The sequence below is a fragment of the Sceloporus undulatus genome, chromosome 3, assembly GCF_019175285.1.
Source record: "Sceloporus undulatus isolate JIND9_A2432 ecotype Alabama chromosome 3, SceUnd_v1.1, whole genome shotgun sequence".
Lineage (NCBI taxonomy): Eukaryota > Metazoa > Chordata > Lepidosauria > Squamata > Phrynosomatidae > Sceloporus > Sceloporus undulatus.
The window spans coordinates 56775468-56897950 of NC_056524.1; the positions used below are offsets into that span (position 1 = coordinate 56775468).

Consider the following 122483-nt stretch of genomic DNA (forward strand, 5'->3'; position numbering starts at 1 on the left):
TCAGTCCGTACTAGGGTTAGGGGTGTCTGGAAGAGACACTCCTTTCTAACCCTAGTACGGACTGAGTCCGTGCTAGGGTGCCCATTTGTAATGGGCCAGAGATAGCCATACTATGAAACTTGTGAAGCTGTAATTTGTGAACCTGTAACTTGTGGGGAAATCAAAGGAATAGGTGAATCAAAGGACATTACTACACATGGCTTTTGAACCATGATTGCACCAGGAAAGAAGTGGCTTTGGCCATGCATGACACATGATGATGCCTCCAGTCCGTAGCTGCTGTGTCCCCAAACCCATCTCTTTTATTGACAGGGAAAACCCATCAATGACACAAGTTCCCAGGTGTAAAACATCACTCCCAGAGCAGTTGCATGATGTCAGTAAAGTGGTGTCAGTGTCCCCTCTTCCCCCCTGTCTTCCCTGTCACACTATTCCCAAGAACCCTGATTATCTTTATTTATTTTTTCTATTTCTTTTTTTTTCTTTCATAAAAAAATAAAAATAATGACCATGGACAGCCTACACAAATTCAACGTAGATAATGAGGAAATAGAAATAGTAAAAGAATTTTCATACCTAGTATCAAACATGGATTGGAATGGGGACTGCAGCCAAGAAATCAGAAGACTAAGTATGGGGAGGCAGCTATGCAAGAACTAAGAAAGATCCTAAACTGCAAAGATATACAATTGAGCAAGAAAGTTAGAATCATACAAGCCATTGTATTCTCTATTACCATGTATGAACATGAGAGCTGAACACTTAAGAAGGTGAATAGGAAGAAAATCAATTCATCTGAGATGTGGTGCTGGAGAAGAATGCTGAGGATTCTGTGGACAATCAAAAAGACAAACAAGTGGGTCCTAGAACAAATCAAGCCAGAAATTTCCCTGGAAGCCAAGATGACTAAACCGAGACTGTTGTACTTTCATGAGAAGGTACAACTCACTGGAAAAAACAATAATGCTAGGAAAGGTGGAGGGCAGTAAAAAGAGAAGAAGGCTGAATGTTGGATGGATGGACTCTGTTAAGGAGGCCATGGGTATGAATTTACAGAAACTATGCAGAACAGTGGAGGATAAGGAATATTGGAGATACCTTATCCACAGAGTCACCATAAACTGAGATAAATTTGATGGCAGTTAACAACAAGGTTTGTACTCAGTTAACTCAGCAAAAGGGAGATGAGGAAGAGGAAGAAAGAAATCCTTTCCTTCCCAGTAGGCGCAAACAAAGCAAACTGCTGTAGCCTCTCCTAGCTTGTCTGTTCTTTGGCATTAAAAACTTTTGCCAACCTGGCCATATTTTGATGTAGCACAGCCACACATGTCCCAGTTTTCATATGTGAAATATTGGGGTCTCTGTTTTCAAAATGTGTTACTTTGAGACACAAATCTCCATTGTTTATAGGCATACTTCCTCTGCCAAATAAAGTGATGGTTTAATATGTGGATTTCTGCTCCCAAAGTGAATTATAAGGATGACTAATTCCCTTTATTCAGTATCATTGTCATCCCAAATCACGAGCATGTTTAAAGAAATTATGTTCTCAAAAATCTTTAACAAACTAAGCAATTCCATCTTTAATGTTAAGAATATTCTCTAGAGTTATTTTGTCATGGCATATTGGAAAAATTAATGAAGAGCTGTACAATAGACACATACTAGACATTTGAAATATAAGCTTGGCAATTATACAAGAACATAATTAGCAGGAAACTAGAGAATAAACACCAATTAAGTCATAACAATTACAGAGGGAATAACACAATGAATACAAGAAGGGGAAAGGTTTAGTCATTTAAACTTGAAAGTTTCATGAGTTTATATTGATATGCATAGCTGCAGGGCTCAATATTTATTTATAATGAATTAGAAAACAAGAATGACTCTGATTCTAAAGAAAATGCATAGCTAAAGAACTGGAGTGGTAATCTACAGGAGGAGTAGATGTCTCATAATGACTGGGCTTCTAACCTTGTTTGGTCTCGTTCAAGACTTCAGATGATGCTTTGAAAGGCTTCCCAGCCAACAAGTTGCACAACCTGTTTATTTTTATTTTATTCATTTATTTCCCATCTTTCTCCCAACAGTAGAACAAGGAGGTAACAACATACAGTATTTTAATCCATATAAATTAAAAACTATGCAAAAACATTAGTAAAAGTATAAAAATAAGATTTAACAAACACTTAAACCATTTATAAAGTTAAAACATTAAACATTTAAAAATATCCCTACAAATTTTAAAAACAGCAGCATACAGTAATTTACTCTTCCTGCTTCCAAGTGAGATACTTTCTACATTGGGCTTTTGGTATTCATTGCGGTTTGGTTCCAGGACGACCCCCCCACACACACACACGGATAGCAAAATTCATAGATCTGCAAGTCCCATTAGTTACAATAGCATATAAAATTATGTCCCTTGCATAAAATAACAAAATTGAGGGTTTTTTTGTGGAATTTATATATTTTTGAATATTTTCAAGCCAGGGATGATTGAATCCATGGATAAAAAAAAAACAATGGATATGGAAGACTATAGTTGCCTTTTGAGGAGGCCAGGAAACAACTTTCTCATGCCATCCAAACTGGGGCCTTGTGGTCAATTGAGTCCAGCCTCCAGTTAATTCAGGACCTCCAGTTAAAGCATCCCTAGCTGTCCAGCCGCTTTTTGAATACATCCAGAGAAGGAGACCCCAACACCTTTCTAGGCATCTTGTGTCATTGCTGAATCCCTTTACTATCAAGAAGTTATTTCTAATGCTCAATTGACATCTACTCTCCTGAAGTGATCAGATCTGGGCCTTCTCTTTGGGTCAATAAAGTACAGGCCAGTCTTCTCCTCTGACAGCCCTTGAAGTATTTAAAGTGTACAGTCATATCATCCCTCAGTGTTTTCCTCAACATGCTGAACAAGTCCAACTACCTTCAACCTTTCCTCATGCTTGTTACTCTTCTATGAACCTGACCTGACCTGTCTATGTCCTTCTTAAAATGAAGCACCCAGAACTGGATGCAATATGCTTGATGAAGCCTGAGAATATAGTGTAACAGAAATTTCAGGAAACTTAGATTTCTAGGATTTGCAGATCAAGGAATTCGCAAGAGGACCTAGTAATTGAAAATCCATAAGTTTATTTCCAGTTGTCGACAAAGGAAAACATTGAACTCAGTGGAATTCAAGTTCCAAAAAGCTGAGAACCCCGAACAAGACAAAATGGCTCTTTTTATATTATTCAAGACAAAGGAGCTTCTTCAATACACCTGATTGGCTAATTACAATTTAAACATACAGAATTCTTACAATCAGAACAGAAATACATGCATACATTAAAACTGCATCATCACTATTTACCCCTCCTGTAGGAATTCAGTGGCTTTCCCTCCTAACCTTGCTTCTGAATGTCTACTATGTATCCTTATCTCAGTAGTTTATGTTATGACTTTCTACTGGTGCCAGCTTCCATCTAGGTCAAGATGCACTCACTATTCCTTTCCTCTAGTAACTCCAAGCCTTTATTTCAAAACTATCTCTCTGGCTGACAAAGGTGACTCCATCTTTCTATAGTTTTTATATTTCAACAAGGAATTTCCACCACAATAGTAGGACTATTAATTCCCTCAATTTAGAAACTGAGGCGGGTTACAGACCGTCTGTTTGGGGCGGCCTGCACCCACCCCATTCCCCGCTGTATTGGGACCTCAGCTGCCAGACCGGCAGCCTCCGAGGCCCCAATCTGCCGCTTTGCAGGCCGCGGGGAAGTGGCAAAAGGCCGCTTCTCCGGAGCCTGGAAAGGGGTGTCCTTTCAAGCCCTTCAGGCCCCAAGGACACCCGGCGATGGCGGGGAGGAGGAGAAAGGGGCCCCTTTCTCCTCTGTGTCGCTGGGCGCAGCCATGTAAAGGCTGCGTCCAGCGACACAAACCCCAGAAGGAGCTCCGTTTCAGAGCTCCTTCTTGCACCGTGGAAAGGGCGCTCTAGGCACCCTCGCGCGGCGCAAAGACATCATGTCCGCGCCACCTCGTTTGGAGGCAGCGCAGTCGTGACGTCGTAATGGCGTGTGGAACGGCCGCTGCCATTTAGTACAGACTGGGTCCGTATTAGGGTTAGGGGCGTCAGGAAGTGTGGATTGCAGTAGTTTGATTGGAATATCATCTGTTCCTGGAAACTTTTTTTTTTTTTGGCCATTTCTCTTATTGTAGCTTCCACCTCACTTATTACAATTTGAGGTTCATCTTCATATGGTTCTTCATTCCATGTGTCCTTCATGTTGTCATCTCTTCTATGTAACTCTTTTGTGTATTAGATCCAATGTCTTTTTATTCCTTCCTGGTCTTGAATTATGTTATTCAAGCATCACAGTCCTTGGTTTACTGTTCCTTGGTAGTGGCAGTGGTCTACTTGAAAGTAGGGCATGCAGTGATGGCCCCCTACTTGCAGGCAGAACAGCATGACAACTCCCTAATCATGAGCATACTGCCAACAAAGCTCCTACCCAAAGTGGGTAGGAACACACTCTCTTTCCTATCCACGGAAGAAGGACCCATTCGGGTATCACTGGGTGTGAGCTACACCATGGCACCCCTAGCAATGCCACTGATTAGACACAGGTTCACTTTCTTGTTTTTGTTATGTGCATTCAAGGCCAATTTGTGATCACTCTATTATAAATTTTTCTTGCAAGATTTGTTCAGAGGTAGTTTGCTATTGCCTTGCTCTAATGCTGGAAGACAGAAATTTGAGATCATCAGTTAGGTTTTCATGGCTGAGCAGAGTCCTAGTCCAAACTTAAATCGATACAACATGCTGGCTTCTCACTTTGCTAATGTCCCAATACAAAGCATTGTTCATTTCACTCTTGAGCAAGTGAGGCATAGTCATTTGAGCACTGGCTCATGACTCTGGAGATCAGGGTTCACAACCTAGCTCAGCCATGAAAACCCACTCAGTAACCTTCGGTAAGTCACATTCTCTCAGACTCAGCGGATGGCAATGGCAAAACAGCTCTGAATAAACTTGACAAGACCTGGTGATACATTCACCTTAGGCTCGCCATAAGTTGGAAACAACTTGAAGCAAGCCACATGCACTTTCACTTTTAATATCATTCTAGTAATTCCATTAATAAGGGTGGCACACCAAAGGTGAAGGGAAAGTTTTTGAAATTATTAAATCCTCTAATATGTGGGAGGTGGAGCATCAACTTAGCTGTGGGGGACGATAGCTGCCACATTAGTGGAACACAGAATTTGTTTTGAGATTCAGTCCTAACTTTAAATGAACTGTCCTACCCTGTCTGAGTCCTTTTCAAAAGTGGAATAAACAGATTTATAAAGTTCAAACTAAGTACGAGACTGGACACACCACTGCACCCCACACCAAAAACAAACATGGGAGATAGCAGCCTGCCACTGGATTCTTGTAATGTCCCCAGACGCTGGAGACAAAGCTTTTGAAATAGGTATCATCTGATAGCTGGTCTAGGAAACACAACAATGCTTCCGAAGACTGCCTAGATTGTGAATGTTCAGATAATTAACCCATCTCCAAAAACAGAAAGCTGTAATAGCTTAGTGACAGCTGCTGTTGTGATGAGAGATGAGATACACAGGCAGAAATAAGCCTGCACTAGTATTCAAGTTGCAGTGTGGCAGTCAACAAGTCTGGCTACTGGAGATTCAAGGAGAGATTATGCTGACATCAAATACAAATCTGAAACCAATGAAGGGGAAAAAATCCATAATCACTTACAAACCTAGACTACAATGCTAATGAAACTTTGAAAACTCAATCCATCTTTTTAAATATATTTTTTTGAAAAATAAAATAAAATAAAATAAAAAGCTCCATCAGTGGCTTCTCTTATTATCTACAAGACCATAAATATAATATACAATTTCTGTTTCTGGAAGGATTTTCAAAAAGACTCAGAGCTTTGCGGCATACAAATCATTACAAAGAAGGACATAGAACTGAAAATAAGGAGCTCAGAGTGATTCTTTAGATGAAGGCATGCATTTTTGCCTACAGCATTAATGCATTATGCGTTGGCATTTCTGAAATATAGCTGTGAAGAATCCTGTGAATCCACTAATTAATATGACTTTCTTTCATTAGACATTTCATTAACCTACATTTTCAGACTTGCATGGCCATTTTTAACCTCTGTGTGATGGCTTTTAATGTTATAATTCATGGGTTCCCCATAGTAAGAAGACAATAATGGCTTGTGTAGGTATTTAAAAGAAATATGCATAATGTATACTGATGGATATTGTCTAAAGGGTTAGTTCATGAATCATGCATGATCTGTGTATTGAAATGCAAACAGCTTCCAACTTTTTTTTTACCAGTAGCATTTTACCAAGACAGGGAATTGGATAGGGAGATGGTGGGTTAGGCTTTGTTGGTTAATTGCTAGTTGATTTGCAGTAGATATGCAAGGATATCTGCCTCCATTGACAGAAACAACAAAAGCCACTTTATTGTAGCAATAGAGGTGGACAGTTATATAAAAGAGATGACAACATGAAGGACATATGGAATGAAGAACCATATGAAGATGAACCTCAAATTGTAATAAGTGAGGTGGAAGCTACAATAAGAGAAATGGCCAAAAAAAAAAAAAGTTTCCAGGAACAGATGATATTCCAATCAAACTACTGCAATCCACATGTCAACTCTATGGCTAACAAACATGTCAACAGATATGAGAAACAAAATGATGGCCAACAGATTGGAAGTGATCAATAAACATCCCCATCTACAAAAAAGGAGACACAGGAGACTGCAACAACTATAGGACCATAGCACTGATCTCCCACACAAGCAAAATCATGGACCATACATACATACAGTATAAACAAAAATGTATATAAATCTCAGAACTGTACAGACTAAACAGGGCTATCCTGAAGGAGACTCCACCCTCTATAACTGCCATCTGCTGGCCTGAGAGAGAGTTCCCCAGGCAGATCCAGCTCCATCAGGACTAACCTGGAAGAAGGAAGAGCACTCCCTCCAATCCATCTACCTTGGTCCAGGCCTCAGAGGGAGAGAAGAACCACTGGACCTCATCCCCTTTCCCTCCACCATTCCCTTCCCCTTTTGTTTCGTGTGTTTTAGATTGTAAGCCTGAGGGCAGGGAACTGTCTGATTATAAATAATAATTGTAAGCCGCTCTGAAAGCCTTTAGGGCTGAAGGGCGGGGTATAAATACCTAAATAAATAAATATAAATACATGCAGGAGAAACAGAAGACATAAATGGGAAAATGTGTCAGAAATGCACAGAAGAATGTGTATGGCCCGGTACATACCAATAAGCGGCGTTCCAGGGCATGTGTACACGGGCACTGCCATAGTTACATAAACACTGCATGTTGCCACGCGGCGCTTACATAACAAATGCACCAGTGGCGCATATTGCATCCAGTTCTGAGTGCCTCATTTTAAAAAGGACATAGACAGGTCGGGTCAGGTTCAAAGAAGGGTAACAAACATGAGGAAAGGTTGAAGGAGTTGGCCCTGTTCAGCATGTTGAAGAACATACTGAGGGATGATATGACTGTACACTTTAAATACCTCAAGGGCTGTCAGAGGAGAGGACTGGCCTGTACTCTGTTGACTCAAAGAGAAGGACCAGATCTGAAGATTTCAGGAGAGTAGATGTCAATTGAACTTCTTGACAGTAAATGGATTCAGCAATGAGACCAGATGCCTAGAAAGGTGTATTGGATGTATTCAAAAAGAGGCTGGACAGCTGGGGATGCTTTAGCTAGAGGTCCTGAATTAAACGGAGGCTGGACTCAATTGACCACAAGGCCCCTTCAACACTATGGGTTTATTATTCTATACCCAGAGTTCTGTACTTGATAATACAAATACTGTAGAAATTTAGTAGAGGAACCCACCCATCACACCAAATAGCCATGGCTCACATCAAACCTGAAATCATATATTCACTTGGAAATCTTCAGTGTGTGTTCACAGCCAGGCCAAGTTTAATTATATGACTGACAGAGCATCAGGACAAAGCATTATGCATATACAGGGGGAATATATATCGCAAAGTCGTAGTACCATAAGAGTTGCCTACCTTAATATCTAATACATATCTCCTGTGGTAATGGCAAACACATGACGGTAAGTACAGTGCGCCCGCGCCATACGCGGCTTGAGCATACGCGCTCAAGCCGCGCGGGGCGGAAGGGGCGGTGCATCCCATTCATTTGAATGGGCGCGCGTGCCTGTTGTGCCCCGCGCGCTGCCGCACTGCCGTGCCGCCGTGCACGAGCCCCATTGTTTCCAATGGGGCTCGAGCATAGGCGGAATTCGCCTTACGCGGCGGGATCCGGAACGGATCTCCCGCATAAGGCGAGGACCGACTGTAGAAAACAACATCACATATCATGTGTTGTAGCATGATGTCATACCACGAAAACTTTAGGTATCCTAGTAGCAGAAAGGGAATATCCATTACCCCAAACTACATCCTGTATTTAAGTCCCAGTGGATAGTGGTGAATGCAAGGAAGAACACAATAACCTTCACTTCACTTCACTTCACTCTTGGTTTCTTGTTATTGTTGTTGCTGTGTGCCTTCAAGTAGTTTGACTTATCGTAACCCTAAGGTGACCCTATCACCCACCATAGGGTTTTCTTGGTAAATCTCTTCAGAGGGGGTTTGCCATTGCTATTGCCATCCTCTGAGGCTGAAACAATGTGACTTGCCCAGGGTAACACAGCGGGTTTCATGGCTGAGCTAGGATTTGAACCCTATTCTCCAGAGGCATGGTCTAATACCCAAACCTCCATACTGGTGTGGTACCCCTGGCCAAATATTTATAAGACAAGATCAGAGATGTATGTCACTGGCGAGAGAATTCCAATAAATTTCCTACATGAGATATGGAGCATTGTCGTAACAATCACATTATGTTCTCCATCATACAAATAGTGAAACTGGGACTGTGGTTAATTGGGCTGGCAGAAGCTGAATGAGAAAATATAGTGAGCCCTCCACATTTGCTTGGGTTAGGGAGGAAGGACTCCTGTGAATGTGGACAAACCACCAATTAAAAAAACTATTCTTTTTATGTAAGAGAACAGCTCTCTGAATCTCTAGGTCATCCATTTTAACTCTATGGTCAACATCTGCCAGAGATTGGTCACAGAACCATGCTGGAAGACAAACAAATGCTTAGAGAAGTGTTTTCTTTAGAAATGTCTACATTCTCCAGCACAACTCTCTGGTCAACTTCTCATTCCTGGGGATAACATATTAATCAGAATTACAAATAATCAAATCTGCAAAAGTCAAAGATGCAAATGTGGACAGCCAACTGTATCTCATTTGTAACATCCTTTCCCAATCCTTCACTCAACAAACACCCATTCTAGCCACTAATATTCCTTTATTTAGGAGGTAGGGCCTTAGTTGCTGTCTTGTGAATATCACTACACCACTCTGAACACACCAAATTTCAGAAGCTAAACCAGTTCAGATCTGGTTAAAATAGAGATGGGCAAAAGTTAACAAAGCAATTTCATTGTTCATAAGAAAAAAAAGGAAATCTAATTCAATTGTACTTTACCAATCCCTTGTGAATTCACAGCCCCCTAATAAAAATCTACAGGCTTCCCAGCACCTCTGAAAAACACAGCTTGCAGAAACGGAAGAAATACTGAGATGCCACAATTTTTTTGTTTGCCACTGGAGACCAAGTCATTGGAAATCATGCAACCCAAAAAAGAGGCACGCTCACTCTGTAGAATAGTTTTAATCACGTCTTCTGCTGAGAGCAGAAAGAATTAACAAGAATGCAGTCTGTTAACAATCAGGTAGATTGAGTTTAATTTTTGTAATCAAATATCCTTTCCACAATTGCACATGGCATACTGAGCCTGAATGAAAGGAATAATCTAAGGAGATTTTCCTGTTGTTTTGTTTACAATGTATGTGAAAAGGCTGCCCCCTTCTGACAGCAATGTTTTATTTCTTTACTCTTAAACTCCATCTTCTTTAGTTTGAAAAGATTTAATAACCTGTATGGGTTTTGTGTGCAAGGAATAATTTTAAAAGACAGACTTCATATTCAGGGAAGTGGAGGTGTATATTCATTTTTCTGAGCACATCTTGTCATCCATTATTGAATGTCTTGTATTAAACATACAGAATAAAACTCAGATACTGCACAAAAACATGCATTACTGATCAAGAGCCAACATTATAAAAATAACCCTTCCAGATCAGAGTAAAGTTACCACAATGGCCAACTAGTTAGTTGCTTAGTGAATCCCGCAAGGAGGATACAAATGCATTGACACATTTCAACCCATGCTCGTAAGAAACTGGTAGACTTAGGTGCATTACAGACCGCCCAGAACGGGCAGTCTGCCGCTGCCGTCATTTGCAGCACAAAGGAGCCCCAGCATCCAAACCGCGCAGCTCCTCCGTGCTGCAAATAAGAAGCCCCAAAATGGGGCTTCTCTTTGCATTGCAGCTATGCTGCCGTGAGGCGCCAATGGCGCACTCGTGACGTCATTTGCGCTACATCAAGATGGCGGTCCCCATGTGGAACGGGTGCCGCCATTTTGTACGGACTCAGTCCGTATTAGGGTTAGGGGGTCCGGAAGGGACGCCCCTTCTCAACCCTAATACATACCGAGGCAACCCTAGTACGCTGCTTCGGCGCGTCTGTAACGCGCCTAAGTCATTGCTACCTTTGATACTGGAGGTAATATACAGCCATTGTGACTAGCAGATATTGCTTGCCCTCTCTCTGATTACTTTTGAAATGGATTTAAGGCTGTTGTTTCAGGGCTAAAACTGTACCTGAGAAAAGAAACATTCCCAGCAATGACGTACTATTAAAGAGCTATCCTTGTTATAATCCAGAATATTTGGAGAGTGGTTTTACAAAAGTGGATTTCAATGGCTTCCCTGTGCATCCTGACATGGTAGTGGTTGGCATGGTCCATGGTAGTTGTTCGCATGGAAGCCATTGAAATCCTCAAGCACCTGGACAATTTCAACAGGAAAGAGGAAACCCTTAAAGTAAACATGGTTTGGCTACCAGTCCTGAAAAATAGCAAGAGGAAGACTCAACAAATGCAAATGAGAAATCTCCCAGGGTCAGGGGTTTCCCAGCAGACAATGAGCATTAATCAAGCAGACACTAATCCTCTTTTGCAGACTCTCCCACCCTGAGGCCTGCCATTAGCAACAGAACAATACACATGCAAATCACTCCTGCCTTCCCAGGTTCACACAGTATGTATATACCCAACTCCTTTCCAGGCAAGCATTCTCTGAAGATGCCAGCCATAGATGCTGGTGAAACATCAGGAAGAAACTCTTCTAGAACATGGCCACGTAGCCCAAAAAACCCACAAAAAACTATGGATGCTGGCCATGAAAGCCTTCGACTCAAGGTTTGCTGTTTGGAATGTATATATTTAAAAACTATTTTCAAACCATGGATGGTTGAATCTGTGGATGAAGAATCTGTGGTTATTGAAGACAACTGTGGGGCTCGACAGACCACCCCTAGCTGGATCGGGGTCACAGCAACCTCACGCCATGGCCCTCAGCCAGCCTTTTGAGGGTGCAAAAAGGAGCCACAAAAATGCTCCTTTTTGCACCCTAAAAAGGGTTCCATAGCCATGGTGGTATGGCTGTACGGTGCTCCTTCAACACTACATCATATGGATGCTGCACCAGAGAATCTGTGGTTATTGAAGACAACTGTGGGGCTCGACAGACCACCCCTAACTGGATCGGGAACCCTTGGGAGCATCATGATGCCATGTGCCATGTGGAGTGGCACATGGTGTCATGGTGCCCTGGGGCAGAGTAATGCCCCAACTCTGCCCCCAGGCCAGCCTTTCAGGCCAGTCTGTACAGAACCTGTATGAGAAATTGTTTTAGATCAACATTGCCAACTATACTTTTGGGCTCCCCAAGGGTATGTTGCTAAAAGAGGAGTGCCTGGGTTCTCTGAATAAAATTTCAGTGTGTTAGTTCCCTCATCTCACAACATCATGCTTTCTGTTTCTGTCATGTTCCCACTCATAACTGCTGATATGCAGGAGACTAAAGCAAATGTAACACAATAATCATATCTGTTGTGTGTGGTCATTGAATATACTGAGCCTTGGGAGATCTGCTGTCAGATTCCAACTCAACCATGAAGTTCTCTTGATGACCATGGGCATATCTCTGTCTCTCAGGTGAACTTCCTTCATATGCTTGTTGTGAGGATAAAATGGGAAAATAGGGGTATGTTGGCTACCCTATGCTCCTGAGTAGAAAGATGAGATTTAAGCAGAATGGATAAAATAAGCAGAGTTAATCTTTCAATATCCAGAATTCACAAAGCTTTAGGAATGTACAGAAAGTCTCATGAACTTGTATTGGCTTCATTATTTGAAAACTAGGAAGGCTGTGACTGGCAGTATTACCACAGCCCCAGAAGTTAAAAAAACAAACAAATTAGAAAAAAGCAGAGTAAGCAATTGCTCACTTTTGGTTTTGTCTGGACTCCAGACAAGGTACACTGGGAAGGAGGGCTATCCTTTTGATTTAGTGCAAATCACAACTCTTGGAGGCTATTTTCCCCCCCAAAAGGGACACTGATGGTCGAGCAAGGGGGAACCTGGGACCTGCAAAAACAACCTGGGCACCACGTGCCACCCATAGAATACACTTTACCCACCCCCTGTTGTAGTATGTATTTCCTTACTCTTTTAACCATTTTACTCAACCCTGTGTATTTATGAGCAACAAAGCAGCTGCAGTTGTGAAGTCACTTTGGTATGAGTCCCTAAATGGGGAATGAGCACCATCAGCTGTCTGGCATTGTTCTCTATTGATGCTTGGCTAATAGTTACACTGTTTAGTACTTTTTAATGAATTCAGAGGTATGAATCTTGCATTTTTCTCCTCCCCACCCAATATGTACTGTATGCATACCTTAAATCTTAGATAATTCTAGATAACACTTAAGCATCTGGTGAAATGAACTTTGGTCTATGGAAATTTATGCCATTGTAAGTGTCTTAATATTTATAGTCTCACAGAACTCTGGTCTTATCATTGTTTTTCAATCACTCCTTAATCCTGACTCAGTTCTTGGTCTTTTTGGAAGTAGTAATTCTGGGCTATATTTTGTGGTAAAAAATAAGAACACTTAAAAATACATGAAGAAGTGGCATTCATGAATTTGACACAGCCTGCACCTACTCTCTCAAATCCATAATGTGACACAATTATGCAGATACATATATTCTATATTATACCCAAAGTCTTTTCAAAGCCACTCAGCAATGAGAGCAGATCTCTTACCACCTCTCCATGATACTCTTTACTCTCTTATAGCTACATCAAATCCTAGACTGTTTGAGACTGTTGTTTAGATCAGAAGTGAGGATAGTGATATCATAAATTTAGTTGCAATAATTTTGTCATATGTGTCCTTTTCTACTTTTTTCAGTTTAATAAAAGACAAAAATAAACAGTGCTAAAACCTTCCCAATCTGCCTAGCATATGGATGAAGAACAAGTTTAAGTACTTGACTACAAATAAGTGCTAATGAGGTCTCTGACATTGCTGCAATGAGCTAGCTCCCAATTCAATGATTCAGCTTTTGCTCCTGGGATATATTTTCTTCAGATGAACCAACACCTTCCATTACTGTTAAAACAGAATTCAGCTTCAACAACAACAACAAAATTAATTAGGAATTTAGGCAGCTGCCAAGTTGTAGACAGAATTAAGGTTTTGCTCTTGAGATATGAAAGATGGAGTTTCAGTCAGGGTGCTGGGGTAGCTTCCCAGAATTTGTCACACTTCCATTTGGCTCTTCTCCTAGCTTATGCATTTTCGGTTTTCCAGTGCTCCTGCTTCAGAAGAGATAATAAAGACAAACCTTCCCTCATTTAAAACCAACACCACAAGTCAGTGGGATGAGGGATATGTACAACATTGCCAAAAACAGAATGGCAAGTTGCCCATAAGAATCCTGTTGCCACAGCAACACTCAAATATAGAAATATGCTACCCACATAATCCTTGCTAGCTAGTACAGGATGCCACAGAAGGAAAAGGAGCATATGCAAATCTTGTCAGGAAACCTCCAAAAGTTGCAAATTCTGCATGCCAGAACTTAGCATTCCTTGGCATTAGACAATTCATATCCTTCTCCAGAGCATGCTTATCAACAAAGACCTGCTAAACTTACATCAGTGGATCATTTATCAAAATCTTCTGCTTTTTCCTGTTCTGATTTTTCCATCTCCATATATTATTCCAAATATTTCTCTGACACCCCCCGCAGTTGCTGATGTTTAGCTGACATGGGGCTTGCCAGAAAACAACTACTCTTGCATCAACACTTCTGTGTTTTAGACAGTTTTGCCTATTTTTCTTCTTCCCCATCTATTAAATGTGTAATCAAGCTGAGCAATCTAATTTCTCTGCCCTTTGTCTTGGAACGACACTAGAATATCTGGGACCAGCAGAGTTCTAGTAGCATTTTTCTGGTGTTGGTGGCCTGGATGACCCCATCACAGGTTTCTTTTATGACATAACAAAATGCAATTGCTAGATGGGCTATCTAAAGACTGTAAAGCTACAATCCTTTACATAGCTGACCTTAGAAGTATATTTGGGGGCAATTTGGTAGGCAGAGAAATAAAGCAAGGAATCATGAGCCTGCCTACATGTTTATAGATAGCAGCTCCCAGCATTCCTCATTATATGGTATGCTGGCCAGGGCTGCTGGGAACTGTAGTTGAATAACATCAGGAGGCCCATAGGATGACCACTCCTGAAACAAAGGAATAAGAATAGCTTGCATGGCAAGAACAAAGTAACCAGACATCCTCCTTTTCCACTACATGTTACACATTAAGAGCCCTGGTGGTGCAGTTGTTAAATGCCTGTACTGCAGACACTCACTCACAAACCACAAGGTTGTGAGTTCAATTCCAGCGTGGGGTTCAGGTACCACTCAGCCTTTTGTCTTTCCATAGCTTGCTAAAATGAGTACCCAGCTTGTTGGGGGACAATTAGTTTACACATTGTAAACCACTTAGGGAGCGCTTAAATGCACTGATAAGCAGCATAGAAATGTATTTGCTATTGCAATATTTCAAACTTCTGTCCAGGAGAAATTCCAAAATGCCTTCCTTTTTGAGCATGACTAAGAAGCATGAATCTATATTAGAGCTTTTAACTTTCATTTTGGAATGTCCTATACTTTTCTTGCATGTCCTACATTTTTCTCATTTTGCAGTTATGATATCTAGTCATCCTGGAGAAGAAATAAACATTGATGTTCCTGCTTCTGAACTACCACTGATGTCCTCTTTTGCATCTAGCTACTCTATTAGAAGCTAGCATTGTACAACAAATCTGATTTCAAATGCAGTGGAACATTCTTTTTAAAGCAAATGGACCAGACTACAAGTTCAGCTCTGTTTGCAATGCAAAGCAGATATCAACTTTCTGTCATAGGCCCATTTTGTAACATAAGTACCATAACTCCAGTGGATATTAAGGGCCCACTTACTTTGAAGAGCTAAGAAATGGACAGCCAACTTTGGGCAAATGGAAGGCCCCAAATTATTACTCCTTTGCAGAAATAGAAATAAATTTTTCATGCCAAAATAGTCAATAAAACCCAAGCTTTTGCCAGATGCTACTGGCTATTTCATATCATTTCCAGGCACTTTCACACTACCTCATTCTTTTAGGACTTAAAAGGCCTTCTTTGAAACTAGGAAGTAATCAGATTTCCTGTTTTGAGAGAGGCTTTTAAAATGCTCCCAGACATGCTTTAATTGCCAACATCAGTTCTGGAAGCTTGAGGAGGTGCTTTAACTATTTGAAGACAAAGCCATTTTTTAAAACCACAAAATTTGGGGTGTGTGGAGACCCTTGAGTGCCACTTGTAAAGACTACTGAGATTATGTATGAAACACAGTGGGCCCTTAATATCCGCTGGAGTTTGGTTCTAGGATCCCCATGGATATCAAAATTCATGGATGCTCAAGTCCTTTTTCAATATAATGGCAGAGTAAAACGGTTTTCTTTACATAAAATGGCAAAATCAAAGTTTGCTTTTTTGAATTGGTATATATTTTTGATATTTTCAATAGATGCTTGAATCTGTGGATAAAAAAAATCCATGGACATGGAGGGCTGACTGCACTACATTTATATATTTGAACAGCCTTTAGCACTTTAGCATAAACTCAATAAACTGAAAGATTTTGTTTTATTGATAGAATTGTATGATTTATAATAATATTTGTGAATTAATTTTGAACTTAATGATGTTTTGGCTTTCTGAATTAAGCTGTACGATTGAATTCTGAGAAATTTGTTGTTTTCAACACCAAAAGCTAATGCACAGTGGTTCCCAAACATTCTCAGGCTACCACCTCTTTTCCTCTTTGGTGGTAACCCTAGTATCCATCCCCCATGTTTATTTCTTGATAATAGGTCTACTGTTCTACTGCAGATTGAAAACCACCAATCTTGGTTGCTACTCACTTTGCACCTGATCACCTACAGAGCAGCAACCAAGCTGCTGGCTGAGCAAAGACCAAGAAATATCTCATCCATGCTAGCCTTGTGGCAAAGACCAGCATGAGCAAGAGGCTTCGCAGTTGCTATTTGACCAACTGCTCAGTTGCTGCTCCCCCCTTCACTGGGGTAAAGAACAATAGCTCCTTCCACATTTTAAGCTTCCCCCTTCACTGTTTTAATGACTTTTCTCTTTCCCTGATCCTGACTCAGGGAGAAGCATTGAGCTCACCCATCTGCTACTTGGACTATTACAAGTGGGAGGGAAAAACAAACACAATGGCTTACATGTGAAAGGGCAGACACAACTTGAGGCCCTATGCTATCTGATTTAACTCTCAAATTGCCAATAATTGTGATGTGGCTCATGTGGAAACATACACATACAAAATAGACCCAGGTAACTGCTTCTTGCTTACAAGAGAAATGCTTTCTGCACTGCTTTGTAATAAAACAACATGGCCATTCCTTTCAATAAACAAATATTTATTAAATGCATATAAAAATAATATTTACAGGCCAAAATGACAGTGGTAATAATGGCAAACAAGGTCATACCACTAAGCATAACCTGTAAGAAAATATGTTCTGCTGAATTTCATAGACACATTTTTGAATCAACATTTCTTGGGTCAGGGTTGATAAAAGAACATAACATCGAACGTAAGAAGAGCCATATGGAAGATTAGAGCAAAGGCTTTGTTCATTCAGTAATAACTAGATGTCCACAGTAGGATGGTAAGTGCAACTGTGCCGTCTTATATTCACTAGCAAGTGATATACAGAGGCACTCTGCACCTGGTACTGGAAGGAATGTACATTGATCATGACTAATCACTGCTCAATAACCTTATCAGTTTGTCCAATTCCTCTTTAAAACTCTCCAAATTGACAGCCATCATAACATCTTGCAGTAACAAGTTCCTTGTTTTAACAATGCACTGTGTAAGAAGCACTTATCTTCATCTGCCTTGATACTCGCCATTCAGTTTGTGACTGACCCTGAGTTCTAGGATTATGACAGAAAGAGAATACCATCTTCCCATCCACTTTCTCCAGGAGCATAACTTGGTATACCTCCTCCTATTGTTCCTTTTTCTAAGCAAAATGTGTAAGATTTGTTTGGCATCAATGGGTGTCAAATGCATGAAGTGGCTGTTCAGAAAACACGATCTAGTCCTGCTACATAGTCACTAATGTGCATATCAGTTATGTTCCCCAACTGATGCATGGTTGGCCAGGGGACATAACTTGCAGGTGTGTCAGCCTCTATGGGGTGGGAATAGTCTACATGTCCTGGATAGTTATCAAATGACAAATGTCTGAATGAAGTTATAGATTTTTCTTTCTTACCCAGTTAAAGAAACATTTGTTTGATGCAACACTTACTACCAACTTCATTCAATAACCTTATTTAGGCTTCACCCACACTGCAGAAATAATCCCGTTTGGCACCACTTTAATTACTATGGCTCAAAGCTATGGAATTCTGCATTTGGTAGTTTGTTATGCCACCAGAGCACTCTGTCAGAGAAAGCTAAATATAAAAAACGACAAATCTCAGAATCCCATAGCATTGAGCCATGGAAGTTAAAAATTGTGTCAACTTGGATTATTTCTGTTCTATACTTTTCAAAAGGATGGCACAAATTAGCTTAGTCATGTTGAAGTGTTCACCTGAAAACACAGAATTAAAACTGGGAGCAGGCATATCAGTAGATATTTAACCCCAGCCCCACATATCCCTGAGAAATCAGAAGTTAGTTAGTTCTTAGTGCATTGAGCACAAGCAAATGAAGAGGGCTTGGTAATCACATTTGGTCCTGTGCATGCTTAGTCACACCTGAAAAGGACTTTTGCCTCCTGAGTTACTGACCATTCAAATTCACATTAAACAGAGCTACATATTTCCAAAGGTACTGAGGAAAAATTCAAGTTTTTATGAGTTCTGATCCTACATATAGAGATCAAACTGTCATTATGGTTAAATTCAATGGAACTACTTGCAAGACTGAAAAGTCTATAAAAAGATGATTCACAGCATTGATACACTTCTTGCTAATCAGAAACTGATTATGGATATGATATGTATCTTAACATGCTGGATATAGCTGAATTTCTTGCAGAAGTTCATTCTGTGATCCTCAAAGAGAGAAATAATTTTTTGCAACTTTAGCGTTTCTCAAGAGAGCCAGGTTAACTTAATGCCATTTCTGTCTGAAAATTTATCCTTAAAAGAAGTTACTGTTTCACTCAATGATGTCATGGCATGGAATAGGTTTAAAGGTTGTTTCGATATTTTCAAGCAATGTGAAATCATATCTACATAGCTGAATCCTGCACAGAAAAAAAGGAGGTAAGGTACTTGAAAGAAATCCAACATCTGCTACAGACAGACAGTATCATACATGAATTGATCCATAAATTGTTAAGATCATGAGTATTCTCTTAAATCAGGCATGAGTAATTTTTGGTGGGTGTGTGGATTCATATGGGCTCACCCATATGGGCTCTTTGTCAGTGAAGGACAAGGAAACGTTTGTTTTTTTATACATGAATCTTCAACATTCTGATTTAAAGGTGAAAAATAAAATATCAGCCCCTATCTTAACTGACAGGGCAAATCCAGTTTCATAGTGCACCTGCAGTGAGTCACTAAAGTGGCTGTGAGGCATCACGTGACTGTCCACTCCTGTCTTAAGGACACCAAGGATATGTCAGGTCCACAAGATTTGTTGGCAGTAGCTCTTCCCCACAGTTGAAATTCTTTACTTCATTTATTCTTTTGCCTTATCCTTGGTCAGGAAGTCAGTTAAAATTATGTTACACTATTTCCAAGAATTTCACACACTCACCAAAGCACATATCTGGATGTCTTCTAGAACTGACAGAAAAAAACTAAAGGTACTAATTGACAAGACAGTCAAAAAATAGTAAATATATAATATGCAGCATAACATGGTAACTTGGAATAAGGTACAGTACAGTATATCAGAGAAGGACAAAAAATTATACAGTTACTAATTCTGGGTAATGTAGAGGCGGTAAAATATTTTCAAATTAGGAAACTTGTTAACATTTGTTTTGGATCAGTTTATAAATGTGTATTTGTTCCAATCTATGGAAAATTGTTAGCTATTTAGTTGCTTATGTTTCCTTCTCTGATAAACTCTGTTCAAATTATAAGTATATATTGTTGTGTGTCTTCAAGACATTTCGGACCTATGGCAATCCTAAGGTGACTCTATCATGTGGTTTTCTCGACAAGATTTTTCGGAGGAAATTTGCAATCCTCTGAAGCTTAGAGTGTATGACTTGCCTAAGCTCACCCAGTGGGTTTCCATGGCTGAGTGAGGATTTGAACCCTGATCTCCCGGGCCATAGTCCAACAACTAAGCCACTACACTACATTAGATCTGAGTATATATTATATACTGCATATAAGATGTTTACTAATTTCCCAAATTTGTTAAGTTGGACAGGACATTCACACTAACATCTGATCCTTTTTATTTGGCACTATTATTTTTTAAGATTAATTTAACTGAAGAGAAAAAAAGAGAGAGAATAATTTAAAGTTTGCCCTCAGCATAACTAGCTATGATAACTATAATTTCTAAGAACATTTGCTTTATATGAATCATCAGACAAACTGGGTTGTGAACTGGCACAACTGGTAGGATCAGGGAAAAGGCTTTTTAACACCAAAATTTAAACCTAAAGAAGATTCAGGACAATACTAAATTTCTAAATTATTTGGCCTTATAATGAAGATTTCATTGTATATATGTTAATTATTAATTCTAACTGTTTATTGTTAACAACAGTTTGTTATTTTATATTTTCTGATTTTAAGTTTCATTTACTAGGATATATATTACCCAAAAGGCAATTTATAAATCTTCTAAATAAAATACAAAATTTATTAAGAGTGAAATTCTTCAAAAACAAAAACAACAAAAAATATTTCCCCAACTCCTTGTCTCTCAGCCATCCATCTCTAAGGAAGGAATCTCACAGGGCATAAAATGTATACACCTTTAGTATATAAGCATCCTGATCATGAAGCCAGGGTTGAACTCTCTGTCATTTTCCCTTGGATTTTGAAAATCTCAGTTCCATATTCTTATAGAACTGGCTTATTCTCAGCCTTGACCTTGATCTCCATTTGCTAAAGAGTATTTTCCATCATTCACAATTGGCTAAAAACACACAGAAAAGGCTTGTTCATTTCACACAGAAAAAAAAACCATTTTATCACCTAGGTCCTAGAGTCTTTTTCCCCCCAATATGATTTTGCATTTAATCATGGTGGTGGTCAGATTGTATTCATTCTTGCTCCTGGTTTCCTTTTTAATATTGTTACCATGCTATACATTACGCTACACATTTATGCAATTTTTGAGCATTACATTTTGAGCATTACATTCTCATGCCTATGCATTTTCTTATCTATTTTTGTTCTAATTTAATTAACATTTATCGCTCAGTTAAGTACTGTTGTTTTTATGTATCTCTCTGTATTTGTATAATTACAGTAATTATAAATAACTACAGAAGCTATGTGTTCACATCAATTCCACATGTTTTACCAAACTGTAAGATGCAATTATGTGATTACAGGTTATGATAGTGCAATAAAGAACGCTAGGCAATGTGATAATTCAATTGTCATTTCAGTTTAACCTTCTGAATTGTAAATAAGGCAGATATACATAAAATATGAGCAAAATAAACAATATAAAGGATAACATATCTGGAGATATGTGATGATCACATTCTATCCATATGAAGCATATGTGAGAACTCATCACTTCTGCTGCAATATTCTACTTACCTTTCAGAATTTGAAAGAGACTTTAATCTCATTTCTAGGACCCTAAGCTTGTACTTTGGGCCAACTGTATTGCTGGTTGAGTATGTCAAGGCAATTTTTGATATATTGTCAAAATCTGGGTAGAATCCAGCAAGTATCTTGGCTTGTTTATATTGGTGAAATGCAGCTGCATCACTAAAGGGAAATCAAGATGCAATGTTACATTGGTACCAACATATCCTGATATACTCAGGATGGTCACAATAGAATTGCTGGCTAGTCTGTGAGAGGAAAGCTAGCCCAAGACACTTGCTCCACTTGCTGCCTGAAGTGGTGCAGCAAATTGTGGCCTTTGCTCACCCAAAGCCAGCCAAATTCTTTTGGTACACAACAGAAAATCCCATAAGCACATTTGATCCACCCTGTATCTCTAATATATACTTTGAGCAACACTTAAGGGAACTACTGATAGCCTGGGGAAGACTGAGAGATGAGATTATAGCTATCTTTAAATATCTGAAGGGATTGTACAAGATGAAGTATGCTTGTTTCCTGCTGCTTCCCAGGGTAGGATCCAAACTAATGGATTAAAAATACATGAAAGGAAAGTCTAAGTGAGAATTAGATATAACTTTCTGACACTAAACATTGTTCAATAATGAAACAGACTACCTGATAAAGTAGTAAACTTTCCTTCACTGGAGCATTTTAAACAGAATTTGGTGACCATACTATTATGGCTGCTTTAGTTTGCTTAGATTCATGAATTGGCAGGAGTGGGACTAGATAGCCATTGGGCTTATTGCCAAAACTTCTTGTTGTGTACCTTCAAGTCATTTCTGACCTAAGGGTTTTCTTGGCAAGATTTGTTCAGAAGTTTACCTTTGCTTTCCTCTGAGGCTGAGAATGTGTCTTGCTCAAGGTCACTGAGTGGCTGAGCAGAGATTTGAATCCCAGTCTCCAGAGTCATAGTACAGCACTTAAACCATTATACCATGATGGCTCTCAACACTATGATGCTATAATTCAATTTGCATGGATCTACATTTTTATGTGTTTCCCTATATTTATATGCAACTTGCCACTCCAAACCAAATGTCACTTACCAGAAATAAGTATCCTTGCTCTTTATGGACATTATTTTCTAGCAAGAAAATAGCTCGAAGTTATCCTCATATGAATTTAATTTCAAATCAAATAATAAAACGTACCTATTAATTTTGGATTCTGTTGTGTTTCCCGCATTATCTGTTATTTTGATTTTTATGAAACCTTCCCTACTGATTTTGTTCCAGATAATAATATCCACAAAGTAATGATACACTGTGGGAGAGGGAGAAAGAAAGAAAAACTATAACAATTTTTCTAACATAGTCATACTCAAATGATACTCATTAGAACACACAAGTCTGAATTTTACAGGTAGTCCCCACTAGAGTAGACCCACTGAACCACTGTGATTCACACTAGTGTAGACCCATCATTCAACAGTTAATTAGTGGACCTACTTTAGCTGGGACTAAGTATCATTCAGGACATACTCAGCAGTCCTTCTCCTAATGACAAAAGTCCAAGGATTCTTCTTGAGAGTACAGACCCGTGATTTCTTTGTAAATGTGTAAACAAAACAGGAATTAAAACTATTTTAGGCTGCTTCAGGTTAATCCTAACTTAAGAGTTTCCTGCTTTCTAAAGGTTTCTACCTCTCCAGATCTGATAATTTGATAAACTAACTGCCTCTAGATATCTGCTTCTCAGGATAGGATCCAAACCAATGAATTAAAATTACATGAAAAGAAATTCTAAGTAAGAATTAGAAATAATTTTCTGACACTAAACACTATTCAACAGTGAAACAGTAAACTAGACTTCCAGCAAATTCTAATTACTGTCATACCGCAAAGGCTTCAGATAATGTCCAAACTATAAAGAAATATTTAAATTTCTGTGCTCTATCCTGATAGTCCCTCACATTACCAAAGGGGAAATGCACATAGTGATAGACCTGTTAATTTTGACTGAAATAGCACAATTTTATGTTTGTAGCATAATACTAATACTGCATTATAGAATCATAGAATCGTAGAGTTGGAAGAGACCACAAGGGGCATCCAGTCCAACCCCTTGCCATACAGGAACTCTCAATCAAAGCATCCCCGACAGATGGCCATCCAGCCTCTGCTTAAAGACCTCCAAAGAAGGAGACTCCACCACACTCCGAGGTAATGTGTTTCACTGTCAAACAGCCCTTACTGTCAGGAAGTTCCTCCTAATGTTGAGATGGAATCTCTTTTGCTGTAGCTTGCATCCATTGCTCCAGCTCCTGTTCTCTGGATCAGCAGAAAACAAACTTGCTCCCTCCTCAATATGACATCCCCTCAAATGTTTAAACAAGGCTATCATATCACCTCTTAACCTTCTTTTCTCCAGGCTAAACATCCCCAGCTCCCTAAGTCGTTCCTCATAGGGCATGGTTTTCAGACCCTTCACCATTTTAGTTGCCCTCCTTTGGACACGCGCCAGTTTCTCAATGTCCTTTTTGAATTGTAGTGCCCAGAACTGGACGCAATATTTCAGGTGGGGCCTGACCAAAGCAGAATATAGTGGCACTATTACTTCTCTTGATCTAGACACTATACTTTTATTGATGCAGCCTAAAATTGCATTGGCCTTTTTAGCTGCCGCATCACACTGTTGACTCATGTTCAATTTGTGGTCTACTTGGACTCCTAGATCCCTTTCACACATAGTCTCGTTCAGCCAGGTGTCGCCCATCCTATATCTGTGCATTTCATTTTTCCGCCCTAAGTGCTGAATTTCATTTTGTTAGCTTTGGCCCAGCTTTCTAGTCTATTCAGGTCATTTTGAATTTTGATCCTGTCCTCTGGAGTATTAACTATTCCTCCTAATTTGGTGTCTTGGTGTCATCTGCAAATTTGATGAGTATGCCCCCAATTCTTTCATCCAAGTCATTGATAAAGATGTTGAATAACACTGGTCCCAGGACAGAGCCCTGTGGGACCCCACTGGTCACTTCTCTCCAGGATGAAAAGGAGCCATTGTTGAGTACCCTTTGGCTTCGGCCAGTCAACCAATTACAAATCCATGTAACAGTTACCTTGTCTAGTCCGCATTTTACAAGCTTGTTTGCAATAATGTCATGGGGAACCTTGTCAAAGGCCTTACTGAAATCAAGATATACTATATCCACAGCATTCCCTTCATCTACAAAGCTGGTAATTTTATCAAAGAAAGATATCAGATTTGTCTGGCATTACATTTTTCTCTGAAACCCATGTTGACTTTTTGTGGTTATGGCATTGCTTTCTAGATGTTCACAGACTCTCTGTTTAATTATCTGCTCCAGAATCTTTCCTGGTACTGATGTCAGACTAACTGGACGAATGTAAACCCATATCTGTAATTTTACAGCCTTTCAATTTTTGACATTATGTGAGATGATATTAAAAGTTAGTTATTACCCATAGTATAAACCAACTTTTAATACAGTTTACTTTCCTCCAATGAGCTTATGGCCATATGCATGGCTTTCCCTCCTTTCCATTTTATCCTCACAATAACTCTGTGAGGTAATTTAGGCTGCAAGAGGAAGACTGACCTAAAGTCACTCATAATTTTGTGACTAAACAAAATTTTGGATCTCCTATGTCCAAATCCACATTTCTCAAAACTAGTTGTCTTGAAGAGTCTTTAAATACATGTAACCTTTGGTTTGGTGGACAGGCAGAACCAGCAATCCTACCATCATCTCTTGCTTTCCATTCCATGTACACAGGAACAGATGAGAAAATGCACATATTCATTTATCAGAAATGAAAATTCTTTTAAAAAAACACTGAAATACACCTCAAGGCATCAGACCTGTAATGCACGGTTTTAAATCCTTAGCTAACTTGCACATCTTTCATTACACTTCTCTTCTTAAGATTAATCTTTTCCCCATGATTCAGTGCAAATCCAGCTCTTTCTTCTTATCATATCAGCTCATTTCTCATATTTTACCAAGTTGTACAGATAATTTCCCATTTCTAACATTCTCCCCCTCCAGGATATTTCCAGTACGATGGAATTTCATAAATGGCAAAGCAACAAAGAAATATATCTAATCAAGAATGTGCCCAAGGTTATCTAGAAAGCAAAAAAGTGTTTTGTTTTGTTTTCATTATGCTAGTAGATAATATAAGTTGGGACAAGCATGAGAAGAATGGTTAATCACTTACTACAGAATGGGTCTTTGTCAGAAGTGTCAAAGTATGCTGTTGTCACAGGAGGGTTCTTTTCAATTAAACGCTCCTTCCATTTATCAGCATAATAACCTGCAATTTAAATTGGAATGTGTTCAACAAAAAATTAACAAAGGCAATATTTTTTAAAGCTTAAAGATAGGTTTTTATTTTACACTGTTCTGGGAAATCAAAACTGGCATCAAGTTGCAAGAACATGGACTCAACTTATGCAAGCTAAGTTCTATACAAGCAAAATTGTCTTATAGACAATAATACCAAAGAGGAAATTAGATGAAGCTAATATGTGTGTGATTCAAAATGAAGGAGTAGATATCCACACATTTCATGCAAGCAGTGGTGGGATATAAGCTGAAAACCCCACACTCACTCCTTGCTTTTCTTTCTCCAGCAAGTACAAACATTTTTTATTCTGTCAGGCTTTTAGACAATGACTGTTATGAGCTTTTAATAATGTGGTAGGCTGTTTTTGTTAACTTTTTATATGGCCTTTAAGTAAATTTAAATGGATTAATTATATAAATTGCTTAATTGTTTTTTTAAAGTAATGTTTATATTATTTTACTGATGCTTTGTATAATATTTAATCTGTCCTGTAAACTATAAACTGCCTTGGCAGCTGCTTTTAGGAAAAAGTGGGATATACATGTGTGAAGACAGCAGGCAGATTAGTACCTTAGCACTAGCCAATGTGAGCCAAGCAAGAAAGAGGTGGGGGCTGCTCCCAGAATGAGTATATAAGAGGGAGAAGTCGGTTTGAAAGTGGTTGATGTTTAGTGTGCCCTGAGGGGTGAAGAGCCATTGAGGCTAGGTTAGGCTGATGTTAGGGACAATTAGAAATGGTTTTATGCACCCAAGAAAGGGATGAAGAGTGTCCTTAATTATATCGTTGTAGAGTCCTGCAGGAGACATAGTGTTTGGTGACTACTGGAGTCACAGGTAACTAAAAGGGTTATAAGATACAAAAGTTTAATGAAGGTTCTGTGAGAACTTAGTCCATAAGGGAACATATATAAAGATATAAAGAAATAATTACAGTGTGCCCGCATTATACACGGCTTTGAGCATATGTGCAAAGCTGCGCAGGAGTGTGCGGGGTGCAAGGGGCGGCATGTCCCATTCAGATGAATGGGGGGTGTGACGCCACACCGCCATGCATGAGTTCCATTCACTTGAATGGGGCTTGAGCATGCGCAGTATTTGGCTTATGTGGGGGTCCAGAACAGATCCCCGCGTAAGCCAAAGGCGCACTGTACAAAGACAAGCTAAAAAAACTGTTAACTGTGTAACTAATAAAGTATTTATACACTGTATCCATTGTGAACATCATCCACTAAAAGAGATACTGTATTCAATCTGACTTGCAAATAAATTTGTTACTTTGTTTCAACAAGCAACTGTCTGAAGTGATTTCAGAAACACATTAAAAATATTATCAACATTTAGAAAAGTCTTTTAGGTTTGAGACACATTAGATAATGTGTGTGTGGCTGCCAAAGAATAGTTGGTGCCAACTGAAACCCAGAGGGCTGACATCTAAAGAGAGTTATAGTGCAGGAGACACTTAAGAGGGTCCCAGGTTTGAGTCTCGCAGTAAAGAATAGGTGGCATAGTGGCCATCACCTTCACATAATTGATGGCAGAGGTGGGATAAAAAAGACCCATTGGGCTGCCAGCTGAGTAAAGAACTTGGGTGGGTGAGTCTCATCTTGACATAATTGGTGGCAGCAGTGTGATTAAAAAAAAGACCCATTGTCCCATGCTGTCACTCTCACAACATGTAAGCAGCAACAACTGGGTTTCTATTTCAAAGTTATGTATAAATGCACAAGAATATGTGTCATAATTCTCTGCAATAGCATAATCATAACAATAAGCCTGAGGGCAGGGAACCGTCTAATTAAAAATAATAATTGTAAGCCGCTCTGATAGCCTTTAGGGCTGAAGGGCAGGGTATAAATACCATAAATAATAATAATAATAATAATAATAATAATAATAAGTAAGGTAGCTCTTTAATCAGGTTGAAGAGAGTATTCTAGAATGCAAATTGGGGGATGCACTCTACTGTACCTTATCTCCTCTTGCAGCTTCTAAGCATAGGCCAAAAGCTCTAAGAGAAAATAATGATCCATTTAAGGAGAGAGCTTTCACTACTTTAGGTCCTCTAGTCTCAAGATATGGAGCTATCTTCCAGAATAACTCCACTTTGCAACAAGGCATGGTATTTGGAAACCAATGGTAGAGGTTGTTTGGCATTTGCAGTGTCATATCAGGTAGTACTTCCGGGATCAATATAGCCAAATAAGCCAAATAACATGATCATCAAGGCAAAGTTACTTTTTCAAGTTAATGTGCTTGATCTGTGACATCAGATCTTTGTTACTGTATCCCTAAGCTTACTTGTTATACAATAAACATCTCATTTACACCTGAAAAGTATTATTGTCATCTTCCTTCCTGTGTCAAAAAGACTGCATGTTAATGATCCACAGTTGGCAGTAAATGCTTCCTCTCATCATTCCAGGGAATGTGAAGCATGTATCAAGGAGTAGAATAAAACATTGTCTGAGTGGAAGTCCATTAAATTCAGTGGAAGTCATCCCCCCTCCCCCTTTTCTCCTTTCTCTGAAGCACTCTGAAAATCATTTCCAGAGGTCTCTGAATCTTCCATAACTGATTTTAAGGACGCATGAAAGCTGCAAGGAGGAGAAAAAATAACCCCTGATTATTCTGTTGACACAGGCAGTTCTGCTATTGGAAGAACATTACTGGATTCAATCTATGAGACTATCCATAACATTCTGTCCATAACACTTGCAAAGTAATGCATCATTCTTACCAAGAACTGGGCATGGAAGTGGATGAAAAGCTTCACAGCTCACACATTTTCCATTCCTATAATCTACATATGAATCGCAAGGGTATGCAGTTACATTACAGTTGTCTTCCAAAGATGACATATACAAAAAAACAGATCTTTGATGATCGCACTTGAAATAATGAGCTATTCCTGAAAGTAGGCAAAGAAAAACAAAACAATCCAATTACTTTCAACAATAATATTAATAGAATATATGTCAATCATGTTTCAACTTGGTCACATATGTTTATGCAAATGTATGCAATTTCTTTGATTTTTGGGTTAATATTAGGTTAATATACAGGAGCCCTGGTGGCGCAGTGGTTAAATGCCTGTACTGCAGCCATTCACCCAAAACCACAAGGTTGCGAGTTCAAGACCAGCTAAAGGGCCCAAGCTCGACTCAGGCTTGCGTCCTTCCGAGATCGCTAAAATGAGTACCCAGACTGTTGGGGGCAAATTAGCTTACTTGCTAATTAGCTTACTTGCTGTTCACCGCTATGATCTTTGGAATAGCGGTATATAAATAAAACAAATTATTATTATTATTAATATTAGCTTTTCATCTAAGCACACATAAAAAATTATAAACGAATATGGTAATAGATGTAGGGGCAAACACTGTAGCATATGTACTAAATACTGCTACTATGTTTCAAGGTGCCAAGCCACTTCCAATTTTAGAAATTGGCCTGATAAATTATTCTGTGGGTCATTTTTGTTTACCTACATACAGTTCTTTCACAGACTCCTATTAGGGAAGAAGGTCTGTACACCCCTTTTGTTTCCAGGCAGGTTAGAAGCTGGGACTTTATATATGCTTGCACCTCTGTACACACAGTCCCAGCAATCCTCTTTCATGACTAGGAAGGAGTACAGGGCCTTTGTTCCCTTTCCCAGCAAGCCTGACATAGGTAGCTCTTTCATTAGTGTCAGTGATGTAATTAGTGGGAAATTAGTAGCGGGAAAGGATGTTAAGAATGTTCAAACATTTTCTCCTCCTTGTTGTGAAAAGATATCAAAAAATGTCAAGGTAGCCTATTCAAAGAGGAGTCAATGATGAAAGGGCCTTTCCCCCTTTGTGAGTATGAGAAGACTAGCACATTCTTGCAGCAATAGAAGTAGAAATGTTTACGTGAAAAACATTACTTTGGGGGGCAGGACAAGAATCACATTTTGCATGGCAATGTAGTTTGTTTAATAATAATAATAATAATAATAATAATAATAATAATAATAATAATAATAATAATATGCAAAAAAAGGCACCCACCATTGAGAAATTCCCACAAATTAACACATTACTCTTTGGGCAGAAAACATTTGAGGTTTTCCATTTTCATGTGCAAGAAACAAATTTATATCTCTAGTGGGGACAGGGATAATGTCATGGAATGATGGTAGTTTGGGGCATGCATCTTCCATGACACAGATTGAGTATCCCTGATATACATTTGTAACATAGTAGGAAACTAACCTTGGAAACAGTGACAGAAGTGCAACAACACTTAGCAGTGAAGAGTAAAGAATCACTCAGAGAAGGAATTAGTAATAGAGTTAAATAGTCTGTATACAGTAATTCAAAATGCCCTCCCTTCTTGTTTACCTATCCTGACTCCACTATGATCAAACTGATACTCTTAAGGATGTTTTCTACCTCACCTTCTCATGTCACTCTCATCAATGTACTACAACAAAGCTTCCTTAGTTTCATTAATTTATTCATCTGCACAATGGTTAGGTAACTTCGGAGCTGTGCAGACCGACCCTCAGGGGCAGCCTGCAGCTGTCTCCAGCTGCACTGGATAGGGATTTTGGCAACGGCATGCCATTGCCATGGCCCCGATATGGCCTTTCCAGGGTGCAAAAAGGAGCCGCAAAAAACAAGTCCTTTTTGCACCCTGGAAAGGGTGGGATAGCTGCGACAGCATGGCTTTAAGTAACTCCTTTGATGCTTTGTCGTGTAAACGCAGCACCAGATGAGTGCCATGACGCCATGTGAAGTGGTGCATGGCATAACACTGCCATGGGGTGGAGTCAGGATGTGCGTCGTATAGACACCACACCCCAACTCCACCCCCAGGCCGGCCTTAATGACCAGTCTGCATAGGCTGTGTATCTGTATCTCTGAAACTGTAACTGGCTCCAGCCTTAGTCTTCATCTAGTAGGAATTAGCTTACCACCAAGTATTGTTTTTGGACATCCAGGTTGATCTGTTCCTCCATTTGGATAGAAATCAATGTTTCCCAAAGGTTTCCTGTAGCCCAAAGCTAAGAAAAATGCAACACGCAGTAAAGAAAAATAGAGAAAGAATGTTAGAGTAAATGCTAACAAATACATGAAAAAATTGCCTTACAGAAAATGTAAGAACACAGTGTTCCCCCCCCCCCTTGCTCAGGAATCAGCATCTTCGGGGACAGGGGATTTTGTATCTCTGGGACTTCCTTGGGTGAGAGCAATTGTGCAGGCATAGAGGGGGCAATTTTCCATCACTCAACACTCCTCCAGGTTGCAACTGCTTTGTGTGTACCAAATTCACTTGTTTCATTTCAAATTCTCCTTTAAAATGGTAAGTGAAAAGAGCCAAACATCAAATGGCAGCCTTTCACCTTTCTGGTAGGGAAACAGGAGGCAAATACTTTAGTTGAGAGGGGGCATGGGTTCTGAAAAGGTTTGCAGGTTGGGGAGAATTTGTTTGCATGCTTTTAGCAGGTTTGGGTGTGATTTACTGGTAATTTTGCCTAATTTTTAAAACGAATATGCGAGGTTCAGGTGGGGATGGGAGGCTTCAGGGACCCATAAATGTGGGGTCCAGTGCAGCATGTGATCTACAGTCTGCACCTTCTCCTCCCTGGGCTACAGAGATTATTCCAGGCTATATGGTTTTGAAAAAATGTTATTATTTTAATAAACAATGCAAGTGGACCCTTGCTATGATGTCCTTTCAGCACCAGGTAAACCCCTTTTTATTTGTTTAGGCTTTCTAAATACTGGGTTTTATATCATTTTAGGTAGTAATTCTATCTACACCTATCAGTGAATAAGTTACACACACTCCATAAGATTTAATTTTGAACAAACATGTAGAAGATTGCACTGGTAATTCTGGAGAATAAGACCCAAGCCCTCCGGAGCTGATTTTGAGGGTTTACAAAGGGGGAACAAAGGGGAACTAACCCTCTCTTGATTTTGATGACAGAAGGAGTTCTGTCTGCAGAGTGACACCCCTAAATCTACCCTTGTCCTTGAATAAACTCTAAAGTACTGATCACTCAAGCTGGATTTACAATTGTGGGAGGGGGGGTTGGTGTTGGTTTGTTTTTTTGGTTTTTTTAGTTTGGCGCAAGAGCTGCTGCTCAAAGACATAAAAATAAACTGGTCATGTTCATTCACAACAAACCATATCTGTCATCAGTCTGAGTACATTTTAAGTAACTATTAATTTATCATATTGGCAAATTCAAGTTTTCAGATCTTCAAAATTAAATAAAAATTGTTCTAAAATATAATTCTCAAAATTCAACATGATAATTAACATCGATATCAAAATAAAATTACCATCAATATCAGTATGAATAACATCAACAAACTGTGCATCACTGTAATCCAATCTTTCATGGGGCAACTTTCCAGTAAATGATGGTCCTGCTGGATCAAGACCTGGCACACACACACACAAAAAGAACATAGGACAGAACTAGGTAATTAAAAATGCTGATTAGAAGCATACACTCCAGGATAAAGTACATAGACAGGAAAGCTTTCTATTTAAAAAAAGTTTAATTACTACATACAATATAAAAGTTAGTCATAGAACACATTCCCTTTTTAGATAAATTCAACACCTTTTTAGTTTCCTCATCAGTCTTCTTCTAACACCATAACCATAGCATTAACAGTCTAAGACATACTTTCACTTGATCCTTGTTAAGGACTATGAGGAAAAAATGTTAGCAATTTACCATAGAAAATCTTTGCTCCTTTCCTAAACAAAAGACACGATGCATGTTAGGGAACCAAGCAAGTATTCCCTTCCCAGGTGAATAAACGGTGTCTGAAGTGATTATGAGCATTATGTGGCAGATGGACCACTGACTGCAATAGAAATTACTTTCTCAGAAGATGTATAGTTTATTGCTTTTAAAGTAATGAAATGACATTTTACTTTCTCTGAATTCCAGCAACAGCATTTAGCACTAGAAGGCTGAGCTCATTTCCTCTTACCATTTTTGCACACACAACCACACACTACTGAAAAAAATAGTAATTTGGGGACCCAAGAGAACTGCCATTCTTAGAAATTTCCGGGGAGCTTTCCTAAAGCAAGGTACAGCTACTGTTATTACTGTGGTTGGGAGTGTTTTCTAGGCAGCACTTTTGGAAAAAGTGCGTTAAAACCCACCATATTTTGGAGGGCACATGCCACAGTGGGCAAAATTGTCACCCAGACATGTGAAAGTTGTCCACCTTGCTCTAATCATTCCCATTTTACAGAACTGGTGCCTGGGCAACCTCAAAACTAGCTAAGTGCTAGCTTGTGCTGTTTTTCTATCCCACCTAAATGCCTTTTTCTAATGCACTGCTGACCAAGACCCTGGCTAAGGAAATTATGAGACAGGGAGTCATATCAGGCAGTGTGAAGCAGCAGGTGTTGAGCATGTGCTTTTACTGCTTTGCTTTTGTGACATATGTTGCTAGTGACAAAGTAACACAGCAGCACTATTTTGAGTAGGCAATAAATGAACACTTGTGGAACCAGTGCAGAAGTGAAGAGTTGGAAGACACAGTTATGAGGGGATTGAGGTGTGCCCTGTGCCTCCTCAGGCTTGTCTGCTTAAGTTATATGGAGTATACCGCTCTGTTCTCTGTATCTACCAATCCAATCAACTTCTATTTATGGAATGAGGTTAGGGGTGGCATTTGTTCTTACCTGTAATTCTCCCAATTTTGCCATTGTATGCCTTTCCAACAAATCCTGCTACATGAGCACCAAGGCTTACTCCAATCATATAAATAGAGTCGAGAGATGCTCCATTTTCCTGTCAGTAAATATTCATGGGTAGAATCAGAGCTTGGAACATTATTTTTAAAATGCTAAAGTATTTTTATCTTTCCAAAGTAATTTGGTATCGGTATTACATACTAATTAATTACAGCCAGCCCTCCATATCCATGGATTCAACCACCCACTGCTTGAAAATATTAAACAAAAACAAAAACAAAGAGCAAACCTAGATTTTTCAATTTTACTACACTATTGTATATAATGGGACTTGAGCATCCATGGATTCTGATATCCACAGGGGGAGGGGGGGGGGTCCTGGACAAAATCCCTAGTGGATACCAAGGACCCACTGTAACTGAAAATAACTTAAATACAAAAATGCCCCCACAAACATTTTAAAAGTAACAGGTAAATGTCACTTGTTGTACTAAAAAATGGTGTTGCCAATCTTTTAAAATCACTTTTTAAAAATAACAATGTTAGCAACAACTAAAAGTAAAGTGTTACATGATGTCATTACTGGCCATAGCTCCTTCTAATCTCTGGGAACATTACTATAGACATGAGTATAATAGGTGTGTATTTAGTTAAACAGTGTTTTAATCAGGATTTATTCTTTCTAAAATGGAATTGTTTCAATTTTATAAATCCAAAGACTTTTCAAAATTAAAAGAGACCCTGATCCATTTGTTTAATAACTTCAAAAAGGAAGTTGTTAGTTACACAGAATAAGGCTTGTGGGCCACTGTGGCCTGCAGCTCTTATAATCCTTTGCCAATGTCCATGTGCTTAGGGCTAAAAACATATATAAGGCTAACTTTCCTAAGATATATACATGTTATTGGCATGTACATCTATGCATGTACACTGGATATACTGTACATATATATCTAATTGTTGTTGTTGTTGTTGTTGTTATTTTACTAATGGGCAAACTCCCCTTGGCTTGGTTCTGACATGGCTTAATAGTTACGAGCTTTCATAATTTTTCAGCAGTGACTAGAATGGGGATTTGCTTGTTTCCTTGAGCTCTCCCACATGGCCTGAGCTGAAGAAGACTGGGAGGAGGGCACTGCTGATTTGTTATATGGCACAGAGCTCTTAAGACATATATTGCAGGCAATGATGTACTTCTGCAAATACAGTACTAATGTTAAACATGTAATGGGAGGCTATTATATATTGAGTCCCAGCTTATGTATTGATGATAGGTATGTAGAATAAGCTATCTTGTGCCTAGTAATAAGAACATTTACTTATAACAACCATTACACCAAAGGACAGAACATCAAACATACACAATCAGAGACTAAGGTCCAAAACACACTGCAAACTAATCAAGTTTGAGACCATTTTAACTGTCCTGGCTCAATGCTAGGGAATTCTGGAAACTAGTTTGGTGAGACATTTAGCCTTTTCTGTCAGAGAACTCTGGTGCCACAATAAACTACAAAAAGATCCTTCATTGCATGTTGTGAAAGGTGATCCAGGTTCAAAACACACTGCAGAAATAATTCAGTTTCAGACAGCTTTAACTGCTGTGGCTCAGTGCTAGGGAATCCTGGGAACTGTAATTTATTGTGGCACCAGAGCTATCTGACAGAGAAGGCTAAATGTCTCACAAAACTACAATTTCCAGGATTCCCTAGCACTGAGCCTGGGCAGTTAAAGCAGTCTGCAACTAGATTATTTCTGCAGTGTGCTTTGGACCAAAGACAGTAAAACAAAACAGACAGTCTCACAGATGCAGAGCCAGATATTAAAAGGCTTGCAACTTTGACAGAGCTGTGCACATCGATGGAACAGAGAATAATCCTTTGCCTTTAGATCTTAAATTCCTAGATCTTGCATACTGAGTTGCTAGCTGAGTTGCCAGGTATTGGGGGAGATTAGTGTACAAAGCCCTAAATACCAAAACCAAATGTTTGAAACAGGCCTTGACCTGAACTGGTAACCAGTGAAGGGATCTAGGGAGGGGGAAAAACATGTGAATATTTAGGAAGATTTACAATCCAGATGGCACTGAATTAAGGCTCAAGGGAGAAGAGAGCAAGAAGGCAAACCTACCAGTATGCTATTACAGTACAATAATCCAGAAGTGACATAACCAAAACTTGGACAAGCAAATGGGTAGTCTCAATGGTCAAGAACCTACAGCTTCTATGGATATTCAAAAGGTGGAAATTACAAGTCTTTGCTGTCGCCCCAATAAAGGGGTGCAGGGACAAATGTAATTCACTAGGATTCTGAGGTTAATGGCAACCGAAATGGGAATCACTGAGCAATCCTGCAAACACAATGAGGGGCAGAGGGACTATTGGATGGTCAGGCTGAAACACCAAGATCCCATTCCCCCCCCCCCAATATTCTGCTTAAGACATCCACAAAAAACAAACAAACATGTGACAAGCAGTCCATCACGGACTTCCACATACAGGTATCAATTCATTAAAATTTTTGGAAAATTTGTGTGTCATCTGTATAAATGTGATACTGAAAACTCAAATCTGAAATTTAAAAAATCCAAGAGGAAGGGTATAGAATGAAAAAGAAGAGGTCCCAAAATTTATCCTTGTGGTACTCCTAGAGTTACAGAAAACATTTTAAAAGTAAATCCCCAAAATGAAACAGAGGAGGAACAGTCAAATGAAGAAGATTTAACCCAGGACAAAGTGTTCCCTGTCATTCTCAATGATGCCAACTATAATAGCAAAATCTAAAAGTGTCGAAGGCTGCTGAGACATCCAACAGAATCAGCATAGATGTTTGATGCTGAGCCTTAGCTACTAAAATATCATTCATACATAAGCCAAAGCCATTTAAGCAGAGTGACCTGTACAAAATTCTGACTGAATTAGGTCAAGATTATTGTGTAGTCGGATAAGGAATCAATAGGAAAAGTGCAGCTCTCTACAAAATTTTGGAAAGAAATAGAAGAGACATGGAATGATAACTGGTACAAAGGGAAGGATCTGGAGAACGTTCCTTTAACAAAGGAAGCAAGACAGCATGTTTAAAACAGCCCAGAATACCCTTAAAATGTATTGACTGGTCACTCTGGCTAAAATTATCCTGCACTACTTCATTCTTCAAGGAGTCTAACAGAAGTCTTTCTCTGCCACAGCTTGATACCAGAGCTTGCGTCTAGAATTTTTGTGTGTACAAAGAATGCACTCTACCAATGAACTACAGTACTATCAGATCTGATCTTTTTCTTGCCACTGAAAACCCACTCACATGGGGCTATAAAGAGAGCAGATACTTCATTTTAAGTTTTGTTTGTTAATTGCTTCAAACTATCTAGCTATTTACATATAGACTATATATATATAGAGAGAGAGAGAGATTGTGTGTGTGTGTGTGTGTGTGTGTGTGCGTGTGTGTGTATATATATATATATATATATATATATATATATAATGCAACCACCACATGATGTATCTTGTAGTTCTTAGGGACTTTCCTTTTCCTATGCTGAAAAAAGAGGTCATTTTTGCTAATCTGTGCTGGCCTTAATAAATTTTACATTATGGCTGGAACTGCACTGCAGAAATAATCCAGTCTGAGACCACTTTAACTGCCCTGGCTCAGTGCTAGGGAATCCTAGGAACTGTAGTTTGCCGTGGCACTAGAGCTCTCTGACAGAGAAGGCTAAATGTCTCACAAAACTGCAGTTCCCAGAACTGCACGGCACTGAGCCATGGCAATTAAAGTGGTGTTAAACTGGATTATTTCTGCAGTGTAGATGCAGCCTACATTATAAACATGAAAATCACACATGTCCATCTTTTACTAAGTATACATAATTAGTGAAGTTATGTTTGGCCATGACTTTCCAGCCTTTGTACACTACAAAGATATCTAACAAGATACAACTGTGCATGTGTCCCAGTCCTGCATTTGGGTTTACACATTTTTTTCTCCACGATTCAAAAGTATAAGATGCGAACAATGGCAGGTCATGCACTGTATTATCCTTCAGGTGGTGTACATCTCCCAAGACATAAGCAAGATGATTTCATGACTAGAAGATAATACATTGGGTTAGATGGCATAATAAAAATGCAGCTTCCACCTGCTTTGGACCATAGCAAAAAGGACCCACGATAATCCGGCTCCTGGAAGTGCCAGTTGGTCTCATCTTTAGAGTGGGCCAAGGGGTCGGTGGGGTTTGGACCCACTTCTGGCCAGAGCGGACTCAGGCCACTCTTTCACACGCATCTGCTTGAGCACATAGTAATGTATATTATGGCCCTTACCCGCATTTGGTCAATCATATTCTTCAAGATATCTACCAATTTCTTGGCATTTGAAACAGCGCTAGGATAATTCATTGTTGTGGCACCCCGATTCCAATCCACTATTATGATGTTGACATTTTCTCTTTCAAGCAGTAGATCTTTAATTTTGTCAATCCACACTGGTGGAGCTCCTGTGGGTCTGTAGCCATGGATAATAATTATCGTTTTCTTGGTCACATTTAGATGTATAGATGCTGTTAGATTGTAGTCATCACGGTCACTGAAACTCTCAGCACAGTTTGGATTTCTCCTTGTATACAGAAGTATTTGCACTTTCAGATTTGTACCAATCAACGCATTACCTATATTTAAATCAGTAAATTTAGGACATTCTTGTTCTACATCTGAAATGTGAGAAAAGAAAGACTGTCAGACAATATTAATTTCTTAAAGGTAGCTAGGGAAGCTTTCATGAGAACTATCCTGCTTTAGACTCAAAATAAGTGTGCCAAGTAGGTTAGGCTGAAGATTAGAAAGTTGCTAAAGGACACCCAACATATTGCATAGTTGACAAGATATTTGACCTAGCACTAGCTGGTCCAGATCTATTACTATATTGGCTTTGATTGCACTTGTTGTATTTTCCAAAATAATTTCTTGGATATCACCATTATAAAATGATTCTTCTTTCTCCTTCTTAGGTATGTAAACATGATTTTATAAATATTGTCTGTGGTTGTTAAAAACTAATGGCTTTTAGAAATGAAAAACAGGGATTTGAATTCAAATTTATGTCAGATTTCTTTTTTAATAATGGCCTGTTACAGACAGCCAAAATAAAGCTGCTTCGAGTAGGGAAGTTATGGGGTGTTTCAACCACTGAAGGGAATGCATGCGTCCTAAGAGTTCCAGAAAGCCACACCAAAGCCCACGCTCCGTCCTTAGGGCTGGAGTGGGCTTTGGTGCGCACTTCTGGACTCTTAGAAGGCATGCATCATTGAAACACCATACCTCCACTGTGAACTCGAAAGCAGCTGTTATTTTGGCGTCTGTAACAGGCCAATATTTATTAATAGTATTTAAAATTAGTACATGTAAACATAACACTGGAACATAACACCTATACCTATCACTTTAACACATAATGACAAATCTACTACACTAACTTCCTCTCTCATCCCCCTCTTGATATTTACAAACAAAACGTAACACAACATATCACAATATAAAACACAACTTAATTGAAACAAAAAATTACTTTCCTGGACTTTGTTCAGACCTTCTTTCTGTTCTTTATAAATTATCTCGATTAACCATTACTATATCACACCTTAATTATCCAAGCCTCTTAATATACTGTAACAAATTTTAACTGGAATACTATTTTAACTCAATAGCTCAATTTTATTTTCTCATCTTAGTTTATCTACAACTTTATACATTTTAATTTTTTAATTCCCTATTCTTCTTTTGCAGGTAAACAATCAATGGTTCCCAATCACCTCTGCGGACTTTACCAAAAACTGATAGTTAAGAGATTACCGTATATACCTGAGTCAAGGATAGGTTTTGGGGTGAAAATTATGGCTTTTGATATGACCCGTCGATAAATTGAGGATAAATCTTAGGGGTATGTGACAAAGGATCTAAAAGATGAAGCAAGGAAAACAATGCAAAACAACAGTAGGCACAACTATTTGTGCTCATTCTAAAGGCTGGATGGGTGAGAAAATGCGGGGGGGGGGGGGGCGGTCAATGCTTCCAGGAAAGATTATGCTCTTGCTTTACACCAGTGCATGGTTCTTCTTTTAATAAGAGTTAAAGTATTGTACTTACATTGACCCATAAATAAGCCGACTCAGGTTTTGGGGGTCAATGTTTTGACAACACTTATACACGAGTATATACAATAGGTCAAAGATATTGTCATGACAGCTAATTGTCATGACAGCATCCTGATGCTGGATGCCCATACTGTACTCCACCACCAGGGCGTCATGATGTTGCGTGCCATTCCAGATGGCGCGCAGCATCATGGCGTGCCTCCGACGCTGCATCCAGACAATGCAGCACCGAAGAAGTACCATACAGCCACGCTGCCGCGGCTATGACACCCTTTGAAGGATGGAAGGCCATATTGGGGCTGCAGCGTGAAGTTGCTGCAGCCCCAGTCCAGCCAGCGCAGTCTGTACAGCCCCTAAGTGCACAGTTAAATATGGACAACAAACAGAGAATTTGGAGAGATCTGGATAAGGAGTGGTAGTCATTTTTTTAAAAACAATTCACAGTAATTGATTAGAATGTGCCTATCTTCTCATTTAAAAAAAAAATCTGCATATGTTAAGGTTATATTAAACAATCCTGTATTTCTATTCTGTTAAAAATAATGATTAAGTAGAATCTTCCTCACTAGTTAATTCTGACTGAAATTATTAAAACTGAGCCCTTCAGAGAAGTGATTTACATCATGATTTGACTCAATTTGATTTATATTAAATCAACCCTGATATAGTCTGTCATCAAATGAACTCTGTCAGATTGAGCATTCTTACCTATCTATGCAGTGCTGTTCCTTTTCCAAGCAAGGCTACATTTTTTTTCCCAAACTAGAACTGTTATTTTCACTGTTAGACTTCAAACCTTTCCCCCTCCCTTCCTGTCACAAGGTGGCTAAGTCCCATAAAACATAATGCCTGGACATTTAAAAATACTCTGTATAATTCACTAAAGGCAGCAAAAATACATTTGGATACATAAAATGAAATTGGTGTAATTTTGCAGGTTTTAACTCTTTGAACCGCAGATGTAAGCTGTTTGATCATTACTGTGCAATGTTTGTTTTTATTGGCTGATTCTCACTGCACTGTAATTTATTCTATTTGGTTCAATTCAATCCTGTATTGCCTTTCCAGTTTGTCCAATTGCTATGTTAATATATTTTAACTGGGTTGCCAAGGATTGAGCTTGTTACCTTCCATACACCACTCACCTAGTTTTCTATTGCTTCTGTTTTCACACAGAAAAATTATGTTAGCTACATATTTTTGTACAGACTACCAAAGATAAAAGTATCTTTAGCTTTATAACATTACAGACAATTTTCTACTGATTTGAAAAGGTGGCATTCATTGGACTCACACTTAGAATCACAGTTAAAGGTTCAAACTGTACAAGGAACTTTTAAATTTCAATCTTACCTGCTTTTACTGCCAAGAAGCAGGTGAAGATACACAGTCTCAGCATTGGTGAGTTTTGAACAGCGGCACGTACCATCCACATTTGAGAGGACTTTGCTGTTTCCTGGTAACATGCTGGCTTTCACTTCAGTATTCCATTAAGTGTCGCTGATAAAATAGGTGTGGTGTACAGAAGGAAGCACTTGGCAGAGTGAAACCCAACACTTGTGCAATCTATGGCTCCTCCTTTCCAGCTTAAATAGGCGAGGCAGTTTCTATGCCTTCCATGTACCTGTACCTTTTAAACCACAAAAGCTCCTTCCCACTGACCTGGTTCCACAGGGTTCTGTGTCTCCACAGAACTTGTTGTAGTATGCAACAGGAAACTCTGTCAGTTCTGCGGAAAAAAGAAAGAATAAGAATATATTATAACTTTGGTCCTTGCTGCTCAGGAAAAAAAATAGAAAATCCCTTCTACTTGGGTTCTTTGAAAGTCTGCTTTCTAAAGCTCAAAACTTAAAAGATGATGTGATTTACATTTATAGCAGAAAGTCATTTGGGTTTTTCAAGTATTATTCCCCCCCCCACCCCAAGAAACTGCTTCTATACTTTCTGGAAAAGACCATGATCCAACCAAATTTTATTATTGTGTGCCTTCAAATCATTTTCAACTCAAGGCGATCCTAAAGTGAACCTATCATGGGGTTTTCTTGGCAATATTTGTTCACAGGAGGCTTGCTATTGTTTTTCCCTGATGCTGAGAGTGTGACTTGTGGTTTCATGTGTGTGTTGTTGTGTGCCTTGAAGTCATTTCCAACTTCCAGCGACCCTAAAGCAAAGCTATCATGGGGATTCTTGGCAAGTTTTGTTTAGAGGAGGTTTGCCATTGCCTTCTCTAGAAGCTGAGAGAATGTGATTTCCCTAGTACAGTCCCTTAACTAACCTGGACTCAAACCATATAGGTTCTGTTTCCTCCCTTTTATGCATTCACAATAGTCATGCCTGGCATTCATGTGTAAAACATCTATTTTTCATTTGTATCCTTTTCTTCTTCACGTTTGATTGTCAAGGAATGTACATTTCCTTTAATAAATCCATTTGTCTTTTTAATACTGTTCCTTTTGATCTTACTCCATGTTCCTAACCATGTGCATCCTATGATAGTGCCTCTATAACAGCTATCTCTCATAGCTAAGGGGATGGGCCTTAGGTTGGCCATGAGTCAGAAATGACTTGAAGGCACACAACACCAACAATCATGAGCCTATTAGAGTGCTAAGATCAGAGGCCCTTCTGACCTTGCCACCACCCTCTCTTGCTTCATCCACACCACAGAAATATTTCAGTTTGACACCACTTTTACTGCTCTGGCTCAATGCTATGGCATTCTGGGAACTGTAGTTGGTTGTGGCACCAGAGTACATTTCATGCATATGATTTTTAATTTGCTGTGAGCCATCTTGAGTCCCTATAGCAGAGGAAAAGTGGAATACAAGTAAAACAATAATAAAAAAAATATTTTCACTAGGTTATCACAAAAAACCATAGGCTATATAGAGACATCTATGGCTGCATCCACACTGCAGAAACAATCCATTTTGATACCACTTTAATGGTCATGGTTCCACACTATGGTATTCTGGGATTTGTAGTCTTGTGACATATTCAGCCTTCTCTTGTTAGAAAGCTCTGGTGCCACAACAAACTACACTTCCCATAATTCCATAACATGGTGCCATGACCATTAAAGTACTGTAGTGTCAAACTGGGTTGTATCTGCAGTGCAGATGCAGTCTGTGTCAGATAGGCAATCAAGAAAAAGCAGTTCTATAGTATCTAAGAAAAACACCCAAGTAGCCTATACAGCAAATACTGAGCTATCTGTATAGACTAAAATGTATCATCAAGCAAGTGTAGTAGCCTAAATACAAGAACTACTGTAGTACAGTATAAAACACTTCCAGAGAACCAGGCGGTCCAAATTTCTATTTGCCTTTGAATACACAAAACTGACAAAGAACACAGCCTCTTTGTCTGTTAGGAGTACACTTGAGCCAGCATGGAGTAGTGGTTTGAGTTTTGGACTATGACTCTGGAGACCAGGGTTCAAATCCTGGCTCAACCGCGTAAAAGCACTGGGTGATCTTGGCCAAGTCACACTCTCTCAGCCTCAGAGGATGGCCATGGCAAATCCCCTCTAAAGAAATCTGCCAAAACAAACAAACAAAACCACCCATGATAGGTTCACCTATAAATGGGAAATGACTTGAAGGCACACAACAACAAAATGTATAATCCATTCTTCTATTGTGAAACATGAGGAAAGTTAAAAGGGGATTAGGTAAATTTATCCTCATAATGATTGTGCCATACAGCCTGCATCAGATACAGTATGCCTTTCGATATGAGTTCCTCAGAAACATGAGTGAGCCAGTGCCACTTCCACTTCAGAGGAAAATGATGGACAAGACACGTTTCTGGCTTGATCCAGAGTGGCTTTCCTTATGTACACTGTTCACCTGTTCACCTATGTAAGCAATGAGTAAGCAGGATGTCTGATTCTTAAGTAGAGAATCCTATGAGTACTCTATAAAGTAAACTCAGCATATGCACTATGAAGATGGCCTAGCTGCTGACTAACAAGATATGCAAGTGACATACTTGTCTGAAACAAATTATTCTGGTCTCTGGTATTCTACTATTCAGTGAAATTGATGGCGATAGAATAAATTAGAATATTTGATTCTATAAAAGAAATTGTAAAGAGATCTGATATAGATAAGTATTCCTAAATATATATACCTAAATATATATGTATTCCTAGACTTCGACCCAAGGAAAACTGTAGCGCACACCATTTTTACAAAATGCACTATCAGGAAGTGCCACATGATGGCAGCTAAAGTTCAGCAATCATCCCATTCTCCCCTCAGAAATACAATACAGGACCACCAAAAAGATTATTATTACAGCAGTTCAATAGCAGAACAGAGGAAAACCCTGTTTTGTTATAAAGACGAATCCTTTTCAGCGTGGTTCTCAAATAAAAAACCACGAACTGAGCTGAAACCAACAGTCCTGCTGAAATCTGCAAATCAATGTTAGCTTAGTTTTTAACCTGAATAAAAATGCACTCAATGGGATATGAAGGTTACTGTAAACATTTCAGCTGTGGCTATGGCCAAGTTTGAAACGGATTATTGACAAAATAAGAGACACAAGAGGGAAGGACAGCAAATGGAAGAAGAAGAAAACAAAAGTGTGATTGCAAACAAGACAGAAAGGGGGAAAACTGATCAAGTGGGGGGTATTTAATAAAGGAGCCAGTGTGGCATAGTTGTTTGAGCATTGAGCTAGGACTTTAGAGACCAGGGTTTGATTCCTGGCTTGGCCATCAAGCCCACTAACTCTGGACATGTCACACTCTCTCAGCCTCAAGGGAAGGCAATGGCAAACATCCTCTGAACAGATCTTGCCAAGAAAACCCCATCATGGGTTTGTTTTAGGGTCGCCATAAGACAAAAATGACTTGAAGGCACATAGTACACACTTTTGAAAACCTGGTATGAGAATCAATACAAGCAGAGGCAGGAAAAGGCAGAATTATAGTCCTTGAGAGGCGTTTATAGTTCTATATTAACGGTTTTTATTGGGTGGCTGGGTGTGTTGGGGACGCGGACTGCAGTCTTAGGGGTTTATCACACAGGAGGAATTTCTCTTAATTTCAAATGAAAAGAAAGAGGGGCCAGAACACATTTGCTAGTTCAGTGAATTTACGTGAATTTGAATTGCCTTTGGACTGACTTCCCATTGCCCAAAATTGCATGTGGTAGTCTATCAGGCAATAATGTTAAACCCCATGATTGTGTTTGGATTACCATTGGATTATACTTCCAGTTTCCCTTGTCTGATAACGTCCTAAAGGCTTCACTTTCTCTTTTTGCTGTTTGGCAAAAAGAAAGAGGGTTTCAATAGCTTATCTCTTCATGGAAGGGGTTCTCCCTCAGTCTTTTATAAGGCTCCCGCTCCCTGCATTTCTGTGTTACCAGCAACACCTGTTCTTGGGAAGAGGCTCATTCAATAAGACTTGCCATTACGTACTTGTGTGAGCCAGTGTAGCAGAGTGGTTTCAGTGCTGGAGACCTGGGCTCAAATCCTGGCTCAGCGATGAAACCCACTGGGTGACCTTGGGCAAGTCACACTCTCTCAGCCTCAGAGGATGGCAATGGCAAACCCCCTCTGAAGAAACTTCCCAAGGAAACCATAAGTCAAAAACAACTTGAAGGCACACCACAACAAGCCAATACTTGTACTTTCTATATTTCATTCCCTTCTCAGCTTTCGGTTGACTCTTCCTCACCTCCTCAACTAGAGTAGACCCATTCAGCCCATTCTTGAATGGTGAGTCAACTGTCAATGGTTGAATGGACTTACTCTGGTCAGGACTAACAGCAGCATTTAGATCTCTGGCCTATAAAATGGACCTTTTCTCCAAGAAAGCTTATGCCACAAAAAAGCTGGGGTCCACTTTGAGACCGCTTTAACTGCCCTGGCTCAGTGCTAGGGGATCCTGGGAACTGTAGTTTATTGTGGCATCAGAGCTCTGTCAGAGAGAAGGCTAAATATCTCACAAAACTACATTTCCCAGAATTCCTAGCACTGAGTCAGGACAGTTAAAGCGATCCCAAACTGGAATATTTCTTCAGCTTGGGTCTTGCCGTAAAGCGCGCTGCCAAGTGTCGCGGTGGCGGCGGCCTCCCTGCCGCTTTACAGCTTCCCCTGGCAACCCTGGGCTCCCCGCCGCGGCCCCTCCCTCCCTCCCCTTCTCTCGCGCTTCCTCATAGCTCCGCTGTTCCTGAGGCGGGGGGGAGGATCCTTGTCCCTGTCGCCATGGCAACCTCAGAACGAGGGGAGGAGCCAGACCGGACCCTTTTCGTGGGGAACCTGGAGAGCCGCGTCCAGGAGGAGATTCTCTACGAGCTCTTCCTGCAGGTGCCAGGGGCGGGGCCAGGCGGAATAGTGGGCGGGGCTAGGTGGCAGAGTGGGCGGGGCTAACCAGCAGAAGGAAGGACATAACTAAGGGACTACTTAAGGTCCAAAACATATAGCAGAAATAACCCAGTTCGAGACCGCTTTAACTGCCCTGGCTCAGTGCTAGAGGATCCTGGGAACTGTAGTTTATTGTGTCACCTCTGTGACAGAGAAGGCTGTCTCACAAAACTACAGTTTCCAGAATTCCATAGCATGGAGCCAGGGCAGTTAAAGCGGTCTCAAACTGGGTTATTTCTGTAGTGTGTGTTTTGGACCTTCCTCTTGTATTGCTGTGTTGTGTGTGTGTGTGTTCAAGAAAGATTATGCCATAAACTCACATTGTAGTGGCAGCTTGGGCAGGTCACACTCTCTCAGCCTCAAGAGGAGGGCAAAGAAAAGAAGAAACCTGCCAAGAAAACCCAGCAACACAACACCACCACCACCACAACAAGGCACACAACAGCAGCAACAACACCATACTTTTCTGTCCAGGAGGAGTTCCAAAATGCCCTCCATTTTGAGCATGACTAAGAAGCATGGGTTTATATTTTTGTGAGTGTGTTTAGCTTTTTGTTTTCTGTTCAGGAAGAAGTCCAAAAGTGCCTCCATTTGGAACAGGACTATGGAGGGCGAATTTAATACTTATTGCAGAGCTTTTAGCCTTTTATTTCGTAATGTCCTACAAATGTTGTGGTGCCTTGTGAACAGGTGAAGCGCTTGAGGCATAAACATACAGTCCTGGGAACAGCAGCTGCTAAGGTCGCCCCTGTCCTGCAGCTGAAGAGTTTCATCCACTCCTTACCACAGTATAGTCTATAATAGGATTTCAAAAGAGTAATAGCTGATATAAATGAAGGCACTATACAGATGGTGTAGCCTATGAAGAAAACTCCCAGCAGGAATGGTTGGGACTGAAGGGGTACACAAGGGATCTGATCCCCCCCCACACACACACACAATGACACAATTCCCAATAGGCCTAACTTTTTCATAGTGAGAGGATATGGATTAGATTATCAAAATGCTAATTAATCTGCTTTCTCTTTCTGCATTCTCATCAGTCATGTGTAGATTCCATTATATGAAGATTGTCAGGATTTCTGAAGTATTACCTCCCCTTTGCAAATGCAACATGGAAAAAAGTATTTCAGTAGCAGAGCTAGATGCAAATAGCTGATAATCTATGCAATAGAGTCTGTTCTGGCTATCATATTTTTTCTGATAACCTTTACATTTGTTACCTCCTCTGCAATACATGTGATCAATGTTTGCACACTACTTGTACAACCATCAGATTGTTTTTTAATCAAGTGTTTGGTTTCCATCTTTCAAAAATAGCAACTTTTAAATTGTTTTCCTCGTTGCCTAGAGCTATGTGAATTAGGATAATAAGGTGTTTTTAAAAAGAGAAAGAAAGAAAGAAAAGAACAGAGCAGGAGAGATGATTATGTATGTTGTGAGCATAACATGGAAAAGGCATTCTATCGCCTCCATATATTGAAGTCAAATTCATGCCTAATCAGCATGATGTCTTATGTTTCTTTCTGGGTGTGTTGTAATGTTAGCTATCTACATCTGTTTATGTTTTGATATGGTGAACCAGCAACTCTTGGTTGGCATCAGCAGGTTAAAAAAAACTGTTTATGAGAAAGTAATGCTTAAGTTTGTTGCAGGCTGGACCAGTAACCAAAGTGACCATATGCAAGGACAAAGATGGAAAACCCAAGGCTTTTGGATTTGTCTGCTTTAAACACACAGAGTCAGTGCCTTATGCCATAGCTTTGCTGAATGGGATTCGTTTATATGGAAGACCAATTAAACTGCAATACCGGTTTGGTAGGTTTAACCACCTACCAGTAATTCTTTTTAAACATCTAGAAGACACATCCTGTGGAACTGATATGGCATGCTTAATGTTGACATGAGAAACAATATAGTAAAAGGATGCAATTGAACAAAATATGCCTGCTTGGAATGTATGGTATATTGTTTTTCTGCTAGTGGATCCGTATTTTCTGTAGTGCATGTGGGGAGATGCAATTTTTTTTTCTAAATCAATTGAAAATAGTATTCTTTAGCCCTTTCTGCACTATCCAAGAAGGTATCAAGAAATTCCATAGCAACTGGTACCAGAGAGTAAATATTTCATGGTAGATATTCTTGATTCCCCTCCTCCCCAAAAAGAAATAAAAAAATTAACAGAAAATTTATGTAAAATTCTTTAAAAATACCCCCGTTGTTAAAAATGTGTGCTTTAGATCAGCAAAAATTATCTTTTGTTTGTATAATTGGCAAGAATGATAAATATAAAAGGCATCTGAAAATATTCCAGTTTTCACAACCAGTTTATTAAGTTCCTTGAGATTTAGCAGAACCTCGTTTGGTTCTTATATTGTAGTTTCAAAGGTACTGAGATCCTGCCTATTCCCATTTTTTATTATTTTTAAAAAGTAATAATAATAATAATAAAATTTATTTTTATCCCGCCCCTTTGAGGTCAATCGGGGCGGCTAACAGCAATAAAATACAATACATTATACATCAAAACAAAACAAAACAATAAATTACGGTGGCATTTCCAGGGAGGATAAGAAGAGAGTTCCTGAGGCCGAGGTTATCTATCCCGGAAAGGCCTGCCAGAAGAGATCCGTCTTGACAGCCTTTTTAAAGCTGTTTAAAAGTTTAAAATAAACTTGTATAATTTTTGAACTTTTTTTTTCTATAGGAGTCCTGAGTTTCAGAGAGAAATCATATTATTATTGTTCTTGTTCTTGTATATAAAATCGTAAACTGTCAAATTTTAATTATAATTTTGTTTTCTTGTTTCATTCACAGGAAGTTCTCATTCTGTAGATTTAAATAGTCCCTGCAAAGTTATGGAAACTGATGTACAGCCACCAACATACAGGTATTCCCCCCCCCCCCCCCGGTAGTTATTACATATATACATGACTTGTACTCTTTACAGTTCATTATTCTTCATAGACATAAGAATGGACTGCAAATGTATATAATTATTTAGAGATAGGTGGGTAACTCTTTGAGAATTCAGCCTTCACATATCCATGCTTCCTGCTGTTCCCTATAGGACTGGAGAGCCTTATGGTGGTAGCCCTGTTAGTCCTTTTCAGATGAATAATGGTCCATATCAGCGTTATTCTGCCTATCAAAACATGGTAAGTTTGGAACAGTAATTACGAATCAGTCATAGTAGTAAATACTGTAGGCTGGGGTGGGCAAGTGCACCAGTTCCAGGAGCTACTTTTATGCCCGGGGCCCTCTGAGAGCCACATGGATTACCAAAAAATTAAAAGAACTCAAAGAAACTGGAAGCCCACTTCTGGTTTCAGATCCATGGCTGCACTTTATCCATCCCTGTTGTAAACAGATTTCATTGGCTGTATAGTGGGTAGAACAACTGCTGAATGCACTGCATGTGGAATCTCTGCCCCTACCCAGAGGAGACCACTTGTAGTGCACTGGAAACTAGGTTTTAGCTCTACACCCGCATCTATACAAGATTTTTACCAACTTGCTAGTGAATCTAAGATTATATGTACCAATGTTCCCCTGCATGATAGTTGTACCTGTGACATTATATTTATAGAAAGAAATCAGGTGGAGCTTCGAGTAGTACTTTTTGTACCATGATGCTGTCTCTGGGAACCTATAATGGCTTAGCTTTGTTTGGGTTGAGACCAGTGCTTCTGTAATCACTTTTCCCTGTTTTTTCTGCACACATGGCCTCTGGAGGTTTGATAACAAGGATTCAGGGCTGGGACAGTAGCTTGAGAGAGTCAGCTAGCTGTAGTTGCACATCAGTTATTATACATGACAAAGGTGATTTATTCATACACTGTAAATAGGTGTCTGGGTGTTTGCAGTGGCATGTTTTCATTAGAAATGTTTTCATTAGCTTAGCAATATATGTTTTGAAGCGACAAACTCTATATCTGTAGCCAACCTTATTGTCAGAATGTAGAGCAAAGAACTAATTTTTTTTTAAAAAAAAAGGATATACCTGTAATGTAATTCAAAAGCTTGTAAACCAACAGAACTAATGGATCAATAACTATCTATGTAGCAAGACTTACATTTATAATTTGTTTCCATTTTCTAGATGACATACCTCTTAGCACAGCAGTATGCTCCTTTCAACCCAATTGGACAACAGTTTCCTTGCTACCAGATGGCAACACCACCACCTCCGGGTTTTCTTATATCACCGTACCTGAATCCAGGACAAATCTCTTTTGACTCTGTCTATTCAGAAATAAAGAATCACACAAATAATCTAGTGAAGGCAGGCAGATATAAAAGGAAAAGAACTCAGGAATCTAGTGACAGTGACAGTAGCATGGAAAATGAAAGGAAAAAAACACGGAGAAAATGAGCAAAACTATAAAGTGGCACATGCAGTGAGTGGGTTTGACTACATAGTTTAAAGCGGAAAGGCCTCTTTATACTTCATTATAAGGATTAACAAGATATATGAGACAGTTATTATAGTAATTTCAACCCAAGGAAGATTTACAGAGGTTTGAGATTACGTATTACAGAAACTGACTTTCAGGTGAAAGGTAAGAAGTACCTTATTGGAGGCCGGTTTCATCATTGCCATATACTTCATCGGTATATAGAAGTATACATGCTGCTTAACAGACTACATGAAGCACTATAGTCTCATCTAATACTTTTATTCTTGTTAAACTAGAGATGCCTTTAGTCTGCCTTGTAATTACTCAATGCTGCTGTTAAATAGTTAAGAGTTTTTGTCTTGCCGTGCGTTTCATGTGACTCGTGGAGCTCGGCTATTGAGACACACAGAGCTGCATGCAGAACTGCCCCTGTTGAGCTCTTTCTCTGGATTGGTAGAGGAAACCTTTGTGTGGAGAAACATGGTTAAATATTTTCTGCACATACAAATCTGGCATGTCATACTTAAGTTTACTTTTCTTAAGTTGCTACTTTGCTTTGTGGAAGAGCTCTTTCTTTTGCTTAGACAAGGAAGCATTGAAATTTATAACTCTTCTGATGCAGATTTTTAAATGGTTGTATTTCTCAGCTGTGCATGCTTGAATTGACTTTAAGAGTGATAACATCACACTTTGTATAGAAAGTATCACTGAGTTCAAGGGGCCTTACTCCCATATAAGTGCAATGCATTTGCAGTTTCACTTGGAAACATAAGAATTTTTTTGGAATCAGTGAGATTTCATTCTGAGTAAATATTTGCAGAAAGACACAGTGAATAAAGAACAGGAATAAAAAAAACCAAGGCTTAATTGTGTCTATTAAAAGATGCAAGAGAATGAAGTAATCTTCTCAAAGAAAATTTGGTCGCACATGAAAGAAAATAAGTCTGACTCATAAAAATATTTGTAAACTTAAAAGGATAGATATGTATTTGTATGCCAAGGATTTTTGGTTTGCAAAGTATGTATAGACACATGTTATGTATATTTTGTTTTTTAAAATGCAAATAAAAGACAAATCTTGAGTTTTCTTGTAGTGCCACAATGGGATGCAGATACATTAATACATTTTGTGGTTGAAATCTCCTTTTTTGATACTCTAGGAAGTATTATATAAAGCTCATAAACTGTACTTGTTTGTTCTTTCCAATACCCAGAACAATAGTAATCAAAGGAAAGATGAAGCAGACTGGCACAATATGTTGGCTTGGGGCGGCGTTGGGGCGTGGTGTTTAGACAGTGCATGCCCTGATGCCATCCCCAAGCCAGCATCATCCTGCATGCCCAACACAGTGGGCAAAATTGTGTCACTCTTGTAATGTGGCGTTCATACACCGCACGCCACAGGAGCACAGAAAAGCCGCCACCATGGCAGAAAAGCCACTATTTTTCTGGCACCAAAAAGAGTGGCATTTTTTAGCTCCTTTTTGCGCCAGAAAAAAGTCGGATTGAGGGTGTGGCATGTAGTTGCCATGGCCCCTGATCCGGCACTCAAAGGGACAGCATCAAGCCGCCCCTATATGGCCGTCTTTTTCAGCCCTTAGATGCAAAATGAGCAATTTTATATGAAGAGCATCTTCAAGTGGTAAACCTCTGCTAGTAGAATGGTAGTATCAGGAAGAAGTCAGTTGTGCTCCCCCTGCACTTCTAAATACATCTCAGAAGTTGACATTGAAGGAAGATATTTGCATGGAGCTGGATTTTGACAGTGTAGAGAGCTAAGAAAGAGAGAAAGTTTTGTTGCAGTGTCACTCAACCAGGCTTTAATTTTAGCCTTACGTTTGTGCATCTTACCATTGAAGGAAGTATTCAAAGAGACATAAAGGAATCCAGTAATATATTTGACGCTAACTGGAAAGAAGACATTTCTGACATAAGCTTTCATGGACACAGTCCACTTCATCAGAGGCAATTTCATTTTTTAAAAACGATTGAAGTGGTTAAAGAAACGTTACATGGTGATTATACCATCTGCAGAGCCACCTAATGATGTTAACACATTTTATACAACAAAACAGTATTTTGTTGGTTTGGTCCTTCACGTTGTTTTGACTTGTGGCCAATCACAGGACTTTCTTACTGCTATATATCTTGCTTGGTGTAGCAGAGTTTACTTCCTTCTGCTGTACCTCCTTACTAACAAGTCACAGGTAATTTTGGAATTCCCAGTCATCATATGCTTTGCAATAGTTATTAAAATGTATTAAACACAGGAACTAGTTAAGGATATTACTTACCTTGTGAAATACCAGGAGTACACTGTGTATGTTTCAAGTTATTACATTTTGATTTCCAGCTGTATGTAGTTTTGAGTTAGATTTTCTTGTCTTCCTAACTTCGCAAAACAATTTTGTCCTTTGAAACTCTAAAGAGAAAAGAAAATATGGATAAATAGTGTAGTGGTTTGATTGCTGGTATCTCTTTTGCTTTTGTGTGTCTTCAAGGCAGTTCCAACTTATGGCAATCCTAAAGTGATCCTATCGTGGGTTTTTCTGGGGCTGAGAGTGAGTGACTCAGCCAAGGTCACACAGAGTTGTCCAATGCTCAAACCACTACACCACTCTTTGGTTTGTCTTAGAAGTACCATAAATTGGAAACAACTCAAAGGCACACAACAACAACAACAACTCATCATTGTCACCATCACCAACCACCCAGAAGGGATCGTAGAGCTTCTGTTTCATTTTACCTTCAAACAAAAATAATTCGAGGAAGAAAACTGCAGTGCAATTTTCTTTATGTAATGAAGCTGATTCGCATAGCTCCCATCGATCAGTGTACAGAAATCAAGTTATGTTTCAGTACATGAGGCCCAGTGCACAGCTTCCTGTTCCGTTTCGTTGCAAGAAGAAGATATTAACATGGAACTTAAATTGTATCAGGTCATGCAATTTCAAGTGCATATATAGGACTTTAGGAGGGGGACTAAAATGGTGTAGGGTCTGGAAACCATGCATTACAAGGAGAGACTTAGGGAGCTGGGGATGTTTAGCCTGGAGAAGAGACAGTTAAGATATATGATAGCCATTTAAGTATATGAAGGGATGTCATATTGAGGATGGAACAAGCTTGTTTTCTGCTGCTCCAGAGAATAGGACACAATGGAGCAATGGATGCAAGCTGCAGGAAAAGACAATCCACCTCAACATTAGGAGGAACATTAGGAGTGGTGGGGCCTCCCTCCTTGGAGGTCTTTAAACAGAGGCTGGATGGCCATCTGTCAGAATGCTTTGATTGAGAGTTCCTGCATGGCAGAATGGGGTTGGACTGGATGTTCCTTGGGGTCTCTTCCAACTCTACAAGTCTTTGATTCTCTAGGACTAAGACTTGAGACTAACTAGCTCCAAGGCTGGCCCTCCAGGAGGAGGAGGAGCCCTGGCCCTGGCCCTGGCTGACTCCACCCGGGAGGCTGGCTGGAGCAGGGCCCGGCCTTCCAGCCCAGGAAGAAGCGGAGGCAAGGCAAAGGAGCTCTTGGTCGTTGGCGGAGATGCCGGGAGGAAGGCAGGGAGGACGGAAGGTAAATGAAAGGGGGCCATATAGGAGGAGGGCAGGGGCACCAGGTATGCCCTGGGCATTCCAGCACAACTGGAGGGCATGGCCCAAGGAAAAGCTCAGAAGAAGAGTCCTCTTGGCCCTGCTCCAAGGGGAGGGCGCTTGGCAGTTCCTCCTGGACAGAAAATAGCATCCCCAAAACACTCCAAGAAATAGAAATCCGTGCTTCTTAGCCCTGCTCCAAATGGAGGACCTTTTGCAATTCCTCTTGGACAGAAGGCTGAAATGGAGGACAGGTCCAGGGAAAGGAGGACCTCATCCTCCAGTCACCCTGGCCAGAGGCTGCTGCCTGGATTATCGTCGTTGTTATTATTATTATTCTGTTTATTTATATCCTGCATTCCTCCCACAACAGGGATTCTAGGCGGCTAACAAATTTAAAACAGTCTTGCGTTAAAACAGTATAAAACAATAAAAATACATAGTTAAAAAAAACACAATTCAAACAATTCAAAACATGACACTATTAAAATTTAAAAATTTAAAACTCTTTAAAACACACTGCAGAAATAATCCAGTTTGAGACCACTTTAACTGCCCTGGTTCAGTGCTAGGGAATTTGGAAATTGTAGTTTATTGTGGCACCAAAGAGTTCTCTGTCAGAGAAGGCTCAATGTCTCACAAAACCACACTTCCCAGAATTCCCCATACAAAAATAACTCTGTTATCCTGTATTTTCCTGTATTTTATCCAATAAATCTGTATTGTTATCCTGAAACTCTGCAACCCTCCACATTTTAAATAAATAAAACTTGAGACACATCCAGAGCTCCAGTTATCCATTTTCTGCCCCATGCTTTCTTCCTCTGAAAATGTGAATCTTTCTCCTGTAGTTTGTGCCCGTGTTTCAGTGCTACAGCAGGAGAGGAAGAGAATGATTTTTCCCCTAATAAAAGTATAATCTATCCCATTAATTCCCAGTTTATATCTTGCAAGAGTGTAGTTAATATGTAGAGAGATCTTGTAGTACCTTTGAGACTAACTGAAAGAAAGAAGTTGGCAACCGTCAGTCTACTTCCTCAGATGCATAGTGTGCCATAATAAATGTTCTTTCTTACATTTAGTCCTGTACATCTCTCCTCAGAGGTGTGCTCTGTTGTTTCCTGGTAGGTATAGCAAGGAGTGCAACCTGAATTAAACTTTGTAACCAATATGCTAAATGTGTCTATACTTTAGATTTGTTGGTTGTTGTTCCTTTAAGTTGTTTCTGACTTATGGCGACCCTAGGGTGAAACTGTCACGGGTTTTTCTTGGCAAGTTTCTTCAATGGGGGTTTGCCAGCGCCATCTTTTGAGGCTGAGAAAGTGTGACTTGCCCAAGGTCATCCAGCAGGGTTTGATGGCCAAGTGAGGATTTGCATCCTGGAATCCAGAGTCATAGTCCATCGCTCAAACCATGACACCAAACTTCTACAAAGACAATATTGTAATGTTTGCAGTTCTATTTTTTAATCTTTCTCCTAAGCCATGATTTGCCATTTTCACTACTGTAGCCCACTGAAGTGGTATTTTTGAAGTACTGTATGTTATCAATCTTTCCTTAAGAGTTTTCCTGGATAGTTGCTACCAGTCCATATCTCATAGCTATCTATGCAAAGTGAATACAGTGGACCCTTGTTATACGCTGAGGTTTGGTTCCAAGATCCCCTGTGGATAACAAAATCTGTGTATGCTCAAGTCCCATTAAATATAATGATATAGCAAAACGGTGTCCCTTATAAAAAATGGAAAATCAAGGTTTGATATTTGAAATGTATACTTTTTTGAACATTTTCAATCCGTGTATGCTTGAATCCATGTATTAAAAATTCTGTGTATAAGAAGGGCCGACTGTACAAGTTGTATCATTCCTATTCTTATGCATGTGTGTCTGTGTCTCTCTTTGTGTGTGTGCTGGTTCCTGCCATTTGGTATATTACTTACCCTCTTAAAGAGAAATCTAAATCTAAATTGCATGTTGTGCTGGAATAAGTGGTCGTTCTCAAGTCAGTATCACAATGACCCTCTTCCAGGTTTTGGCTAGCTTTCCAGGAGCTCTCCAATGTCCTGAATGTATTTAGGAATAGGGTTCAGAGCCTAGGGAAATCTGTTCAAGTATGGGATAAAACCTGGAATGGATCCACCACCCTGCTGACATCGGACCCATCAGTATCCGCTGGCTGGAATACAATATCTATGAAGCAAAATAGTCTTCTCTCCTCCCTTCAGACCTTTGCACCACAAAAAAGACTTTCTGTAGAAGGTCTCCTTGCACTTTGGAGAAGGTTTGGGGAGATGATCCTTGTCACACTTCTGGTTGAAGCACTTTCATCGGTGAATGTTGTCCTCAGATTTAGGCTTGTCTCATACCAAGTCAGACCATTTGTCCGCATAGCTCTCCTTCAGTACTTCTCTGGGATTTCTGGTGTAAACCTTTTTAAGATCTACCTGGAGATGCTAAACATTGAACCTGGCAAGGCAGGTATTCCAACCTACAGTCCTAAACCCACCTGGAGTAGTGCAACTTTGAGTAACAGTCACTGAAGGGAGAATGTATGAAGGGGACAGATGCCCCCCCCCAAAAGTTTAAAAAATGAAATTAGAAACAGCAGACCTCATAAAATATATAGAAAAAAAAAAGAAATAGACACAAGAGACATACAAGCATACTTGAGAGATGAATGGTGACCTGGGCAAACTATTCAGTCAACCAGATTTCACATACTGGTTTGACTAAACAAGTCACATCTCTTCATTTTATAACTTTCTAAAAGTTTATAACTAAAGACCCATTTTAGCCAGGAAAGAGAGAGACAGAGAATACACAAATCAGCCTTTTCCAAATCTGTACCCATTTTAGTCTATTGCATCAAAACAAAGTGGGACTGCAACCCACTTTGACGAATTTGCTTATACCAAAGAGTTAATTATTGTTAATCTTTGATGTATCAAAACATTCTTTCTTGATTGTGACCTGAATTGTATCACATGAATAAGAGTTTGGCTGCTGTTTTCTTCACAAAATTTGAAACAGTTTTTAAACCTCCTTTCTCAATATGTCACTTTTAAACTTTTATCTTGCCTAATCATATTCCTGATCAGTTACAGAATTAGCTGGCCTTCCTGCTTTGTAACTTAAATCTGGTCAAAGGCCTAGCTGACCTTGACTGAGATGACAAGAGTCAACTGTGACAAGAGTTTCGTCACTCTTTATATTACAAATATTTATGTACCTACTTTTATAGAGACCAGAGGCTCTAAAAACTTTCACTTTGTAAAGTACTGTGAACATTAACAGTCCTATTAAAAATATGCAAATTGGAAGTGTGTTGTGGGACATTGTATTAGCAAGCTTTTAGGCTGCACCTGCATTGCAGAAATAATCCAGTTTGACACCACTTTATTTACCACAGGTCAGTGCTATGGAACTCTGGGATCTGTCATTTGGTGTGGCACAAGAGCTCTCTGATAGAGATGGCTAATTGTCTCACAAAAATACTATCCGCCCCCCTCCCCCAAATAGCATTGAGCCATGGCAGTTAAAGTGGCGTCAACCCAGATTATTTCTGCAGTATGGATGCAGCCGTAATATCTTGGTAAATTTTATTTTATTTTATACAGGCTGCAGATAAAGATCTTAAAGTTAGAATTAATTGCTTGTTTGTTTGTTTTTACAGAAATGCAGTCCTGAAGAAAATGCTTCCTTTTACAGCAAGCTAACATATTCCTGGTTCAGCAGGTAAAAATGCTAGAGATGCTGTTTCTAAATTTTCACTTGAAGGCAAGGCAAGCAAGCTTCTTGTTTTTAACTTGAATCTGGGAAGATAGGAAGGAATCATAGAATTGTAGTGGCCACCAAGCCACCTGCCATCTGTTTCAACTCAGTGGCTGGGTAAGGATGGCATTAGCTAACTATTAGCTGAAACAGATTATTACAGTAGTCTAGTCTGAGGATAATGAGATCTGTGGATGTACTTTAACTACCAAGACTCTATCCTACAGAATCCTGGGATTTCTAGTTTGGTGTGGTATTCAGTCTAATAGAAAGCTTTGGTGCATCACAAAACTACAAATCCCAGGATTCTGTAGGATAGATTCCTGGCAGTTAAAGTGGAATCAAACTGCTTTAATTCTGAAGTATGGATACACTCTATATTTCTTACTACTAAGCTTTTTTAATTGCACATATCTCAAAATAAATACATATACGTACTTGTTGGAGAGGAGAGCTATGGGTACAATCCACTGGCCTTGCATCTGTGGTGCAATGCAGTGGCATCACTAAGGCTGGTGTCACCCAATGTAGTAACTCATAGTGTCACACACACACACACCCCACCACCACCATTAACCTCCTTCCATAATACACTATACAGAATTGGTTGGCCCGGTACATACCTTCCTGGATGTCTGGAGCGGTGGAAGCGTTTTTTCCTCCACAGGGAAGCCAGAGCCGCCAAACCACATGCTTCCCTGCGGAGGAAAAAGAACCCACAAAAAGTTGGTTACGTAAGCGCCGCGCCTACATAACAGTGGCGGCGACCATGTATATAGAGTGCCGCCATTATTATGGCACTGCACCATAGTAGTGTTAGGGACCTTATGGTTGCTGTACGGTCCCTTAACCCTAGTATAAGCGTCAGGTGTACCATGCCTCAGTAATGTTTTTGTATTAATGTTATTTGTAAATCATAATTCCCTTATATCACTGCATGTAATGAAAATAGTTGTGACATAAACAACTAGGAAAATTAAAATTATACCTGTAAATTACAATATCATACGCACAGCCTAAATGTATTTACATATACATAGTTTCATGTGTTTAAAGTGAAAATTTGGTAACATGTCATGTTTTCAAGAAAATATAAAAATAATAAATTTTTGTATTTATTTTATATTTGTATTTATTTTGAAAAATGAAACAATTAAAATTTAAAATTTTTCAAAATAAATACAAATATAAAATAAATACAAAAATTAAAATTTTAATTCTTTTTTTTTTTTAATCTTGGGATCTCTCCTTTTTCCTCCCACTGAGCCTCACTCCACTCACACCATCTCTTATAGCATTTTAAAGGGACACATGGGAATGCCACAGCCCTTTCTGCCAAAATGCAGATGTTTGAGGAGGAAAGGTGTCACCTGGTGTGGCCCGCACCCCACTAGTGATGTGACTAGTGCAGTGGAAGATGACATCATGTGGCTAGTATTGAAGCAATATTTAGCTGTTGGTGTAGTTGACTTTTGCTCATGGAATGGGAGGAAATACCATTTTTGTGCTACAGACAACAATATATCATTGGTCAATCATGGAATTGCAGGAAAGCTGAAAGAATGAGTATACACCTGAGTCTCATTTTGAGTTACACCCATAAAATGAACACTCAGTATATCCTGGTGCATTCCTTATTCTTGTGAATTCAGCAAGTGCATCTCTAGGCTAACCTAGAGTAGTATAAAACTGTGGCCTCCTAACAAATACCTGGGCTGGATACAGAAGCAAGAATAGCCACTGTAAGCATAACTTGTTTCACTAAGTTTCTTTTATTCAGCCTTGAGCATTGCATGGGTTTTTTATTGTTCATTTGTTATCTGTAGCATAAGCCCATTAGACTGAGTCAATATTGAGCATAGAAAGCTGACCAATGTTTAAATAAGTGAGTCATGCCTGTACCTCTCCTGTTCCAAGTCAGTAGGATGCATTTTAAGATAAATCTCTTTAAAATTGTTCCTTTAAAAAATTCCATATGTAAAAGTTTAAAAGTCAGCTTTGTTAGGTTAGTTAGTCATGACTAGGGTTGCCATATGTCCGGACCTCCAAACCAGGAAAAATTTAGGACAAAATTTTCAAATGTAGGACACGTTTTTTGTGTGTCCTACTTTTGAATAGGAGCCTCGCTGAGGGGAGGCTTTCCCTTGCTGCCTGGGCCCCGGGCCTCGCCGTGATCGCAGCGGGGAGCAGAGCCCAAGCGGCGAGGGAAAGCCTCCCTCAGCTTGCCATATCCTGCCCGCGGGCGGGGGCAATCCTGGGGGCAGGGGCAAACCAGGGTGGGACCGTGCGTACCCGCCCCAAACCGGGAAAGTCCCGCCCCCAGGCGGGATATGGCAAGCCTAGTCATGACAGAGTACTTACAGTATAGGCTTTGAGTCACAGGCTTATTTCAAAACAGTCTAGATTTTAAAAACAACATCAACCATCAATTATGTAAATTCTAAAGTGTGGCAATGAATGAAATGTTAATATAAATGAGACTAGATGTCCCTTCAGCTGTATGACTCTGTCTCATTGGAATTCATAGGGCTTGTGCATGTTATTTTACAAGTTCTGAAACATATAATGTTGAGCTGATCACAGTTTTGGCTCAGAGAACAGCTGTTCAGCATGTCATGTATCACCCCTTTCCCCAAATATTTCCCTCCACCCCTGAAGCATTCCTTACTTTCCACTCTGCTTCTTTTGAATGCTGTTTCCAACTTGTTCTTCTTTTTTCTTTTCTTTTACAGTATGTCTGTTTTGAAATGGGAAATATCAGCTACTGTAGCGTCAACATTTTCTTTTATTATTTTCTCCACCATCACCCTTAGGTGTTTTCTTCCAGTTTTCCTTTTCATACTTTGGCTGGGAGCCATCTTGTCACATATCATCTCTTTGTGGCCATTCTGGCTTCCATGCTGTGCTTCCCACATTTGCACAAATTCACATTGTTTATCACACAGGCTTCCTTAGAATACACATGTGTCCATTTGCATAAACTGAAACAGAAAATACTATGTAGATCAGCCACAGCATAGACACTCTGACCTTTTCTTGGGCTGTGGAAATTGCTTATTTTAATGTGTGTTTACATTGCCGTTTTATTTTAAGGCATATGTACTATGGCCATGCTGATTGGCGAGATTATGGGAGTTCTGTCCAAAAAGGGTAATCTTTTCCAAGCTCTGCCACAGGCACAGTAACACTTTTGGGCATTCTGCTCCTCCACGTATTAGAATTGCATGAAAGAAGAGCAGGAACAAGTATATTACCTCTACCATCCAATTATCAATGGATTGGATGGCAAAAACCTGCAGTAGGTCTGAAGCTCACATGCAGCTCACATGTATAGAGGCCTAGGCTCTTTGAGGCAAGGATGATTCCTTCAAAATGCCAGGGATGATAATGACAGAAGCAGAATAAGTCTTGTATGCTTGTCCCTACTTTTTCTCATGTAGTTCTAATTAATTGGAGGAGAAGAATATTTAAAGAAATTTGGAACCAGCCAGTTAAGTAATGGTATATATAGACTGAAAAATGTATGCATTAGCCTCACATATTGGTATTAATATCTAAGGCCTTCTTCTGACATCAGAAATGGGTACAGTATTTCTGGATATTGTGTCACCATTTCTCCATATTTTTCTGATAAGGTGACATTTTAGTCAATACAAAAAAAGGGGAAAGGTTTCCCATATTGTTTGCTCCTTATTTTGAAGTTTTGAGACCTGTTCACAGGACAAATGTGGGGAGATGAATACCCTGCTGTGTTTGCTTTTGTAATTGTCAAAGTATGTGCATGAAGCTGATTCTTCTTCTAGCCATCTTACTTCACTGATCCTGTGATTTTTGTTTCATAAGAGAAGTTGTGTGGGAATTTTTTTAAAAAAAAGCCCTACATTTCCATGTTTAAATATGGGAATAAATCTGCTTTCTCAAGACAGTCCTACCCTAACATCTTTATTTTGCCTGTAATTATTTTTCTGCTGTGTTGTTGTTGTTGCTTCATATTTAATAATTAACTTGTGTGGTTTTCTTTTTAATCAGACTTATGACTTTAGGCTACAAGAAACCATTGGAAAGGGAAGACCTATTTGAACTAAATGAAAGTGATTCAGCCTACAATGTATGTCCAGTTTTTGAAAAGCAATGGAGAAAGGAAAATTTTAAGTCAACCAAGGTCATAAAGGTACTTGTGATGAAAATGTATACACAACTTTCTGCCCTGTGTTCCCAGATGTATACACTGGGCCTTGTAAAACTTAACTCATTTTTCATCTTTCAGCACATTTCTCTGTGACTGCAGATAAGCTGCTTCCGCTTTTTAATTCAGTGCTTCTTTTGTTTATCTCCCCTCTGTGCTCCCTCCCTCCCTCCCTCCTTCTCTCTCTCTCTTTCTTTTATTTTCAGTGCCTGGGAAATGTCCAAGAAATCTCCTTGCCTAAAAGTTTCAGCTCCTTTCTAGGTGGCTGTACCCTAAAGGCACCAGATCCCCTCTGATCCTGAAAGCTAAACAGGGTCAACTCTGGTTAGTACTTGGATGAGAGACCACCAAAGAATATCAGGTGCTATAGGCCCCTTTGCAGAATGTATGAGTGTGTGTGTGCCTTTCACAGAAAATAGTGACAAAACCACCTGTGAGTGTTCCTTCCCTCATAAATGCTGTGAAATTCACGGGATCCCCATAAGTTGACAGGCAACTTGAAGGTACATACGCACATACATTCTGCAAAGCTGCTTTCAGTAGGAGGTTAGTTGCCTCACTGACATTTAATTCTTGAGTGGACCAAAAAACTGAATGCTTCCTGGGTTCAAGACTATTTTCACAACAATTTGTTCGCTTTTAGGTTCCTTATCCAGCCTTGCCACATGACAGTACTCCAGAGTTTATCCAATGATTCTTCCATAGGTCAGCTGAATCAATCACATGTACATCAGGCCATCTTCTGTAGAGTCTGTGGGTGCTTCCAGACAAGCTTCCACTTCTCATAAATAAAAGACTGAGTGCAGCTTTTTAATCTTCTTTCCTTTTTGGAGCTTCTTTTTGTAAGAAAAAAAGAAATGAAAAAGACAGGAGAACTGTAATTTTAATGGAAGTTCCTTAAACGTGGAATGACGCAACGTGATGCAAAGTAAAAACCTCATCTGAAGTGCTTAGTGAAACATAATACAGGTGTCCTTTTAGGTATAGCCAGAGTTGTTGGGACCTTCTTGTACAGGGAGTGTTTATGGCTGGAGGCTCTTTCCAAATGATATAGCTCATTGAAGTTATGGAACTTAGGTAAATTTTCACTGACCAGGTTCCCAGTGATTCGGTGGAACTGTTAATTAGGATTGTGATTAGTTCTGAAAATCATGTAGCCTAAGTATCCAGTAGCCATTATACCTGAGGGATCTGGCATTGTAGCCCACAAAAGTAACTTTCTTCAAGCTCTTTAAAACTGACTTTCCTATATTACATACAAACAAAATTTACTTATTTTCAGAATTATTGTGTCTATGTAACCCACAGACTCCTGCATATAAAGATGTGACGAAGAAGCCAGTTTCCCCAAAGCCATCTCTTCTTTCACCACTTTGGCAGACATTTAAATTGGTATTGGTCAAGGTTGCAGTTCTAAAAGTCGCAGCTGACATTTTAGCCTTTACAAGCCCACAGATTATGAAGTAAGTTTACAGACAAACTTTAGGTGCATAATGCCAGACTAGCAGGTAATAATAATTAATTTTAATAATTTGTTTTATTTATATACTGCTATTCCAAAGATCATAGCGGTGAACAGCAAGTAAGCTAATTAGCAAGTAAGCTAATTTGCCCCAACAGTCTGGGTACTCATTTTAGCGACCTTGGAAGGATGCAAGCCTGAGTCGAGCTTGGGCCCTTTTGCTGGTCTTGAACTCGCAACCTTGTGGTTTTGAGTGAATGGCTGTAGTACAGGCATTTAACCACTGCGCCACCAGGGCACCAGTACTAATACTGACAACACATCTTGTTGCATTATTAATGTTACTGAAAAAATGTCATATAACAGATCTGTATACTGGAGTTTGGGAGCCAGTACTGGGCTATGATTCTGGAGACCAGGGTTTGAATCCCTGCTTAGTTAAGGAAACTCACTGGGTGACCCTGGACATGCAAGGGTCGATATCAGTCAGAAATGACTTAAAGGTATACAACAGCAACATATTGTAGGATATATAGGTTCTCTAAGAAACTGATAAAATTAGATGTACAGATATAAATTGCATGTATATGTATATGTAATTACATGTATGTGTAGGCCAATAGCTGGTTACAGGATTACTCACACTGATAAAAAGATTCCATATAGAGATGCAAATTACATATATATGTAATGTAAATGTAATGTACATGTATATGTAGTTTGTATCTCTGTATGTAATTTGTATCTTTGTCTCAGTGTGAATAATCTTGTAACCAGTTTTGTAGAAAAAAATGGCTTGTAGAAAAAATAAATTGCTTTAAACCTTGCAGTAGTGGGCCGGAGAAAGTTGAAGATGAATTATTTCAAAGATTCTTCATCTTTTCTGCTCTGGTGCTTGAGCCAGTGACTCTTCACATTATTGTGCCTTGGCAGTAGGCTGACCTCTGCTGGCTCTGTACATGCATGCTGTTTTAAACCACACTGCCTTGCATATTTTTAAATGACACAGCTATTTAATGCTAGATGTTTAAGTTACACTAAGGTCATAATTTTGTGGAATTTGCATCCAGAATGCAAGTTTCTCCTGCAGTGCATTTGGTATTTCAGAATATTTCTGTGCATTGGAAAGGGCCTTGTGCCTTGTGATATGCTGTATACATATTCATCTTGGTAGGTAAGCTAAGCATGGTTGGAACACATACAGAACCATAATTGTTTATAGCTAAGCTGTGCATAGGGAGCTGTGCCATAATTTGGAAATGATTTGAAGGTACACAACATACACACATATCATAAATATCTGTGTGTGGACCTATCATATTGCCTCCCTCCAACTTATTGAAAAGTCCCTAAAGCTGCTTCTGTACTTTGCAACATGCAGGCAGGGTTAGGGAAACAGCTGACTACATGACCATACCCAGACATAAAATAATTACAGCAATTCTGAAACTCTGGAGGACCTCAATTGATTTTAGCACTCATCATTTCACATCTGGCTACAGGTATATAGCCAGATACATATCCAGTCTTGCCTGATCACTGAAAGCACAGAATGACCATGTATGGCAGCTTTAGAGGCTTTTCAGTAAATGGAGTGGGGCTTTGGGTACTGCAAAGGGAGGAAGGGAATATCAACTCTTGCAGAAAATGAAAAAGTTCATTGCCATATGTGCATCTCTAACAGAATGCTGGCCTTTGTTATGATTCAAAGGAGAATACCAGCTATAGTATAGTCTTCCCAGGCTCCTGGTCACTGCCTAGATGGAGTTTTGTACCTTAGATTTTATGTCTTCCACATTTTAGGAATAGGAGGGACTCTATACCATATTTTAGGAATAGGAGGGACTCCATACCATGTCATAAACAGAGGTTTGGTGATCTTATGCAAATAATATCTTCTAGATGTTTTCAACTACAACTTCTGTGAGCCCCGGTATCATAGATATAGTTGTGAATTGTGAGGATTATATCCTCAAACATCTGGAAGGCATCAGATTGCTTGCTCATGGTATAAATATACAGTTTAAATGCTAAATGGAAAAATATTCTAGATTAGAGAAAATTAACATACCTACTTTTACTGTTCAATCAAGAAGAATAGAGGGTTTGTTGTTTGTTTGATTAAGCTGATCTAATGAAAGTACATTAATAGTTTTAATGAGGCTTGTATGTGCATTAAAATTGTTTTCCTTTACAGAGAAATGATTCTACAATATGAACATCATTCTGATTCATACTCAAACGACTATGGATATGCCCTAGCTCTGTTCCTTGTGGTGATTCTGCAGACACTTGTCCATCAGGTTTACCACCGTCTTAACATCCTTACTGCTGTAAAAATTAAGACAGCTGTTGTTGGACTTGTATACAAAAAGGTATTTGACTATACATCATAACAGCAGGACTAATTTTAGAACTTACTACATAAATATTCATTGATTATTTATCTCTTCCTTGGGTACAGGCCTTAAATTTATCCAGTTCTTCCAGACAAAAATATACAACTGGTGAAATAGTTAACCTGATGTCTGCAGATATCCAGCAACTCATGGAACTGACCCTCAACCTCAATCTCTTATGGTCAGCCCCTTTCCAGATCCTGCTGGCCATCATCTTCCTTTGGCAAGAACTGGGACCTTCAGTATTGGCTGGTGTTGGTGTGCTATTTTTGGTCATACCTATCAATGCTTTTTTTGCTGCCAAACTGAGGCAACTCAAGGTAGGAGATCTCAAATGAGGCATCACTGCTGTTTGCTGTAGTACAGGAAAACAGTAATTGTATCAAATGGTTTATACAGTCTGTCCTTCTGTATAAGGGGATCAGTTCCGGATCCCCCCCCCCACGTAAGGGAAAAAACGCGGATGCCGTGGCATGTCCGTGGCAGTACAGCGGTGGTGCACGGGGTGCATGCCACGGAAGCACGCACCATTGTTTCCTTCCGGTACACGCCTCCCTTCTGCCGCAGCTTCCAGTATATGCTAGAAGCCGTGTATAACGCAGATGCACTGTACCATAAGCTATCTGAGCAAAAGTCCTAGTTGTGTAATGATTCTTTGCCACCCCCTCTTCTCCACTGCAATTCACTATTGTGCCCACCAAAAAGCCTCTTCTGAAGTTTGGAGGAATCTCAAGAAAGGCCTGGAAAGTGGAGAATTGCAGTGAAAGGCAAAAATCAGCAAAAACTGGGCACTGATTGATAAGCCAATGTACTGAACTAAGGGGAAATTGCTAATTGATATATAGCTAAATTTCTCTTTGTAATTGTTATGGAACACTATATAATAATAATAATAATAATAATAATAATAATAATAATAAAATTTATTTGTATCCCGCTCCTCTGAGAACAATCGGGACGGCTAACAAAGTTAAAAATACAAAACATATAAAATCCCTGGTACCCTCCCCTCCTTAAAAAAGTATTAAATCCAATGCAAAAAAGGGCCAAATAACCCTTAATAACATATTTTACTTTGCCTTTCCCAAATTTTATTCTTTGTGTTTGCATCTGCTTTATCACTTGTATAATATGGTGCATATTTTGGTTATGTTGCTTTTAAAATGCAACCATTCCTTTTTCAATCAGAAAAACCAAATGAAGAATAGTGACCAACAAATTAAACTCCTAAATGAAATTTTGCATGGAATAAAGGTAAGACAAATGCATAGTCTGTTCAGTGGTTTAAGGAACTTTCTGGAAGCAAAAATCTGTCTCTCTGATGCTTGACCACTAGGCCTTTGGAACCTTCTTTCCTTTTATTGCTGAATAATCTTTGGAGGGTCTCCTCTCAGTAGTGGGAGCTGCAGCAAGAAAGGATTTCATCTCCTTCCTAGTTCCACTGACAGAGGGAGATCTGTCAGCTGAACCATCCCTTTGGATACTGAACAAATGATGTATGATTAAAAGGTTCTGTTTTGTAACCCATAGATCAATTGTGATCACCTAACTTTTAATGACACAACAGTACAGTGGGCCCTTGCCTTATGCGGGGGATCCGATCCGGACCTCCCCCCCCGCGTAAGGCGAATTCCGCCTATGCTTAAGCCCATTCATTTGAATGGGGCTCGTGTGCGGTAGCGCAGTGGCGCAGTAGCGTGCGGGGTGCCATGGGCGCGTGCCCCATTCATTTGAATAGGACGCGCTGGCCCTTGTGCCCCACGCACTCCCTGCGGCTTGAGCGTGTACGCTCAAGTCCACGTAAAGCACACCCGCGTTATACGCAGGTGCACTGTATTTTATATTTCTTTATATGTAGTTTGAGTCTTCCTTATCCAAAATGCTTGGGAGTAGGAGTGTTTTAGATTTTAGATTTTTTTTTAAATTTTGGGATACCCATATTTGCATATATGCATATAATGAATCTAAACACACAATTCATTTATGTTTCATGTCCATCTTATAAATATGGCCTGGAGGTATTTTTATACAATATTTTAAAAATAATTTTGTACACGAAACAAAGTTTGTGTGCATTGAACCATCAGAAAGCAAAAGTGTCACTATCTCAGCCACCCATGAAAAATGTTTGGTTTTTGGAATATTTTGACAGTCTGGATAAAGGAGGCTCAGCCTGAAGTTGCATTTGTTATTTGTTTGTTACTGGAAATATTTATCTTACAGTATTTAATACAGACCCTTTTAGTTCTTCTAAATTCTTCTGAGATGATTGCCATTTTCTTAAATTGTTTACTGTGTTGTGTTTGATGTGTTGACGTAAACTGCCTTGCAAATTTTTGATGGAAGAAAGGGTAATGTTTTCAGTATGGGAAGAATGCTTTAAGATACCTTTGTTTAAAGATATTAAAAGATCATAGAAACACAAGCATATGACCTCTGCCTCTGTGACCAGCTGATAAAAGCCAACCATAGGTAAAACTGAAGTTTGGTTTGAAACGTGACAGTAAAGGAATACAATACCTTTAGATTTATAGACCTGAATAATTAAAGCTCTCCTATTTCAGTAGGCAGTTCACAAAAGATTTCTACAATGGAAAAACGTCTTTGGGATTTTTGTTTTGTTTTTTGCTTTTAGGTGAGATTTCAGAAACAAAAGCCTTCATCAGAACAAACCTGTGTTTACACAGTAGAAAGGGAAGCTAGTTGCTGGCATTCACATACATTTCAACTCATGGATGGGGAAAGTGTAGCCCACTTATGGGCTCCAAAGACCCTCATCCAAAGTTCTTTCCTAGCCCCTCCTTTCCTAGCCAAATCAGGGCCACAGACTTTGTGGCTGCAGTACTGGCATTTATTAACCACTGTGCCAACAGGGCTCCCCTGGCAGATATGACCCTCTGGCAAAGTGGAGGATGCAGTTGTGTCATCAGCTCAATTACCTGTGTTGTTGGCTTCTCAGCATAGAATGGGACTGGTCTGGGGGCCATTGCATTTTGTATACTTCCACAAATAGCAAAAAGGTCTTGGACAAAACCTATACATGTTTGCCACTTATTTTTTCTGTGCCTGTACAAAACATTGAGCATATGCTGTATCTCAGAATTCTGCAAGAGTATTAAAATATAATTGTCTTTTTAGATTCTCAAACTATATGCATGGGAGCCATCATACCAGAGAAAGATTGTGGAAATTCGAGAATGTGAAATAGATGTTTTGAAATCAACCGGATACCTGACAACTTTGTCCATGCTGACATTGACTTGTATCCCCTTCCTGGTGTGTTTTAAAACAAAATAATTAATTAATACAGTTGTTTAATCATGTATTCTTTATTCCATTAGATACAAGGTAACTCAGTTAATTTTTAAAAAGCACTTTACCACCATGTGGAATTCAGTACACACATCTAGAATTTTAACCTGATAGTGGTTAAAACCATCGGTGTATAAAAATATATTTCTAGCAAAGTACAGATATTAAATGGACAAATTTACTTGGAATTAATTTTTCACTGCAGTGTGGGATTTTGTTTTTATGCTTCTCTTTTGAATTGCTGCAAGAAAATGATAATGCTTTTGAATGGGGAGGTGCTGAAAAAGATATAGATGGAATAAAGGGAGTGAGAATAAGGTTTTAGGGAAAGTTTGAGAGATGATACAAAAGCTTGCCTGTTACTGTTCCTTTTATGAGAATACTTTCTGTCAGAAAATTTGCTCTTGAATGTTGAGAGCCCTTGGAAGCCTAAAGACATGGAAGTTGTCAGAAATTATATTGGAGAAAACCCCCAACCCCATAACAGCAACATAAGAGATAATCCAGTGTGTCATAATAAACGTAAAACTTTCCTGTTTATCAAGGCCTTTGTTCTCACTAGTTCTACCCAAACACTGTTATACATAGATTTCAAAACTTTTAAATCTTTTAATTTTTTTTTTTAAAATCACATTGTTTAATGTGTTTTAGTATATTTAAAATATTTATTGTTTTTAAAATGTTTGACATGTTTTGATACAATTGTAAGCTGCCCTAAGATGTTTTGATTTAGAGCAGGGAGTAAATATTTTATAAATAAATAAATAAATATGGAGCCCTGGTGGCGCAGTGGTTAAATGCCTGTACTGCAGCCATTCACTGGAAACCACAAGGTTGCGAGTTCAAGACCAGCAAAAGGGCCCAAGCTCTACTCAGGCTTGCATCCTTCCGAGGTCGCTAAAATGAGTACCCAGACTGTTGGGGGCAAATTAGCTTACTTGCTAATTAGCTTACTTGCTATTCACCGCTATGATCTTTGGAATAGTGGTATATAAATAAAACAAATTAAAAATTATAAATAAATAAATAAATAGCTAGCTAGCTAGCTAGCTGCTGGATACCTATTGTAATTACAGTTGGATTTACTGGAATAACTTCAGTAACATTAGGAGGAACTTTCTGATAGTAAGAGGGTAGTGGAGTCTCCTTCCCTGGAAGTCTTTAAACAGAGGCTGGATGGCCATCTGTCAGGTATGCTATGATTGAGAGTTCCTGCATGGCAGGGGGGTTGGACTGGATGGCCCTTGCAGTCTCTTCCAAATCTATGATTCTATGATTCTATACTGTAGAAACATAAAACAGTGGATAATTATGAACCCTATTGAAATGAACAACCTCTACCATAGAATCATGCTGGAGAACCTAGAAATGCCTAGAGAGAACATCTCTAGTACTCTTTAGGTATCTAATGTGACTCTGTAGTCAACCTCTGGTGATAGCATACATAGAATTGCACTAGAGAACCTAGAAAATGCATAGAAAGAATTTATTGGGGCGGGGGAGGGGGTAACAGGTAAGTGAAACCATGGGCATTGATCCCATGGATACAAGGCTCTTACTGTACTCTGGTGGATTGATAAGGTTGGTTAGCTATTAGAGCTTTTCCGTCTTTGCAGATTGTTGCTATGTTTTGGCTTTAATAGTGGATCAGGCAACATCCTTTGCAGAGCAAATAGTCCAGGTTTATGTATTACTCATAAAACCTGTGCTCTCTTTGAACATCAAAATGCCATATTTTTATTTTAAATAATCATTTTAAATAATCAACAGATGAAATGGTACACAGGGGCTACAATGTGTGTGCATTTCTGAAACTATCTTCCCCAAATCCCTACTTTGAATTAAGATGTTTTAATTTTCAGTCATGGTAATTATTAGCATTAAAGTGAACCAAAGTTGCTCAGGAACTACGACTGGAAATATAACTCTAATCTATGGAGAAATTATGTGTTTGTCTTAAAGGTCTCTTTGGCTACATTTGGAGTGTATTTTCTGTTGGATGAAGAAAATATTTTAACTGCAGCGAAGGTGTTTACTTCTCTCTCCCTATTTAATATTTTGCGACTGCCTTTGTTCGATTTGCCTACAGTAATATCTTCAGTAGCTCAGGTAAATATACAGTCCATATGTGAGGTACAGTGCTTAGTTTTTTGTGGGTTTTTCAGGCTATGTGACCATGTTTAATTTTTAAATAACATTGTGCATATTTTCACTTTTCCTCGTGTTTAAAATAGATCTGTATTTTAGTGCAAGATGAAATTAGGGCACAATCCTGATTTTAAAGGGTTTACATAAATTGCTTAGACATGTAATTTCTTTTAAAGTTATCTTTGCATAGCTTTATGTTTTGAAAAGATAGGTTCATAAAAATGTAAACTTTGATGTAGCATTTTCTTAATATAATGCGTATGCTGTCTTGAAAGCAGGGCCCAACTGCATATAATGGCAAAAGGCCTATCAGTTTTCATACTCTATCTGAGAGGAAACAAGTTCTCTAGGTTGTAAAAAAAGGGGTGTAGCACAGCACTGCTTAATTTTTTTACCCTTGGGACCTCCCCTTTACATCTACATGTACTCTTGCATACGTCTAGAAATTTTAGTTAAAAAATTGACTCAAAAAACCTGAATCGACTTATCCACAGGTTACTGTACTTTAATTCTTATAAGAAAGGGAACCATCCCCTGGTGAAAGGCAAGAGTGTCATCTGTTCTGTAAGCACTCACACCCCTTTATATTTTGTCATTAGTGAAGCCTTTAGTATGAGCACAAACAGTTATGCCTGCTGGAATGTTGTAAGTTTTCTGGCACTGCTTTCCTTTGCTTAATCATTTGCATCGTTCATTCTCAGAGGTGAAGCAGATGTCCTGGAACAAGCAGCCAGAAGCTGCTCCAGCTGTGTTCAGAGCAGGAGAGCACTGACCACATGGACCACTCCCAAAGTGGGCTGCCACTGTGGTCCTAAGCCAGTCACCGCCAGGAGCCAGATTTAAACAGCTCTTTTTTGACACAGCTTCAGCCTGCCTTTGGCTTCTTTGGGAACATGCATCATGTAAATGCCATGCCCCCAAAGTGTCCCGAAGCTGCTTCTTTTGGCTCATGTGATTCAGGCCTCAGACTCTTTAACTATAACCAGTAGTTTTGGATTTTTCCTTAGCTTGGACAGTGAAAACTAATCTGTGGAGGAAGGTCCTAAAAAGAATTTTTAAAATCTGAATTGGCTAAGTTTGCATTCATTTTTTTTTTCCAGACAAAGGTTTCCCTGAGTCGTATGGAAGATTTTTTGTCTTCTGAAGACCTTGACCCTCAAAACATTAACACAGACTGTGCTGGAGGTAAGCCAGGTCAAAACATTCTTCTTTACATGCATAATGATTTCAAACTTGGCCTGATCAGCCCTCTGTTAACTCCAATTATTTTGTTTCTGGATCTCAAGATTATGCAGTTAGATTTGTTAATGCCTCTTTCTGCTGGAAGAAGATTGGAGCCTCGACTTTAAATAAGTAAGGAACCAATTATATTTACAATATAATGTTCAGGTATTATTTCAGTAGAGGTAATGCTGTATTGGCAAGGATGGCTTTTTGCCGTCACTGAAAGGAGCTGTATTTTGCTGTTCTTTTTAGAGTGGGCAAAGCGCTGGATTGGGGTGCAGCATGCAGTTGCCATAGCCCTGATCCGGCACTGAAAGGGATGGCAGGAAGCTCCTTTGAGGCCATCTATCAAGCCCCTAAGTTGTTAGAGAAGAAAAAAAGCAGCTACCCAGTTTCCATTCTATAGCGCCAGTGTGGTGCCATGGTTTGAATGCTGGGTTAGGACCCTTGGAGACCAGGGTTCAAACTCCAGCTTGACATGGATATCAACTAAGTGACCTTGGGCAAGTCACATCATACTCTCTTAGCCTCAGAGGAAGACAATGGCAAACCCCCTCTGAAACAATATTGCCAAGAAACCTCCATGATAGGTTTGCCTTGGTGTCTTCATAATTTGTAATTGATTTGAAGGTACACAACAGCAGTAGCTTCCATGCTACTTTGGGACTGAATGGTCCTGAACACAGGCCCACGTTACTAGATTTCTGTAGTGGCTGATGACTCCCATTATCAGTGGTATGGTAAATCGGAGGCATTGGACAGCTTTAAAGGAGCTTCACAAATTACTGTATCTTTTGGGGTGGGATAGGTTTTAGTCACTTGGAGAGTTCCTTTTAAGCTAAAGGTTATTATTCAATGCTCCATTGAAATTAGAGTCACTTACCACCATTACAGTGTATAGGAACATTTATAGGAATACTGTGCTAAAATTAACCATGATTCAGTAATAAACAACAAATCAATTTACTAAGGCTCAACAAACTCAAGGATTTAAATAATAAGGTCCTTAGGATATTGTCAGTCTGCAACTCATAAACGTTAGCCAGCACAGCCAGTGATGAATGATGATGGAAATTCGAGTCCAACAGTGTCTGGAATGCCTACTCTTAGAGGTGTCAAAAGTAAGGGCATGGGAAGGTGGGAAATTTTGCTGCATAGGCCAGGAAAACTCCCCTGCTGCATGGTTCGTACAAGAGCTACTGTCTACAGCTCTTGTAGATAGTAGAAATTAAGTTTAAGAAAATTTGGGATGAGGAAGAGATCATGAGTGGTATAACACTTATAGTTGAGAATATTACTTTGGAAGAATGGAGGGAGGTTTTCAAGTGTGATATGAGAAAAGCCTGAAAATGTTTATGGGCCAGGGATAACTATTAAAGGAGGGCTGGGAATTGTGTAGCCTTCAGACCACATGGGTCCTTTTAGGGGAATCCAGTCTCTCTTGGCACCCCCTCAATTTTCCCTCCCTCCCCCCCCCCCCCAAAAAAAACCTTGGTTTTCAGCTAAAACAAAGTGCTTAGAAATTCACTTTGGAATAATATTGGATGGAGATCTCTCACAGCAAAACAGCTAAAAAAAATCCTTCCCACTCTGAACAGTGAACAGAAGTGACCAATGGTGTCTAATAATGACAGTTCCAATTGCCCCGAACAGCAAGTATAACAATTCCAAAGGAGACCAAAATGTCTAAAGCAACAATATAACATGCTATGTGTAATGCCTTTTTATAAAACAGTGACAACAACAACACTAACATTCTTTTGTAACCTAGGTGATCCAGAGATTCAAGAAGGAGAGATCTTACTGTTAAATAAGGAGGGTTATTCTTTGGACCAGCCACAAGAGGAACCTCTTTTTGCATTTTTTTAAAGGCAATAAATCTGATTTGTTTTCTTGCATCTTTCTAGACTGAACCTAGAGATTCCAGAAGGTTCTTTGGTTGTTGTTGTGGGCCAAGTTGGAGCAGGGAAATCTTCTCTCCTTTCTGCTATTCTGGGAGAAATGGAAAAAACTGAAGGAACTGCTCAGAGAAAAGTAAACTGGATTTTCTTTGTTCTCATTTCTAGATCTGTTTAACAAACAAAGTTTTTCTTTAACAAAGCCTTTTAAAAGTTTCTACATGTTTGTGTTATTTTAAACATTTAGTTCTCTTTCTGTGGATTGTATCCAATCACTCAACATTTTGTTGTTTCTTTAAATTAATATTGGGTTTAAGCAAGTCATATTGTTCGTGACACTTGCACCTAGAGGGCAGGAAGAAACACTCTTCTGCGCTTAATTCAAGTTCAAGACATTCAGCCTCATAGCAGGATGGCCTTCTGGATCTTTGTGCAGCAGCAGCAGCATTCAGTGAAGCTTTCTCAACAAAGTACATTTGTCATCCAACTCTGCCCATCTCAGCTGGTTATTGAAAAAGCAGGAATTCAAACTGTTTTGGTTACACCACCACCCCTATCCCCACAACCCAGCAGAGTCTTTCTTGAGCAACATGTTCTTTTGGGGTTTTGACCTGTCTTCTTTGTTTTCATTCCATCCTGACTCCTCTATTTGTCTCTTCAGTGCTTAATTGTTCTTAGGTCCCAGTCCCTAGCTTCTGGTTTGGGGGATATGAATCAGCACCTCGGATAACTCTTAAATGCTGGAATAAAACCCAGAGGGGATTCACCACATCTCTGATGAAAGCCACCAGCTTTCCCTATTCCTAGCTTACGTCATCCTTCCCATGGACCTGGGAAGTTTCCATAAAAAGAAATGAAATGCAAGTGCATGATTCTGTAGGGCACATCCAACCTAAACTGTGGAATGTACTATAGCCCAGAAAAACTTGGAGTGGTGGCAGCGGAAGGTAACCAGCTCAGTATTTTGTAGCAAACAACAAAAAGTTTTCTGACACCTTAAACAATAAATGTTTTGTTTGTTATAAGCTTATGTGGACTGCTGCCCACTTCATCAATATGGACTACCAAAGGAAAAACTGGGAGTTTGTTTTGGCACGCATTTGTCTGGATGCTAACCCCGCAGTAAGACTGAATGAATTAATATATTATTTAAGGTTACTCATCTTGAAATATTATCATGCTTGGTATAAATCAGTGTGTTTCCTTTCCCCCTTCATTCAGGGCTCAGTGGCTTACGTTTCTCAGCAAGCCTGGATACAGAATGCTACTGTGCTAGAAAATATACTCTTTGGCTCAGAACTGAACCAGCTGAGTTATGAAAGGGTTTTGGAGGCCTGTGCTTTGTTGCCAGACTTGGACCAGTTACCGACTGGGGATCAAACAGAAATTGGAGAAAGGGTGAGTGAAATCCCACAATTGTACAAAGTGAAGTATGTATTTATTCTGGTTATTAAAATGCTGGATATTAAAATACTGAAAGGACAACTAGGTTTTACTAGGGATCGATCCAAGTAGTTTTCATATTGTTTTCTCCATAACCTTGGGAGAGTGATGTTTCTTTCTGCCAAGCTGAAACTAAGAGCCAGTACAGACTGGCAAAATATGCTGGCTTCCCGGCGGTGTGGGGCATGGTATACTGACGCCACATGCCCCAATGCCACCCTGAAGCTGGTGTGATGCTGTGATGCTGCCCTGATGCCTTCATGGCAGCAGCTTTTCAGCACTCTGGTGGCGCAGCATTTAGACAACGCAGGAGCGCCAAAAAGCCATAGCAGTGGTGGAAAAGGCAGCTTTTGTCTGGCCCAAAAAGAAGTGACATTTTGCCACTTCGTTTTGGGCCAGAAAAACACCAGATTGGGGCCACAGTGTGTGGTTGCCACGGCCCTGATCTGGAGATCAAAGTTGTGGCATCAAGCCGCTTCTTTAGGACCATCTGTTTCGGCCCCAAATTAGAAGAAAGGGATAAACCCCAGAACCCACCTCAAAAGTACTAGAAAACAACAGCAAACTCCTGCTGATTGAGTTTGTTTGTTGGAAGCTAATTCTAATAGTGCTGAAGCTGGCTGAGACAGTCATCATTCCTCGTGGACTATAGCTGCATATTATTGCCATCCTGGTACTGTTTGGATTAAGTGAAGTGAAACATTGCAAGTAAAAACAGATATTAACAGCCTGAGAGAACTCCTATGGGAATGTTAACATCTCAGCCTCTAAGGACTTTCTTTCAAGTAGCTGATACAATTCAAAGGCCTATTAGCTATTTTCCAGTTTTAGGGGTTTTCATCCAAGCTTGTCCAGTAAGAATTCAGATTAATAGCTTTGTCAATTTATGCTTTTCTAATGTATGTTTTTGTTGATTAGCATTATAATATCATTCAGTGGCAAATTAGATACTTGTATCCCAGGTAGGCTTCTCCAGTAAAGCTGGCACAATTTAGAAAGTCCTACAGAGCTCTTGTATGTGAGACATGACAATATTTTCAGTGGTTTGACTTGGTAAAAGGCATTTTCCTATGTTTACACAATGAATGGGATGACTCTTCTTTATTTTCAGTCTTGCAAATTTAAAAGTATAGGCTATGTATGGCATAGCCTTCTCTAATAAAATCCAAAAAGCAGACCAAAAATTTTTGCACACAGTATTGTATATTTAGTACAGTGCACCTGCGTCATACATGGGTGTGCTTTACACGGCTTTCAGCATATGCTGAAAGCTATACTGGGAGAAGGGGCAGCGCGTCTCATAGGGAATAATGGGGTGTGCGCCCATGGCGCGTGCGCACTGCCATGGTACTACATGCACAAGCTCCATTCCTTTAAATGGGGCTCGAGCATAGGCAGAATTCGCTTTATGCAGGGGAGTCTGGAATGGATCCCCTGCGTAAAGAAAGGGCGGACTGTATAACACAGAAAATAGACTCTGTGGTAATTTTCATGATTAGTCAGTGTGGGGTGACAGGCATATACTGTGATGTAGTACACACTGGCACACATCCATCCCCATCTATAGGTCCAATCTCATGAGCTTTCACCTGTATTGCACTCAGAAGGAGTGAGAAAGCTCATACAAAAGCTAGATATGCTTATAACTATGGTGGGCAACTTTGGTAGGGACCAGGAGCATTTTTGACCACCCCCCCTACACCCACTCAGCATGGTGTAGTGATTTGAACAGTGGACTATGACTCCAGAGACCAGGGTTTAAATTCCATGCTCAGCCATGGAAAGTCACTGGGTGACCCTGGGCAAGCCATGATTTCTCAACCACAGAGTGAGGCAAACCCAAACCCTCTCTGAACAAATTTTGCCAAGAAAACCCTATGATAGGATTATTTTAGGGTTGCCATAAATTGGAAATTATTTGAAGGCACCCAATAACAACACTCACTAGGTTACACCTCCAACAAAAGTATGCCATCTCATTTATTTTTCTAAACTGGAAATGACCAAAAGAGTATTCATTCATTGAGTTAATGAGGGGAAATGTAAGTGGAAGATGGATCTAGGTCTCAGGTACACACAAGAAATTGTTTCCATCTCACACATGGATACATTACCCATCCCTGGTTTCAGGAACACATCTCTCCATAGATAACATCTCAGTTGGAAGGTAAATATTAAACCTCTAGTTGAGAGAGAGAGAGAGAGAGAGAGAGAGAGAGAGAGAGAGCATCCCATCTCTGTAACAATCAGAATCTTTTTTTATAGCTCAGTACATCCTCTTTTATAGGATCAATTTTTATGTGTTACATTAAAGATAATTCTAAATATGAAATAACAGCCAGCATTTTATTTTTTAAAACAAACAAACAAACATTGTTTGTCCTTTTTGTCTGTCTTTAGGGTATAAATATAAGTGGTGGCCAAAAGCAGAGAGTAAGCCTGGCGAGAGCTGTGTACAGCAATGCTGACATCTACTTACTGGATGACCCTTTGTCTGCTGTAGATGTCCATGTTGGAAAACATCTTTTTGAGAAAGTGATTGGATCCACAGGCTTACTGAAAAACAAGGTAGGCAGGAGAACATCTTAGATTTTTGAATATTGTTCACACGTTGCTTCTGTTTTGTAATGTAAAATATGAACATGATTTGCTTTTTCTGTTTCCCTAGACTCGTGTTCTAGTGACTCACAACTTGACATTGTTACCTCAGACAGACTTCATAGTTGTGATGGAAGATGGGAGAATTACTGAAATGGGGAGTTATAAAGAGCTGCTCTCTAAAGGAGCAAATTTTGCCAAACTGGTTCTGACCTTTGGTGGAGGAAAGGAAGATGAAGAGACATCCTCACTGTCAAGTGAGTAAATAAAGTTGACTTTCATGTGATAGCTTATATGATTCTGTTCAATGAAAACTGAAATCTGTGCTCAAATTGGATAAAGCCAATGTAGGTGTAGCAGAAAGATGGTGTGTATCTGTATCCCTCAACACCTGGAATAACCAAATTTCCTACATAGTGTATTGGTGCCTTATCTGTATCCTTATTTTGGAGAGTAACATATACATATTGGCTGTTATACACATGTAAGCACCTATTTCATTTTAATACTGTTACTTCTTCAGAAAGCTCAAGGGAGAAACATATTGGAATGAATCCTATCGTTAGTAGAGTATATTCATTGAATCAGCTGCTAAGTAGTGAATCAATACTTATATAAATCTCATTGAGTCAATAAGTCTACCTTAGATAGGACTGCAGTAGGATTTAGACAGTTGTGTATCCTTCCACTTTTACTTTGAAAAACCCCTTAAGGTAGTTTAGGTTGAATGTGTGACTGAGCCAAGGTTCTGACCTTTGGTGAAAGAAATTAAGATGAAAAATCTTAATTTTGCATCACAGAGATGTCAATCCAGATTTCCCTGTTTTAAGTCCAGCAGTTTATTATCCACTACGTTGCTCTGACTGTAAGGAAACTAAGGGGGGATACAGACAGGGAGAAAGGAGTGCCGAGACGCCACCCCTTTCTCCCCTGGAAGGAGGCCGCAGCAGCCAAACTGTGCAGCCTCCGGGAGCCCTTAAAACAGGGGTAGGCAACCTTTTTGAGCCGGGGGCCAAGTTGCTGTCCCTCAGACAACTGGGGGGCTGAAGCCAAAAAATAAATAGTTAAATAATTTTTTTTAAAAAATTAAATATATAAATAAACCAGGACAAATGTAGGACAACATTTTCAAATGGAAGACACTTTTTTTAAAAAAATGGAGGACACGCGAAAAAATTTGCTGATTTTTTTAAAAATGCATGTTTCTATAGACAATTGCCCCCCAAAGGCCCCGGCGGCAATCGGCGGCAGGACCAGGCCTACCCCTGCCTTAAAAGAACCCGCTCCTGGTGTGTCCTATTTAGGGTGCATGCCTGGCGCCATTGGCATCCTCATGCACAACGATGATATCTGCGCGGTGCTGCACCATTTGTGCATGCACCACATGTACATCATGGCAGCCCCCATGTGGATGGGGGCAAGCCAAGATGGTGCCTGGATGGCGCGGTAGGGCTTGGGAGCATGCGGGTGCTCTACTCTCTCAAGCCCTAAAATTGACCCCAGGCCAGTGCATAATGCCAGCCTAAGCATTTAGATCATGAAAATGCTCCCAGCATTCCTCTTTGTTGGCTGTGCTGGCTATGACTTTGGTCCAGCAAACATCTGGAACATTTACCCACCCCTAATTTATATGTTATACCAAATAAAATGTAAAATGTTTTGTGTGGGCAATATGTTGGAGTTGTTGGGTTAAGTGTGACCTTACTGTCCCAGGAAACATTTGCCATGCCCAGTTTGCTGTGTTTTCATTTCTTTTTGAGATCTTTTTTTTTCTGCCATGGGACTCAATAGCAAAAGAGTTTGGGCTTTTTGCACCACTAAGATTCAGATTGTTATTCAGACCTAGTATGTGTAGATCAGAAATTCCAAATATTTGAGCTACAATTTATTTCTGGCTAATGTAGATCATTTGCAGTCAACTGTACTTGGGTACTGCAGAGATGAGGAATCTGAGACCTTCCAGATGTTACACTCTAACATTTGTCTATGCTCAGTACATTGGATCCAGAGGTTTCCTTCCCTTCTGCAACAGTAGTTCCTCCTTTGTGCATGGGCTTTTTCTGACTAGTGCAAGACTGAATTGGGGCAAAAGGGAATCAAATGCTAGAGTTGCTTGCAAATAAGCTCTTTCACAACTCTTTATGGAACAATGCCATTGCCAGAATTTCTTCCATTGGAGCATGTCTGTATCCAACACAATATATTGTAGCTTTTAAAGTGGATAGTTAACATTGTCATTATTTTTTTAAAAATATTTTTTCTGTAGAATCTTGTCCCAAAGATATTAAAATAAAAGACTACACCTTACCAAAGAAAATGCAATATCTGGAACATAAAGATAGGTGAGTACTTAAATATAGGTCCTTGAACTAGTTCATAAAACAGACAAAAACAGCGGAGAGGAACAGAATTAAAATGCATCATGCTTCTGGTGTTGCATTAAGAAAGGAACCAGCACCTGTCTCACCTGTACAGAAATCTGTATATACCAGCTCAGTCTTTTGGTATTCAGCTGGAACAAGGCTCCCTCACTCACCATTCTCAGACTGGATGGGGAGAAGAACAGATCTGAAGTGGAATTTTTGGACTGTTATACTACTATATTATTTTGCTTATTGTCTTACTTTCTCATTACAGTGCGACCCCACCTAGACCATAGTGCACAAAATAAGTTGGGATTGTTGTTGTACTTAATAAAATGACTTCCTATTCCAGCTGAAACCATTTGCTTTGCATTTGTCATGTAGCTCTCTTCAGTGTGGATATATCATACATGCACAAAGCGTAATCCTTACTGATAATTACATAAATAACTTCAATAATCAGACTGGGGCTATGTCCTGACTCAGTTCACTGATGCCAGTGGAGTAGAGAATCCACTGTTGCTTTCATTCTGAACCTTGAGGAATTATTGAACTTTCTGAATTCTGCCATCAAAATCAGTTCAGCACTTTGGATATCTCCTTTAAAGTCCTCCTTTATGTTCTAAAACCCAAAGCAAATTCACCACTCCAGTGGCTGCTGTGAGGGGGGGGGGAGACTTTCAGAATGAAGTGGACTGTAGTATGTAGCAGTTGGTGAGTGTGTTACAGCAGGAAGGAGGATTCGAATAACCCAGTCCCCCATCAGTGAAATGGCAATGGATTCTACTTGTTTTACAGACTGGGATTCATGTAACATGAAATAATATTTTTTGCCATTTTTGTTCAAAGGAGCATGTTCTCAATGAAAAAGGAAAAAGTTGCTGTTGGCGCTGTAAGTATTTTTTAAATAGCTATTTACATCTTCCCAGAATAAGGGAGAGGGTGAGAAATATGTGGTCACGGGTCACTTGCAATCTCCCTGAAGCTTGATTTTGCTAGCTGTGGATATTGGGAGTTATACTCCAAAGTTATCTTTCCAGGCTCTGATCTGAGTGAATGAAAGACTGAAATGACCTGCCATTTCCAAATCCTTGCTGGCTCAAGTAGGAGGGGGAATTCTTGAAATAGGCCCAAAGGCTGTTCAGAGTTTTACTATCCCATGCTATTTGAAACTAATTAATTATACTAGCTCCATTTCTAGGACTTCTTGGGGTAATAGAAGTACTTTGGGTCTTGTGAATCTGAGGCCATATCCAGCTCATAGCTGGTACACCCTCTTTAGAGATACACCACTAGCAGTTACAGCAATTACATGTACCTTTCAGTGACGTACTAGGTATTCTGGCAGGGGGAAATTTCCACTTCATCCAAACCCCCTCCATGCAGCAATTCAGGATTGCACTGTTACGATTAATGTTCCAAGATCTTCATGTTTCTGTGTATCATAATAACTCTCATGTGTATCTCTTACATGCAGGTGAAAATGTCAGTTATTTTGAAATACTTACAAGCTTTTGGCTGGTTGTGGATGTGGCTAACCATAGCAGCTTGCTTAGGTCAAAATGCTGTAGCCATAGGACAAAATATGTGGCTCAGCACATGGACAAAAGATGCAAAAGAAATTAAAGATTTTACGGAATGGAAACACTTAAGAAACTACAAGCTCAGTATCTATGGGCTTTTGGGATTCATACAAGGTAAACATTTGAATAACTGGACCCTTTTCTTTTCAGTTTTTAGCAACCTTGGTGTTCCTTAACTTTAATAATATCAAACTTTTCTTGTAATCAAACAGCATTAACTGATCAGTCATTACATGCAGGCATGTAGTTCATAGTTTGTGCTTTGTAGCAAGCTTTCATGCAACCTCTTTCTTGCTAACTGGGTGGGTAGGGCTCACAACCAGCATGGTCAATGGTGAGAAATTCTAAGAGTGGAGATCCATCAACCTCTAGCATTTCCCCAGTAGAGAACTGCTGATGGCTCTAGGCAGGCAGGGGAATGTATTTTTTGATGTTTGCATGTTGTGGCACTGTAAACTTCCCACCAGTGTTGAACAGTTGTTTGAGCCTCATGGATATTTGAAGGGCATATTGAACCGAATTCTAAATTTGTCCCACTGAGCTCCACCGTTATTTATTATCTCTTCCTTTCTCATCACTCAGGAGACCAACAGAAAGGGGGAGTTAAAGACTACCGAAGTAATATAAGTAGTGTAGTCAATTAACGGGAAAAGAAATCTGCTCTTCTTTGGAAGAGATGCCTTAATGTGGAAGCAGGTATCCTGTTGTTGGCTGGCATTCCCTTTTCAGTGCTAAATGCCCAGAAATCTGTAGTAGGCTCTACTATTGTACTTTTTGGGGGTGTGCGTGGGGGGATATTATTTACTTTATTTAAACATGGATTTTATGTCACTAAGGATGGAATAAAATATATTTGTGTCTACTTTTAGAAACTGAATAAAGTCAAATTGTAACAATCCCCAGATGCAAGGCTGATGGATGGTTAGATTTCCTGGATGGGGAGACCGCTATTGTGAAAAGTGCTAACACTAACTTTTATACCATTTACCCAAGGTCTTACAGTTTGCTGTGGTTCATATGTCGTTACTAGAGGATTGGTCTGTGCCTCTCGGGCACTGCATCGCCAGATGTTACATAATGTGCTGCGTCTTCCACTCCAGTATTTTGAAACAAATCCTGTAGGTCAAATCATCAACAGGTTCACCAAGGTATAGAACAAATAAGCACCATACAGTGTCAACTTGGGGAGATTGGGTAGGCGCTGATACCTCTCATCCTTGACTCATGGAAAAGTTACCTGCATTTCATTTCCTTTCCTCTCAGGCGGTTTTCCCACCTGGTATAAAAAGATATAGAAGGAAAAGAGCAAAACCTGTATTCATTCCCCATGTTTAGTCATTCTCATGTCCGGAAGTATCAACTATAGAAGACATTTTAGAAAGTTTTAAACTTCACTTACCATAGAGCAAGGGCCACTAAGTTCTTCTGTCCCAGAAGAAATTCCTATATTTACCAAATGCTCCTGAGCTCCTGTTAAACAAGTATCAGTGCCAAACTTGGAGACAACTGGAGAAAGCATAGGCAACCAGCCAAAAGGTGGGCTATAGTTCTCTGCTGGTTGGTTCAGTGAGAGTTGAAAGCCTGTTTCTACAAGTTGAGTCTCATTTTTCCCAAATGCTTGAGATCAGAAGTGTTTTGCATTTTGGAATATTTCCATATACCTCATGAAATATCTTGGAGATGGGACACAAGTCTAAACATGAAATTTATTTATGTTTCATATACACATTTTACACATAGTCTGAAGGTAATTTTATATACAATATTTTAAATAATTCTGAGCATGAAACAAGTTTGTATGATGAATAAGAAAGTAAATGTGTCACTATCTCAGCTACCCATGTAGACAATTTTGGATTTTGGAATATTTTTTATATTAGAATTCTGGATAGGGGAAACTCAACCTATCTAAAAACAGAAGGGCATACTATAAAGCCTTCTGTTACTATCCAAACACAGTACCATGTCTAGATAGACATTTTCATTGATTTTATGGGAATCTGATAGATTCCACTCTTTCCAACCCTCTAAGCACTCTCTGGTCTAGAGTTTACTGCTAGGCCAAGAGCTCTACAAGCATGTGCAGTAGAGAAGCTATCCTCAACCTGGTACTTCCTCCAGATGTTTTGGAATTCATCTCCTATCAACCAGCATGGCCAGTGATCAGGATGGCTGAATATCATGTGCCAAAACATTTGGAGGATACCAAGTTGGTGAAGACTGTGACAGAGTGAGAAGTGAGCATTTTTAGGGTTTTTTTTGTTGGTTTTTCGGGCTATGTGACCATGTTCTAGAAGAGTTCCTTCCTGACATTTCGCCAGCACTTGTGGCTGGCATCTTGATGCCAGCCACAGATGCTGGTGAAACGTCAGGAAGAAATTCTTCTAGAACATGGCTACATAGCCCAAAAAATCCACAAAAAACTATGGATGCTAGCCATGAAAGCCTTCAACTTCACAGTGAGTATTTTCTTCTTTAAATATATGTATGAGATGGAGGTTTTCATAATGACTTCGATTATTCTTGTGCACTATTGTAGGACATGTTTATAGTTGATATACGTTTCCATTATTATCTACGGACTTGGCTGAACTGTACCCTGGATGTTGTTGGAACGATACTTGTAATTGTGTTTGTATCACCCCTTTTCATACTGGTGGTGGTTCCATTGGGCTACTTGTATTTCACTATCCAAGTAAGTTTGCTAAAGACATTATTCTTGTTTTCACAATTTCATTTTGAGAATTATTTTACCTTGTCACAAATAGATGGGGAATGAGATTCTCTTGGGAAGGTGACCTGTATATCACAATGCAGAGAAAAAATTGCTGTTTATAATACTAATAGTATTGTTATCCCTAGGTTGTAAAGGATCTAGAAGGCCCAAAGCAAGCTTGTTGCAGACAAGCCAGATGAAGGCTATGTTGAAAGAGCTTCCATATACAGTGGTCCCTTCCCTTACGCGTATGTTCGAGCCTCATTAAAACTAATGGGGCTCATGCATGCGGTGGCTTTCAGCATATGCTGAATGCCGCGTATATCGCAATCACATATGATGCAGATGCACTATAGTAGAACATCTCCCTATTGGAGAATTGGAACTATACCAGGTTTATCAGCACTTGGAGAAACTCAGTACTAATCACCAGTAATTACTTCCTTTCCCAATATCTGAGCAACTATCACATTACTTATGATTGTAACTGCAAGCTATTTCTTATTTTAAAGATAAAAAAAATTCTCCATTTGCAGTAGAATTAATCTTTTGGTTATTGTGATGGATTTTCTCAGCAATAAGTATTGTTGTATGTCTCCTTTTCATTCAAAGTATTTGGGCCTAGGCTTTAGAAATACCTGTTAGAGATTAAAATGCTAGAAATAGATTTTGATCACCACAGCCACCTGGACCTTTGGCCTCTCTATTGGGGTATTGCTGTAGAGCACTGGCAGGCAACTGTGTAGGAGACTAGAGGGTTGCATTAGCCCCTCAGGAAGCCTTGGAGGGTTGTAACAACCAAAAGAAATAGTATCTAAATGTGACTTCATTTTTAAAGGCCTACCTTGGGTCTACAAACATGGTAAAAATGTACCCCACACCCCTAGATAAAATGGCCTTGGAGATTGCATGCAGCTCATGGGTGGCACATTGCACACTCCTATTATAGAGATTATTGTGTTATGGACCTGCACTTCAAATTTGCCCATCACACCACTGATCCACACAGAACTAAAGTTATGACCTTATCTGTTGAACATGATGTCATTTTGCAGCATTATCAACATAACAGCTGTTAACCATGTCCATGAGTTTCAGTCCCTTGCTGCTTACAGGTATTTTTAAAGACAATTTTTAAAAATGCATGAACAAAAAAGGACCAACAAATCTATTGCTTTTTGGTATCAGGCTACTATTTTTTTCCAGCCAATGTAACATATAGGGAAAAAATATCCTGTGTCATTTTCTGGCCAACCTTGATGTGGTGAAGCTAACATGAGGTACTTCAGTTGTGGATGATGTGTTAGCAGCAAAGTGCGAACAATGTAGCTCCTCCTTAGCCATTTCTATTGCCTCTTGACCTCCCCAATATTACCAAAATAAAATTAAAAATAAAAAGTCCCACATTGAAGATCATGCCTCCTACAACTTGTTTTGTTCTCTCCAAAGTATCTTTCTACAACCATCTCATTTTTCAGTTTTGTTTGAGTTCAACCCACAAGGGCATGAATCAATAGAAAATAGCTCCCAAGCTCTCTCCATGTGTTTTGTGTGGAATTCTCAGTTCTTTTGGGAATGAAAAAAAAAAAGTGTGAAGATTTACATCTCTCACTACCAGGTGGCTGATTTTTCTCTTTCCGATTGAAACCACCACTTTACATTAATCCAGAAAGTCCCCTACCTACTGCATGGGAGACACTCCAGTGCTGGCATTGCAGACTGTCCTGGCTTTTTCCTGGCAGATACCTAGCAACAGGGCACATGAGTGGCTGACAAGGATAGCCGGGAGGTCTCCAAACAGTTGGTAGTGGTATGTGGAGACAGCAGGGTACTCACTCTACCACTCACTACCCAAGAAAGGAGTAACAACTTGCCTCATGGTAGGACCAGATTTGCTGGAAAATGTCAAAGTCCTTTCAGTCTAAACTGATGAAAGATTCTCAATACCACTTCAGTATTCACCGCAAAGGCCTGATCTATTAGTATCCTAAGATCTTTGATCTTTAACTAAAAGACCTAATGTCTTATGGCAATTGGGCTAGTTGGTCTCATGATAGGTAGGGGACTTTCTGGATTAATGCACAACTTAAAATTGCACTTCTGAGAAAGCCATTTAAAATGAGTGTGGATCATAATTTGGCATATACTGCAAAAACATTTGGAACTTGGACATAAGCATACCATACAATAGTCTGTGACAATGCTTCTTTTTAGATCTTTTAAGCCTTTAGATCTTCACAAGCATGAGTCTCTTTTAGACAGAACTAAAGAAATCTGTGTCAATAGAGTGTCAGCTAGTGTTTCAACACCTATAGATAAGATGATTTCATATATTTGTGGGAAATAGGTACCACTGACAAACTGCTAAGAGTTGGAAGGCTTGCTGTTAGGAGAACAAGTACACAGTGTTCCTTGACAAAAGAAGATAGATGTTATTTAATTTTTTTAAATTATGGTATGTAAAATATATACTGTGAAGATGATCCAACAGAACAAGAAAAGCAAGTGAAATTCAGCAGGGGCAAGTAGAATTTGACAGTGGAAGTGGCTCAACCAATCCAATTTCATTCATAGTTTTATAGATGTGACACATATGCAAGTGTGTCTTGTCTATCCTCTAACAAGCCACAGTAATAAAGCAAGAATAAAAAATATGTCATTTCTCTAATTTAAAATGTGTGAGACAAGCCAATGTTGGATTCAGACATCACAATAAAGAAAACAGAGAAGGAAACAAAGGAAGGTGTGCAGTGGATACTACCTCATACCTGTATTACTACATTTATGTCAACATGGAAAGTTTGCACAGTTTTTTTATCTGTGTGGCACCCTCTCACTTGTTCTTCATTTTGTATGGTTTTTATTAGAGATACTATATATCTAGCTCCCGTCAAATCCGACGTCTGGCTGGAGCTTCACAGTCACCTATAATTTCACACTTTAGTGAAACACTTCTGGGTGTATCTACTATTAGAGCATATGGACACGAGGAAAGATTTATTGCTCAAAACAAAGATGTGATCAATGAAAACCTGGTTTGCTTCTACAACAATGTAATCGCAAACAGGTAATATATTAACAATCTAGGATAACTGGCATCAATCTGTGGGCCTCCCAATTGTTTTAGACTATAGCTTCCAACAGTACCTGTTGCATAGCCAATGGTTAGGGATGAAAAGAACTGTCGTCTAACATCTGGAGGGTACCAAATTACACGATATCTCATTAGATGTTTTTTATATATCAAGCTAAATTGCCTATTTTAATCAGAAGAAGATAAAATTGATGATTTTATAATGTATTTTATGATCCCATATTGTAATTGTGATTCTTAATTTAGGGATAATGCACAAGTGCTGGAAATAAGTATTTTATTTGATATGACAACCTATCTAGTAATGTGTCCCCCTACCAAACCTAGCTTTATCAAGAGATTTAATTGACCAATATATTGTTGAAACTTGCCTACTAGTTTGATTTCTACAAAAATAGCACTGTATCTGCTCAAAGTTAGTTTCATTTCTTATTATCTAGCATTTTAAAATGTGCTGGGGTCAGCATCTCTTCTCAGCGAAGTTATATGCATGTTTACTCAGAACTAATTCCCTGTGCTGTTAATGAGGATTACATCCTAGTTTCCATAAAATGTAGTCCTGTGGAATCCTACATGAGAGTAATGCCCAGTAAATACTAGAAAACCCATGCCTCAGTCAACATACTGTACATAGGTTCATACATAGGTAAGCATACATAGGTTTAGTAGTGGGACACATGGGTGTGCTCCAACAAAAGTTACATACAAGATATCATCAGTTTGAAGGAGTGAGCTGACTCTCTTTAATTGTTTGCCTGTGAAAACAACACAACACCATAGACCTTAGCATTGACATTCTCTAAGTGAATAGTGTGTACACTAAAACCTATTTTTAAAAAGTTGATCAGGTTTTTTTTAGCATTCAGAGCATTAAATGGTTGTTTCTACAGAATAGTTAACTACTCTTCAAACTTAAATGAAGCATAAGTACTGCCTAATTATAAATGAAAGGTATTAACTAGTGGGATATTTAATATTGTTATGATCAGATCCATGTGGAATAGATATATGAAATGCCTGTCACACTTATATTTTAATTCTGGTTGTCTGGGTGCAATTGTTGCAGATGGCTAGCTGTCAGACTTGAATTTCTGGGCAACTTGATGGTATTTTTTGCTGCACTGTTTGCAATGTTTGCTGGCAACAAGATAGATTCTGCCACAATGGGATTATCAATTTCCTATGCACTAAATGTAAGTAAGTTTATTTTTAAGTAAGCATTTTTTCAAAATGTAATTACAGTATTTGCAAGCAGGACTGAAAACTGTATTTTCCATCATGTGTACTCTATGTCATTTATGTGTGCAGGACCAACAAAAACCCAAGCACTGAAGTTGTTCCAGTTGTTTAGAAAGCATTTCCTGATGAATATCTTTGTTATTCATCTGTTAAGGGCACAAAAGACCTGCCAGAAAAACTGTGTAGAGCATTAGAAGTAGGATCCAACCAGGTGTTTCTGTTGGATTCCACTGCTTCCATCAGTAAAACTCGGAGGGAGGTAATTTCCCATTCTTCTTGCACCCCGTTGGCTGACCTAAAAATTACTATGAAGGGTTAGAAAACCCTATGGAGCAGCTTTTTGGTGCCCTGCAGTGGGAGGAGAACAATAATCCTGAGTGTTGACCAACCATGAAATAATATGATGAGACATAATATTTGGGATTAAACAAGGGATATTTTATTTACCTTTATTGACATTTAAATAGGTTAAATGTTTGAGGCCTGGCTGAGCAAACAAAAGAAGAAGCAACCTGGTGTGGATTTAGCTGAAGCACAGCTGTTCCTCTCCTTCCACCTTTGGGAGAAACACCAAACCCTGAAGACATTCCAAAGATATTGGTTGCTATCTTGGATGGTCAGTTTTGAAAGAAAACTTGGAGGGCTCCCTCCCAAGCCTTGAGACTTTATAAGAGAGAGTAAGCTCCCAGATCAGCTCCAAGGGCAGACTCCAGTCTAGATCTCCAGTCTATTGCTTTCTCAATTGAGCTACTTAAAGAGGCCTCATTGGGAGGACTAAACAGCATGTAAACCTCAACTCCTACAAATTAATAACCCAAAGGGTTTTAACAGCCTAAATCAAAAATACTTAGCAGCAAGGACGTCAGCCAGCCACCAATGTGATCCTTCACGAAGATCAGGGAAAGGGGGGCATGAGGGGACAACTGGCCCTTAAATAGCCCCTTCCCTTAACCCTCCATGTGACCTCACTTGGTCCCATGGGCCAAGCACAAAGCCTCCTGATCTCCTTTCATGGAGGCCAACAAGCAGCCCCTGGCCCCACAGCAACGGTTGCTGCATCACTCAGGGAACCATTCTGCTTATAGAAGCAGTGGAACCTACCAGGAGACCATCTTCAAATCCTTGCCATAATTGTATGATAGTATGTATTAGAAATGAAGATAGTGACATTCTAGGCAACCAAACAGTAATAATTCAACAGTTGCCAGTTATATCAAAGTACATCCAACACACTGATCATGTTTATACATCACAGCAAGCCTCCTTGTGGGTTGTTGAAATCTGGGTTGTTACATCTGAACTTATCGTATAATTTTCAGTTGCAAACTTTTGGTTTGGTGTGATATCGGAACTGGAAGTCATGGCTTATCGCTGATTTGGTTCCTTAGATACCCTTCACCATTGAACAGAAGCTGAGAAAGGAATGGAGAAGAATAAACCAAGAAATGTAAAAGACGTGTCATAGTTTGCTTGGTTGTCTGCCATGCAGCAACAAGCCATGGCATGACAAAACTTGACATGATAGCATATCTAACCACTGTTTCTAGAAGCTTAAAATAAATAGCTGTTTTGGTAATCCAAAAGCATTTGGTCCTGTATTTTCAGTTTACATAGTGGATTTCTTTAACTACAAGTATGTAACAAGAAAAACCATTGAAAGTTGTTCAATAAAGAATCCTTTGTTTCAGATAACTCAGAGTTTGAATTTTTGGGTTCGAAAAGCATGTGAAATTGAAGCCAATGGAGTCTCTATTGAGAGGGTTTGTGAATATGCTAAAATAGACAAAGAGGTAAGCATTTCTCAAGTAATGAAAATAGCATGAAGTTGAAGGCCTTCATGGCTGGCATCCATGGCCTTTTTGTAGGTTTTTCGGGCTATGTGGCCATGTTCTAGCAGAGTTTCTTTCTGATGTTTCACCAGCATCTGTGGCTGGCATCTTCAGAGAATGCTTGCCTGGAAAAAGTGGGTCTATCTATACTGTGTGAGCCTGGGAATGCAGGAGTGATTTGCATGTGTATTGTTCTGTGCTGATGGCTGGCCTCAGGCTGGGAGGCTAATGCAAAAGAGGATTAGTGTCTGCTAGTTGGTGATCATTATCTGCTGGGAAAGCCCCTGACTGAAAAGTTTCCCATTTGCATTTGCTGAGTCCTTATTTTGCTATCCCTCAGGACTGGTAGCCAAATTTTGTTCACGTTAAGGCTTTCTTCTTTCCGGTTGAATTATCCAGATGTTTGTGGATTTCAATGGCTTCCCTGTGCATCCTGACATGGTAGTGGTTGGCATGGTCCAGAATTTCAGTGTTTTCAAACAGTATTTTATGCCCAGGATAGTTTGTGGCATGTTCTGCTACTGCTGATTTTTCTGGATGGCCCAGTCTGCAGTGTTTCTCGTGTTCCTTGATTCTTGTTTGCAGGGGGGAGTAGGGCAAGAAACACGAGAGACACTGCAGACTGGGCCATCCAGAAAAATCAGCAGTAGCAGAACATGCCACAAACCATCCTGGGCATAAAGTACTGTTTGAACAAATTTTTGTTTGTTAGCTAAATTTTTTGTTTCCTTTTGTTTTGTGTCTTTTAGATTGTAAGCCTGAGGGCAGGGAACTGTCTGATTAAAAATAATATTGTAAGCCGCCCTGAGAGCCATTAGGGCTGAAGGGCGGGATATAAATACCTAAATAAATAATAAATAAATAAATTTTTAGTGGCAAACAATTAGCATTTGCATGGTGATTCATGAAATTACTTCCCATAAATTACTCCCATACTTTCCCTGATTTTCATCCCAGAATCTGTTAACTGCTGCACAGTTAAACCAGCATGTGTAGTGGTTTGCATTGGATGGGGAGATTTGGGTTCAAATCCTCATTGAGCCCTGAAGGGGCTGAGAAGACCCAATAGACTATTTTTCAGTCTAATTGACTACACAGTCAGTGTGGATAAAAAAAGGGCTGGGATGGGGGCAGGGATATATGCCACATATTGCGCTTCTTGGAGGGAAAATATGATATAAAGGTAACAAATGACTTAATTATTGCTTGCTTCCTTATTTATTTATTTTATATCCTACCTTCTTCTAATATGGGACTCAAATCACAGAATAGGTTCAAACAACATACTGTGTTGTGATAGTCCTGAAGGGTTTTAAGACAAGAGCTTGTTAACATATGGTCCTGAACTCTGTGGCTAATCTCAACTAAAATAGACCCATAGGGTCAATTGCTAAATAGTCTATTAACATTTATGTAAAACCAGTTGATTCTGTGGGTTTACTCTAGTTGGGTCTATTAATAAGATTCAGTCCAAAGGATTTGCATGCACAGATTTGTAGCCTTTTTATATTAGTAATTTTAGTAATGCTCAAAGCAATGCGTAGGCTGATTCACAACTCACACAGAGGATGAGTTATGTCAGAAAATATAAAGCAAATTTAATTATTCAGATTTTTGCTAAATTGTGACTTGTTTACTCATTGGATGGATCAAATACTGGTACTCATGTGTAAAATTCTGTATGTCTTAGAGAAGGAAATGTTGTTTCCCTATCTTTTCCATTTTAGGCCCCCTGGATACTATCCAACAGACCACCTGTAGGATGGCCCAATGAAGGAGTGATACAATTTGTCAATTACCAAGTTCGGTACAGATCAGATCTAGACTTAGCTCTACAGGACATATCTTTTCAAAGTCACAGTGAAGAGAAGGTAACATATGCTAGATGAAGTACTCTCCATCTCCTCTTTCCTTTTTAAAAGTGAAACAGATTTTTAAATATATTTTCAAATAATTTTGCATAATCTTACTGGTTGCCCTTGGTATGAGGTGTACCTTTATGTGGCTTCAGCCACCACAACACTCCTCCCATTTTGGTCACAAGCTGCCCCATTGAGTTTAATGGAGAGCTGTAGCATGTTTATATAGTGGACCCTGCCCATCTGTGTGGTTTTGGTTCCCTCCTCACCACGGATGGGAAAAACATGGACGGTTACGTCCATATTATTCAGTGGATGGTAATGTCCATGTGTCTGGATGGTAATGTCCATCAGCATACCCGCATGCACATGCCACCATTGAGTAATACAGGGTGTGGTGATCTGTGGGCTGTCGAATCTATGGCTCGCTAGCCTGCCAATATAGTGGAACCACTGTATTCAGTTTTACCACTGGTATGTCTCCTAATCCATTGCTGTATGAAAAAAAGTCCATCCACTGCAGCTCATTTGCACATTAGAATATAAATTCAGTGGGCCCTTCCCTTACGTGAGGGATCCGTTCTGGACCACCCCGCATAAGGGAAAAAATGTGTATGCTCAATCCTCATTAGAAGTAATAGGGCTCAAGCCCGTGGGCACCATTGCTTTTTTGGGGGTGTGCCAGGTTTTTTTTCCAGCACAGCTTCCAGTGTACACTGGAAGCTGCGTAAGGCACACTCGCGTATGACAAGGGTGCACTGTATATAAAATAGTAAAATGAAGAAGAAGATACATTTCAATTGGTTTGACAACCAGTATCCTTACCAATCAGAAATTTGACCACTTCTTTCTGCTTTACCACACTAGGGGGCAAACAGGATTTAAACAAGAGTTAAACTAGAGAAAACCAGGAAATGCCTGATTTTTATCACAGGACATTTCCTGGTTTTCTCTAGTTTAACTCTCGTTTAAATCCTGTTTGCCCCCTAGTGTGATAAAGCAGTTAGTGAGGAGCATGGTGTGCAATCTAGACTGACATGGGTAGGCTCCCCTGCCATGCATAAACACAGTGATAGAGGGCATATTGATTAGAATGTAATACATACCTTCTGCTGGTGTTGCTGACTAATTTATACCTGGGTTAGCAGAGATCTCTTGTTTTGAAGGCTTCTAGTTTCCAAGAAGGAATTGCTGTTTATTTTGAATGCAGAATTTTCTCTACGCACCGTAAAATGGTATTAACTACAGTCAACCCTCCTTATCCATGGATTTTCTATCCATAAATTCAATCATCCATGGCTTGAAAATATTTTTTAAAAATACAAATTCCAATTAGCAAACATTGATTTTGCCATTTTATATAAGGGACACCATTTTGCTATGCCATTGTATTTTATGGGACCTGAGCATCCATGGATTTTATTATCCACGGGGGTCCTGGAACCAAAACCCAGCAGTTAACAAGGGCTCACTGTACTTCAAACTTTGCATAGATAAAAAAGAATGTGCATGCTTCTGACAAAGACTCCCATTACAGATTGGAATCATTGGAAGAACAGGAGCTGGAAAATCAACACTCACCAACTGTTTGTTTAGAATCCTGGAAAGAGCTGGAGGCAAAATAATAATAGATGGCATTGACATAGCAACAATTGGTTTGCATGATCTACGTGGTAACCTCAACATTATTCCACAGGTATTATCTTTTATGCAAACATGTGGATCATATGCAAATTATAAAGTACTAAATTTTGTTTCAAGCCTCAACTGAAAATTCTCCTTTGAGTTCTATTATTTATTTCAAAGCAATTTACAGTTGTTTGTAAGCAGGCATTTTGGATTTATGCCTGTACATAGCTGAAGTCTATGGAACAGAGGTTAATTGAATTGATCTAAGGATTTTGCCAGTGTTCTCCTAAGATTATTTAATTTTAGAAGTTTGCATTCAAACGAGAGACAAGCTTTTTCTCTGGCTTAGGTTAAATTCTAAGTCAGAGAAGGATTCCTGGGTTTCCCATTACCCATACCAGCAGTCTCCAATCCACCTAGAAAAACCTTAACACTGCTACAGACCTTGAGGCAAGAGCACATCTTTCTTAATTCCTTAGGCTGTCTACCTGCTGCTCTGATAAGGAGTTAAGAAAGTGAAAAGCTTCCTTCTCTTCTCTCTCTACATTCTGTACAACTGCTGCCTGTACTACTTTTAAATGAAGGTGAGAGATGGGAAGAAGAGCTTCTAAGAATCATAAGGACTAACAGGGCAAAACATCAGAGTCCTTTCCATCCTTCCTTTCAGTTCTGGTTGGATGTTGTTTTCATCACCCATCTCCATACTTTCTTCCACCATCTTTTAACACTTTCTCAAATACAACTTTGATGTGGGTTGTTATGCACAGGTGACTGATCATAACATTTAATTTAACTTAAGAGTTATAGCATAAATTATTATTTGTATTGTAAAAGATGAGGTAGCAAGTTGTTTCATATTTCATATATTGCCTGATATGAAAGCATCTGGTGGTGATGGTCTTTTTACTGCCATTATGCCTTTTTTTTAATTTCTTTTACCCTCTGGCCCTTGGTGGCTTGCAGATCGGGCAACCCCCTTAAGAGAAAACTGTTAGAGGTATCTTAGCAAGTCTACACAGTGTGTGCAATACCAACAGCTCTTCCTTTTCCCTTTCAGCCAACGTATGAGGCAGACAAAGGTCACAGTCTTATGCACAGTTAACACAAGAATAAAGCCCACAGAATATAATGTCATCACCAAGTAAATATGCACAAGATGAGCATAACCAATATCTTGTTTCTTTCATTTGCAGCTTGTCTGTTTCTTTGCTCCCAGACTGGTGTGTGTATTGTGTAAAAAACTCTATCAAACAAATTTACTTTTTAAATGTGAATGTAGAAAAGTAATTCTCTAAACTAATGTTCACTTTATTAAAACCTTTTTACAGTTTCAAACATTTTAATATCACAGTGAAACCCATACATTCTTCATATGTGCTTTTATTTTTTTTTGTAATCCTAATAACTGTTTTGGTCTCAATGTTATTCCATAGGACCCAGTCTTGTTCTCAGGGACACTCCAGTCCAACTTGGATCCACTTGGAAAATATTCTGATCTTGAACTATGGGAAGCACTAGAATTATGTGACTTGAAAAATTTTGTACAGTCACTTCCAAAGAAGCTTCTTCATGAAATATCAGAGGGTGGTGAAAACCTAAGGTGTGGCTTAAACTTTATTTTGAAATGGGGCAAACAGGAGAATAATGACCTTGCTAATTTGCTCATGTAATCCTGGTACTTTTAAAATAGTATGCCCTTTGCAAAAGCCCTGTCAGAGAATTCATTTTGTAGTTCCCAGTTGGGGTTTCCAGCCTGTATACACAGCCCAGTTCCAGGTGTGTACAGGTTGGTCACAGTCAGACTGCATAACATCTGGATGTAAAATGTAGGCAGAGTGGCAGAACAACTCAGAAGATCTTGACCTGGGTCACTCCTCAACTGGACCTTACAGAATGTATCTATATTTGGGAGTGATGGGCCCAAATACAGGCATGTGTTCAACCTTACATGGCTTGCTGTGCAATGCCAAATAATGCCACTCTGGCCACCATATTACTTCTCCTTTCCAGCCTTTAAGAGGGGTGTACACAGTCCTAAACAGAATAGCCAACTTCCTTCAGCCCTAGACAGGATCACTCATTCTGGGAAATGCTGAGAGATGTAGCCCAACAAGATGGGAGGGGAGAACCAGAAATATAATTGGTAACACCTTCACTTTTCATGCATAGTAACTGCTTTATGCCAGCACAGTATTTCATGGCAGGGCAAACTAAAGAACAAAGGAAAAGGAGAAAAGTTGTCATGAGTACTACAGTGGGCCCTTGCCTTATGCGGGGGATCCATTCTGGAAACCTCCCCCTCTGCATAAGGCAAAAAGTGTGTATGCTCGAGCCCCATTGGATATAATGGGGCTCGTGCTCGTGACGCAGCCATGTGTGTGTGCACAGGCACGTGTGCCATTCTCTTTTTTGCTGCAGTTTCAGTGTAAGCTGAAAGCTGTGTATTGTGCACCTGCGTATGGTGCGGGCGCACTGTATTTCAATGTCTTGGGCTCTTACTAGTCCAGAGATTTATGGATGGTTACAGTAGTCCAATTAGAGATTTTGACTTGGAACTTAAAGGTTGTTTACCTCTCTTTTCAGGTGGGAATGTGTGTTCCCTCCTTTCAAAATGTGGGAAACCAGCACTTCTGCATTTGGGGTTCATCCTGCTTATTCTGCTGAGAGTGGGCCTGAACCTCTGTCCCAAAGTGCTGTTCTCATGACACCACTGCTTAGAATCATAGAATCATAGAGTTGGAAGAGATTGCACGGGCCATCCAGTCCAACCCCCTGCCATGCAGGAAATCCAAATCAAAGTATCCCCAGCAGATGGCCATCTAGCCTCTATTTAAAGACCTCCAAGGAAGGAGACTCTGCTACACTCCGAGGGAGTGTGTTCCACTGTCAAACAGCCCTTACTGTCAGGAAGTTCTTCCTAATGTTGAGGTGGAATCTCTTTTCCTGTAGCTTTTGCATCCATTGTTCCGGGTCCTGTTCTCTGGAGCAGCAGAAAACAAGCTTCCTCCCTCCTCAATATGACATCCTTTCAAATATTTAAACACGGCTATCATATCACCTCTTAACCTTCTCTTCTCCAGGCTAAACATCTCCAACTCCCTGAGTCGTTCCTCATAGGGCAAGGTTTCCAGACCTTTCACCATTTTAGTCGCCCTCCTTTGGACACGCTCCAGTTTCTCAATGTCCTTTTTGAATTGTGGTGCCCAGAACTGGCTTGCAACATGAAGCTGCCTATACAGAGCTGTTAGTCTATAATGCCCAGTCTGGTAGTGGCTCCCCAAAAAGGGTGTTGGATACTGTTGGCATGTGAGATTCTTTCAGCCAGAGAGGTCAGAGAATAAACCTTTTGCTGCATATGATGTTTTCTACAAATTTCACTCTTGAAACTTCTACCACCGCCAGATGTGATCAGCATGTGTGTGAAGGCTGATATTATTAGACTGTTGTCAAGTACCCACATACCTAGATGAGGCGTAAAATAGTTCATTCAGATCTGGATAGGATGGATTTGTTAGATTTAATCCTGTTTATTATCACAATTTGAGTAGATCCACTGAATCACAGCCTTCCTTGCTATGCCCATTTTCAAGAAGCTTAAGCAGTCTGCAGCTGCTCATTACCCAGATGAGACTTGTGGCTGTTTAAGAAAACACAATTAAAATTGTATTTTTTGTTTTAACAGTGTGGGACAAAGACAGCTTGTTTGCCTTGCTCGTGCTTTGTTGCGGAAGACAAAAGTATTAATCTTGGACGAAGCGACAGCATCAGTTGACATTGAAACAGATAATCTAGTGCAAGCTACAATCCGGAAAGAATTTCGCAACTGCACAGTGCTAACCATTGCTCACAGACTACATTCGATAATGGATTCTGATCGGTAAATTGTTGAGACTGGCTTCTTCCCTGACTCTTTAAACACACATACAAACAAATAATTTTAAAAAATCAGTTAGCTATTGAAAATAAATGATTAAAATGATTCAGTGTAACTGAATTTGTTGGAGCTTGATTACTGTAACAGATATAGGAATGTTAATGTTTGCTTGGGTTAGGAATCCTAGGTCAAAATCATGTTGGCACACTACAGTGGCATAACCATACCAAAAATATCTGGTAGCGGGAGGCAGAGAGAGAGAAGATTCAGATTCGTGACAGTGAAGTGAGTCAGGCATTAGTTGGAGCATTCAGATTTTTGTCTGCCTTGTCTTGCCATTTATGGAATTCTGAAAAAGATGTAACCACTAGTGTAATGCAGCAGCTGGATAACACTTAATTAAAGAACTAAAGCATGATATTTACCTGAAAAAGCAGCTTCATTAATCAGAGCATTTTTAGAAATGTCTTCAAAACCTAGAAAAATATCCTTTACCAAGAGAGACTACTGTATGTGTCTATTTAGACCAATATTATTCACTGACTGGCAGTGTCTCTCTAGATTTTATAGTTTTATGCGAGTTTTTCCAGGCTATGTGGCAGTGTTGTGGAAGAGCAGGGGTCGGCAACCCCCGACCCGCGGGCCTGATGCGGCCCGTGGAGGTGGCAGGACCGGCCCCAGCACGGTCCTGCTGCCAGCGCCGCCGCTGCCTCCACCTCCTCATCCCCAGGCCGTGCGGCCCTCCTCCTCTTCCACCACGCGGGGAAGGAAGAGGAGGGTTGCGCGGCCTGTTGCAGAGGAGGCAAAGGGGGAAGCCCCGCACCGCCCTCCCTGCCTCCCAGTGCCGCCCACCTCCTTCTCCTCTGCCTCCTCCGTCCCGCCCCTAGGTCGCGCAGGAAGAGGAGGAGGAGGGAGGAGGAGGAGGAGGAAGAGGAGGTGGGGGCAGCAGGAGGTGGAAGAGGAGGAAGAGGAGGTGGGGGCAGCAGAAGGAGGAAGAAGAGGTGGGGGTAGCAAGAGGAGGAAGAGGAGGTGGAGGCAGCAGGAGTAGGAAGAGGAGGTGGGGGCAGCAGAAGGAGGAAGAGGAAGAAAAGGAGGTGGGGCAGCAGAAGGAGGAAGAGGAGGGAGGAAGAGGAGGTGCGGGCAGCAGAAGGAGGAAGGGGAAGAAAAGGTGGTGGGAGCAGCAGGAGGAGGAAGAGGAGGGAGGAAGAGGAGGAGGGGGCAGCAGGAGGAGCAGGAGGTGAGTGTCCAGAGGCCTCAAGGTTTTCTTAAATTTTATTTTGTGTGCTTTTAATGCTAACAAGTCTCCCTTGCTTTGACAATGATAGTGTGGTGATGATGATGATGATGATGATGATGATGATGATGATGATATGACTCAGCTTCAGAGGCATGCAAGCACTGTTTCAGAAGCCGAGAGAGTGTCACCTTCCAAAGTGTGATTTGGGTGCTTTTAATGCTAACAAGTCTCCCTTGCTTTGACAATGATGGTGATGATGATGATGATATGACTCAGCTTCAGAGGCATGCAAGCACTGTTTCAGAAGCTGAGAGAGTGTCACCTTCCAAAGTGTGTTTTGGGTGCTTTTAATGCTAACAATTCTCCCTTGCTTTGACAAAGATAGTGTGATGATGATGATGATGATGATGATGATGATGATGATGATGATGATGATGATGATGATATGAGTCAGCTTCAGAGGCATGCACACACCATTTCTGAAGCCAAGAGAGTGTGACTTTCCAAAGTGCCTTTTCTGTGTGTTTTTGGTTCTTTAATGGTGATATTGATATCAGCAAGCCTCTGAGGCAAGGCCAATGTAAATTGCTGTGATTTTTACAAACTCATGCGCAGTGAAGAAAAACCAAAGTCCCTTGACCAAGTACACACTTCTGAGAAGTACACTTGGTGCAAGAACGGTGAAACCACCTTGACATGTTCAATATGCATAGCCATGTTAAACCATTCTAAGTGTTAAACCCAAGGGGTTTGGTTATGGAATAAGCCTCTGAAATATGCAAGAGGACACGTTAAGTAAAGCCATGTGAAATGCAGAAATGTGCTGTTGTGTGTGTTTTGGAATGCAGGTTGGGGGAGTTTGGCCAGAAAGGGACCGAGGAGGAGAGGGCGTGCACACGCTTCCTCCTCCCCGCGAGGCTTCGGTGGAAGCTCCGCCCCTGGCGTGAGGCTCAGTCCCTGGAGGGTGGAAGCTCCGCCCCAGCGTGCGGCCCCGCCCCCAGAGGGTGGAAGCTCCACACACACCCCCGGCTTCAGCCCCCCGAGTTGTCTGAGGGACAGCAACCCGGCCCCCGGCTCAAAAAGGTTGCCTACCCCTGTGGAAGAGTTTATTCCTGACATTTCACCAGCATTTGTGGCTGGCATCTTCAGAGAATGCTGACATGGAAGTGAGTTTGTGGTGTATATATATACTGTGTGCCCCTTGGTTGAGAGGAAGTGATTTTACATGTCAATCTCTATGTTGGTCTGTAGTTGAATGGCAAGACTTCAGATGTCTATTTAATTAGTGATCCATTGACTGCTGAGAAAGCCTGATAATTGTTGACATGGTCCAGAATTTCAGTGTTTTCAAATAGCATTTTATGCCCAGGATGGCTTATAATGTGTTCTGCTACTACTGATTTGTCTAGCTGACCCAGTTTGCAGTCTCTCACATTCCTTTATTCATGCTTGAACACTGAGTTTGATGGCCCCTATGTTGACTTGTCCACAGCTACATGGTATGCGGTAAACTTCTGCAACCATGAGAGGGTTTCTCCTATCCTTCACTGAATGCAGCATTTGCTGGATTTTCTTGGTCATTCTGTGGATCATTTCAAAGTTGTGTTTCCTCACCAGTTTCCCTATTCTGTCTTTGACTTGGTTCATGTATGGTAAAACAAAATACCTTCCCTTTGGGTAGTTGTTCGTGTTCACTCCTATGGGTTCTTCTGGGTCTGGCAACCCTTCTGAAAAGCAGAAAAAGGTAAGGAGACAAGCTCCATGTGCTCTGATGGTCTGTTTATTTGAACTTTATTTGTTTTTAAAAAGTACACTCAATGGTCCTGTGTTTTAGAGAATGTTCTCAATTCCATTGAATTATGCTGAAGGCCTTTTCTCACTGAGGCTGAAGCACATTGGGATTTTATAAAACAAATAAAGAGTTGACTGTCTCAGAGCACATGGAGCTGGTCTACTTACCATTTTCTTCTTCAGTCTTTCACATCACCTGCTGTTTGCCTTTTAAACACAGATGCCATGATTGGAAATGGGACTTTTTACATACCTAGCTATTGTCCTTCTCCTTAAAGGTAAAGATAGGTTTCAAATAAGAGCCAGCATGGTGTAGTGGTTTGAGCTTTCGACGAGGACTCTGGAGAACAGGTTTTGAATCCTTGTCCAGCCATGGAAAACCACTGGCTGACTTTGGGCAAATCACACACTCTCAGCCTCAGAGGAAGGCAAAGGCAAATCCCTCCGAACAAATCTTGTCAAGAACAAATTAAACACTTAATGTAAAATATTTTTATTGTGTATGTTGACCAGCTCCCGCTTCCTTGTTTGGCTAAAAATAGAACAGGTTCTTTTGTTCCTCCTCTAAAATAAGCCTGTTTTGTTTTTCTTTTACAGGGTGCTTGTTCTGGACTCTGGAAGGATTGCTGAATTTGATACTCCAGCCAGATTGTTACAACAGAAAGGCATGTTTTATGAAATGGTGTCCAAAGCTGGAATACTGCAAGAAGACAGCTAATGTTTTTGGAACATTGTGTGTACATGTTTTCTCTGAATTCTACTAGAGGAATAGTGTCAGTAATTATTTCATTTCATAATGAAGACAGTGATTTTAAGCAAGGGGTAGGAGTAGGGCAAAGAACAGTAAACTGAACTGACTACAGTAAAGTTTTAATACAAAGTATATGTGCCTTTATAAATTATTGATGTTATTAGTGTTAGAATGAATACACCAGATTTATGATATCAGAATGGTCATGGTGTGTCATGACTTTGCTTGGACTACAGTTCTGGATTGCCTTCCATAGATTGATTACTGTTCTCTATATATTAAATGCTGAAGGGCATATCAGTGATAAAACAGGGATCAATAGAGTCCTGTTGGCGATCTGTAAACAAAGTGTGGATAGCCTCTTTGTGGAGAAGGGCCTTATTTCGTTGGCAAAAATTCATTGGAGGCTCCACTCTCTGGGTCCAAACTGGATGAGGCCAATGCCCTGTCCATTGCTCTATGCACATAGCATTTACTCCCTGTTGAAAGTGCAAATCAAGCATTTTCTTAAAGAATTCCTTGTCTCTGTATTCAGGTAGTGGGGGAACTGTTCCCCACATATTTAGGAAGGGACAAGCTTGAAAGAATGGAGCCAGCAGGATCAGCACTTCCAAAGGGTACTGCCACTCCTGCCCTGGCAGAGATAGGACCACCTTTGAAGGCAGTTCCTGTGACAGGGATAAGCTCAAAAGACAAATATAGCACCAAGTCTCATTTGTAAGGATACTGTATCACTTTAGCTAGTATCCAGGCACAATGCACAAGTTTACACATCCATTTCCCTGCTTGCTTGTCAGTCTCTCTCTGCACTAGAAATTAGTAGAAAGAACAGCTCTGAAAGAGTTTGGTCTTAAGATATTTAATCCAGTTCTTGCTGGCTGTGCCACTTGTCCTTTCTTCCCAGCTGTATCATGGCTCAGTAGTGGACTTCAGGATCATAGGTTACTTTAAGGGATGTGGTGGCTCAGCAGTTAAGATGCTGATGACTGTAAGATTGGCAAGTTGGCAGTTCAAGGCTCAAGTGCTGTGTAACAGAGTGAGCTCTCATCACTAGTCCCAGCTTCTGCCAAGTTAGCAGTTGTAAAGTATATAAAAGTACAAGTAGATAAATAGGTATCACCTTGGTGGTAAGGTAACAGCATTTCCTGCGGTCATGCTAGCCACATGATCAGTCTTTGACAGCTTAGTAATGGAGATGAGCACTGCCCCCTTCTCAGACATGACAAGTGAAAACCTTTACTTTTATGTTGCTTTTAAATGTGCCCTTCACTACATCAGAGACACATGTCCATCTATAGCCAAGATAAGATTTTATTTGGGAAGGCTAATCTATCTTGAAATCTCAGCACTGTCAAAGTAACACATTGGACAGCTTATCTAATCATAGGATGCTCCTGTCATTAGGCAGTAGCACCTTTACAGTAAGTCACTTGGAAAGTTAGGAAGACATTGTGGCACAGGCTTTCATATACTAAAATCTACTGACATTGAGAGAATCTTGATGTCTAATCAATTTACAGTTGCTGATCATTTACAGTCTCTCACAATGATTATAGTAGTTCCAGTGAACTCTGAAGGTACCTATTGAGAGACCATATCTCTGCATACGAACCTGCTGGAACCCTAAGATCTTCTGGATCTTTCTCTCAGTCCCTCCACCATCACAGGCTCCCCTGGTGAGGACATGAGAGTGAGTCTTCTTGGTGGCTGCTTCTGCTCCCTGGAATGCCCTTCCATAAGAAGCAACGCTGCCCCCCTCCTTGCTTGCCTTTCATCGGCAAGCAAAAACAGCTTTATTCAGGCAGGCTTTCGATGTATAATCATGGGGTGGCTTGGGTGATGGGTAGGTATCATGGTTTTAATGTGTTTTTAATGTCTGTAATTTTATTTTATTAGATGATAATTTTAATTGTTTTATTGTAACATATTTTTAGAATGTTTATTTGTGAGCTGCCATGGGTCCCTTTAGGGAGAAAGGCAGGATAGAAATCAAATCAAATAAATAAAATTAGCTAAGGATGAAGTAGCAGCTACAACAATGTCTTTTGTTGTTCTTGTGCTATAACAGAAGTGGGGAAAGTATAGCCTATGAGACACCCATGACAAATTGATCAGTTCTCACCCCCAAGTTGCATTGGTGACCCCACAAGTAAGCAAAAATAACTCCGAAGTTCATTGAAGTCCCTTTCAAATAACCAGAAATGTTGTTACAACACTTCTGAGTGGTGTTCTGAGGATACAAAAAATTCCAGGTATTTTGGTGCACTGACAAGCTGTGCCCAGAAGTAGATGGGTTGGGGGCAAGTTCATGCAGCTGTTCACCTGTTTCAGTTGGTCAGAATAGTAGTTTGTAAAGGGACACTGTATGAGTATGCATATGTAAGAGACTCCTAAGTTCATTGTTGCATGGTTTAATCACTATTATTTGAATATCTGAATTAACTTGGTAATATTGCAAGACGGGGATATATAACTCAAAATAAAATGCTAGAAACTAGAAAAAGCCTTTTATTTTAATACAAAAAGCCCAGTTCATATATGCATTCTCCAAAGGCAGGAGGCCATGTTTTTCATCTAGAAAAGATGTTTCACAGTCTTCATCCATTTTCTGTGTTGCAATTCAGTAGCAACTGTAGCAGCAGCAAAAAATAGTGAGTCAACATATTAAGATTCAAAGGAAGGCATGGAAGGAAGTGTAAGTCTTGTTTTCCATAAACAGCATAATTTAACAGAAATCCATGAGAGCAATTGAATACTTAAGCATGTTCTTTTTCTTTAAATGGCAGTAGCCTGGAAAACATAATTTTACTATAATTCTTTCATCTGAAAAATATATGGTCATACCATGGTTTAAGGTCTTGCTATTCCAAGTGGTGGCCAAAATCTATTTAACTCTGTAAAAATAATCTAACTCTGCAACTAAATCTCAAAGCAACCAGTCCAATTCTACAAATTACTACAGAAACACAGGTAGCTCGGGTTTCAGGATGCTGGGAAGAATGCTCCCACTTCATCTGCCAGCATTAGGAGCACTTAGCAATTGCAATAACAAGTACATTTCTGTACTGCTTATCAGTGCACTTAAGCACTCCATAAGCAGTTTATAATGTGTAAGCTAATTGCCGCCAACAGGCTGGGTACTCATTTTACCAACCTTGGAAGAATGTAAACCTGAGTTGAGCTTGAGCCCTTTGAATTCGCAACGTTGCGGTTTGTGACTGAGTGGCTGCATTTAACCACTAGAGCTCCTCAAGATGCCTTGGACTTCAGTTTCCAGAAGCCCAATCAGCACAGACAATGGCAAGGAATGACAGGAGTTATAGTCCAAACTGTTTGCATGGCCAAAGGTACCATTTAATGGTAAGAGGGAAAAGCAAACAAATCTATCCTGCTTCCTATACACAGAAGCCTACCTGAACTACCTGTGCAAATATGTATTTGCAAAATAGCTGTTAAATAAAATCCTTAGAATTTGGCCCAACAGAGACGATTTCCCTGTTGTTCTTCAGAAATCCACAAGAAATGGATTTTTATTCCTGCTAAATGTGAGTTTAAAATACAAAAGTTGTTCCCTGGGTGATAATCTTCTCCACTTTAACTAAGAAAATAAAATAAAATTAGCCTGTTACCCATATTTGATGCATGTTTCATGGTATAACTCTTAACATGTTTGGGCTACATAAAATAATTACATGGTAACGAAAGATTCTAGCTTATTATAAAGTAGATAATAATAATAATGAATAAACAATGTTTACGATAAACTGTGAAGAAAATCTTTCCTTTTCTTGCTAAACTCAGCAAAACATTATTTCTGACTCCATTAATATAAGTTAGCACTGCTCTGAAACCTTGGAGGCAACATGAGTGGGCCTTATGTTGGCAAGAATACAAAAGGCTAATCCCATTTTCCAAACGTTGTTGGACAGCAATGTCCATTATCCCACTTCATAGGCTATATTAGCTAGGAACAATGAGAGCTGAAGTTAAACATCTGGAGTGTCACATGTCCCCCAGATGCGTGAAGACTTAAAGGTACAGTCCAAAACCAAAGAACATTAAGGCCCAGACAAAGACCAGTGGAATGTTTGGTACTTTTGAAAAACAACACCCACATACCCAGAATTCCTCACAGCTTGTCACAAACTAAAATTTGAAAGCTGTTCAGATTGGCAACAGAGAGATTTGAAAAAGGAAAAGAAACAACGTTTGAGTCCTTAGAATGTATTTCCCAGCTCCCTGCAAGCTAGGCAAGTAGGTGCTGGTCCTGCTACTATCAATATAAGCTTTGCTGCACACACAAATGGTTCTAACAATCTTAATGTGTTCACATAGACAAGCATGTGTTAAATAGACAGTCACTGATATAATGCTTGTGAATATTTCCTCAATTATGCTGAAAAGGTTTCCAGCCACTACATTAAGGAAAATTATTTTGCCAGATTTCAAAATATTTCTCCATTTGAATGATAATAATTTAAAAAAAACGAAAAAGAAAAGAAGCTCAGTACTACTTTCATGTTCAGTCCAACCCTGGGTGATCTTTTTGACATTTCAGAATTAGAGGGTAACCCCTATAGCCTTAACCCAGTTGCTAATTCCAGTTAGAGCAGGGCCACTGAATCAACTGCTCATGTACTGTATGTACATCTTGATTTAATGGGTCTACTCCAAATGGTAATTGCAAATGATTTGGGCCAATATTTTTAATAACAAACTTGAAAGCAATTCTAAATCTAAAATAAGCAGAACACAATAATGTGCTCAGCAGCTTCAAAATACTAATATTGTTATTAGCAAGCATGGAGTGTTCTCATTTCAACAGTCATGGAAAAGCTCTCTCCAATACAATACTTTTAACTAAAGAAGCAACTGGATGTGCTATTTCAAATGGGTTTTGAAATGGAATGTTAAACAAACTGTTCCCTAAGATGCGAGAACAGTTACAACTAAACCACAGACAAAGCTATGTGTATTATGGAATAACTTCAGTACAGTATCAAGGGGTTTGGCTCCAGGGCCCCATGGATGCTCAAAATCCATTATATATAACGGCATAGTAAAACGGTGTCTCTTACATAAAATGGCAAAATTCAAGGCCTGCTTTTTGGGATTTTGTTATTTTAAATATTTTAAATATTTTCAAGAAATGGACGGGGGAATCTGTGCATAGGGCAGGTCTACTGTAATATTAGTTCATCAGAACTGCAAGACTAAGATTCATACAGTACCTTTATTTGAACATCCTAAACTATGGTTTAATACAAGGATAGTCAGATTGTAGCCCTCCAGATGTTTCTGTACAACTCCCATCATCCCACACCACTGGCTGTACTAGTCAATGATAATACAGTGCGCCCTCATCATATGTGGGCACACTATACGTGGCTCTCAGCTTATGCTGAAAGCTGTGCGACGGTAGACACAATGGTGCGTGTGCCCATCATGCATATGTTGCACCATGCTGTGCACACGAGCCCCATTGTTTTTAATGAGGCTCAAGCATATGTGGTATTTGTCTTACACGGGGAGCTATGGAACAGATGCCCCGCATAAGGAAAGGGCGCATTGTAGGATCTTTAATTCAGAAACATCTGGAGGGCCACAAGTTGCCCATATACTCTCAATCTCATATACCTCTCTTATTGCTGGGTTAGGTGAACCTGACCAACTGTGGCTAGTCTTTTCAATGGTTTACTGAAACAAGTCAACTTCAAACAGCAGTTTATTAAGATGACTCATATCAGTAAACCAGAGTTACAGACTGGACATAATGGTAAAACTGCAGGTAACTGAAAATAGAAAGCAAAAGCTTCCAATTCTGACCTTGCTACAAGTGTATGAGCCCAATTCATGTAACACTAAGAATCTGTTTAGCATGACATTTGAATTACATCAAGTCACACAATCCCTGATATTTCCAGCTGATAAAATGCCCAGCTACTATAATCTCTCTCTAGACTGAGAGTCATTGTACATAGCCATTACTTCTTACTACCCCATGGCTATTGCTACAAAGGAACACATCAGATGATAAATGTTGATAACAGTATCTAAAACGTTCAAGTTTGAATGCAACATTGAGAAAGTGCTTTTAAATGCCATTTAAGATTAAATTCTGAATTAATACTGCTATGTGCCACACCAAGCACAGACAATACAAATTCCTGGGAAATGCCAGGAGACAAAGCCAACACTATTGCCATCATAACTCCAGAATTATGTAAATCCCTTTTCAAGTAATGAAATCTGGAGGCTTTGGTGATTACTCACCTGGGAGAAAATAAAATCCCATTTCAAGAACAACGTTCCTGACATTGGCTTTCACAAATGAGCCCACACTTTTCTGCAGCTCAAGTAGAAACAGACCTTCCTCAGTTTCAAATTTTCAAACGTTTACAAAGGAAAAAGAGGGCTGAACTAATGGGACTCTGTAAAGCCTGGTACCATGCAAATGGATCAAAATTAGGAAGAACAGAAAGGGAAAAGAACACTGAAACTCAGTTGAAATTTCTCTTTCGTAAATGCCTGTTTGGGATTTCCACAGCACTGACTTGAAGAGGCCAGGATCCTCCAACAATTCCTGCTTGGATAGCCACCCCTATTACCACAGCCAAGTCTGGGTCAACAGAAGTGTTGGGTTTCTTCCCAAAGAACTGTGTAATAACTTTACGTATTCTTGGTATTCGGGTAGAGCCTCCAACTAATACAATTTCATCTACTTCAGTCTTGTGTAGGTGTCCTTCTTCCAACACCTGCTCAATGGGCACAAGAATCTTCTCAAAAAGGTCTTCGTTTAATGTCTCAAAGAGCTTCTGGGAAATTTCTGTTTCAAAGTGAACCTTTTTCCAAGTGTTGCTTTGTGTTTCTGAAAAGCTGTCCCTGATATCCTCTTTCATGCCAGATTCTATTTCTGAACCTATATTTTGATTTTTGTTCTCCTCCAGCAAGTGTTGATGTTGGTTCAACTTGCCTGGCATAGTCAGAGAAACTCTGATTGTGGAAGAGCTGTGCATTGTCAAATTTAGTTTGACGGCTTCTATAGCCTGTCTGAGTCTATGTATCTCTTCCTTTCTGGAAGGCAGAGAGCCATACATGTGATAGATCTCATTATACAAGTACTGCATCAACCGCTGATTGAAGTCTTGCCCACCAAGTTTGTTGTTACCTAAAACACAAAGATAGTTACATTAGACAACTCACATTTCAAGATAACAAGGATATATAACTTGAAGAGCACACAACACTTAGAAAGCCTTGGTAAGCTATACTGTACATTTTCAAAATCAGCCCTACTAAAAATGTGTTTTGTCCGCCATGTACAAAACAACACTGTTCTTCTCACAGGATACAAGCTGATAAAAGAAAGGTTCAATATGCTACTGACAAGACAGTCTTACACAGGTTGTGGACAGCATTTTGCTCAGTGGGTCACAAGCTGTGCAAGCCTCCTCTGTAAAAGGCACACATGGCTTGGGTTACAATTGGGTGTATTTATATCCAAGTACTCAAGCAGAAATCAGTAAGGCAAATTTTCAAACAAATATGCTTAGGAATGGAGTCATAGGAAAGAAGAGTCTGATATACACTGAAGCTGTTATCTCTGCTTTACCACTTCATTATAGGGTGGACACACATGCAGCTTTAACATTTTGACTGTAAAAGTTAGCTTACAAAAAAGTAGCTCCACTAATAGAATATCTGTATCTCTTCCTAAAATCTGAAGTGAACACTTTTCACTGCAGTCAGTTCACATATACAGACACACGTATCATGTGTAGTCAACTTCCAGGTCAAGGCAATATCATAGGCAGGCAACATCTGGGGTACATCTGCTTCATCAAATGTCCCATACAGAACCAACCAGGAGCCAAAATCTATTCCTGCATATCTGCAGTGCCCCTGCACCATTTATCTCTAAAAGAAGACGTGGGGAGTACATATCATTTTCCCCCAGTTAAAATGTTCTGCCTATTGTGTAATTCACCTTGAAAAGAAATGTGCATCTTATTTTAAAGATAAACTGTGAGGGGGTTTGCTGCCATTCCACCAAACCTCAGCAGCAGAGAGATCTACTTGGTTGGGGGCAGACTCGCATGTTTCTCATCCTGATCTTTATCATATATTTCTAAGTCACAAGGTAAATAAACACACGCAACAAGCTCACAGCTCACCATATGAAAATTGTAATGTAAAATATTTTTCAGAATTGATACTATGCATTATTAAATATTATTTTCTTTACCTGCCATGCTTCGTGTCAGAAACATTCCTCCTTGCTTGTTCAGCAGAGAAACATCAAGCGTACCTCCACCCAAATCTACTACCAAAACATTGGATACATCAGCTTTGTGGAGACCATATGCCATTGCTGCAGCAGTAGGTTCATTAATTACTCGTAAGATTTCCAGCCCTTCAAAGGAAAAATAGCAGTCAATAGTCTGATTATGTTTTTTTTTAAAAAATGATTTATCCGTATGTTCAACAAAAGAGCCATTAAGATAGGAAATTAATCATTTTACATGGTAAATCAGAGCAGTGATGCACCCTCTAGGCATCAGTCTGTTTTTATAACTCTTTCTTGGGTAAGAAGCTGTGAGGAAACAACAGGCAGATTAGAAACTTAGCACTAGTCAATGCGAGTGAAGCCAGGAAAGGTGGGGGAGGGGGGCAGCTCCCAGGAGTGAGTATGTAAGAGGAAGGAGCAGATTTTAAAAGTGTGGATGTTTTGTGTGCCCTGACAGGTGAAGAGTCACTGAGGCTAGGTTAGGCTGCTGTGAGGGGCAGTTAGAAAAGGTTTTAGGTATCCAAGAAAGGGAAAAAGAGTGTCCTTAATTACATTGTTGTAGTGTCCTGTGGGAGACATAGTATTTGGTGACTAGTGGAGTCACAGGTAAACAGAAGGGTTATAAAATACAAAAGATGAATAAAGGTTCTGTGAGAACTTCATTTGTAAGGGAACATATATAAAGCTATAAAGAAACAATTACGAAGACAAATTAGAGAAACTGTTAAACTGTGTAAGTAATAAAGTTTTTATACACCATATCATTGTGAACACCATCCACTAAATGAGATACTGTACTATATTCAACCTGACTTGCAAATAAATTTCTTGCAAGTAGCTGTCTGAAGTGATTTCAGAAATACATTAAGAACGCTACCAACATTGAAAGTTTTTTAGGTTTGGGACACATTAGATAGTGGGCGTGTGGCTGTCAAAGAATCATTGGTACCAAACTGGGGGAAAATTTGAAACCCAGAGGGCTGGTATCTAAAGAGTTATAGTGCAGGAGACACTTAAAAGAGAGTCCTGAGTTTGAGTCTTGCAGTGAAGAATTGGTGGGATAGTGGCCATCATCATCATATAATTGGCAGCAGTGAGATCAAAAAGATGAATGGTCTGCCAACCAAGTAAAGAAGGTGGGTGGGTGATTCTCACCATAAAAAGCTGTATTTCATTTCGTTAAAATATTTTTGTTATGTATAAACATCCCACTAGCCTCCACTGTAATCTTAACAAAGGTTTATATTACTATGCCCGTCATTCTGGAAATTTGTTGTTGGCTTCTAATAAAATGTGAACATAAGCTATGATGTCAATATCAAAATATTATATGTCTTCCCAGTATGTCACTAGGAAAATAAATGAGTTTAATAAGAGTACTAGAGACAGCGTGCATCACCTGCAAGGCTCGCTGCCTTAATTGTGTAATTTCTTTGTCTTTCATCAAATTCGGCTGGCACTGAAATCACTGCTTTGGAAACTGGCATTCCAAGATAGTCCTCTGACATTCTCTTCAGTTTCAAGAGCAGCTGAGAAGCAATGTATTCTGGTGTTACACTATAAGTCTCATTTGTTGAAACAGAAAATTCAGCAGCTCCTTTGTTATTAAGGACCTGAGAGGAAAAGAAAACAGAAGTACATTCAAGCACGAATCATTATATCTTAAGTTATGGACATATATCTTTTAGTCTGATCCTATGTGCATAGAACTGTATACAGTAAGACTTAATTCCAGGTAACACTGAGATGTAAAAATTCTATACATTTTGAAGCCATGAGGATTTTCTGGTTTTTATAGCAAGGAGTGCAAAATAATAAACTTTAGGAAACATTGCGAAATCAGTATTAACACTCAATTACTTAAAAACAAAACAAAAATATTATGCATAGTTTGGTTTTGCACAAAATTATCATATTTGGCAGAGTGAACGTATCATTTATTCAAACAATTATAAGTAGCAGGCAAAGAATAAAAAACAAGGGAATAACTATCAACATTAGTAAAACAAAGATGATTATTTTGTCTTGATCTGGTGAAGCAAACAAAGCATACACTCCCCAAAAAATAACCAAGAAAAGGAAACCAAGGTCAAGAACTGTAATGACAAAAATACTTGGCAGAATTGTGCTTCCGCTTTCTGCAATCATGGATTACCATAACACAAAATGTAGTTTAGATCAAAGGACTGCGCAGTAAAAATTAAGCAGTCCCTGCAGCATTTATACATTTCAGTGAAACATAATGATAAAAATACGCTCTACACAGGGATTTCTCATGAAAAGACCTCAATGTCACCTATTTGTTTCAATATTGTTGTTATCGGTTCCTGTTCAACTTAGTAAGTAGCTGGTAAACAAAGCTTGTAACTCACCTTAAATGGGTATCTACTGCTTTCTCTTATTAGTTCCTCGGGTGTGAAGATCTTCCCTATAAAGCGTTTTGCATCATACACAGTGTTCTGTGGATTGGCATCTGCCAGCTCTAGCCCATCATACCCCACATGCACATCTTTCTCAGTGAACGACACAATACTTGGAATGCTGTTGTGCCCATTTTCATCTGGGATCACCTTCACCTGTCCTGTGCCAGGAAGGAACACTCCCACTGAGCAATACGTCGTGCCAAGGTCAATCCCTATTACTTTTGGTGTGGGCATGGGTAAATACTGTTGGGCCAAATATCCAGCTAGCAGAAGTGTCAAAATGGCAGAACCTAAAACAAACAAACAAACAAAAAACAGGCAAAGGGGGGGGGAGTTAATAATAATAATAATAATATGTTTTATTTATATACCGCTATTCCAAAGATCATAGCGGTGAACAGCAAGTAAGCAATTAGCAAGTAAGCTAATTAAAGAAGCATACCAGCAGAAATAAATACACCCATCCACTTGTACATCATACAAATTTTTAAATGTCTATCACATCCTCTTTCAAAAGCTATGTTAGCTTTTCTTTGCAGACAATGTTCTACCATTCTCCATTCATATCTATTTGGTCCCTTTTCTGCTCTACATGAGATTTTTTTGAACTGCACTCGGGACTGTATACTGTATTTCAGGATTTGGATTAGGCATTTTTATATTGCCAGTTTTCTTTCCTGTCTCTTCCAATAATCACTTGCATTTTTCTATCCTGTTTTCCCATTTTTTCCACTGTTTTATTATAAGAAAGCAAACAATAGGAAGACAAAATATTCAAAACACCCCACTCCTCTTTGTCTTCTGGCTATTTAGCAAACATTTACTTTCATGAACCTTCCAAGAAGAAGAACACAGGCGTCACGCCTGGCTGACTGACCTCAGACACGATCCACTGAGCAAGTCAACGTATATTAGTCTTCATGGCATGTGCCATTGGGCATAATAAAAGCCCTAGGGATCCCTGGACCCTCCAGGGAAACTGTGTGCTCAGCATCTGCCAGACATTGATGCACAGGAGGAGATACAAATGCCTGGTAGAGCATTCTCTCTAGGACTCTCTAGGCCTTTCAGTGCAACTTTTTGTTAAAGTCGACCATAGAGTTGCCCTGGAGGAGGACCTAGATATTCCTAGAGAGGACATATTAATCAAATGAGCGAATAATCAAAGCTGCAAATACGGAGGGCGAGTGTATGTAGTCGTGACTACGGTCACGTTTCATCTAGCGCAGTGGTCCCAGGCACAGGGGTCTTTAAGGGGCTTTTGGACTTCAGCTCCCAGAATCCCAGACTATGGGCCAAGGCCGCTGAGGCTTCTGGGAGCTGGAGTCCCAAATCTCTTAAAGGGCCCAGAGTTTGGGGACCACTGTGTCTGGTCCCGAAGGTTTGGGACAAAGGGGACTCCACCTGAGGAAAAGCAAGGCCTGTATTCTGGGGTAGGCTGCCACTGAACGTGGAGGCTCCAGAGTCCCATAGCATGGTTAAAGCGGGACCAAACCGGACTGTTTGTGACGTGTGGGTGCCAACGTGGTCCAGACGTCCCTGCCGCCCTCCTCACACTCACCCAGCACCGTCATTTCCCCGGCCATCTTCCCTCGACCCCGAAGCCCCGCTTCTTCTTGTTGTTGTTGCTCTTCTTCCTCCTCCTCCTCCTCCTCCGAGTGGCGCTGACCGGCTTCTGCACTCCTTCGCCGGTTTCCTGACTGCACTACCTTCGTTTCTCCTCCTCCTCTGCGCGCGGCATGCTGGGAAATGGAGTGCGGGGCGGCCAGGACTCTAACGGAGTCCAATGGGGAAAGGAACTACCATACCCGTCAGCCAACGCGGCCGCGGGAATGGGGGAAAGAGCCGCGTTCTTGAGCGTAACGAGGACGAAAGACACGTCCTCGCAAGCGGCGCGAGGGGGCTGACGGGAACGGGAGGGCGTGGCTTCTTAGTGACGCAAGAGTTGAGGGGGCGGGGTGGTGGGTAGGAGAGATTGTGACGTGTCTTCCTGCGCTTTGCCTGCCGGGAAATGTAGTTTGTTGTTTGATGAGGGAGGGGACTGAGGAGGAAGCGGCCATGCTACAGAATAGGCGTAGTTTGAGCCCACATTAATTGCTATGATTCTACCCTACAGGATCTTGGGATGTGTAGTTTTGTGTTGAGGCACCAGAGGCCTCTGAATCATACCCCTCACGAAAGTACAAATTCCAGAGTTCTGTAGAGTCAAGCCTTGGCAGTTTAAAGCGGTATCAAACCGCTTCAGTTGTGCAGTGTGGACAACACACCCTTAAAGTTAACCCAGTTTGAAACTGCTTTAACTGGCTCTTTGCTATGGAATTCTGGGAGTTGGAGTTTGTTGTGGGGCCCAGAACTGAGCCTAAGAAGCCTTCTCTGCAGTCCATCTGGTGCCATCCAGCCATGGAGGGAGAGATGCAGACCCAGCTCCATCGGGCTTGTCCTGGACTAAGAAGCAGAGCCCTCCCTCCAATCCATCTACCTTGGTCCAGGCCTCAGAGGGAGAGAAGAACCACTGGACCTCATCCCCTTTCCCTCCACCATTCCCTCCTCCTTTTGTGTCCTGTCTTTCTAGATTGTAAGCCTGAGGGCAGGGAACCCTCTAATTAAAAATAATTATAATTAGAAGCTGCTCTGAGAGCCTTTAGGGCTGAAGGGCGGGGTATAAATACCATAAATAATAATAATAACAATAATATAGTTCCAAAGGTCAAGCAAAGTAAGGAATGGATGGACAGGAACTTGCTTCAGCATTGCGACAAAGCTCAGGAGCTTCTTTTGCACCAGAAGCCGCACTTGCCATCATCTCTATCCAGTCGGGAGATAGGCTGGAAACATCAATGATTCTTCAGGATCTGAAGAGCCAGACTTTTCCTACTCCTTCCTACAATTTGTGATCATTGTTACGTAGACGCTTTACTTACTTACAGTATTTACTGTATTTGTGCCCCACTTTGCAGCCAGAAAGGCTCTCAGAGTGGATTATAGTCAATTACGTAGATATTTCCCTGCCCTCAAGCTTACAATCTAAAAAAAGACAAAAGGAGAAGGGAACGGTGGTGGGAATAAGGCCAGGGGCTCTTCTCTTCCTCCAAGGCTTGGACCCTGGAGGGAGGGCTCTTCTTCTTCTGGTGGAGCTGGTCAAGTGGTCAGCCTTTCTCTCCCTCTGAGGCCAGATGATATCAGAAGCCAGAGAGGGAGGGCTCGTCTTCACATGACTGGAAATCCAGATCGGAGCCTGCATACCTACCGCTTTTATTTGTTTATTTACAATATTTATGTACTCCATAAGATCTATAGGACACTTACAGTAAAATCAGTTGAACAATTTGAAATACAGGGAAATAAAATTTAAAACAGTAATATATGCACTCCTGATAGTATGTTAAACAATTGAATAATTTAAAAGGTGAAGCTGAAACAATATAAAACCATGCATGTAAAACCATAGGGGCTTTTATTAAAAGCCAGGTTTTTACTTGGTGCTGGAATGAGATCATGTATTGCCCTTACTGGTGGGACACTGGGCAGAGCCACTCCAGCAGATCTGAATTTTTAGCCAGGCTTACATGAAGATACATGCAGCAAATGGGTTTAGTGTAATGCTTTGTGTATTGGAGTAGGACTCTGGATACCAGGGTCTGACAACATTATTCCTTTCCCAGCCTTGGAAATCCTCTGGGTGACCTTGGCAAAGGCACACTCTCTCATCCTCGGAGGAAACCCCTTCTGAACAAATCTTGCAAGGAAACCACATTGATAGGTTCACCTTACTGTTGTCATAATGATTTGAAGGCACACAACATGTCAAGTTCCCAAATTTAGAGCTTTAAATGTCATCATTAGCTCCTTGAATTCAGGCCAGAAACATATTAGCAGCAAGTGCAATTTCTTTACAGTGTTATATGGTGTCTATAAGCTATTTTTGTCAGCGATCTAGCTGCTGCATTTTGCACTAACTGCAACCTCTGAGTTACCTTCAAGCATAGCGATGGAAAATACAATGTCATTGACAATCCTAATAATAGTTTTCAGTGAGATATCTTAGCACTTTCATAGCTGTCTTTCCAAGTCTTCTTCTTCTGATGTCTTGACTGCATTCTCCATTATAATCAATGACAGAGCCAACATATGGGAAAACTATTTCAACATACTGTTTCAACTACTTCAACATATGCATGTTGAAACTACTGGCATACCTTCAACTGAACGTATGGAGGCTGAGTTGGTATGTCATGTGCTGCCACTGATCCAGCTCAGCCAGTTTTTAATGTGCTGCCATTAATCTAAACTGCACTGTTCTTGTGACAGTGAAGTTTATATGGTTGTTTATGCACCTGAGGAAGTAGACTTAAGTCTACAAAAGCTCATGTTGTCAACTTCATTCTTTCAGTTAGACTCAAAGGGGCTACAAGATCTCTCTACATAGAGTTACTTACGGTAGTTATTTAAGTGTGTGTGTGTGTGTGTGCGCGCGCGCATGCTGTTTTTGAATGAAATGAAGAATTTCAATAGGAATTTAAGTACTTTTCAAAGTGTTGAAGTTGCTAAGGCATGGGGCATTTATAAATAGGATCTCTCTTAGTTCTTGTTTTTTTTTTCTCCTTTTTAAAATGTTAATGGAAATTAGGGAGAAGTGATGTGAAAGATAAATTAATCTTTTCATCCCAAACATTTCCCCAGTTTTAATAGCAACACACACAAAAACACACACAGAGAGAAGCTGAAGCTGCTCTTGATTGAAACGATTTCTAGGGGATCATTCCCACTGGCATTATAACTCGATTTCCGATTCGGCTTGGCTCCATATTGGTAATCGATAGTCCCTGGTTCCTACTACCAAAAAGGATCTTTTGTGGAATTGTGCTTTTTTGGCATAATTGTCGTCCCCATTTGTGCCGCTTCAAAATCCTTATCAATCATCATGGGGAGGAAGGAAGGGAAGTGGGAGGAGGAGGAGGTGGCCCCTTCTCCATGCTCCTGGACTAAGTTTTTTTTTGCTCACCACAGCCTCCCCCTCCTCCTCCTCCTCTTCTGCCTTGTAGGGTCCTTTTGGAGCAGAAGCCCTTTGCCCACACCCTGGAGCCCCTCCGCGACCCTCCTCCTCCACTGACCCTGCTCTCCACCACCCGCAGCTTCACCCTAACAGGGGGAGGATGACGTTGGCATCAGGGGTCTCTGAAAGTGTGGGGTGGCTACGGGAGCCCACCCCATTTGCCTGTGCACCCAATCCTCTGCCCGAACTGCCCTAGCAAGACCCTGGTCCATGAGCGGCCCTACCCTTGCCCCGCTGAGGACTGCAACCACTGCTTTTCCTGCTCCTGACCCACCACCTCCACATCCACACTCATGTGGCCCATGTGGATGCAGAGGTTATCCATTTGTTACTTTCCACTAAACATATAAATAATTAAAAAACATGCACGTCTTTCGAATATCAAGGAACTTTTCCAAAACAAGTTTTCTTGTGAGATTAAAAAGATAAAGGTTTCCCCTTTGACAGGTTTGTCTAGTCGTGTCCAACTGTAGTGGGCAGTGCTCATCTCTGTTACTAAGCCAAGGGAGTCAGCATTGTCAAAGATGACTCTGTGGTCATGTGGCCAGCATGACTTAACAGAATGCTATTACTATCTTACCAAAGTGGTACTTATTTATCTACTTGCACATCTATATGCTTTTGAATTGCTAGGTTGGCAGAAGCTGGGACTAGTGACAGAAGCTCACTCCATCACGTGGTGCTTGAGTCTCAAACTGCTAATCTGCAGACATTACAATTGTCAGAGTCAGTGGAGATTATCACACACAGATGGGATAAGGATGGGATCACTCCCTGTTCTTATCCCGCTATTAACCTCTCAGAGGGAGAGAAGAACTGCTGGACCTAACCCTCTTCCCCACCACCATTCCCTTCTCCTTTTTTGTTGTGTCTTTTTAGATTTTAAGTCTGAGGGCAGGGAACCATCTAATTAAAAATAATAATAATTGTAAGCCACTCTGAGAGTCTTTAGGGCTGAAGGGCGGGGTATCAATACCGTAATTAATTAATTAATTAATTAACCCATCAGTAACTGCAATAGCATGAAAGGCCTTCAAATTGTTGCACCGATCCTGCCATTAACCTGTCATTAAAGCGGTATTGCAATAACACAAACTTCCGATAATGCAAAATGCCAGCCAATGTTGTTTTAATGATGGGTTAATGACGGGATCTGTCATCTGAAAGTCATTCCTGTGATTGTGTGGGAATGAGTCAAGAAAGGTGACAGATAGCCCTGTGTGATAATTTCCTTTGTCTTAACTGCTTACCCACTCCCTCCCAAATGTAGCTACAGCACGCCCATGTTATACGTGGGCATGCCTTATGCGGCTTCCAGTATATGCTGGAAGCCTGTTCCGGAAAAACCTTGGTGCACCAGGAAGTAATAATGGGGCACGCCATGTGCACAAACCCCATTATTTCTAATGGGGCTTGAGCACACGGTTTGTCCCTTATGCAGGGAGGTCTAGAACGGATCCCTGCATAAGGGAAGGGCGCACTGTACTATGGGAAAACTTCAAAACATATGCAGTGAAGGAAATATTAGCAGTAATACATTGCCAACAGTTTGCTGATTTAGAAAGCCCTTTTTTGAATAGACATGGTGGTGACCAATATGCCCAAAAGAGCAATTTCTTCTGTATAAAATGTAATTGGAGATCTGGTGCCATACATATTATAGATGCTAAAACCAAGGGTCATAATTAGATATTGTTGCTGCAAACCTCTTGTCATATTTATTTATAGAATTGGTTTGGATACTTGGTTGGCAAAAATCAATCTCTCTAATATTAAGTGTATCTTATATGCATTTAATGCTGGAGGGCCAAATTTGGATTGTAACAAATGTTTCAGATGGTAAGTATTGCCATAACTGAAAAGGGGAAAAAACTCATCATCAACATAAAGTACCTGATTTAAGGTAACAATCCCATTGTTGGCCCATATCTTCCATAAAAATGATTCCTTATCAATTTTCAAATTTATATTCCCTCATAAAGTCAATTTGGCATGAGCATATGGGCAAAATTGCAAGTGATGTGACGATAAGTGCCACAATATTTGCTGAAATTGTTGACAAAACACTGTCCTTTTTGATGACATACATTTGATGTTTTGCCCTTTGAGGTAAAGGGTGTTACACATAAATGTTGTTATTGCAAGGTTCAAGCAGGTTTACATGTTAATAGACATATTGTGCTTAAGTCACTGTGTGAACATCCTTCAAAACAGAGCCTTGTAAATAGTATTGATCACTAACACACACACACGCACACACACACCCCAAAACAAACTGGAGATAAATCCGTTAAAAAAACTTGTCACAAGAGACTTTGGATAAAAGTTAGGATTTCATTACTAAATAGATACTAAACGACAGCTGATCTTTTCATCATGTTCTCTCTCTCCATTGCAATTTAGTTATGCATCCATACCCTTAACATTTTGTTTATCACTAGGTTGACTGTGTTTATTTTACACTGATTTCTGGGTTCTGAGCACCACAATTCAAAAAAGATGTTGATACGCTGGAGCGTGTCCAGAGGAGCACAACCAAAATGGTCTGGAAACCATGTCCTATGAGGAGCGACTTAGGGAAGTGGGTATGCTTAGCCTGGAGTAGAGACATTTAAGAGATGATATGCTAGCCCTGTTTAAGTATTTGAAGGGGTGTCATATTGAGGATGGAACAAACTTGGATGGAACATGCAATGGATTCAAACTACAAGAAAAGAGATTCCAGCCCAACATTAGGAAGAACTTCCTGACAGTAAGAGCTGTTTGCCAGTGGAACACATTTCCTCAACATGTGGTAGAGTCTCCTTCTTTGAAGGTTTTTAAACAGAGGTTGGATGGCCATCTGTGAGGAGTGCTTTGATTGTGTATTCCTGCATGGCAGCAGGTTGGACTGGATGGCCCTTGTGGTATCTTCCAACTTTATGATTCTATGATCAAGGTTTTAAGAAGGGTCCCCTGTTAGACTGTGTCATTCCAGGAGAGGCATCCCACTTCTCTCTCCTTCCTTTTGAATTGGCAACTGTTGTTTAGTCATTCTTTTCCCTGCCAAATTGCTCTTGGCCTCAGCTGCCAGGTGGAGCCTAAGTTGCTTGATGTATGATTCTTTGGCAAGCAATTATACCCAAAATGAGACCAGTCTGTCTTAAAGACAAGATAGTACCCTGGACATTTCTGAACAGTTGTGTTTCACCTCTGAGCAGCTGTAGTTCTACAGTATTTATTAGGAATAAGCCAAGCATAATCTTGTAAGTAAGAAACTAGTGTGTACATTTGCTTTTCCCTCCTCTTCCCTTTCCTTTCATGTTGTGTCTCTTACGCTGAAACCCTGAGGGCAGGGACTATGTTATAACTGAATTCTTTGGACTGCTTTTAGCTGAAGACTGAAGTTAAAAAGTTGTAAACAAATAAATCAGTTGTGGTCTGATTTCTAAGTTGTCTGATCTAAAATGGTTTTGGTTTTTTTTGTTATGAATGATGGATTTTAAATCTAAGTTCTAAGCTTAGTTTTGTGCATCGTATCAGTCTAAATTATTTTTTTCTCAATTATAGGTTGACAAAAAACAACAACAGACTCTTTGACCTGAAGTATCTTTTTAGACACACAGAACACTTTCCTGCAGTTTGACACCAATTTGTCTTGGGTTCATCCTATGAAATCCTGGGATTTGTAGTTTGTTGTGACATCAGAGTTCTCTGACAAATATTTAGAAAGTTAAATATCTTACAAAACTATAAATCTTAGAATTCCATGGCATTGAAAACAGTGTCAGATTGTGTTAATTGTGCAGAGGAGATTCAGCCATAATTTCTTTTTTGTAAGATGTTTTCCTTGCTACTTGGTTTCAGAATCCTATTCCTCCTCTGTTACCAAAAAAGATCTTGTGTCTTCATAAAGCTTAGTAGATTTATTGCAGTATAATCTTTTGATAGCTGGAGTCCAATTCCTCAGATGCATGATAATGTTATCCTCAGTTGGCAAAGTATATGTCAGTATCCAATAAAACTGGCATCAGTTTGGAAACAGGGGACAGTGTAAGTAATTACATTTATTTCCCACTAGGTGTCACAATATTGCTAGAGATGCTGACAATATTGCTACACTGGTAATTCTGAACCGCTTCATATTCACAGAGAGCATATCACCCTTTGGTAATCTTTATCCAAATTTTTGTAAATGCATAAATCATAAAGAAACTTCATCATTTTCTTCCTATTATACTTAATTCGTCAGGTCTAACAAACGCACTGAACCTTCCTGTGAAATCATTCTGGAAGCTGACAATGAAATCCATTCTTTCATTTCCCCCCC

The 122483-nt window shown here is 39.8% G+C and overlaps 4 protein-coding genes across 16 annotated transcripts; 2 read left to right on the forward strand and 2 right to left on the reverse strand.

The window, feature by feature from the left end:
- Positions 1–17067: 17067 nt before the first annotated feature.
- On the reverse strand, positions 17068–45971 carry LIPI (lipase I). Of its 9 annotated transcripts, XM_042459909.1 has the most exons (12): positions 45400–45587; positions 42264–42433; positions 40987–41362; positions 37808–38193; positions 33474–33582; positions 32102–32203; positions 30724–30813; positions 28522–28692; positions 25656–25751; positions 22626–22737; positions 21436–21609; positions 17068–18935 (listed from the first exon to the last, which is right to left on the reverse strand). In XM_042459909.1, exons 3-12 carry the CDS (start codon positions 41066–41068, stop codon positions 18848–18850), a joined length of 1410 nt encoding a protein of 469 aa, XP_042315843.1. In that variant the 5' UTR covers positions 41069–41362; positions 42264–42433; positions 45400–45587; the 3' UTR covers positions 17068–18847. The 9 variants fall into 9 exon arrangements, with proteins under 9 accessions (XP_042315843.1, XP_042315847.1, XP_042315838.1 ...); XM_042459913.1 differs by lacking the exons at positions 42264–42433; positions 45400–45587 and adding an exon at positions 45864–45971 and having other exon boundaries at positions 37808–38151; XM_042459904.1 differs by lacking the exons at positions 42264–42433; positions 45400–45587 and adding an exon at positions 45864–45971.
- Positions 45649–51496, forward strand: RBM11 (RNA binding motif protein 11; the record flags this gene model as incomplete). Its single annotated transcript, XM_042458378.1, has 5 exons — positions 45649–45957; positions 47670–47832; positions 48832–48904; positions 49085–49172; positions 50117–51496. Coding segments are annotated over 5 exons (906 nt in total), but the record flags the coding sequence as incomplete, so codon positions are not given.
- A 2379-nt stretch (positions 51497–53875) lies between these two features.
- On the forward strand, positions 53876–106175 carry LOC121924967 (multidrug resistance-associated protein 1-like). Of its 5 annotated transcripts, none has more exons than XM_042456582.1 (28): positions 53876–53988; positions 57679–57740; positions 61806–61947; positions 63271–63425; positions 65622–65799; positions 65889–66143; positions 67012–67077; positions 68962–69099; positions 71098–71244; positions 72384–72468; positions 72570–72636; positions 74415–74541; positions 75627–75803; positions 78249–78416; positions 78517–78703; positions 80713–80788; positions 81659–81701; positions 82287–82506; positions 83386–83540; positions 84932–85087; positions 87976–88175; positions 89269–89395; positions 91130–91231; positions 92998–93141; positions 94667–94825; positions 96192–96358; positions 98441–98635; positions 102258–106175. In XM_042456582.1, the coding sequence occupies exons 1-28, from the start codon at positions 53959–53961 to the stop codon at positions 102376–102378; spliced, it is 3849 nt and encodes a 1282-aa protein (XP_042312516.1). In that variant the 5' UTR covers positions 53876–53958; the 3' UTR covers positions 102379–106175. The 5 variants fall into 5 exon arrangements, with proteins under 5 accessions (XP_042312516.1, XP_042312517.1, XP_042312519.1 ...); XM_042456583.1 differs by having other exon boundaries at positions 65889–66077; XM_042456585.1 differs by lacking the exons at positions 98441–98635; positions 102258–106175 and adding an exon at positions 95816–95899 and having other exon boundaries at positions 96192–96330.
- Positions 106176–107545: 1370 nt separating this feature from the next.
- HSPA13 (heat shock protein family A (Hsp70) member 13) lies at positions 107546–114989 on the reverse strand. The gene is made up of 5 exons (XM_042456587.1): positions 114683–114989; positions 113071–113411; positions 112098–112311; positions 110657–110824; positions 107546–109579 (listed from the first exon to the last, which is right to left on the reverse strand). Exons 1-5 carry the CDS (start codon positions 114705–114707, stop codon positions 108912–108914), a joined length of 1416 nt encoding a protein of 471 aa, XP_042312521.1. The 5' UTR covers positions 114708–114989; the 3' UTR covers positions 107546–108911.
- Between the last annotated feature and the right edge of the window lie 7494 nt (positions 114990–122483).

Coding starts and splice junctions, on each gene's coding strand:
- LIPI (XM_042459904.1), bottom strand. CDS start 41,068: ATGTGGATGGTACGTGCCGCTGTTCAAAACTCACCAATGCTGAGACTG. Junction 28,693..30,723: donor TCCAAAAACAATACTTGGTG/GTAAGCTAATTC, acceptor GCCTACTTTCAG/GAATAGCTCATTATTTCAAG. Junction 18,936..21,435: donor TCTCTTTCAAATTCTGAAAG/GTAAGTAGAATA, acceptor TTTTCTGTGCAG/GATTCAGCTATGTAGATATG.
- LOC121924967 (XM_042456582.1), top strand. CDS start 53,959: ATGCCGGGAGGAAGGCAGGGAGGACGGAAG. Junction 78,417..78,516: donor CAGGCTTACTGAAAAACAAG/GTAGGCAGGAGA, acceptor CTGTTTCCCTAG/ACTCGTGTTCTAGTGACTCA. Junction 82,507..83,385: donor GCTTTTGGGATTCATACAAG/GTAAACATTTGA, acceptor CATTTACCCAAG/GTCTTACAGTTTGCTGTGGT.
- HSPA13 (XM_042456587.1), bottom strand. CDS start 114,707: ATGGCCGGGGAAATGACGGTGCTGG. Junction 113,412..114,682: donor CGGGGAAATGACGGTGCTGG/GTGAGTGTGAGG, acceptor TGTTTGTTTTAG/GTTCTGCCATTTTGACACTT. Junction 110,825..112,097: donor TAAGGCAGCGAGCCTTGCAG/GTGATGCACGCT, acceptor TTTCCTTTGAAG/GGCTGGAAATCTTACGAGTA.